General features: G+C 46.1%; 2 protein-coding genes across 2 annotated transcripts; both read right to left on the bottom strand.

The window, feature by feature from the left end:
• Positions 1–19,757: 19,757 nt before the first annotated feature.
• Positions 19,758–71,056, bottom strand: PDE9A (phosphodiesterase 9A; the record flags this gene model as incomplete). The annotated part of the gene is made up of 18 exons (XM_084272910.1): positions 19,758–19,808; positions 21,655–21,750; positions 21,941–22,069; positions 23,512–23,616; positions 24,284–24,397; positions 25,570–25,726; positions 26,594–26,676; positions 27,673–27,777; positions 30,781–30,867; positions 34,658–34,732; positions 37,048–37,129; positions 41,703–41,787; positions 46,361–46,431; positions 47,260–47,314; positions 54,275–54,318; positions 54,677–54,754; positions 56,577–56,647; positions 70,988–71,056. 18 exons carry the CDS (start codon positions 71,054–71,056, stop codon positions 19,758–19,760), a joined length of 1,557 nt encoding a protein of 518 aa, XP_084129036.1.
• A 9,093-nt stretch (positions 71,057–80,149) lies between these two features.
• Positions 80,150–121,681, bottom strand: SLC37A1 (solute carrier family 37 member 1; the record flags this gene model as incomplete). The annotated part of the gene is made up of 20 exons (XM_084279395.1): positions 80,150–80,480; positions 91,049–91,101; positions 94,019–94,116; positions 94,677–94,755; positions 96,175–96,248; positions 97,083–97,131; positions 97,705–97,790; positions 99,517–99,579; positions 100,985–101,075; positions 102,490–102,621; positions 106,129–106,212; positions 108,182–108,220; positions 111,444–111,481; positions 112,626–112,792; positions 114,405–114,481; positions 115,966–116,101; positions 116,948–117,026; positions 118,881–119,007; positions 119,853–119,934; positions 121,626–121,681. 20 exons carry the CDS (start codon positions 121,679–121,681, stop codon positions 80,150–80,152), a joined length of 1,941 nt encoding a protein of 646 aa, XP_084135521.1.
• Positions 121,682–128,252: the final 6,571 nt, after the last annotated feature.

Raw genomic sequence — 128,252 nt, 5'->3', positions numbered from 1 at the left:
TGGACAATTAAAAATTTTGCACTGAAACATGTAAGACACTTGAGATGTCACTTGTTTTGGGAGTGTCAGGTGTTCAGCAGTGAAGCAGAACTCGCTGCTTACGTCTGCTCAGAATTGCAGGCTTGTCCTTATTGTGTGTCACAGAGGTCACAAGTCTTTCTCGTGCTGTAGGATGTCACATGGGTTTTCATACCTCATCTGTTTGGAAGTGCCTCCTTAAGGATAGAGCATTGAGTGCATTAGTACAGTCCTTCACCTCCTGGGTCTGATTTCTTTTGGTGACTCTTTTTAAGTAAAGAACCTTCTGCTTCAACAAAGGTATTGTTGGACAAAAAATTGTGATGCATTAAGAGTAGTATTGTCTGTTCTGGATAAAAGCCGCAGTTCTGGCAGCCTTGGTATGAGTAAAATGTGAAGTAAGTTTCTATTATGTGTATGGCTACATGATGTAAGAATGCAGTGTCCTGCCCACAAAAATTACAGTGTTGTGTTGCAGTTCAACCCCCTCTGTGCAGTATCTGCGTACTGGGGCTCTGAAGCATCTTTGGGTATCACCACATCAGTTGAGTGCTTTTGGATTACACTGGGTCTGGGACAAAGGAGGTGGTGATAGGTATGCTTGGGCTTGACAAGGGGTTTTACCCCCTTGGGTACAATAACCCTTTTATTAGAGAGTCTGCTGAGAGAGACAGACCCATCTACATAATCTGGAGCAAATGCTTTTGACCTGATGTGGTTTCCAGTCTTTCAAGAGAGTGCCTGAACCACCATCCTGACCTGGTGGAGTGGCTCACTGGCTGGCAAGGCAAAGAGCTAGCCTAGCATGGAGACCCACCCCAAGGACAGGGGTTACGGTCTGAGCACCCTGAGTGCTTAAAGGCTCTTGTGCTATGTGGGGTCCTTGCTGTTTCCTAGAAATTGGTCTAGGTAGTTTCTTGATTTGTATTGTTGGCTGGTGAGAATCATGTTCTTATACAGGCGGTGCCATCCTTACCTGTGCTGTAGTAGAAGTAATTATTACTGCAGTGCATCGTTGTACCTATGTGTACATACGTGACATCCTATAAATGAAGCGAATGCTTTCCTATGTTTAGGATGGGAATGTGGTAAAAGGCTTAAACTTAGATCTCAAACACAGCTGTGAGGCATGAGTGCTTGGCCTGCTGACAGTTTGTAGCCTCCCCTTCTCCAGTGGAAGATGCTGAATGTCAGTATCGGAGCTCAACAGCAGGTAGGCAGATTTCCTGGTAGTTTGCATACATCCCATGCTGACAACTAGTTAGGATTAAGAAACCCTGTAATACTTGTCTTCTGAAGGACAGTTGCACGTGTGAAGTAAAAACCTTTTGATTGTATCTGGAACAGTGAATATGCTGGTGCAACACAGGTGATGGATATATTTCTTGACTCTCAAGGATGAGAAATCACCATCTGCAGTGCTTGATACTGTGGGTAGGAACAGTGGCTAGGAGGCTGAGATCCCTGCTGTATGATGGTGACTGTTTAGATTTTATAGTTGTTGTTTTACCCTAATTGAGGGGAGCTCCAGGGGAAAGCAGTCAGGAAGCCATTAAGGAAACTCCAGCCCCAGGGTGTCACTTTGTGATTGTTCAGGTGAGGAGCTGGGTTGTGCACAGATTCAGTAGCACAATCATACTGGAAACGGGCCAGTACTTGTGCTGCTTGAGACCTGACCTAGATGGGGCAGGAAGAAGAAACTTGGACTAGATTTTTCTACTTTGCTAGCTGTTGGTAAAGAAATTATTCTTTTTCCAGCATGAAGCCTGCTGATACAAAGGAAACTGCAGCATTTTTGAACAAATTGGAAGCTGCAGCAGGAGTCTGTATTGGGTCACTTCCACCATCGTGAAGTAATACTGGTCTTGAGGTGATGGTGTGAGCCAAAGGCAAGTCTGTGTGTGCCATTGAACCGTTACTTCAGCCTGGTCTTCTGAGATCGTGAGGACTGGTCCCAAGAATTGCTCTGGTGCTCTTAACTGAGCATAGGGAAGATGTGGAGATGCTGGAGGCTGCGAGGGTGTGGGGCTCTGCTGCTGAAGCTGAGGGCAGGTCGCTTGTTCTCTGCAACACTCCTGCTCTGAGAAACCACTGAGGTTTCTGTGAAGCCTTGCTTTCTCTTCAGCAGCCTGGATGTTGAGTGCTACGGGTCCATGTGCATAAACAAACCCATTTTGCTCACAGAGAAGGAAAATCCAAGGATGACATGTGTAACTGCTTTCCGTGGGCTGGTCGCAGATCTGACACAGGGTTTCATCACAAGTGTCAGTCAGTATTGTTACACCTCTAGAGGATCAGAGGCTGCCATGCTGGCAATTCCTATTCCCAAAGGCATTTTTCTTCCAGCTGTTTTCTCAGTGCAGGGTAGACTTTGGTGAAGATCTTCACTCTTCTGATCCTCACCCTGCCTGCTGTCCTGGAAGAAAACCAAAATTTCTTCCAATGCTTGAGCTCACGACAGACTGTGGTGTGTGGGAATCACATGAGACATGATACCTGGCAGGCAGTTCAAGCTTTTTTGTTCTTTTTTCCTACAAGTTTTTCTTTCCTGTTCAATTTCATGTTTCCCTCTTCACATATAGCAGTTCATGAGCTGAAGTTGTGAGGATGTGTGTGTCTGTGGATTGCTTTGAAAGGCTCTGAAAAGTGGTCAGAGAAAGGAAATGTGCTGGAAGGTCTAAATTCACTGTAGTGTGCCTACACCTCGAATGGAAAACAGTTGTCACCTGCAAATCATGGAAAAGGAGCACCAAGATCACAGTCCTCTCCCTGGTATTTGAACTATTTCTTCCCAGTGGTTAAACCCGATGTCGCTTGCATGTGTTTATTTTCTGAACTCGAATGCAAATACCTGTGCCTGGCACAAAGGGGATGGGTCAGCTAGGGTGTAGTTCCATAGCAGAACCAGCAACCCTCAAGTCAGTGTGAAGGGGTATTTGTAGGCCACTTAAGTTCACCCCACAATGTGCTATACTCTGTTTGTGGTGACGGCGTGGCTCCCCTGCTGCTCTCCTGAGCACTGACAATTCAAGGAGCCTTTTGAAAATTAGGTGAGGAAAAAGTTGATGGAAGACTGAACATTTTAAAGCAAAATATGCACTTCCTACCCCTATCGTTGGGGTTTCACCAGAATCCCTTCAGCAACTCATTGTTGAACAGAGCAACCTTTTACCTGCAGGAAGGAAGCCTACTCAAGTGAGGCAGTCCTTACATTTTAAATTAAACTTCCAAAGTGTAATTATTCTATAAAATGTCTGAAAATAAAAATGTTCCTTTCTTTAAAAAAAACCAAACAAACATCATCCCAATACCATAGAGTTACTTTACCTTCAGGCTAATAAGAAGTTGCTGCCAATTTTGATACACTCTGAAGTCTGCTTCAGCCTTCTTGCCTGAAATATTTTGTAGGAAGCGCTTTGATCTGAAAAGTTAAGCTCACAGGGCTTTTCCTCATGCTGGTTATCCCCGCTGCCGTCAGTCCCGGTGGTGTGGTGTGGTGTGAGCAAGGCCAGCATGACTCAGCTCAGTGTGGCAGCCTGCAAATGAGAAAATCCCTTCTGGGCAGGATTTGTCAGTAGAGGCAGAGGCTGGAAAGAAAAATGGCCAGAGAATCGAGTGGCTGTAGAGGTTGACAGGGCTGGATTTCCCATGTGTTTATGTAAGCTACCGTGCACCTCTGAAGCACCAGGGTTCTGTGAAGTCCTGTGGGAACCAGAAGTGCAAAGGATCTTTCACTTATGAAGTGGGTCATTGCTTGTTACCCCACATCAGCACGTTTTAACCCAACGACCTTCTGCATATCTCCGTTCCTCAGTCAGGTCAAGGAGCAGGAAAGAAGTAAAGAAAAACAAACACTTGGGGGACTGATGTGACTGGAAGGCAAAGGAGCAGCTGAGGGATCAGCCAAGGGCTGCGAGGAGATGAAATGTCCCTGCAGAAGGCAGGGACCTGCACGTGAAGGCCGTGGGTGAGGGCGCGCCTGTACGCACGTGCAGGCAGCGAGCTCTGGCAGGTCGGTGCCAGCTGACCTGGCACGTGGCCCCTCTGAGCAGAGAACAAGAACACTCAGGCTTTTCGCTCTGCACTATGACTGGTTTTGTCTTTGCTTTTCTCCCTGGCATCATCCTTCGCTTCCGGCTGAGTCACGCACCTTAGCAGGTTCTTCTCTTGGGTACCTTTGAGGACAAGCCCCGTTTTGGTGCTGAGGTCCTCAAGCAGCAGTGTCACGACCTGTGGCCAGCGCTGGGGATACAGTGCCCAGCACGTGGGCAAGTGCCCCTTGCCCCAGCGGCGATTGCATGAGTTTCACGTGTGGAGCGTGTGGCTTGGCACGTCTGCAGTGTAAGGCCGTGGCATGCTGCAAGGATTAACAGCTAAGATCCATCAGAGCTCATCTCCAAATGGAGCTTCGGACACTGGACCGCGGCTGTGAGTAACCGTTACATGGATGAAGCGTGTTGCCGTGTGGCCTGATGCTTTGTGTTGGAGGCAGATCACAGCACTGGCAATGTATTTCCTTTAGTGCTGCATTTTCCCTCCACCCCCCTTCTGTTAAGAGGGGTAAGGGATGCGTTTGTGCATGCATAACATGGGTGTTCCTGGGGGTGCAACTTGAACATCTGGGAGCAGCTACCCTCCGTTTTCTAGTTGCTACTTACAGCCTCGAGTCTCAAGGACATTCAGTAAGAGTTTATTAAAGTCTGTGTGACTGATGTTCATTAGATATGGAAGTTAAATACTCTTGGCCATTTGATTCAACTTCTAATTCAAACCGTAGCTGTTAGCTAGGTGGATATGTTAACTCCTGAGAAATGGAATGAAGCAAGTAACAGCATTAATGCAGGCATGGAGCCCCCCACCTCTGCTCCTAGTAACAGCGAAGCTTGAGCTCTTGTTGGAAAGTGTACATTTGTTCGTGATCAATGTACGATACAGAACTTCCACAGGCTGCCCGTAGGGTTACAAAGAATAATTTCATAGTCTCACCTGGAATGGAAATTTAAATTTTGGACACTCAAACATGAACACCCCCCCAACCATTAGTAGGAGACCCAAAGTGCTTTCTAACACAAAGTAAGGAGACCTTCACCTTGTGTGCTACCTTGCTGTCATCCTTGTGCTTAAACTTAGTTGTATATGGGAGGAGAACAATACCCATTAAAGAGCTTGTGGCCGTCTCTCCTCTTGGTCATGGTGGAGGGAGAAGAGGATGGCTTAAATCCTACATGATGGCCAGGGAGCAGCATATGCTGGTACTGCCGAGTTTTCTGTGCCTTGTGTTAAGGAGTAGAGTACGGTGTAAGCAAGTAGCTGTTGATGTTAATCCTCTCTGAAGCATCTACTGGGGAAGGGCAGTTAGGAAGCAGAGTACTCAATGTGACAAACACCAATTAAAACGTCCTTTTCAGCGTTTCATCTGTGCAGGTTTTTAGGTGCACAGCTTGATTCACTGCCTGTACAGCTGCCTTGTAATCCACCCGGGTTTTGTGCTTTTAAATAAGAACTGCCTTACTGCACTTTCCCATGAGCAGTTGTCAAGCTGGCAGCATCCGATACAAATTCTAGTTAGTTTCCTGCAAAGCTGGGTGTTTTGGATTACTCCATTGACTTTTTCCCCTTTATAATTGCAGTATTTCATATTGCTCACTAATACTCCAAAGCTCAAGGAAGGTAGGATGAGACACACCAGCTATTTATATAAAAAACAACTTTGGTCTGATTGTTTTCCTATTTCCTAGTCTAAGCGAGAATCCATATTATCTATGTACCATTTTGATTTACCTGAAATAATAATCCATCATCAAATCTAATGGCAACAGTATTCAGCGAATAAACAGCTATTAGGAAGCTAAAGGCTTTTTATCTTCAAGGAAATAATAAGTGTAATAATAAATCACTGTCTTAAGATTTGTAGGTACTGTGTTTCCAGAATACTTTACCAAGAAATTCTGTTTTGTATACTAAGCAGAACTGCATGGTGTCAGGCAGCTTCTGGTAAGAGCAATAAAAATCAACCAGTAGTTCTCAGTTTTCCTGGATTTTTTTGAGTGTGTCTTTAGAGAGGAGGGTAGTTTCTACCTGTTTGTTTCAATACAAAGACATAGGAACTTTTGTCATTATGTCATAAGACTGAGTTTTCAGACTTTTCCCAAAAAACCCACAAAAAACCCCCACCCCAACCAACCAAAAACCAACACCCCCAAACTCCTGACTACTTCAGCTTTGCAGCTATAGTGTGAGTCTCAGGCATAAAAGTCAATGGCTTAAAATTCAAAGCACCCACTCATCTGATTCAGCAGCTTGGGCAACAACTGGGTATAGCAGCTCCATTTGCATGTGTCAGGTATCATCACGGAAATGCTGCTGTGTTTTTGCTTCCTGTTAATAAGCAATATATTTAATATTAATAATGTTTAGGGAGCAACTGAAAATGTGTTGAATAAATCAGAAAACAAGAGGCTTTCTCACCCTATCTTTTTTTCTGCCTGCTGGGAAGTCCAACAGCCTGCAGTGTTACCTAGATAGCATAGGGGAAATCCATGCATTAATTAATAACAACTAGTGCAATTTTTAGGAGGTTCCCAGTTCACTTATTGCCCTGTGACCTCACATGGGGCTTTGCTGGCACTGCATGGAAAATGCCCTGTCTTGCTCTTTGCCTGCCCCTGCACCTGTTTTTCCCCTATGTTGGTATGGAGATGGCAAAACTGGGGGGCCAAATCTGTGGCTGGGCCTCCAGCTGCATCCCCTCTGGGAACATGTGGCACAGAAAGAGCTGCTCCTTGCCTGGTAAGGGGGAGCTGCCTGTTTTCCAGCTCTTCCTCTGGCCTTGTTCTGTTTCCCTTCATGCACAGCGCTGGTGCTTTGGTGCAGCACCTGCTGCTCCTGCTCCAGGCTGGGTCCCGCCATTTTGTATCACACTAACAGAAGTGACAGGTTCAGGCCCTCCCCGCAAATGTCACTGGGTAATGCGTCTGGCTGAGCAAAGTATGCAATTGCACCAAAGAGCTCAATAATGATACCCAGAATTCACTCTCCAGTTAGGCCTCTGGGGGAAGAACTGTTGCCTTCTTCCTCCATTCATTGCTTGATGAAAGATGCCATGTCTGTCTTCTGCAGGCATGGTGAGGCCTGCGTCCCTTGTGTGCATCTCGGCTCTTTCTGTAATAGTCACTGAGAATCCAGCTGACTTTACTTGCCTGAGAACAATTAATATGCACGGAACTTAGCAGTCAGCCTATTTAAAAACACTGTTTTTTTAAAAAATAAACTATTTATTAAATCGATCCCATAAAAGTTGTGAGAGATGACGCAAGCGTCAGGAAGCGGTGCTCCCTGGTAACTAGCGAGCGGCCCTGCAAGTATGGCTGCTGCTTTGTTGCTGAGGGGTTGAGAAGGTGTTTCACCACTCAGATGTTCACTCCTTTTTGGTGTGAGGGCTACCCACTGCCTTCACTGATCAGCTTCCCCATTTTAACAGCGGGCCCGTGGGGGTGAGCCTGGCAAAGGCAAGCATGCTGAGACATGCTGGCAAGCTGAGGGAGCCAGCTGCGGCTGCCTGGCATGAGGACAAGGAGAGAAGAGAGTGTTGAGACTGTGTTTCTAGCTTGATTTTGCCATCTCTTCCTGCTCCTGAGCTGTGGGCAGAGAGTGTCATTGAGGCTGGGAGCTGATCCCTCCCTGGCCACCTCTAAGCTGTGGAGAAGTTCTGTGGAAGCAGATGCCAGAAAAGCCAACCTGTGCTCAGGATTTACTGGCAGTGCTGCCCCTGAGCTGGTCCCCCCCCAGCTGGCAGCACCATGCTATCTAGAGCCAGTGTACGATGGGTGGGTTCCACTTTGGGACACAGCATGCTCCTATCTGCCTGCAGCATATCATGAAGACTCAGCTGGGTCTGCTCTGGCTGAATGAGGTCCCTCAGGGCCAAAAGGAGTTCAGTCTTAGCGAGCACTGACTGCTTGGCTTTAACTCTGAAAGGAAGAAAGCTGGCTTGTCTCGGAGGAGACTCAGCTACACCACCCCTGCAGCAAGTGGTACTTTAATGAGTCCTTACTGCCCCAGGAAGTGGTAAAGTGTGTAAGTGTGACCCTGCAATGATGTTTCTGCCCTGCTCCCTGGGCAGATGTAGTCACTGATTTCCAGCTCTCATGGCCCTAGTTAGTAAAGTACACCCCCCTTTACAAGAAAAGTCTCTCCTGGGGAGGGTAGAGGCAGCCTGGTTTCTGTCTCAGTGTGTTTTGCTTTGTCCCTTTTTGTTAAACTTTAGGAGTTTAATGGGCTCTTTACATTTAGCTGAGCATGGTGGTCCCAACTCAGCTCATCCACTTACAATAAAATGATGTAATTTAGGAGGAAAACATATCTAAATTATCCTGATTGAAAATCAACAGATAAACTAAACATGCAGGAGTAACATGAGGCCCAGCAAGCTCTGGAGGAGGAAGGGAACGTCTTTCTGGATCTGAGCTTTCAGCCAAACTCCTCTTAGAAGCGAACAGATTGCCTCTGTACAGAATTATGTGGCAGGCTTCTGTCCAGGCATCCAGGAGCTGCATCAGACCCTGTGTGCTGCAATGAGTTGAGTTGGTGCAATCAGCAAATCTTTCCAGATGGAAACATGCTGTGACCATCGCGGCCAAGAACCAAGCAAGAAACCTCAGATGAAAAAAAGCAAATGGGTTTGTTCTGGAGACCTCATTTTGGAGAAATGCAATTAGTGTTTTACTGATTGGGTTCTGCATGCCGGTGACTTCTCTCTCAGATATCTTCGTGACCAAAGACAGCACCAGCACTGTGTTCGCACAGAGGTTAATGAGTAGGACCTACGTGAGGAATGAGGGCGGGAGGAGGACTTTGCTGTCCCTGTAGAAAATTCAGCATCATCAGAGTGCTGCCATCATCTGCTTGCTCATCCTATGGTGCATATTGCACCATTTGGATTTATTTATGTCACATTTTGGATTATGCTGTCCTTGACATAGAAACCATGCTTCTCTTTACATTTTCAGACTGGCCAGCAATTCAGGGCTACCACAGTATGAAGTCTTCTTCCAGCAGAAAGTAATACATGGGATTAGAAGTTAAAAGAGAACTAATGACATCTACTCCACCCTGTCGTAGGAAGAGGAGACACCTGCTTCCATTTTATCCTTACAGATGTCTGTTTCCTGATGGAACATGGCTGTCCCTGGAGAAAGCAGGATGAAATTTAAACAGAGGCTTCCAGTGAAATGTTACGGTTTTGCATACCCATGAGGATAACCACTGTAGAAGTGTCCTTATTAAAGCCTGACCAAAGAAGCAGTGTTTACATTTGATGGATATAGTCTTAAGATTTGAGGTCAGGGTTACAAATGAGACAAACCTGTTTGGGATGATTCACATGGGAGACCCTTTCTGTGATTGCTGTAAAATTCCCAACTGGTTAATCTCAACTTGGATCTAGAGGAAGAAAATACTGGTGCTCTCAGAGTTGAGAGGGTAAGTGTGGGCACCACCTTTAGCTCTTGTGGCTTTAGTGGCTGAGCAGCTTGCTTGTCTTTCTGGGGAGCAGCGCCTGGGGGGGGCACTCAGAGCTGTAGTGCATGGGCAGCTGATGCACATTACTTATGGATTCATGTTCCTGTCAGAGAGGTTTTGAAGTCACCAGAAGTCACCAGAGACTGCTACAAACATACTATAGTTACAAAAGTTGTTTATTGCCAGCACCATGTAATCACTGGGAATAGTAATTATTATCCTCCCCACCCTGTTAACTCCTTAAGAATCAGAAGCTGTAAAATTGTGCTTAATTTTCTTCTCTAGTTCTCCCTTAGCAGTTCTTTAACACAGTGTCGTGCAGTTGGGGGACACTGATGTGAATGCCATCCCAGGGGGTTCAGGGTGTTATGCAAAAGGATGATGTAAGTGCCTGACTGGTGCAGCATCTTCCAAAGACGGAGAGTTCTTTCAAATGACTAGACCCCTTCACCTGTGAAAAGACAGGCATCATTAATATTCTTCTAGGGCATTTTGAACAGTTAGTACCAGCATGAAAAGAAATGTCAGGCTCCTATATGTCTCCTTGTTATTATGGTGCTTTTACATAAGTGCGAGTACATTTAGATGGGCTAAAAAGGGGTTCTTAATGAAGCAGAGAAGATAATAATATATTTCTGAAAAAATGAGAAACTGGAGAAGATAAAAGGCTTCAGATTTGAACAATGTGGGAAATGGATGGGGCTGATGCAAGCTAATGAATCCGCTTTTGGGCAGGAGAGGCTATAATCACGTCTGATGTAAACACCACAGCCATCACGTAGCATAAAGCAGTACACCTGTTGGGCCTGCACAGCTGCCTTTCTTGTGTGTGCTGAATGCTTAACTGGATTTTTATCTAGTGAGGACAGTGTGCAAATTTGTATGCAAATCTCACTGCCAAACCTACTTTTTAAATGCTGTATTGCAACTTAAACACATGGGCAGCATGAAGGCATTAAAATCCTGTGTCCAGGTGACCAGCGCTGCTTATTTTCTGTGTTGGCTGTTTGGCAGTAGTGTCCAGCACATTGTCAGGGCAGCACAGGCCTGTTCTATTCTTGAAAGGCAAAACCTGGGTAATGGGTGCTGATGTCTTATCTCCCCCCAGCTTTGCTGTGCCAGCTTGTAACTTCACTGCTGTGGGAGGTACATGTTGCATAGACCCCATGCTCATCACAGACTTCTCCGTCCTTTTTAAGCCTGATATCCCTGACCTTAGCAGCGCTGGCAGAGCAGACGCATGCAGACTCAAACCTGAGACCCCTCCCCCCTCTAGGAAGACTGGGGGTGAAGTTGGGGCAATAAAAGGGGGATTTTGGGTGTGCCAAGTTTGCTCTTCCTTTGCTAACCATGCCATGGCAGCTGCCAGCTGCCAGCTTCCCTACATTTTGGTGTTGACAGCAAGCTCACAGCAATATTGTACCTGTGCAGCTGTGGTGCTTTTAGGGGACTGGCCTTGCTGGGAGAGCAGACAGGAGCATAAGCTGCCGGGCTCTTGGCTGGGTCAAAACCACAATACTTGCAGACCAAGACACCCTTGCTGTGTGCTGAAGGAAATGGTAAAAGCATTTGGCTGCTGATCACCCTCCAACGCCTACCATGACACCACCTCCTCCTCCTCCTCTGCTGGGCAAGGAAGGAAGGGGGAGTCCCACAGCACACAGCATCCGTGGCTGTGCTGCCAGTCACCTGGTGCTAAAAATACAGCGACAGTTGGGATAGTGGAGTAAGGGTAGCATATGCACACATAGTCAGGGCTAATCCAGGCAATTTTATCTGCTCTAGATTATCTGCTTGTTTACAGAGAAGCTGATTTTTCCAGGCAACTAGTTGGAGGCACCTGCCTGCAGCTTCAGGAAGACTGCGCTGTGTAAATGTGCATTCAGAGGATGAGTTCTGGTATAACTTATGGTGGTGAAGCCGACTTGTTACTGAGCTCTAAACAAGGCTCAAAAAAGAAATGTTAAAAAATAAGGCAAACCCTGTCTGGCAAACAGGTCTTTGATTTTTCACCCCACTGTGCAAAGAGCAAATCCTCTCGTGCAGCCGCACAGGGTTCACCTCTTTTTTGAAAGAATGTCCCAAGGGTTGTTATTCTCATTTACAGTCTGCAAACACCATTCTTACCCTGCAAACTTTGAGTTCCTCTTGTAAGTCACGCTACAAATCCCCCTTCGTGAGCAATGTGTCTTTCAAGATGATTATTGTCTCCCTAGTTAAATTTTAACACTGGGATGAGAAAAGACCTTTGTCCTAGAGATAAATTCAGAGGTGTTATGAGGTAATCACCCTGGAAAGAATGGACTTAATCTCAGTTTCGAAAAAGGTAATCCTCCTCAGCCTGTACAGTTGATGTTCGAAAGAAAGAGCTCTGCCATACTAATTGGCACAAACTTTTTATTTAGTCAGCTGGTAACTTTTAAAATTTATTGTTATGTATTTTCATGCAAAAGACACATGTTTAGCCTTGATTCTGTAGAACACTTAAACGAAGCTCTGTGAATGCCTGTAATTCAGTGCAGTTCAAAACTCTGGGTGCCACTATCTGAGTGCTAGAAATTTTCCTCTTAGTCAAAACGGTTAAATAAACACATAAATAAAATAAGGTGTAAGCATAGGAGTGCATTTTTGCTGCTTTTTAAATGTACTCGTAAGCAGATGAAGCTAGATGACCTGCCGTAGCCCAGCCTCTCAGGAACGTGGCTAGCGCTGTGCAGCAACTGATACTTTCTGTGTGGGTGGAAATGGCAATGTGAAGCACAGGCCAATGAATAAATCACCACACAGGAGAAATAAATGGAACAACTAGTAAGATAAAATGAAACACTTTCAATAAAGGGGAGATTCCTGAACTTTTTGTCCACTGAAGTCCTGTAAACCAGGATCTTCCTGGCTGCTGACTGCCTTCCAGATGGAGATGAAACTCATAGCCCTTCACTGGCAGAGTGTGGCCAGCTTCCGCCAGCTCTGGATGATGCAGCCTTGGCTCACCTTCCCTAAATTGACTGGCATGTCCTCTGCAAGCAAAAGAGTTAGGACAAGTCACTGCAGCTGGAGATCTGCCCTTGGCAATGCATACAGTAGCCAGCATGACGAGGAGGATCAAAGTCTTGAGTGAAGGGGAAAAAAAATAAATACAGCCTGGAAGGAATGGTCATTTATCACATGCACATTGCCCTGGTGAACTTGCTGAAGTACACGGAGTTGTCAACTTGTTATCCTGTAACCTTTGGGAATGTATTTCTTCACCTCTTCTCCAAGATAAGCAGCTTACCTCCCTGCAGCCAAACCCTGCAGGCCAGCCCCAGCTGTACTCTGCAAGTCTGAGTGCCTCGAATGGTGCAGGGGGATGGCTGCCAGCGCGGAAGAAGGCGCCAAAATTCTGTTGCAAGCAGGGTTTGGACCCAACGGTGCCTGTCCTGAAGTCTTCTCTGCTTTCTGGGGTGTGCTGGCTGCCTCTCGTTTGCAAGGTGCTTACCTCCTGCCTGCCCAGCTCCCTCCACCTACCCCCCACTATCCTCTGAAGGGCCAGAGGGCACCACAGGAGAGATCCAGCATGGCCGCAAAGCCATCATGGTGTTGCCTGTGTGTTGAAGTCAAATTGGGCAGGTTGTTTCAACACAGGGCAAGGAGATGTGGTGGAAAACAATTTTAATAGGGTCATTGTGGGTTAGTTCATTTCAAGGATAACTACCTGAAATTAGTAACATTTTTGAAAGGGAAATAATGTCTCAAGAAAGAAGCAACACATAAATATTTTCCAGCTTCCAGAAGAAGCTGGAAAAATTTATTACTCCTGTAACTTTTATTCCTAAAGTCATGAAGCTGTCAGAGACTTTCCCCCACCACTCCCCTCCTTCCCTTCTGCAGTTGCAGACATGGTAGAGGGGAAGACTGAGGGCCAGCAGCAGAGAGGGCCTAGAGGTACTCTGTGCCCTCTTTCCCCACCACTTCATCCTGTGGGGTCTGCAGGGCTGTGTTGATGCTGATGGCGGCTCAGGACCTCCACTAGTGTGGGCAGCCTCATCCTCACAGTCCTCTGTGGGGTTCTCTACCCATGACAAGAGCTGTGCTGCTACTGCTGCCATGTTGTCTGCGCCAAAGCTGAGCCACCCTGCATGGTGCGGGCGCTGGCTCTGCAGAGCCACAGGCCCACTTGGAGGCAACATTTTAACTAAACTACAAGAGGGGGTTCCAGCCTCCAATGCGGGTTTATGTGGCCCTAAGTACAAAGGGCCTGAGAAGGTGGCTTTTTGTGACAGAAAGCCTGGCTGATCCCTAGGCACTGACTGCAGCAGAATGCAAACATGGTGGATATTTTTCCAGCATGTTGGTTTGAAAAGCAGACCAAGCGCTGCAGGGCCAGATGGGATAGTGCTTGAAAAAAACCCATCCCGCACAACAAAATAAGGTCCCCTTCAAAAAGCAACCTCAACCCGTATGCAACTGGAAAGAGCAGACCTACTGTGGCGCCAACATCCCATTTGCATGGCCTTCCTTCCCCTGGCCAGTCGTTTGCATTTACGCTGAAGCCTGCCCGATGCTGGCTGCGGAGGGCAGTTGCAGCTGGGCACAAGGGCCACAGAATCCGATGTGTCCATCGCCAACAGTCCTTTGTGGGGAGACATTTTCACCTCCGATGTGGAGTATAGGGGAGGTCAGGCAGCAGATGAACAGATGGAGATACCATGCCAGGAGCAAGCCATGCACAGCTAAACATTAAACCTGTCTGGGAAAGCCTGAAAGAAAACCATGTTATCTGAGACAAAAAAAAATTATAAGAGAGTGCTCTGTTGCCATACCACACAGTGACCTGGCTGCTTATGCTTCTGACTCAATGTGCTCTCCTATTTTATGTCAGGGACAGGTCTGGATCTGCCTTTCCACCAAGACACCTGTGTATCTAAAGGCTTATAGCATGGCTGTCAATACACAAGTCCACGTTACAGGAGCTGTAGAATGCCCTTGTGTGCTGTGGGGTGGCTGCAGAGCCTGGCAGGAATCTGGTGGCATGAGCGCTGTGGGATAAGTTGGAGAGGCTTCTGGCTTGCAGGGGTTAACCAGCTATTAACTCAGGATGCCTGAAGGCATGGCTTGGGCACAGAGATTTGAGGATTTATATCTTTTCGTGTTGCTTTCCCTGTTGTGTTTTTCAGCCTGGAGCACATCCCAGCTGTCCTGAGCCCAGAACACTGTCAGTGGATTGAGAGCAAGATGTTTTTGCCTAGAAAGAAACTGAGTTGCTCCAAGTCCCTGTTGGCTTTAGGGAGCTTCCTTTAGGGCAGTCGATTTGCTGTGTCTGCCAGCCAGGCACTAAGTGTGCTTCTACACAGTTTGGAAAACAGAGGTTTTTCTCCTCAGATACATAAGAGCAAATGTTGGCTGTGACAAGACTAGCTCATGCTTTCCAAACCCCCCTGGTTCTAAGTTTGTCTTGCAACAGAGCCAAGAGTGGTATTATAAAAATGTCTATAGGTAGCCACTTTGCGTGCAAGCATGTGCCTGAATACACCTGTAATTCCTGATTACATGCCAAAATAGAATGCTGTTTTATGTGTGTGAGGTAGTGAGAAGTATGGCTTCTCAATAGCAAAGAACAAGATCTACAAAATGATCACAAAGAAAGAGATGATTGACTTGTTAGTTACAGGTTCTTCATTTATGAGAACACCTAATAAGTTTTTTGGCTAGAAGTTTCTGTGAAGTAATATTTTCTAAAAACAGTAACTCTTGGTTCTTGCATTGAGGCGCATTTGACATTCGAATACCACAATGTGCTTTACAGAGTTGGGACCCTGAAAGGAGAGGGAGGCCCTGGCTTGGTGACTTTCCCTGGGTGGTATTTGAATTCAGTGGCAGGGCTAGGTTTATTATTAAGACTTACTGGTTTCTTGTGCTATCATAGCAACCATGGACCAGGACTCCAATATGCCAGTTTTTCAGAATACAAACTCTGCCTCTGCTAGAGGCACTGCCCTGGAGAGCTGAGAGAAAGGAGGGATCACACACTGCACCACAATGCCGCTTAGAAAAGCAGCATCCAAGCAGATGTAAACATATTTTAGGAAGCCTTTGCTTCACTTTGCTGGCCCTGATCAGCATTAGTCACAAGGATGCTGCATGGCAGAGGGTTGTGCATACAGAGGTGTGGTTCAGGAGGGCAGGACCTGCCTTGTGTATTTTATACCCTGCCTTGCCATGGGGAAATCAAGGAGGTGATAGGATGGGAAAGAGGTAAATAGAAGGAGATTTTACTTCAGTAGGGTAGGTGATTCTCCCCTCTGTATCTGCTCTGTGTCACAGAAGCCTTCACAACAGAACAGAGCAATGTGCTAGGAGGATAAAAAGAACCGTGTATGTGCTTTTAACACTGCAAACCAGACAGAAAGGTAAGACTTGTTCTTCAGATGTTTCCAGATAGAAGAGGCAGTTTGCAGTAAAAGCCCACTGTTTTAACAGGAAAATTGAATACTGCTTGACAGTGCTTCTCCTGATGGGATCGTACTCCACACCAGCACTCTGCATTGCTCCCATATGGAACAGATGCTGTTATTATTGCTGCTCAGAGGCAGAACTAAGATTAAGAATTTCCTTGTACAGATACTCCTCTGTCATTACATAACCTGAGTATTTAACATGCGCTAAATTTTCTTTGCAAATTGGCTTCTGTGGGGGTATTCACATTTTTAAAAAGCTGTTTCCTTCCCAAGACATGCAGTCATGCTATAGCCTTAGTTTGATTTGATTATGAAATGAAGTGAGTAAGGGGCTGTGGGATCTCATTGCTTTAAAAAAATATGAAGTACAATTACACAAGCATAGGAGTAGCAATGTGAGGCTGGGATGCACATGGTACTGTTGTGATGCTAAAAAGATGCATGCAACAGATCATAGGCGGTTCTTTGTAAGGCACCTACCATAAACTGAAACAACAATGCTGAGAGGTAACATTCACCCTTATTCAATGGATTAGGGAGAGAAAAGATTAAATCACACTTGAGACAACTGTCTGGCTGCCCCAAAAAACTTCATTTTCATGCTAAGTGTAGTTTTAAAATGTCATCCTGAAAAATGTGTGACATTTTAATGGACTGATTGCCAAGATTCTCAGATCTGTTAATTTGCATATGAATCACAGCATCAAATATTATGGAAGAAGGATAAGAAACTAGAATTATGAGAGAATACCTTGCATTCCCCTTAGTTAAACATATGGTGGGAGGATTGTCTCTTGGAAATCTAGTATTACAAAGGCAAATGAGATTAAAAAATACAGTGATACTCCCATTTATGCCCGTGGCTGGTTGCTATTGCATGTGGTCTTTTTTTTTTTTTACAGCTGTGTATGAACAGTAGCCTGGATGTTGCCTACTCTTTCATTAAGCTGCATAGCATGTTACAGCATCATGACAGTCACTAGTGCAGCCCGAGGACGGGTTGCACTGTTGCATTCCCTCCCCTGTGTTTCTGACACAGCCCCAATAAAGTCAGCGGGATTTCACCAATGTCTTCCGATTGTCTCTCTCCAGGAAAGAGATGTCAGGTTGCTCTCAAAAATGATGGAGCCAAAACAAGCACCAGTTCTGAAACTCCCTTGCACTTCAGTCACAGAAAGCAAAGGAGCCTGTGCTACGCCATTAGCTACCGTACGCCAGGGTCCGTGACTAGGCTTGTGGGAGTGAAGCGCATGCATAAACACTGGCTGGATTAAGGTTTATGGTGAGAGAAAATCCTTCCAACTGAAACAAGACTTCCTATCAGGATCTAACTCTCAAACAGTTTCCGTGGGAGAAGGGTCAAGTTCCTTACAGCAGGTTTTCTCATCTGTTGTAACTAGCTCGGCGCAGGACTTGGCATATCCTGAACAATTGTTTATAGCTCCTGCACAGCACATCTGGTTTGGGAGCTGATTTGTGACGGAAATACGCTTGAATGGAAATGGTAAATTTGATTTACTTGTGAAAAAGAAGTAAAGAGTTTCGCAGCAGCACAATCTGGGTCACAATGTACTTTGGATTATAAGATTTAGTACAGAAAAAAGGCCCAAACCACATAATTCAGATCCAACTCTCAAGCATCAGAAGTTTGAGGTTAATCAAAGCTAGGGTTTAGTTCATCCATTCATGAAGATGTCTGTGAAGCTTGGAGCCGACCCTGTGCTTGGATCTTCCCATCTCCCTTGGAGTCCCCCAGGACTGTTCAAATCCAAGGATCAGACCCTTTTGTAGTTTTCAGCAGAAAGCCCAAAACCACACACACAGACACACACACAACTGTTTAGAAAGCAGCTTGGGCAGAAAGAGGCGCCAGCAGACAGAACCGGCTGTGGGTCTGTCCTGCCTCTCTGGAGATGTGCCAACAGTTATAGGGTAGAGGGATTGGTGTTTCAAGGGAATATTGATCTCCCTGAGAAATCGGAGAGTGGCTGAAGTAATAGAGCTTTGTGCAAAACAAAAAGACTAAACATGGGAAATGGCAGTGGCGGGGGGGAGGGGGAAACAAGAGGTAAGCTCAGAATTAATATGCAGAAACAACAGGAGAATAAATCTGAATTCCCAGAGCAGGAAGCGGGGTTTGTTCTTCAGTGGTGAGCAGACAGACACCTGCTAGAGATGTTGAGCTTCCTAAGGTGTTTTCTGGGTTCTAGGGGGGGAGAAAGTTTGGCTCCCACCTGCTCATCTCTCTGAAAAACAAGCTAAGATGCCACACATGGCTTTGGACTTTGCAGAGGCACAGCACTAACTAGTGATACCCCTGTTGCTAACACACCCAGCAGAGGTGGTGAAGCAGCCTTGGGAACTGAGACGAGGAGGACCAGAGCAACATGCATGATGCTTTGCTGGCTGCACGCCTGTGGCTGCCGGTGGGGGATGTCAGCAAGTCACTGATCCCACCAGCAATGCTGTGCCATGAACTGATCCTGTCCAATGAAACCCCCAGGAACAGTTTCAGTCTTTCCCAGTGGGAGAAACAGGAGCATGGCTGTGTGGCTCGGCTCTCGGGGCACAAGGAAGGGGAATTTCTTCCAGCCTCCCCTTTGGCAAGGTGGTGCATGGGAGTCCATGACTTATCCCTTGCTGTCCATTTGAATGACTGCAGCTCCAGCAGAGCTTGGCTCACAACCTTTACAAAGTGATCCAGGGAAGTGAAGCTCTTTCGGCATTGGGCTTACGATGCAAGTATAACACAACAGGATGTTCCTAAAGCTTCTCCTCTTAAGGAGAACTGACCCGACCCTCTCCTTTACAGACCCTCACCTTGTATTCATTATGAAAACTTTCATCATTAGGAACAAGACAGTTCTCACGTGAATGCATATGCAAAAGAAAACAAGTACAACACCCATTTCTGTATAAGAATATATTATTTAGCAGATCAGTTTAAAAGTTAAAAAAAAAAATATCTGTACATCTTTGAAGGTGTCTCTTCTTGTTGCTTTTTGCATCCACGAGGGTAAAAATACACTTGCACAGTGGTTTCAGCTTTGTGCTCCCTTCTTTGCTCGTGCTGACGGATCTTGTGCCGTCCAGCTGTATCAGGCCACAAAGCAAACCTGCAAACTCACTAAGGTTTCTTCTTACTTCTGCTATTGTAGAAAAACAAACAAACAAATGCATCCACTATGCTAGGGCTCTGAATGTACCGTGAACGCTATAAAACTCAGAGAATAATAGAGAGGAATGTGTCATTAGGGCCTACTAGGCAAATAAAAATATATGCCAGGACCCCTGTCAGAATATAAGCATCTGTAAACTATGCTGTAGTAAGCATACTGCTGTACACGTATATGTAGTATCTTGACTAAACCAACTTTTGGGTTTGGATGCCAGTGGATCATTTCCCAGAAGAGGCTCCTTAGGTAAAACTCCGCTTTGTCTCTACGGACTGACTCTACAAAAAGGCAAATCTGCTGAAGATCTGAGCCGCGCTGCAACCTGTGCAGTGTCCGCAGGGCAAGTCCTGCTTGGGGGGGCTGCAGTGGGCGTGCTGGAGCCAGGGGAGCCCTTGGTGCCCAATGGCAGCAGCACCTGGGCGAGCAGGCTGCAGGCTGTAGAAAAGGCGCCTGGGCAGGCAAGCAGGGCATCCGTGCCTGCCACCTCTCCGCATTCATGGTCCCAGTTGGATTTTGATGTCGCCACCATGCCTGTTTGGCAAACACAGCATTTCTCAAAACCAGAATAACCTTAGGGCTTTATGTTCGGCTCAAAGGCTCTTTCGTCTCACTTTTCGGTGCTGCTGGTGGTCAAATTGTCACTTTTCTTTTTCTGCAACTGAAACGAAGAGCAAAGCAGGATTAAGCACCCCGACTTAACACAGTGCCGCCTTCCATCGCTGCTGTGAGGCGAACGCTCGGCTCTGCACCAGGCATGTGCAGCATTTCTCAGGAAATAACAGGCAGCAGCTTGACAGATCACAGGCACCGTTTAATCCAAACAGCTCTGGATGTATGTCCTGAGTAAACAGCGCTTGGTCTTTCTCATCATCTGCCGTGCTAGGCTCTCAGATTATTAACTAACTCTTCTTGTTTCAGGGTATTTCTAAATTCAGGCAGCTCCCATTTCCCTAAGGCCTCTCATGCCAATACACCATAATTAAAGCTCCATCAGTTTGTATAAAGTTTCTGTTTTGACAGCTTCTGTATACCAGAAGTAAAATCTCCACCCAATTTACGAGATGAACAGGACTCAGAAAGCCTGTTCCTATTTGAGTTCTTCTTCCCTCCTTAGAGAAATGTTCCATGCTCAACTGAAGAATGCCTGGAAGTCTTTTTTCTCCTTTATAACTTGGTGCCCTCAAAGCATGTGCTTTTTGATTAGTCAACCTTAGTAACTGTGCTGCTGAGGGGCTTTTCCTCCAAAGCACTTGGGAGGAGGTGGGAGCTACAGCAGAAAACTACAGTTTGCCTCATCCAGCCAGGGATGATCAAGTGAATGAACCTTCATTTCCCACATATCAAACAATATCAGCAGAACTAGTGCTCCAGGGCACTTCCCAATTTATTTTGATGACAGAGTGACTGATAATATCCTGTCTACATGATAAATTTGTTCATGTCAGAAAACCCCTATACTGTGATGCCATTTGGGCTGGTTTTGCTGTCTGCTTTGGCAGGGAACAGAGGCACTGGAAGAGGCGTGCAAGGCAGGCGTGCAGACCCGGCGCCACAGGCTGCAGGGCGCTGCTGGAGCCAGGCCTGCACACCGGCTGCTGCATCGCTGGTGTGGGGCACCTGCTCCCAGGGTCTGGCTGCTGTCTCTGTCCTGTCAGGCAATGCAGACGTGGCTGGAGAGAGCAAACTTGGTTACATGTATATAGAATCATACAATCATAGAATGTATTGGGTTGGAAGGGACCTTTAAAGGCCATCTAGTCCACCCCCATGCAGTAAGCAGGCACATCTTCTAGATCAGGTGGCTCAGAGCCCCATCAAGCCTGACCTTGAATATCTCCAGGGATGGGGCCTCTACTACCTCTCTGGGCAACCCGTTCCAGTGATTTACCAAATATACCCTACCTCCAGTAAGCTTTACATGTCAAAATGGGAGACACTCTGTGAATGGAGGTCCCCGCTCAGCCTGAGTCATAAGACAGCTGCACTTGTGTTTAATCCCACTGGATGCTGTGTGTATGTGACATAGAATTTCAGGCACATCCTTGATGACAGACATGTCAGCAGAAGTTTCTTTCCAGAAGAGAAACGTATGCATTAGTGGTGCAGTGCCTTGAACCGCCTGCCCCCAGGTCATGTCACTGCAATCTAGCCCTGGCTTACTCTTTCCCAGGGGAGTGAAGCTCCTTTTTGGAAGAGGTGCTTGCTAACATGCTCCCCTCGGGTGGTTATCTCTGGGTTTTGCCTCCAGGTCCCTCTCTTGCTAACAGCTCCCTTCCTATAGCTGTGCTAGTGCAGTGCCTGGTGTACTCTGCAACAGCACGTTCTTGCACACTTATGGCTTGTGGTACACATCTTCCTCCAGCCAGGTGTAATGAATGTGTTTCTCATGATAATTATTATGCTGAAAGCATTCCTACTGTTTGGAATTAAACTGCTATTAAATTACAATGTTTGACTTACTCAATCATAACATTTGCTCTATCAATAAGATATTTAGAGCTTACCTCTTTCATAGCATCATCTATCTGTTTTAATTCCTCATAGCGGTCCCTGGATTCCCACAGGGGCTGGAGCATCACCTCCTCCACTTCTGGAAACAGCTAGGTAAAAACAAGGGAGAGAATATCAACATTTCCTCTTGCATTCATTAACCTGTACATGCTAGACACCGGCTGATCGGCAGCATGGGAACTCCACATCCTCATTTCCCTGGCTGGCTAAACACCTGCCAGAGCAAATGCTGGAGCTCTGCATGCCCCCCACTTCTGCTTCTGGCCCTGGGGGACTTACCTTTGTTACTGTTTCAAACATGGGGATGAGAACGAACTTGAGGAAGCCGATCTGTGCTGTCGGCTTGGTCACTTTATCACGGTCCATGAATGGTGCCACTGGAAGCCCCTCTGATTTTTCCCGGTCGCTCTGGAACAAAGCCAGAGTTAACGAATATTAATCTCGGCTAGAAGGCAGTGAGGAGAGTAATGTACCAAGTAGCTCTCCTCCTGAAGAGTGGTAGCCCCCAGACACAGATCTCAGTGGTGTCTGAAGGCTCTGCAGAACAGCAGTGTGCTGCCCTTGGGCAAGGGTACACTGCTTTGTCAAGAGCAAGCATCTGAATAAAGAGAACTCTGCTCGGTTACACCTGCACAGTGCTGGCATGAAAGCATTCAGCTCCAGGCTTACAGGACAATGAAGCCACCTGGTTCCCTTTGCAAACCCGTAGGATTTGGGAGGTAAACTATTCCTGAGCATTCTGAAAGGTGGTAATGGCTTTTGCCACTCTGCAAGAGAAACAACAGGCTTTTCATTTCCTCTCCATTCTCCAGAGAGGGATTATTTTCAGGTATTCAACCAGAAATTACATATCCTTGATTAAAACCAGTTCTGGCGAGCTGGGTCAATGGAGAACAGTTCCATTACCTGCAAAGGTTTTACCAAGCTACCTACTTGATCACATGGGGGTTCATGTGCAAGAAGGTCACAGACTGTGAGTGCAAAGAATATATCCTGTGGCAGACTTTATCTCTCAATTATTGGGACTTTCAGCACAAAGGGCTTTTGCTGGGCAGCCCAAACAGTAAGGCACACAAATACTGTAGTTTTGAGTAAAAAAGCTGCAGACACAGTGAGCAAGGAGTGTGTCTGTCACCTCAGATGAGGTGTCTGTCTCTTCTGAGAAGCTGACCTCAGCACATACCCTATCAAGGTACAGACAAAAGACACAAGAAAGCTCTGGCATCTCCTCCTCAGAGCATCGAAGCTGTGTGACTCTGGGATCCCACTGCAGCAGCATGTGGCACACTGCTCAGGAGCCCTTGTGCCAGAGGCAGCTGGGGCTGCTCTTCCAGGGATCCTTTTTTTGAGCAATCAGAAAGTGTGTCCAGCTGGGAATCCAGCAGTGGTCTGGCGAGCCTAAAGTCTGACTGCACACCTCAGCAAGTTGTCTGCTTTCTCTTCTGGCAAATGTTAACATGCAGTGAAAATTATCTAAACTAGTTCCTCTGTGGTATTTGCTATCATTTACTTGACAGCTTTCTCTTGCCACCGCCATTACCCTTTTGGCTCAAAAAATAATTTATATGTCAAAGAAACTTGCAAAGCAGCCCATTTACAGACAACAAGCCTCAGCCTGCTAACGGCAAAATTTCTAGGTTGCTGATGTGTTTCATCTGCAAATCAGAGTCAGCTGCGTTCACTTGCTTTGTGAACAGCTTTTCTTGCTGACCTCCTTCTCCTGCTCTTTGTAGCAGAAGCCTTTCCAGCCTGGAGCTGGACTGGGCTGTCAGATGACAGAGCACCTGTAGCTGAGGTGGGATTGGAGAAGAGCTGAAATTTGTGCAACTGCATCTCTCCCACTTTCTTACCTGCATAAAATATTCTTCTAGTAAGCAATCTACCCAGGGCTCCGCTACTTCCATCGGGCGGACTTCATTGGAGATATCACAGCATTTTATCAGTACCATCTTCAGCTGAAAGAGGATAAGACTTTAATACTGCAGTCTTACTGCCAGCCCTTTCCCCCTATCCAGAGACTGTGCCTTTACTCTGCAATGGGAGACAAGGTTTTCAAACAGAAGGGATAACATTGGGATTAAATCAGAGGTCTTGCATAATCTGGATTCTTTTCCACTCTCTCAGTTACCCTGTGTAAATCACTTATCCCCTCCCTGCCTCAGTTTCCCTGTCTGTAGCACTGGGAAGTGTCCTAGCGGGATGTGCGCTTGTGTGCTACGTGCAAATTCAACCACAGGTGACCATGCAACTGTTTGGGGAGTGCTCAGAGGGAGCTGGGGAGAGGCTTTCCCTGGATGCTAGAGATGACTGCATTAGGAAGTAGAGGAGACTAGAGTTTGTACTCATGTGGTACTTTTTAGCCCCACAGTAATGGACCATAAGAATTTGTATCCTGACAGAGCAAATATTTTGTTTTGATGGGACTCCAGGATTTTAAAAACTTTTATATAGAGCACTTCCAAATTTTAATTCTTTTTGGTGGGGCAGAGGATGTAGGGAGGATTCAGTTTTGATAATGTGTATTGAATCTTGTTTTTTAAACAAGCAAATGTTAATCTACAAGCTTTTGCGCTATGCACAGAAAAATAATAATAATAATAATAATCTACAAAACCTCCTTACACAGGTCATGTGTTCTTCATTTGAGTAATCAAAATTTTCCATTTTTTCCTTGAAAGAGTCCAATATTTCTGCATGTCTCGCCATGTCTGTAGCCAGGATTAACGTAATTATCCCCTAGCAAAGAAAACATGTCCACATATTAACTTGACATTCTTCACAAAGTCTACTATGGCAGAGCAAAGTAGTTCACACACAAAAAGCCTCAGATGAATTACACTGTTAACACTGGAAGGGGAGGTTTCTGGCTTGAAACTACAGAGCAAACTGCAAGAGGCTTGTGAAGAGTTCATGGCGTATGAATAACGTGGTTGGGGTGATCTGTAACATTGCTGTGGTATTCTGGAGGTTTTCCCCTCCTGACTGACTAATTGTGGAAAACCAAACTGTACAACAGGATGTTAAAAGCCACGCTCCGTTTGCCAGGGTCCACTTTTGCCTCTTGGAAATCACTATGGGTTTTGCTGCTGAGTCTTAGTTGGCCCTAGGAAGAGACAAAGATCAGTAGATGTGGATGTTCCCCGAGCTCATCCTCCTTGGACTGAGGGCTTTGAAGTACCCAGATGCAGCAGGTGTGCTAGGAGCTCTGAATCTTCCTGCTAGGCAGAGTTCATGATGGGAAAGACTGTGGGTAACTTAAAGCTGCGGGTTTCCATACAGATCTATGCGTTACGGGCCCGTACTTGCTTCCTAGGCATCAGCTGAATCAGTAATTCCAACCCGAGCGTTATCAGAGCCCTTACATCGGTCTGTTTCTTTTATGGTGTGTAAGGAAGGTCTAACATGGAAACTAAGACCAAATTTTGGTCCTTAGTGCTCTAGTGGGGATTGTAGCATTGTTCACTGTCTTAGAGATAACTGCGATGGCTCCCAGTCCGCCAGAGCCTCTTCCAGCAGTCCAAGTGTCCTGCTGGTGTAAATCTTTTCCCATTTTGAATTCCCTTTTAAAATTAATACACTGTTCTTTTAAAGCACAAACTTCTGCCATGAGAACTTAATCCTTTCCCAGTCAGAGCTAATTGGCTCCTACAGTAATATAAATATCTACCCCCAAAATGTCATAGGCTTTAATAGTCAGGATGTACTCATTATTTCTCAGCAAGACATTCCAGGGAGTGCTGCTGTGGAATTTTTCCAAGAATCCCTCTCGGATCCTTCCAGTGTGGGGGGCTTTTTCAGTCCTACCCTCTAGGGAGAATGATTCACTCTCACTGTGCAGCCGGGAAGCCTGTGCGTGCTTACATCTTCAGGACCAGGGGGTACGACACAGAGGGGAGCAGCGTTCGTACCTGTCTTATCTGTTTGAACTGTTCCTGGTCGACGTTGGAGAAAATGTTGTATTCTGGCTGGGAAAGGATCTGGAAAGCCACAGCACAGTGGTGGTTCTCCAGTGGGGAGATGTCATTGTAGCGCACCGCGAGCTCAGTCCGTGCGTTGATCTGATAGCTGGCGTGAAGAGAAACAATGAGAGCTCCCGCAGACACGCACCAGCTGCTCTCAACCCTGCTGCTTACTTTTATTTACATTCTTTCCAGTACTTATTCCATTAGCTGCAGTTTGTTATTTGGTTCTTAATACTAAATCAGATTTTTAAAGAAGATAGTTATGACTTTAATATCATCTCAGGCACTCTTTGTTTTTTTTTAAATATTACCAAGTCTTTATAGCTGTAAATAACATAAAACAAGCACAGAAGGAGCTGTCTGGGGCTCATTCAACTCCCACTCAGGTCGATGGACAGATTTTAACTCATCTCAGTCGGAACTGGGTTCTGCCCTTATTTAATAAATGGCTGCAAGTAAAATAGGTTCTCTCTCTCTCTTTTTCACATACACATGCATGCACACAAAAGTGTCCATGGGTCAACAATTCTAATTTCCTCCTACAATGATAAATAGAATAATACACACTTTGTGGGTTCTAATTATGAAAGAATATATAAGTTAAATCACCCTTTGCATTTTAGTGTAATTATTCCATTTCAGTCAATGGAGCCACAGCCATTTATGCCTTCTCTCTCTCTCAGCCTAAGACATTTTACCTTGTTTTCCCAAGAGTGGGCGAGAGTGTTGGAACAGAAGTCTGAAAAAGCATTTTCCTCACAGAGCCGAGGACAGCTGGCAAGCCCAAGCCAGACCTGAGTTTTCTGCATGAAGCTCTGCCTTGGCCCATGAGTGAGCGAACAGCAGGACCTTGGGGGAAGGTCATGGCCAGCTCAAGCTGTGAGCAGGAAAGCCTGATCTACCAAAAATGCCAGCTGGTATTACCTTCACAATAAATTTTAAGGGAAGAGAAAGCAAGAGACAGGCTTACGTATTGTTGTAGCCAGGATGGTCCAAGTCGTGGCATACTGCTGCAGTCATGAGAATCAAGATGTCAATTTGGGAAAATTTCTCCTGCAAAACGCAAGGCATTTAATGTGGCATCATGATTTCTACTTTCTGTATCCCCATAAATTAAAAGAAGTAATAAAAAAACACACCCCCATTTAATTTTTAAGGAAGTTCAAATATGAGCAAAATGAAGTATTTTTTCCATAGATCAATTTATTTCGGTCAGGAAGGAGAATTCTGCCTTCTCTTCCAGCAGAAATGACTCAGATTTGCCTTTGTTGCATTAAATAACAGCAGCTCAGAGGAGGCAATTTGCTTGAAACTTGCTATTACTGCAGAGATCATATAAACGCGCCGAGATATTAGCACAGTCCCTTACAAGTCATTTGAGCATCCTGATTAGCTAAGGGAGGGCTGGAAGCCAGCTTAGCTGCCATTGTGTTCTGTTTTAACTAAAGTTATGAAAAGAGTGAGAAAAATTAAGCATTGCGTTCCCACAGCTTCTGAGCAGGATGAACTTCCATTAAACCAAATCTTTCTTCATACTCCCTCTGGCAAGAAAACAGACCTAGGCCAGTGACCGAGGTGTTTAAGTTTGGAGAAGAAAAGGTTGGTTTTTTTAACTAGATAGAATCTGGTTTGTACAGAAATAAAATGAATATATAAACACAGGTTATTCAGTCAGCGCCTATAGATTCAGTCAAAGTGCAGGTGGAATGTGGATCTTGCAGACAGTACCTGCAAGGCATTACTTGTGGTAGCTCAACCAGGTGCAAGCACACATTTGGGGAAAACTTCTTGTGGGAACATTTTGTGTCACAGATGATCCACAGAGCAGAATTCAGTAGGCTTTTGGATCTGATCTGTACATGCTTGGTGCCATCACAGTGTCAAAAGAGCAACAATCTGGGATATCCAGGAGGTGAAGGTACCTTCCCGGCAGCCTCAGAAAGCTCTGTAGGTGCTTGGCGGCCACTAGCAAGCTGGTGGCCTGTTTTACAAGAGGTGTCGCGGTGCTCTGGGGACGTGCCCCATGATGGAAATGAGGTGGGGTCATACCTGGAGGCTGCAGAGCGAGATCATGCTGTACATCATCTGGGTCACGCAGAAGCAGTGCCGGAAATTGTGAAAGGGGTTGTTTCTGTAATTGTCATGGATACACAGCTGCAGAGAGAGGGAATGGAGCAGTCAGAGACAGGAGAGCTCTTTCTTTAGAAAAACATGATTACGCAGGCTTCCCAGCCTTCCAGGAAGCACTGTATATCCCTACAGGAGTCCTGCACAGCCCGGTATTATTTTCAGCTAGGACAGAGTGACAGCACAAGGCCCTCCTCTGACACCCTCTGCCTTCCTGAGGGAGGGAGAGAGATTACTGCCTCTCAAGAATTTGCTGGCAGGTAACGCTCACAGCAACTTCTCTCCTGTACCATCTCCCGAGGGGTACACATCCCAGCACAGCTGCAAGAGCATCTCTGTCGTGAGATGGGACTCTCTGCTCTCATCCTGAATTTGTATTTCAAACTGTCAGGTGGTTAAACGGTGACTTTGGGGTGTCAGAATGGTACGTCCCTGTTCCCTTCCCTTGCTGAACGCAAACTGCAGCTTCAAAACCTTCAGGGCTGAAATGTAGTTGTTATTTCATCTGCAAACAAATGCTCAGAGGTGGCACTCAGGGATGTGCTGCTGAGCAGAGTGAAGATGTGCATGGACTAGCATAGCTCTGTGGATTTCCCATGGTAGGCAGCACAGGAAACATTTAGCCACGCAGGCACATGGGACTGATTTTTGTGCCTGTTTTAACTTCCCTAGCTATGTGTCCTCATTACAAATGCCAGCTAAAGCTTGTCTTTCCATGTGTCCTCACTGCTGTCAGCCGGGACACCCAGCTGAGTGAAGCTGGCACAGCTGGGTGAGCACATGCCACAGTCATTTTTCCAATGCACTGGACAGTCTCTGGTATCCTGTCCTGCACAAAACAGCCAAGTGTCAGTGGCACTGACCCCTTTGAGATGAAACCTGTGTCCTGTTCTCCAGTGCGGTGAATTTATTTTGAGAGTCCTCAGGGCCCATCAGGATCAAACCCTTCAACCTGGGACCTGACATCTAGGAAGCCTCAGAGCCTTGGATGAGGTCAAGAGAGCTGTGGGTTTTCCATGCTAATTCAATATCAGGGGGCTTTGTTGCAAGAGCTGTTCAGATTATTCTGCAGCAAGGACTTTGGAAACACATTGTTTTAAAGTGAATAACTAATGACACAATATGGTTGACAGACAGGGTCACAGGTGGTAGGCTGTACCTCACAGCCTCCACATGGACACCGTGGTCATGCCCAGCCACCATATACCACAGATCTAATGTATACATCCAGCAGTGGAGCCCGGAGAACCCCAGAAGACTCCTGACTCAGAGTACTGAAGGTCTGGAGTGACTGGGTTGTATTAGTCATCCTTTCCTGCCCTTTCTGGAACATTTCTGTAGCCAGCATATGTGTGAGGTGGCTTTTTCTTCCCACTTAAGTTCAAACTGGTGCCTGGGGAAGCATCATGGTTTGAAGGAGAGTCCTTGAGGCTTTTTTAAATTACCTTTCCTTCTGTGAAGCTAGTGTTTAAGAAAGAAAAGCTCACCCTGTCTTACCTTTGTAGAAAATATATAGTCATACTCCCCCTTGTTGTTTAGAAGAAGGATGTCTTAAACACTAGCGGTAACAAGTTACTTGGAGATGCAACCTAACAGGAAGCTGCCTGCAGTAACGCGTGTGGGTGGCATGTTGATGTGTGTTGACATATCACCTTGTTTCCCATGTTTTCAGGCTGTGAGACAGGAGGAGGAGGAAATTCTCTGTTTTATCTACTCTTGTGCTAGCCTTGATTGTATTAGGTTTCCTCCCACCCCTTCTGTTCAGCTGCTTTCTAAGGTCAACAGTATTGAGCTTTTCATCTGCCTTCATTGGGGAGAGATTTCCTTGGTCTCGATCATTTCGCCCATCTCATTTGATGCAGTCATACCATTTTTCTAAATAGACTTCTCCAGTCCTAGGCACAAATTCCGTGTAAGCCTTGTGTCTTCTGTAAAGCCATGGTAAAATTACTCCATTTTATCCCTTATTCCAGCCTGTGATCAGCCTAACACCTTGCTGGCTTCAGCTGGCAGCGGCACACCAAGCCGTGACAGTCACCACCCTGCGCACACTGGTGCCCTGGAGTGTTTTGCTCTTGCTGTTTTTTGCTTCGTGATATGATGAATCCAGTGTTTCACTTTGTGTTTTCTAACCACCTTCTGAGCCTGTGGAATTTCTTCAAGCCTTTCTGGAAGTCTACACCAGTCATGTAAATCAGTTCCCTCTATTCGGTCCATACTCTTCAGGTAATTAGACGAGATTGGTGAGATAATTCTTTGCTACAGGAGTTGTATGAAACATCTGTATAATGAAGTTCACATCATGATGTTTTTAGTTATTGCTTAAATTTTTCAGGTAGAGATGTAAGTTTTACTAACTATAATTCCTTAGCCCGTCCCTAGATCCTTTTTAAACTATGGATAAAGCATTTACTCTTCTACAGTTGTCTAGGAGCATGATGGTTTTTCCTGAGAAAGCCAGTATATTCTTCAGGTTTTTAGAAAATTATTTCTTATGGTCTCCCTTGGACCTGATAACTTACTGATTTTAATATTCCAGTATTTCTTCTTTAGCCATCTTAGTTTTGGTACTATCTCATCTTTATCATGTCTTGCATCTCTGCGACTTGTTCAATGTTAAAACCCAAGGCAAATAAAGTTATTTAACTTTTCAGCAATTCCTTTTCCTTCCTGCCTTGCTCTTTTACTCCCTGTGATTTAGGACATTTAATGATTATTGCACATGCCAGGGTTTTTTTGGCCATCTCTGAAGACACTCATCTCCATTTACATTAGGTACCAAGAGCATTCACCGGAAATTAACTGCTTTTAGTAATAGAAAACTCAGCAAACAAATGTAAACCAGTTGATAAAACGTCATCTGTTACCACAAGAATGCAAACATTTGCTGAAGTACTCACATTTTAAGAATTTGTATAGATTGGCTGCTTTGATTACTCATGTAAGTCAAGTTAATTCCATGACTAAACATTTTGTTTGCTGATTTTAGAATTTGAAAAACTGCAAACATCAGTAACTTGAAATACTTACCAACCACCTCTTTAATGTGATAGGATTGATGTTGAAGTCTTTTACCAACCCAAGATCATGGTACATATGTTCCAAACAACTCAGCATCTGCAGCCAGGAACAGACAGGTTATTGGCTTGGTAAATACCATTGTACTTTACGATACATTGCGGAGAGAATTTCCTCCTTGCAAGCATCGAATAATTGCAGAGCCCTCTTGTTAAGATGAAAGAAAGATGTTCAAAGATTGCATGATTAAAGACAGTGCAAGGAGGGGGGAGACAGAAAGGTTCTGAAAGCTTTTTGAAGCAGACAGATCGCCGTTGACTTCATAGGTTTTGTGCAGGGCTTTGAATCACACCAGCTCTCTTTAGTAACTGTGATTCCTGTGTATCATAGCAATTCCTTCTCACAAAAAACCCCAAAGTATTGCCATTTTTCTAATTCAACTGGGATATGTCCGAATGTTCAATGAAATCTGTGGGAGTTTTCCCCGTAATTCCAAAGGCCCTAGCTGTACAGAAATGGATCAGGCCCTAGCTGCATAGAAAATGACAGCAGAAGAGTACCTTGACCAAATATTTATTTCAGATATGTGTCAATATCTTCTTTGTTTATGAATTCTTGTTAGTTCCTAACTCTGCTATCTTAACTCTCATTTATTGTTTAACAAAATATCTCCCATTATAACAAGGACATGGACCTTTTGGAGCTGGTCCAGAGGAGAGCCATGAGAATGATCAGAGGGCTGGAACACTTCTGCTATGAAAACAGGCTGAGAGAGTTGGGCTTGTTCATCCTGGAGAAGAGAAGGCTCTGGGGGACCTTCTTAGCAGCCTTCCAGTACCTGAAGGGGACCCAGAAAAAGCTGGGGAAGGACTGTTTGTAAGGGCACGTAGTGACAGGACGAGGGGCAGTGCTTTTAAACTAGAGCAGGGTAGGTTTAGATTAGACATTAGGAAGAAGTTCTTCACTATGAGGGTGGTGAGACACTGGGACGAGTTGCCCAGAGAGGTGGTGCAGGCCCCATATCCCTGGAGACATTCAAGGTCAGGCTTGATGAAACTCTGAGCAGCCTGATCTAGCAAAGGTGTCCCTGCTTAAAGCAGGGGGGTTGGACTAGATGGCCTTTAATTGTCCCATCCATCCTAACAGATTCTGTAAGTCTATGATTCTATGATTATAACCCTACAAAATTGCAGTGGGTTTGTGACTGTCCACTCCTTTAAGCTCTAACTATGAATCCCAATAGTTGAAATGCAAAGGCAGGCTGCTTTTTTGAGACAACAGCTGCTCTGAGGTAGGAAGGGGGATGCAGATAGTTTAGCATTACCACTCTTGGTTAATCTTACGGGTTTGAAAATACTGCCAAAAAAAGGTATTGACAAGCTGATGATTCTGGGCATTTAACAGCTGCCACCAGTCAGAAATGAGCTGGCTCCCAGGAGTTCTGGACTTTATGTACCTGCATTCCCATTTCTGAAGGCAAAATCCGCAGGAGATGAAACATAGCCATTATATTAGCAGATGCTGTTTTTAGACTCTAGACTGATCCAAGGGATTTGTATAATGTCACAAAAATGGCCTTGGAGAAATTTTTAGATAGCTTTCTGTTATTTAGGCTCTTAAAAACTCTCCAGAAAAATTATTTCATCTAATGAATCTTTATCCAGGGAGTATGCATAGTTCATGCAGTAACAAGGGAGCTGTTTTTGAGTCATGCAAACAGAGACTTTCCTGCAAGACTTGGGGGATAATGTCATAAGCTGAATTGTGCTCAGATCCCACAGACAGCATTTTGCTGTAGATCACCTTGCCTTGTTCCTAGTCCCTGAGGCAGAATATATGTTTTGCAACAGTTTCAGAAAAGACTTTCTGAGACAATAAGCTTGATCCAGAAGGGCTGAATTACCCTCAGAAATGCCAAGAGAGATTTGGGTGAGTGGAAGGGTGACTCTGAGTCCCAATGCTCCTGCACCCGAACACATGGAAATCTCAGTTTCTGTTGTTAGCTTTCTTGCCTGACAGCAAAAGCTCAAGTATTGGACTCTTCTAAGGCTTGGGAGTGGTCAGTGGGCAGCTGAGAAAGAGACAAGTTTGCTGCGCCTCTCTGTTCACTGAGATGCTGCAGAGCAGGACGCTGTTAATTTGCTTGCAGGAGACTGTGGTTTATAACTAGCCGGCCCCACATGGGGCACGTGAGCAAATGCTCCTCGTTAAACAAGCACTGGCAGGACTGAAACATTCTCTGTAAACATAAACCAGAGCTAAAAGGGTGAGATAAACCCATATGGTGCTCGGGTCGCTGGAGATATCTGGTGCAGTATCTACTTATTTCTGAGTAGCACTCCTCCTTGCAGGGCATGTCTAATCTCTGCAGCCTCTTGTTAGCCTTGTTCATGCCACCATATAGCGCTTTCCTAGTACTCTGAATGAGTTACTGTGCTAAAGGACTATGCCTCAGCACACAAGAATCCGTGGATAATGTTTTTTGTCTCTCCCTATTCTTTCTTAATAGTCAGAACAACAATGAGCCCACAGTGTTCTGGTCCACCTGGCAGGTTGTAATTCTCTCTTGCTGCAAAGACCTGACAGGCATTCAAAAGCTGGGGGTGAGCCACTTTGCCCGAGCTGTCGTACAGCCGTGCTGCAGAGAAAAGGGGCTGGAGAGGGAGTGGGAAGCGCAGAGCACCAGCCTCAGCTTGGCATGGGCCACGCAGGGGAAGCTCTGCCAGCCTGTGTGGATGGGAGACCGGGCCTAAAGCCCCTGGAGAGTCCTCCTGTCGTGCTACTAGCCAGATCAAATACCCAGAAGGGGATATGCTGTTACTGTGGGTGGCATACGGGGCAATTTTGCCCGTCATGTTGATCTGCAGGTGCCGAGCCAGTCTGACTCTTGTATCCACCACACCTGGCTGAGAAGGTAAGGCGGTTGCTGCTGGGAGTGCTGCTAGAACCATCTAGTCCTTCCCTGGGGAAAAACCCAACACTCAAATCCCAGTTTAGTCCTGTTCTCTCTTGCACTTTTCCTAAGTGCTCAAGTTTTCTGAATCCAGTTTTACATTATGTTATAATCTGGCCGTTAAGAGAAACACCCCCTGTCCTTCATATTTCTACAGAGGTTTACACATGGGCCATCCAGAACCTTCTTCAATAAAAGTGGTGAACAATGAATAATACTAATAGCAATAAGAAAAACAGCAAAAGCAATAAGGAAAAAAAAAGAAAATAGAGGAATAGGAAAATACTAATAGGCTGTGCATGCAGCTTACACCCCCTGTCCTTCATATTTCTACAGAGGTTTACACATGGGCCATCCAGAACCTTCTTCAATACGAGTGATGAACAATGAATAATACTAATAGCAATAAGAAAAACAGCAAAAGCAATAAGGAAAAAAAAAAGAAAATAGAGGAATAGGAAAATACTAATAGGCTGTGCATGCAGCTTTCCAACCTCATAATACACCTCAGAAAAGCCCTGTCCCAAAAGGGCATGAATCAAAGCATGCACCTCTGCCTGGCTTCACACTGCATTATTGATTTGAGCAGAGTTATTGGTGATGTGCTTAAGCATTCGCTTTGCTAGGGATCGATTTGTTCAGATAAAATGGCATGAAAGAACTCATGTGGCAGTAATGATAGGGCACTGGTTGTTGCAGGACATTACTAGGAAGAGATTAAAGAAAAAAATAAAGAGGACTCAGGATGTGCTAAATAGCCCAATCTAGCTGATATCTGCTAGGGAAACGTATTCTGGAGTGATATGAAAATGAAAAAAAAAGTATAGCAAGTAAGGGGCAGGAAAGGGGAAAAACCCTGCAAACCACCTCAAAGGGCCCCTTTGGCCTTGCTGGCTCTTAGAAAGAGTGCTAACTCAGCTAACGTGGCATTCTTACCTCGTTGGGCTCCCACAGCCAGACATCAAAGGTTGGTTTCCGAAGCGCTTCAATGGTCTCCTGGGACAGCATGTACTGCAGTCAAAAAGGCATTCAGCATAAGTAAGGGTCCCCCATCCTGGCATGGGACCTGCCATTGGCATGTCTTTGAGTCTCCAGGTGTTCCATTCACACTGGGTTCAACTGTATTTCCCGAGGAGACAGCAACTGACCTCTCCCTGTACCTGCCCAACCCTCCTCGCTCTCCCCAACGGCTGCTTGTGGTCACGCCAGGATGCCCACACCTGGCTAGCAGGCTGCTTGATCAATGGAGATGCTTGCAGGGCAAGGAGGTGGAGAGTTTTGGAGAAATGGGAGGAGAGCAGAGGTGTTAGGAATGGGCTTGTGGGCAAATCCAGTGTGGGAATACAATGGGCACAGGGTACAGATCTGTCCTTGGCTGCACTGGTTCTGCTGCCTGCAGAGCGTCAGCGATGTTCAATGCAGCCAGACGTGGTTGGGTGGTATGAAGTGTCTACGCTTACAGTGTTAAATTAGCTGGTGGCTATGATATATTTACTTTCAGATGATTTATGCTCTCATTCTGAGTATTTTTTCAAGAACGCCCACGTTTTCAAATTGGTTGTCAGCCTGCAAGATTCAAGTGATTTTTTATCATTACGCTCAGAGGCTTAAAACAAAATCACGCTCGTTGGCCCCTTATGATTTGTGCAGAAAATGAAAAAAGGAATGTGGAGGGTTAAAAGACCAGAGAGGACTTGGACTCTCCCTATTCATCTTTTCTAGACTCTATTGATCAGAGTCTTTCTGGGACACAAAAAACTTGTAGCTTCAATTGGCCCATTTACCATGTCTGTCTCTAATTAGTTTGGGTTTACTGTGCTGAGCAGGTGAAGGAAATTTTCTGAGCCATCAAATTGTGATACTTAACCCAGGGATGAATAATACTGAAGATTAATTTTCCTTCTTGAGAAGGCAAGGGTTTTTGCATTTGCATATATAATGTACATTTAATATGACATTCTGCAAGAAAACTGTGGATTAGCAGTGCAGATTTGATAACGGTTTTGTAATGACATCTTTTTTCAGTGTACTCATCACTTCCTAGCCTCACTGACATTGGACAAATTCTGCACCTGACAACTCATAGAACAAATTTTGCAAAATCTGTCAAACAGAACTCAAACTTCTGGAACCAAAACTCATATGAGCTTTTGTCTTGGAATAATACAGAAATTCAGGTGACCAGTTTACTCTGCAGACAGTCAGTGCAACTCTTCATAACACTTGCTGTTAATTCAAGATCCTAATATCACAGCAGTACATCAAAGTTTGATCTGACGTGTATATGTATCAAGGGGATAAAACTGGTTTAGAATGGATACATTTTGTGGAAACACATTTGTGTCAGGAGCACAAGCCTCTTGGGCAAAAGTTAATTAAAAGAAATCTAAGTGTCATGATGTCTGCTTCGGAGACCTCACGGTCCTTTTGCTAGGCAGAGCAGAACAAGCAGCAGGACTTATAATTCACTGCTTTGTAAGGCTTGGAAGACAAATATGCAAGGACACATGTCCACATCACACGTCTGCATCACACGGGACCAGGTGAACTTTGGTGTGGCTGAGCCAGCTTTGATGTGTGCAAGCAAGTGCCCATTGTTAGACTACAAGTTGCACGTGTGTGAGCTGCTGTTTGGTCAAGGTGTGAGCTGGGCACTGAGCAGACATAACCTGATAGCTCTGAAAAATTCCTGTGGGGAAAGAGTGACGGTTCTCAGACCAAACATCCTGAGTGCTTTGCAGTTTCAGCCTCATTCATCACTGTGGATTTGTACTTGTACTTGCCCAGTAGACATTTTTCTTCAAGTGTTACTGTTTCCTCTAGCAAATACCCTAACTCATTTTCACAGGGACAATGAATCATTCTGGAGAGAATCCAATGTCGCATTTTCTCTTTGTTTCCCTAGGTGAAGCATCCCCATAAATTACTTTTTAAATTAAAAAATAATCCATTAGGAGAAAACAGGAAGCAGTGCTATTTTCAATTAGAGTACAACACTATAAACTAGTTTTGATTGTTTGCTGTGAGCATGGAGAGTAAACAAATATAACTAGACAAAAGACTGTTAAATGTTGATGAACGCAAAATGTTCATTAACATTTCAAACACTAATGAGCTTTCAAGTATTAAAGACTACTGAGGACCCAACTTTAAGTCACCGCAGGCAATGACAGCTTTTTCCATTGGCTTCCAGGGGGTTTGGGTCAGGCCCTGGATTTAGAATAACTAGGAGGTAGGTGGCTAGGGAGTCATGCATTGTAAACCAGGGCTTGTCAGGACGGCAAGATCGTGGTAGGATTCTGGGAAGAGCAAGCATTGCATGGTACCTTTGGGTAGGATGGTACATCACGTCGGGGTGTTGGCCTCTTGTTTTCATCCAAAAAGCTGTACTTGCAGGGACAGTTAGTCCTGAAATGAGATATTCAGCTCTTTACGTTGTGGGAAACAAATGACGGTGCCTTGAAAAGAACTGGAAGTACTCTGATCTCTCAGTAGGCATCACACAGAGAATTACCCCACTCCCCAGCCTCTCCCTTTCTAATGTGGGGTCGCTCAAATGCTTTACAAGTGTGATCCTCTCTAGGATCTTTTTTCTCCCCTTGTGTAACACCCCTGTCACCCCTTCTCCGTCTATTTTAATTCGAGTGAGGAGCACCTGTCTTCAGGCATGTACCTGTGGGCTCCTAACCACTTCTATTTAAACCAAGTAACTTTCCTTTCAGCTTGCAGCTCGCTGTGGCAGGCAAAGTTGTGCGAGGCTGGCAGAGCCCTGCCCAGGGTCCACACTGTGTATGGACCATGGCACTTCTTTACAAGCATAGGCACACACTGAGCCCATGGCTTATTGCCCCCAGCTCCAGGCCTCGGTAAAAGCTTGGAGAAGACCATCCATTTTGATGGGGTGGCCATCTTGCCTGTTGCCTTTTGGGCAGGACAACAGCAGGCTCGTCAGACACAGTCTGCTTGGCTCCCCAGTCCTGGAGGAAGAGACCCACTACCAGCAACTTCAGGTAATTAGCACTTGCCTGGTTATTAACATCAGTGCCCACTGCCAATTATCTACTCTTCCTTCCCTTGCCTGTGGAAGAGCCAAGCTGATGCTACCCCACCTGAGCAGACGACTATGGTGGTGGGGGGCACACACCAGCTGTACACTCCTTGCAGAACATCTAGGTCACATTGCAGTGTGAGAGCAATTTCCTGCCTTACAGCCACAGCTGGCATGATAAAACTGAGAGCTCTGTGCTATCACCCTTGGCAGTCGTGATACTTTAACTCGTGACATGTTTTCCAGGGAGTTGGTCACGTGGACTTTAATAACTTGTGGGAGGTTCATCTGCATCGTGCATGTATCCCTATAGTCCCAACATTTGAATTATCCTTTCTCAATTTTCAAGCCTCCTGCCAAATGAAGCTAAAAGAAATCCCCTGCAAAGCAGCCAACCAAAGGATTCTATTAACTTCATTTGTCCCTTGTAAAATTACTTGCATATTCAGTATTGCATCTCTCTAGCGCTTCTCTCCTCTGTTGGGAATTGTTCCGGGTCTCTTTTCTTTTCTCCTCTTAACATCGATGTCTGCTGTCATTTCTGATGGTGTCTAATCCTGCAGAATGTATGTCATCTTACAGTTCATGGTGGTCAGCTGGCTTCAACCAGCTGCCTTTTTCTGCCCTGTTTAAGGAGACTCTCAGCTGGTGAAAAGCTGTCTTAATCATTCCTAAAGCTGTTTCCTCAAAGCTCCACCGTGAGGGTGTCGTGGTTCAACCCAGCAGGCAGCTAAAACAACCACACGGACTTTCCTCACTCCTCTCCCCCACAGTGGGACAAGGGAGGGAATTGAAAAATAAAACTCATGGGTCGAGATGAAGAGAGTTTAATAGGACAGGAAAGGAAGATGATGATGATGATGACGATGATAATAACAGCAACAATAATAATGATGATGATTATGATAATAGAATATGCAAAACAAGTGATGCACAGCACAAGTGCTCAACCCCCACTGACCAAAGCCCAGCTAGTTCCCAAACTGCATCCCTCCCCAGCCAACTCCCCCAAGCTTATATACTGAGCATGACGTCATATGATACGGTTTGGGTCAGCTGTCCTAGCTGCACCCCCTCCCAGCTTCTTGTGCACTTCCTGCGGAAGGTTCCTGCCTCCTCACTGGCAGGGCCAGGGGAGCTGAAAAGTCCTTGACTTCATTGTAAACACTGCTGAGCAACAACTAAAACATCAGTGTGTTATCAACATCATTTTCATCCCCAATCCAAACCACAGCACTACACCAGCTGCTAGGAAGGAAATTATCTCTATCCCAGATGAAACCAGGACAGAGGGGTATTAGTAGGATAAAAATAGTGAGATTGGGGCATTCCTTGTCCTAATTGGAGCTGGCTGCTAGGGTTAGCCGAAGGTCAGCCAACTATCTCTAATTCCTAGCTGTAGTAATACATTGAAACCTTCATCTGACTACACTGGGGAACACATCAGAGCTGGGATGCGTAAGTCCTTTACAAATGTAAAACTGTACCTGCAAATGCTCATGATGTTAAACCACACTGTAATGTTATTTGCATCTGCCAGTGGCGAGTGCAAAAAGCAGGCTTGCAAAAAGGAAATTTCAGGGGATGCAACTGGGGCTACTTCACTTTTCTGAAGAGGAGACATGCACAATTCACTGTGTGTGATGATTCCTATGCACCTCGCTGATCATCCCTACTCTGTCCTACGGCAACAGCAAATACAAGTACATGTAAACATACAACCATACACCTGCACACACAATGATGTTATTGATGGAATATATGCACTCACACACACTTATGTACATTAATTAAATTGAGATGTGATCCCTGATTGCAACTGTAACGCATTATCTAACAAATGCTGTTGCACAAGGGATGCCAAGTCTAAATAGGAGCAAAACCATTTCCACTTGCCCTGGGAGGCCCCTGTTCCTCCCCCAGCATGGATGTGTCTCACACCAATGGGAGACAGCTTGCTCAGCCACACTGGGGTGAGGCACCCCTCAGCTGGGCTCACCGTGGGCTAGTGGTACAGCTCATGTGAAGCCACGGTCGCTTGGGACTAGGGAAGAACAGCTCATTCCTCATCAGCTCCCAAAGGGGTCCTTCTTAGTAACCAGGCACCAGAAAGCATTCTCTCCTTGCTCTTATAGCAAAAAGAGGTGACTTGTAGCCCCCACCCCCCACCCCACCCCCCCACCCCCCGCCACGGTTATACACCGAACCTAGCCACATCTAACTACTGCTCGGATACCCAAGCCCTGAGGGTACGGATCATCGCAGGCAGAATTTTGTGTGAGGAGGAAGAGCTTTTGTGCAGCCGGGAGGAGAAAGACCCAGTTCAAGGCAACTAAGAAGAGCTGTGACAGGTTGCTGCCACATCTATACAGCACAAAATGCTGCTGAGCTGAGCAAATTAGGCTCCTGCTTCAGCGAAAGCAGCTATGCAGTGTGAGCTCAGAGCAGGCTAGCTTGGGCATCTTTGCCCAGCATTACCGGTTTTTACCGTGGCCTTCCGGCATCATGCTTCACGCTGGCCTCTGTCTTTTGGCAGCTGTGGTGTCTCACTAGAAGCCCTCTGTGAAGACTACACCTCAGCTGGAGCTGGCAGCACTGGGCACTCCCCATTCCTGTTTTTCTTGTTTACAGATTGCAAGGTGACAAGGTCTGGGCCAGGAGTGAGTCATGGCTGCAGCTGGGAGTCTCCTACTTCCTGATGCGTGCGGCGGTAACCCAGCGAACGTGAAGTCGCCGTAATGTCTTTTTTTTTGTTTTAATTCTTTATCTGCCTGGGCATCACTCTGCCTGTAAATGTAGCTCTCCCAGCTCCCTGCCACAGCTGGGGAAAGGTAAAGACACGTGCGCGGGCACACACGTTGGTTGTTCACATCACCCCCAGCACAAAGCAGCGTACGTATTTTTGCCTTTGCTGCCAATCTGAGCTTTCTAATGGCAGTTCGTCACATACCTGAGCAAGAAACTATTCAAGTCACAGGGCAAACTGCAATCCATCCTACTGGTATAAATCTGGAGCAGATCTGAGGTGATGATGCTACTCTGCATTTATGGTAGTATGGCAGCTGCATTTGGCCTCAGGCTGAATGGGAATGTATTAACACCGTGCCTCCTGACATGCCTGGATAGAAAGTTTTAGAAAAGCGAGCGATTATAGAGCCTAATTCTTTTAGCAAATCTCCTGTTGCCCTCAATAGGAAATAGCTTTGATTAAAGGTCGGAGAATTTGACCTCAAATGAAGCTAAAGAGAGAGGCTGTCAAGATGACGTAGTTACATTTGCTGAGAAAAACCTCCTTCACCCACACTTCAAGCAATGTGGTATATCCCTCTCCAGCGACCTTCCCAGAAGTATCCATAATCTCCCAGCAATGATTTGTTTGTCCTGATGGGGTATTTCAGTGACACGGGGGCAGACTTTCCAGCTGAGACCACATACCATGCAAAATGCAATTCTTTCCTGCTGTTGTTTTAATTACAGTGAAACCAAGCTTCACAATCTCAGTGAGCCCTTGAATTGGAAAGTAAATTCTCAGTTTCTTGTTGAATTTGAAATGGATGTTTTATAATAGCATGAGATCATAATTAGAAGAGCTGCTGCTGATATTTCCCTGGAATATATTGGAGCTGATTCGAGCATTAACTGGTTCCCACCCAAACACTGTGCTTTGCAGAAGCTCTTTTCCCTTTCCCTCTCTTCTAGTAAATCTGGATGAAGAATTCCCATTCTATATGGTGAAAGATAACTCTCTGTTGCAAGACCTCTTCCTCTCTTCCTGTGGCCCAAGCTATCTTCAAATGTTAAAGCCACCATCCTTAATGCTTACTGGTTTCCTTTACTTCTAAGCCCAGAAGCTACCTCAATACTGTAGAAGCATCGCATTAGGCTTCAAAACCAGATGCTTATTTCTTTGCTTAGGGCCAAAGCGGAACTTACCTGCTGCTTCTTGCTGCCATTTCCTCCCTCATCTTTTTAATGTCACTCTTGCATTTCTCAATCTCCACTACTTTCAGGCCTTCCACTGTCAACAAAGGAAAACAACAGGGGTGTTTCCATGGAGAAAGCTGAAGGATCTCGTTTCACGACTGTGCAAAATTTCAAAGGGCTTGAGCAGTGGGGTTATCCAGCGAGCCAGCAAGCTCTTACAGTCTGCCCCGGTTCTCACATATGCAGGTGCTGCCAAAGCGATATATCTTGCAAGCCCATAGGAGTTAGTTCTCCGCTGCCAATTTTAGATAATAGCTACAGCATTTTAATTCACAGAACGGCCACAATGTCTCAGCTTTTCCACGACTGTTAGCAGCGGTCAGCTGCGCCGGTGCCTTCACTCCTCTGCCGTAGAACAGAAATCAAAGGAAATCCTGAGCAAAAAAAAAAAGAAACTTCTCGTGATGGGATGACAAGCGCAGCCAGGCACACATGTCCCAGTAGGGTTAGAATTTCCATTAAGATAAAAGGTTTTAATTTTAAAGTTCACACAGAGCATTAAGGAGCTCTGAGAGGCATTTCTAGACACAGAGAAACCAAAGGGAGAATGCAAGAGAGGTAGAGAGAGAGAAACATTGAAAAGTTTTGCTTTAACGATCGATTTCATTTTTTTTCCTATTTTTTTTTTTTTTTAGGTATTGAAGACCTGTCACTTCTTTTTGCCAATCTATTTTGTAATCAAAGGTTATTTCTGTATGTGGTACAAAAAAAAAAAAATCCTATATTCCCCTTCTGTATGTAATTATCAGAGCCACAAGGCAGAAAGTTTGATTGCCCGCTGATGCGGCTACGCACTCTGTCCCACGTAGCCGTGAGAACCTAGCGCAGCCTGGGTATGAGAACGTTCTCCCTTCTCTTTCCCTCTTGTTGAACTACTGGCGTGCTCAAGGATATAATTCAGCGCCATTTCTTAAGCATATGTCATTCATACACCATCATTTCACAGCTCATTTGTTTACAGGGCTCATTGTTTGCAGGGACAAGCTGTGGCTCAGGGAACTCCAGGGAATGTGCAATCGTACAATCAGTATTCAGTCACTTAGAAAATAATAGTCCAGATCACGCTTATCTGGAGGGTAGCATGCAAGGGATAAAGAACTGCCTTGGAAGGGCACAGCTCTGCAACTAAGCAGAGACCTCAGCTTTGTTTTCTTTATGCTAGTAACGAAAAAGATTGCTTCTGGAACCGAGGAAGGGGAAAACCAGAGAGGTATATGAACTGAGTCCAAAATGCCACGTATTCGGTGAGGAGAGGAAAGGGAAAGGGCTTTGATTTATGCCTGATTACAGGGATACCCTCCAAATAAAAACCCCATTTCTAGATTAATGGGGATTTTTTTTTTTTTTAATCTAGCATTGTCACAAGCAACTTCTTTGGGTGATCACAAGGTGTTGATACAGGCAGGACGCCGTCCTGCTTATTCCGTTCCTTCACTCTGGATATCTGGCTGCACTTCCCTGGGTACTGGGTTCAAGTGCCGGTGATCAGCTGCAGCTGACCCCCAGGCCCTGTGCTGCTCTGTACTACCTCAGTGCATTCATCCCAGGAAAGTCCGGGGGCAGCCCGTCTGCCAGCCTGTCTAGATGGTGGCCAGTGCCTATTTGATGCAGCAGGAGCAAAGCAGAGTTATCAGAGTGACTGGGTAGCAGGGCAGGCAGCCGCAGAGAGAAGAGGACTTACGGTGCAGAACGGCAACCCTGAGCAATTTTTTTGTATTGCATCTCTTTACTTTTCTTCCAAAACCTCTCCAGGGGAGCAGAGAATTTACATAATTATTTTCTCAAGGTAGATGTGAGATGCTTACAAATTGTAACGGGGCTTTGCCACCTTCCTTGTTCATGTGTGGGCTGCTGTGTGAGCACTGGAGGAGAGTGAGTCAAGCCACAGGACAAAGCACTCCTGGTGCTTGCCCTGCATGGATGCATTTTCCAAGGGGAAGTCTCAAGCTTTAGATGGGATTTTAAAATCAGTTAAAAGATTTGGCTCCTCGAAAACACTTCTCTGTGATGTGGTCTCTGGACAGCAATGGGAAGAAAGCTGAGAACATTTTATGTGAGGTGCAGATGTAGTCCTGTCATGAGCAGTTATCACACACACACATCCCCTCTGGGGAAGAAATCCTGGAGATGACATGTGGAAGTGGTGAAAAAGGGATCTCTGAAGGAGGTATGAGAAAAGGCAAAACAAAAGCACAATTCTTTTACATTTGGCTCACAAATGATAAATGGCCTTGTCATGTGCACTGATTAAGGGCCTGTTACATTATTCTCCAGCAAGAAATATCTTCTGGAAAGACCCTGTGCTGTCTGAAGAAATCCTTGGGCTAAATCCAGTACTGAAACACGGGTCTTAAAGCAACCTCTGGGAGCCCAGCTTGGGTAGGGAGGTGGACACTCCCTTCCTCTCGCAGTTTTGCTTTTAAAATGTGAAACCCTGGGATTACTTCAAAATTATGTAGATTTGGCTCTGTTGCAAATTCTGGAAGTCCAATTTCGAGCAGATGGGTGCACTTGTAGACAGGCAACCCAGGGAGCTCCTTCCCACAGCCTGAAGCTGCTGGAGACGGGAGTGCGAGCGCTCAGGCAGAATGGCAGCAGATTGCTGCATCTCCTGCTATTTCCATCACCGGTGAGACCCACTTACAGAGAGAAACCTCATCAGAGGACCAGTGAATTCAGTTCACCTGCATGGCATGGCAGCTCTGGGTACGCAGCCTTCCCTAAACCGGAGAGAAAGGGCTGGAGAGTGCAGATGCACAACACTTCCCTGTCAGCAGCGTCACGTGCGTCTTTGTTATTCCCCCTCCATTGCGATGGACTGCCAGTGCTGAAAGGCAGCGGGTGTGCAGGGTGCAGCTGGGGGTCCCAGAGGGTCACTGGCCAGAGCCAGTGGCCAAAATCAACCCCTAGCTGGCTGGGGTACTTGCTTGCCTGGGCTGCTAAGGGGATAGGGAAGACCTGCAGGAAAACTTGCCTCATTTACTCCAGTCTGTGGCACTTAGCCCCGATGACTGGAATTGGTCAGAAGTTTTACATAAAAAGCAGAGTGACTGAGCTAATTTCTCCTCACTCCTCCTCCCCCTTTTTTTTTCTTTTGGACAAAAGAATAAATCAGTGCAGCCTTGGTTAAACTGCAGGCAAGCATAGTGGGAGGGAGTCCTCACAGAGATCCATGCTGGGGGTAGGCAGGCTGCAGGGTGCTCCCTCTGCAGATGTCACCAGAGGGTTCCCACCACACCAGGAGCCTGCGTCTGGGGTGGGCTCCAGGAGAGGCTCCCCTACAGATGCTCTTTGAATATGGACACTTTTTTCCCTCTCCTTGCTGATAAAGACATCAGTCTCACTGAGCAGCTGCAGGGTCAAGGTAGCTTCTGGTCAGGGGGAAATTTCAAGCAAACAACTTCCTCCATGAAGCAAAAACGTGGTCTTGTTTTCCCAGCCAGCTCTAGTGAGAAAGTGCTTACTGCAGCTATCATGCCAGGGAAGACTCTGCCCACTCCTGAGTTGAATGCAGCTTATCAGCAAGGATGTGGCCTTTGGTGTCAAAACAGTGCCGTGTGATATGGCCTCGTTCCTAGCCCTTCTCTGCCTTTCTGGGGTCTGGGCTCTGCACATAATGCACTGAAAAACAAGTCAGGTGCTGCGTGCGTGGGGGGAAAGAAACCCAAAGAAACCCAGAAAAGGAGCTCTTTGACCAAATGAACTTAACTTGGCTGTTGCATAGTAAACTGAATGCATTTGCACTACTGCTCACACACTGCACAAGCAAGGAAATTGATGCTGCCTAGTAGTCTGTCAGGCAATATGGCCAGCGAGGGGTAAACCCCCATGTTTGCAGCCCAGAAATCGCGGCCTCAAGAAGCAATGAGGTGTACTCTCTGGCTGTATTTCATTCAGCACACGCTAGGCTGCCTGTTTACAGATGTTCATGCTGTACTCATGCTGCCCACACAGCATGGACGTGTGCCACGGGGAAAAGCCCTTTCCCAGCAGAGAAAGGTGTGTGACACGGCACCTGGCAGAAATAGAGCCGGGTCTCAGTGCTGACGCTTGGCCTCAATCAACAATGGGGACCGACTCGCCTCTGTTTAACACTCAGTAAATGCATTTCTGAAAGGAGAAAGTCTCCCCACAAGACAACACGTTCAACCTGTGCAAATACTCAGACTTAAGCAGTTGCGGTAACCCTCCCTTGTGAGGGGGATGGGGTGGGAGGGAGGCATGGGGCTGGGGCATGAGGGTGCACAGGAGGGCAGGCCGGAGGGGCTTGGAGGTGTGGGATGAGCAGGTGGAGACCCTCTGCTGGGGGGACACAGTGGCAGGAGGACGTGGCCCTATGGCCCAAAGCTCAACAGGGGACTCGACTCAAAGGGGAGCCTGGATGCGCCTGACAGCCAGTGCCACCACAGGTTCCTGCCTTCCCCGTGCCTCACTGCAGGCTGGCCAGTAGCCTCTGGGGCTCAAAGCCGGCCAAATCATGAGAAGTCATGAGACTGGAGAAAGCGGAGAGGCGGTGAGGAGCAGGATGGAGTAGGAGTACAAGGGCAGCAAGGTAGGGAGAGGGGAGGCAGTGGTTTCCACTGTGATAGGAATAAAGGGACACTCACATTCAACCTTTTTCTCCAGCATTGCCAAGTGATTAGCTACTTCCGTTTTCAGCTCATTGATTTTAAAAACCCTGAAAAGAAAACCCTCATGTATTAATGTTATACATTCAGTGCCGTAGCTACCCTAGGTGCAAAGGGCTTTTTGCTAGAAATGTCTACACTTTTCAGAGGACTCATCGGTCCACCAGCAGTTGCCATAAGGAAAAGGAAATTTTTCCATGGAAATGCTAAGAATTTGGGCAGAAAATACACCCCAGTTCAATTTTCAGAAAAGAAAAAACCAAACAATAAATTATTTTTGTTTATGGCCCTGGGAATGTAGCATGGCTTTACAACACTTCATCACCCCCTCTCTCCGCAATGACTTGTTATTGTACCCCCTAGGGAAACAAAGTTAAATTGATAATGCTTTGCCTAATGGCAGCATCTTGGTGTTTGCACACTCCTCCTTTTTAATGCCGGTGATTTGCTGAGCTGTGGCGGGATTGTTCTGTCTTACTGAAAACAGCTGGAATAAATTAAACTGCTATACAGATGTTCAAAAGCCCTCTTGGTGGAGACACACATTTGGGTGATAAGGGGAAAATGAAATAAATCAGATGATCTGACTGTTTAGCAAAGAAGCGTTTCTTTTGCTTCCTAAGAGGGCAGGAGCACAAGAAGAACATTTGCATTTAACTCTTGATTTCCTTTCTAGATCAAAGATAATCAAAATTGCTTTTTGTTTAAGATACCATATTGCTGGCAGCAGGAAATAACGTTTGTACCAGGCCTAAATTTGGCAGGAAAATTAAGATTTGGAAGACATCTTAAATGCACCTCTGTCTCTTGTGAAAATTACACTTTGGGCTGATAAAAGAAATAGCATTTTAAATTAATAATGATGTTCAGCTTCTTACCTCGAGAACTGCTCGGCAATCTGTCCCAGTAAATTCTGGAACAATTCTTCTTTCTCTGAAAGAAATAGGAGGGAGACATAGCAGAAAACAACAGACGAAAGGAGACACCCTCAACCCCCCTGCAAAGGAGCATCCCCAGACTTCCAGCTTTGACGTTGAGGCATTGAGCCAAAAAGTCATTCTGGTCCTTTGAACAGTGACAGCGTTTGGGAATGACTCCTTGTGCCACCTGCCTTCCTCTGCGTGCACATTACAGTCAAGGGTTCTCAGAATTTCATTTTTGGGGTGCTGGGTCTCTAAGAAGTGGCTTTTTTGAAGGCAGCGCTCTCTGGAAAGGACACCCCCTTCTCATCTCTTGGGCAGGACACCCAGAATCACCATCCACCTCAGAAAGGTCTGGCTCACATGGACTGCCTCTACACCGTCAGCACACTGTGCCAGAGTGCCCACGAACAACACAATGGCTTATAAGCGTGGGAAAACCCAGCTTGCTTTTCAGATTTACACTCAGATACTATCCTGGAGACCCATTTTTCTTGTGCTATCTCATAAGGGTTGTACTGCTATGCATAAAATTCAGGCAAACGTCAGATGCCGAAGTGACTGTCCTTGCAGGATGAGGCCCATCTTTCCCGGTTTGTGGGATGGACGCAGCAGGGCACAAGTTTCCTAACCCCTTTTCCCTGGAGAGAGTAACTCGGACAGGGCAGCCGTGGGGCAGCACCCATGGAGATCACATCGCTGCCTGAGCAGCCACACTGTGAGTGCTTGCACGGGTAGCTCCCCACCTCCCACTGCCAACTCCAGCACTCGAGTGCTTCTGCTGGCTGGAGAAAAGTCAGTCCCTTGGCCCCTACCCGAGACCATCACAGGATTACAGTCACTAACACCGGGAAAAGGAAACAAGTCCTTAAAATGAGACACTAGATTTTGAAGCCCAGTACACTTTAGAAAGGAAGAGGTATGATAGCGATGTTTTTCCATCTCTCAGTCTGTCTGCACTGTATTCACACAGGCAGGGGAAGCATAAATTACCTTTGCTGAGCTGTGAGCTGCCGTTTGGAGATTGCTCCCACTTTCCCCCACCAGCTAATTTAAACTGCACCGTGCTGCAGTCATCCTCATGCCAGCAATGTGGATGTACTCTTGGTTTCTCACACTCAAGGAGCACAAATATTGCATACTCTCATATACATGCTGCAGATTACAGAACACCTAGTTATACCCCACAAAGAAACACCCCAAGAGCACTCCTGAAACACCTGCCTGAGAGAGCACGGTGCCTCATGCGTGCAATCACCCAGGCAAAACACAGAAATACAGCTCAGCATTTACAACCTATTTCTAAACAATAGCTCTTGTGCCTGTTGAAGGGATTTGCAATTCCTCAGGTATTAAGAGATGTCAGAAATACTTGCTAAGAGCACTCACTTTCCTGGTCAAAACAATCTTCCTGTTCCCCCTCTGTCTCCAACCTGGAGCAAGCACTCGGCGCTCTGAAAGTCTCAGATCTAATCCCCTCTCCTTTTTCTTTGCTGCGATCCAGCTCCCAGAGGAGTGGCTAGCAGAGCAAATGAAGAGATTAGTTCCTTTCAGGGAGACCCATTCTTCAGTTTTCTCACAAAACCCATCTGAAAACCCCGAGCGCCGAAACAAAGCGAATGCCGTGTCCTATTTAAGGCAGGAGGAAAGCTTACCGTGTGCAGCACCTGGGATGGTACCCGAGTCCAACAGTGAGAATAAGCAGAGAAACTCCTGTCCTCTTACTTCGGTGCCGCTCAGCTCTCTGACAGTGGCTGTAGCATGCCAGAGACTGACAAGTTCCCTATAAACACCGTTCCAGTAAAAAAAAAAGACAACCAACAGTCTTACTTTCACTCCCTCCCCCTGTCAAAACTCACTTGGAGTACTAGGACATTCTCATCCAGGGAACAGTCAGCTGCAATCTGATGTTTATGGATGTAATAAAAGACTTTCAAAACGAAGATGTATGTTTTTATAACCCTAGGGTGCAGTAAAGATATATGACTAAGAGTGGCAGTTCATCTCATCTTAAAGAGACAAAGATCCATTTCTTTGCCCAGTTTCTTTCTGAGGGGAAAGACCTTTGGTAACCCCTCTTTCTGAAGAAAATGAGACTTCGTGCTAACATCATTCAGTATCACTTGCCCACTTCTTTGTAAAATAGGAAGGCTGGCTGTCCTTTTATTCCCTTCATCTTCTTTTTTTTTTTACTACCCTCCATCTTCTTTTTTTATGTCTCTCTGGGCAGGGCTAATGCCCCAGGTGCACGCAGCTACCTTTTCCCTCAGTTGCTTCACTTGTTTTTCTGCAATTCCCTCTGGGAAAAGGAAGTCCTACTGCACACAGCCCGGGCAGATGCAATCCTTGCCAAGGGTCACCAGCTCCTGCCTGCAGTAACCCAAAAGCCAGCAGTGACCTTCTTCTCAGCTCACACCCCACCAGCCCCACAAAAGTGCAATGTTTGCAAAATGCAGGTGTTCAAAGAGTCAGATTTTTGCAGGATACGTTAGAGCTGACAAATTAAAATTAGGAAAACCCCCTCCAGAAGGGGGTTTTCAAGCTGCAATAGCATAATGCCAGGCAGGGGACAGGCCAGTTCAGGCCTCCCCGGGCTTCCCAGGGCTCATTCCCGCTCTCACCGCGGGCACGGGGACTTCGGCTTCTCACCTCACCTGCCAGCCCTTGCCGAGCTCAGCAGGGAGCTTGGCTGGGGAACTGCAGAGCAAGGAGCCATTTTGCCCTCCCTTCCGGCAGCCCCGTTTCCAGCAGGCCTGGGCAGAGAACAGGTGCGGGGGAATATGGCAGCAGCACTTTTTCCTGCTGCCCCTGCCGTGGCGGGCCGGATCAGAGGGCTGGCAGCCAGCACGCACCTCCCCTGCCAGACAGGGACCAGGAACACACAGGGGCAGCTCAGGTTACGCGTGCAGTGACACAGATGGCTTATAACCCACTGGCATGCACCCTCTGTTTCACACTGCCCTGCTTGGCAGTCACTCTTCCTCTCCCTTCTTACACGCCAGGATCACTGCCTGGGGAAGTCATCTCATCCTCCCTGCCCTCCCTGGCAACCCTCACGATCCTGACGGATTCAATGAGGTCTAAGTGAGGAGAGCGTGGGTTTGTGGGGGTGGGTTGGTTTTCCCCCCACACCTTGTCTTTTCTGCCATGGCCAAGCAAGGCGGTGAGGACGTGGGTGCCTGCCCATCCCTGACAGCGTCAGGCTGGCAAATTGCTGCCACACTGTCTCTTTCTCACATATGCCTGTACCTCTGGCTGGGGGTCCCATCCGTATTTCTTTCCCTTTCTGCAGTTTGTTTGGATCTGGGCAGTCAGAGGAATGTAAAAACCAAGCAGCCAGGTGGACAAAAGCCTCAGGAAGGGGTGCGCGCCAAATCCAAACCTACGCCTGTGAATCACCTCTCATATCGAGCGACAGATTCGTCGACAGCTCAGGTTAATTTGGGCTAATGCATGCAAGTCCCTGCTTATGTGAGTAATTGTGAAGCAGTCGAGCAGTTTCCCCCATCCCGATGCAGGCATCCACGTGGGATGCGTGGAAGGAGCAGCAGGCAGGAGGGGCTTTTTAGCTCACAGTCTGCCTGAGCTGTGAGCTTGAATACGCCTCCAAAAAGAGAAGAGAGAAACCCCGGAATAAGAAGGTTTAGACACAGTGACAAGGTTCTGCCCCTTTACCAATAGCAATCTGCACAGTATCTTGCATATTTAATCATTCAGGGGAAAAAAGCAGCCCCCAGAGGCCTCTGGTGCAGCCATAGACGTTGTTGGTGGGCTCAGCGGCAGGCAAGGCAGGCTAGCACCGATTTGGACAGGGCCCTTTGAGCAGGCAGCTACACAGGTCTTGGTTGAGCTAGTGCTCCCGCTGCAAGCTGATAGCCCTGGGGAGAGACCGTGGGCTTTCCTCTGAGCAAGTGCTAGCTTGCTTGTTAGCTGAAAAGGCAAGTAACTGAACAGCAAGTGAAGTGGGAGGCGAAGGCGCTGCCCACAGCCTCAGCCTGTCCAAGTGGCTGCTGAGCAAAGGGTGGCAGGTGGTGAGCCCTCCCTGCGTGCTCACCTCCATCCCGGCTGGGCAGTGCTCTCATTGGGTTTCCTCACCCATTTCCCTAGGGATCAGGGGATGCTTGTGTAGCAGGACCCACCAGAACAAGATGGAGACGGCGATGCAGAGAGAGCTGGGGCTGAGCTCGGCACATGTCTTCTGTTCCAGGTCACATCCCTGCTGAGATCTTTAAGGGCTCGTTCAGCTGTCTGTGTGCTTTGCTGCCCTCACTTCGGAGCAGTAGGAAAGCCCCTGTGCATGTTTTCTCCCCACCCCCCTGTTGAGGACTGTGGTGGATCAGGCTCACTTGAGTCCTACACTAGCTCCTTTCTCTGCACTATTGGACATGTAACAGACTTGACTTTTATTTCTCGAGAGCTTTCCACTAGTAGAATTTATTAATTTAATTGCCATCTCCAGCAATATTGCAGGGTCCCTGAACCCTACTAACTGCAGCCACAACACTGCCGTTGCTTTGTGAGTTCTGAGCCCGTTCCACTGCGAGAACACAGAGCAGAGCTTTTCCAGTGTTGGGAGAGAGTAGTCGCTTGTTCAATGGGCTTGGGAGTTTGAACACCCCAGAGAGAAGGAAGGGTTTGGCATGGGAAGGGGATCAATGCTCTGCTCAGACAGCCGCACGTCCTCTGGTCCAGGGCCACGGGAGGAGGGACAGCACATGATGCAAAGGCCCCACAGGCTCAGAGCTGGACATCTGGGCGCCCGCTTTTGCCTTGCAGACAGCTGACCCTGCGGTGATACAGCCACCGCTGCTGCATCCAACAGATTTGTACTGGGATAATAATTTTTTTTAATTCCAGCCGTCTCCCACGAGTATGGCCAGGAAATGAGGAACGGTTTCTTAGCAGGACTCTGGTGGATATCTCCTCCGCTGGATAAAAGCCACTGCTTATATTTTCCTCCCAAAGGGTCGTATTTTCCAGTCCCACCTTTTACAGTCTTTGTTCCGCTGAAGGGTGCATCACTGTTTTCCAGCTGCCTAGGATACTGCTGGAAGGAGGTGTGTTACCTCCCACCGCAGTGGAAATTGGGGAGACCCCTTTGTTGGCGTGTGTTCGGACGAGATGCTCTGGGAAGCAGAGTCACACAGGCAGAGTTGTTTAAGAAGTGAAGACTAGAACAGGGCTGTTTTTCTTCTTTTAATGAAGAGGAACAATTTCCCACTCTGTTTATTCTTCCTACTCTCAGCAAAATGTCAGGAATGCTTAAGATTAATGACAACCCATGTGAAAGAGAAACAGATACCAAGGAACATTAATTCCATCACACTCAGTTCAACTTTCCTCCTCTTTCCATAGCAGACTCTGTCTTATGCTTTGGCAAACCACCACCAGAATTTTTCTTGCTCTTTTCAGCATAGATCTTTGGAAATCCTTGTTTTATGAAAGGCAGGGAGGGAAGAGAGACCTTGCTGACACAGTGAGCTGCTCTCTGCACAAAGCAGAGCCATGTGCTGTCAGCTGGGGTGAAAAATGAGGGCCCTGGGAGAGTGTGAAAAGTCATACATATTCTTATAAAAATATACGGTTAGCCTCATGTTAGGGAAAGAAAAAAACAAAGAAGAAAAAGGCAGATTTTCTAGAAAGCACTGTGATCAGCTCCCCAGCTGGTGTAACACAGTGGCATTCCCTGCCGGAGCCCCACCGGCCCGGTTTCTGTCTCTGTCTTGGGGCAAATTGCTTTGGTTACCCACAGCAGCTGAGAGACATGGACTCCAGTTAAGGCCTCTGCCCTCCCCCCTTTTCTGATCTGACAATGCAAATAGTGTCCTCCTGGACTGGAGGAGCAATGCTGGTGCAGCAGAGTTTGTTACAGTAAGGAAATAGATGAGGAGACAGTTCCTTTTCAGGGGACAGCTTCAGTCACGTGCACCCCTCGGCTCTGACTATCTCCTTCTGGCAAGAGCAGCAATCACTGACATGGGACCAGTTTATGGCTTGTACCAAACCTTGCTGCCATAAGGTTCTTGACTGTTTCCTCCCTTCTTCCTTCTTTTTGCTCTCCATTGGTCCCTGCTCTCTGCACGCACAAGCTCCCTGTGTCTCCTCTGCAGTCGCCCCACGCATCCTCCTACACCACCTTGCTGCGCCCTTTTCCCACAGATGTCTTCTGCCACCCTTGTCCTGAGTACCTCAGAGCTCTGGTTCCATCCGCCTCCCCATCTAAAGAAAGGCAGTGCTGTGAGACACTATGTGTTCTTGCATAGTACAGCAGCCTAAGCAAGAAGAAGAGGTGGGAATTAGCGAGAAGACAAGGTGGGACCAGCAAAACTGCCTTGCCCCCGACCCAAGAGCCTCGCCCCTTCCTGCAAACTATTCTTTCCAGTCCCAGACTTCCTGGCTCCCTCCTGTTCTTTCTGAGCAGTATACATTTCTAAGATAGGCTGAACTTCTTGCCCCTTGTCCCTTCTTTAATCTTGTCAGGCGTTTTAAAATATTTATTACACTTAGAGCTACCATGCCCACAACAGAAATTACGCTCTCTCCTCAGCCATTTGGAAATAACATGGCGTTCAAAGCAGAGATTTGCTGAGACATGAACAAGCTTAACAAAACACTGAAGGACAGGCTTTCAAACATCACCTGTGTTGCCTGAAAAAACCCCACTGCTCCACGTGAAACTGTCTCCAGGACACCCATGGTGTCAGACTAGATCTAGGCACTGTGAAAGTCCCCTGGACCCCAACCATGCCCCCCAGCCATGCTACCTAACCTTCAAATACTCTGAAATCCGTTGACTCTCTCTTTTTTTTCTTAGCTTTCCTCTGGAATACTCTGATCAAACACTACTTATTCTGCCATAGCTACAACCACAGCACCATCATCTTCCTTTCTTGCATCACTGCCATGTCATTTCCGTGTGCAAATGTTCACAAAATATGGTGTTAGTAAATTCAGTTCAAAAGGATTGTTTTACCTGACAGCTGTCCAGTGGACACAGGTATCACCTTGTATGGAGACCTGGAAGAGTCAGAGAGGGTTGACATTCGCAACACTCAGGAATCAGTTTGTATTTCACATTTGACAGCAAAGAGGGTGGGATGGGAGCAGAGGTTCTATGTTAAAGACATGTAAGTGGTATTTTCCTCAGATAATTACTCATACTTTAATAACAAGCGAAAATCTTCAAAACCAGCAGGCATTAGAGTTCCAAACCAGCATGCAACTCCTGCTGTCATCCCCCTCCCTTCCTCCCTCCCTCTCTCCGAGTAGGTGCTCACCTCCCACCGCACACGAAAGGTATCTGCAGGCAACCACCACCCACCCCTCCCCTTGGGTTTGACCCCAATTTTGAAGAGCAGGCTGCAGCAAGGCTTACCTCTCAGAGTTCACGGGCATGGTCGGGTCGATGGATACCATGCAGTTGTCTGCTGTCAAAAGGGAGATTGTTGTGTTCCTGGAAAGCATGTTTCAGAGAGGTTTATTTGACCTAGAAATGCTACCGGAAGTCCCATGCTGCTGCCTACGTACGGTGCACCGCCACTTCCTGGCACTGTCTGCAACCATTCCACCTCGGGGCAGAAAGAGTCAAAGCCCAGGATGGGGTAGGCTTGGTGCTTCACCCGTGTTGATTAGCAGAGATGTTTCTGGCAAAATGTTACGTGCGATCGTCTTTGATCTCGGAGCAGACTTTGCTCCCTGCTAACTCATGGATTCTGTTGACTCATCTACTAATAATTTCTATTAAAAAGCCATGTTTTGTGGTACATTGACTCAGCAGCTATGGGTTGACTCACACAGTACAAATGACGACTGGTGCTGTGTCTTGAAATTGCCCAGTTACTCCTTAAGCAAAACAAACTCGACAAATGTCTTGCCGAATATGGGGCCTTTCTTTCTTTCTTCTTTTTTTCCCCACAGAGCTGGGTGTGAGCTCATAGGCTCAGATGTAAACCGAGGAGGTTTGCTCTGGCTCTGGGAACCTGGTTGAAATGAACTGTTCTCTGGCAGTGTTCTGATGAAAATAAAATGACATCTACGCAGTGAACACCCTGTTCATGAATGATTAAAGCTGCTAAACAAAGTTTCCTGGGTGATAGAGTGGAAGTTTTTGATATCATAGTCAAATGAGAGTTATAAACTTCTCTAATGTCAGATGGGAGGGAATAGCCAGGATAAACAGCAAAGGACATTCATTCTGTCCAGCAGTTTATGCAAATTCTGAGTCAGTAGGGACAACTTTATATTTTGGTCCCCAGAGCTGGGGTCATACAATAAACTCCTGATTAAACCATTTGCTTCTTTGCCTCCTCCCCCCCGCCCCGTGCTGGTTTTGCATTGTAAGCCTGTGTGTACAAAGGCAAAGACTGTGGCTTATTTCACGCTGCTGTGCATCTGTTCTGACCTGCTCAAGGCCTGCTGACAGACAGCAGACAACTCCTCCATGTGAGCAAGGGGTTTCCATCCCCCTGCACCACCGCCCTGGGCAGGCGGTGCAGAAGCAGCTGGGTGCTACATGCCCCCCTCCACCATGTGCCAGCCTCTCCTACCTCGACGCACACCGGCACCCAGCCTTGGATCCCTCACGACACAGATGATGTTCTCTAGGTTGAGCGTAAGAGAAACACACCCAATGGGAAATTACAGCAGGAGAGATGCATGGACTTTGCAGACCTGTGTCTGAGTACACAGTTTAACACCTAGTGACAACACTTCTCATCAGCCCCAAAAAGCAGGTTCTAAACATATGGTTGTGTCTCACATCGTATGGACAAAAATGCAGTGCTGAGGGCTAACTGGTAGGTGCACACAACCCATGGGCACTCAGGGATGGGCTTCTGCACTTCATTTTTTTCTTTTGCCTTTTTTTTTTTTTTTTTTTTTTTTTAAGCTGTGTCTCATCTGTTCCACTTGTTCCTCAGGCACAGCCAGCATGGAGATAGCTCAACACCTGCCCGAGCATCGTGCACTTTTCCAGCTGGTGCTGTCTGGGTGACCCCAATTTCTTCTTCCAGGAGAAAGGAATGAGGGAGAAGCCTGAATCGCAGGTAAATGCATCACTTGGGGCCTGCCTTTAAATTGTTCCCAGAAGAAAAGCAGCACAGGTGAAATCACAGAATCACAGAACATTAGGAGTTGGAAGGGACCTTGGCAGATCATCTAGTCCAACCCCCCTGCCAGACCAGGATCACCTAGGCTAAAATCACACAGGAACACATCCAGGTGAGTTCTGAATGTCCACGATTGTAAAAAAAAAAAAAAAAAAAAAAGAGACCTACCTTGGTAAGCCTGTTGCAATGCAGAAGAGGTCCATGATATCTTTGGAGTTGCAGTACTTACTGAAGATCACCTTCCAAACAGAATGGCAGCAAGGCAGGGGGTGGGGGTAGGAAAGAAGACAAAGAAGAGAAAGGACAGTTAGTTCCCAGTGAGATATGAATTCTATTCAGGCATGAACAGGGCTAATTTTAAGGCTTATCCTACCACTTCAATTATCTGATTTGACTTCTGAGCTGGAATATTTCTCGACTTCTGGTTAATACCTGTGCTCTTTTTTTTTTTCTTTTTGGATAAAGCAGGCAGGCTCTGGAGACCTAATTGCTCTGTTCAGAAGTAGAGCAATAATGTATCTGAACTGAGAGCGAGAGGCATCTCGTGGTGCAGCATTGCTGCAGGATGGTATCAACTACAAATTTAAGGATGGAAGAGCCCAGATTTCAGAAGGTCCCTGGGTGGTACATAGGGCACTGCTTTTTGGACTACACCAGCTTAAGCTAGCTTTAAACAGAACAGAGGGACTTTCCCCCACTGGTTGTGCCAAATTTCCTATGGTCTACCAGGCTGTATCATTCCTTCTGTTAGGTCAGAGCTCAGACCTTGAAGCACAGAATTTGCCACTGTTGCCTTCCTAAACACCTAAACACCCCTTCATCCTCGCTGTCCTTCAATGCTGTGCTGGTGTTGGCTGGGACAGAGTTAATTTTCTCCACAGCAGCTGGTACAGGGCTGTGTTTTGGGTTTGTGCTTCAAACAGAGTTGGTAATAAAGGGGTGTTTTAGTTATTGCTAAGCAGTGCTTACACAGAGCCAAGGGCTTTTCACCTTTCCACCTCACCACTGAGCAGGCTGGGGGTGCACAAGGAGTTGGGAAGGGACACAGCCGGGACAGCTGACCCCAACTGACCTGAGGGATATCCCATACCATATGATGTCATGCTTAGCATATAAAGCTGGGGGAAGAGGGAGGAAAGAGGGAGGTGAGACATGAACATGGGGGACACACACAGAGTAAAAGGGATGACATTTGTCTTCCCAAATTTTGATTACGTGGGATGTAGTCCTGCTTTCCTGGGGATGGCTGAACACCTGCCTACTCACAGCAAGTCATTAAAAATTTCTCTGTTTTGCTTTGCTTACGCACGTGACTTTCCCTTCACCTAGTAACCTGTCTTTATCTCAACCCACAAGTTTTCTTAGTTTCACTCTTTGATCCCTTCCCCCATCCCACCGTGAGGGGAGGGAGTGAATGGCTGCATGGTGCTCAGCTGTTGAACCATGACACATTGATGTCAGTCAGCAGAGAAGATTGAGCAGAGTAGGAGCACAACATCCCATTGACCCTGTTATGATGGAGTCTTCAATGATGCAATCCTATATTACAATTTCCCCCCCCAAATTGGGGTACATGGGTGATGGTGATCCCTGAAAGCACTTCTGCAGCCAGGGTGAGGGGCAGAAAGCCTCTCTATGTGCTTCTGATTGCCTGTTGTGGAGGCTTTGAAACCACTGTGGAAACAAAATGCATCACTGCAGTTGGGCCTGGCGCATCTTCTCAAAGGCAGGAACAAGAGCAAGCAGTGGGGCTGACGTGTCTGGGGGTGCTGGTGTCAATGGGGTGGCCGCAGGCTGCGGGGCCCATCCTGCTGTGGGGAGTGGGGGGATGCAGTGGTGTGGAGAAAAAGTATCACAGATTCACAGAATCACAGAATCTTAGGGGTTGGAAGGGACCTCAAGAGATCATCGGGTCCAACCCCCCTGCCAAAGCAGGCTCCCTATCTCATATTACACAGATAGGCATCCAGACGAGACTTGAATATCTCCAGAGAAGGAGACTCCACCACCTCCCTGGGCAGCCTATTCCACTGCTCCGTCACCCTCACTGTGAAAAAGTTCTTCCGCATGTTGGTGCGGAACTTCCTATGCTCCAGCTTACAGCCATTGCCCCTAGTCCTGTCCCCACAGACCACTGAAAAGGGGCTGGCCAAATCCCCCTGCGTCCCAAGTCTAAGATATTTATAAACACTGATTAGGTCTCCCCTAAGCCTTCTTTTCTCCAGGCTGAACAGACCCAGCTTACTCAGCCTTTCCTCATATGGGAGATGTTCCAGGCCCCTAATCATCTTCGTGGCCCTTCTCTGGACTCTCTCCAGGAGATCCCTGTCTTTTTTATACCATGGAGCCCAGAACTGGACACAGTACTCCAGGTGGGGCCTGACCAACGCAGAGTAGAGGGGGAGGATCACTTCCTTAGACCTGCTGGACATACTCTTCCTGATGCATCCCAGGATCCCATTGGCTCTCTTCGCCACCAGTGCGCACTGCTGGCTCATAGCCAACCTGTCATCAACCAGGACCCCCAGGTCCTTCTCCACAGAGCTCCTTTCCAGCAGGTCATCCCCCAGCCTGTACTGATACAGTCGGTTGTTCCTCCCCAGGTGCAAGACTTTACACTTGCTCTTGTTGAACCTCATCTGGTTTCTCCCAGCCCAGCTCTCCAGCCTGTCAAGGTCTCGCTGGATGGCAGCGCAGTGTTCCTGCGTGTCAGCCAATCCTCCCAGCTTTGTGTCATCGGCGTACTTGCTGAGGGTGGATGCTATACCCTCATCAAGATCGTCAATGAAGATATTAAACAGGACTGGACCCAACACCGAGCCCTGGGGAACACCGCTAGTCACAGGCGTCCATTCAGATTCTACTCCACTGATCACGACCCTCTGAGCCACAGAGCCTCTGTGTTCAGGGTGCAGCAGCTCAAAGGGACCTGTGGTGACCTAATGGCAAAACTCAGGAGGAGCAAGAAAGTGATATTTCGCACACAAGGAGGTCTGAAGCACAGGGAAATCAAGGTCAAAGTGTCTTTGCAGGCGCCTTGCTGGAAACATAGTTTTCCACCCCTCACAAGCACCCCTAGCACCCCATATTCTCAAGCACAGTTTCCATTGCTGTCCACCGTGGGCACAGGGGATGTGCTCACCCACAGATCAGCCTTGGGGCTGATGACCTAGAAAATGAAGAACACATCATCTGGGATGGTCTTCCAAGGGTTTGTTTTCACTGCCTTGCCTCATGCTGCCAGGTGGAGGCTGGGGCTGTGGGCAGTGGGGGCTGTGGGCAGCCCACCCTCCCTGGATGCAGTTGGTCCATTGGCCCTGCGGGTTCTGCAAGCTGTGGCCCATCCTGGGAAAACAGCCTGTCATCATCTAATTAAAGACTCTTCCAAAAGGAGTAGGTGCCAGGAGTTAATTAATCCCGTAGCCACACTCCAGTTCTCCTGGCCCCAGAGCGCTTTAATTCCTCAATCGTAACAGCGTTGCAGTGACATGGTTCCCACATGCCCTTTCTAAAGTGCTTTTCAGACACCAGGGGAAATCTCTCACCCAGAAACATCCCGTGGTGCTGACCTGGACCTCTGCCACTGGCAGTGGTGAAGCCAGCGAGGAGCTGCTAATGCCCGCTGGCAGCTTGGGACACTATGACCCTGAAACATCGGGAGGGTGAGGGTGACACTGCAAGGCCTGCCCGGCCTGGTTGATTCCTGTCGTGCGACGCACCGACGCTCAAGCTGATGCTGAAGCAAAGGCTCCAGACCCCAGTTTCCACTGGTGGTGAGGAGCCCTCTTGCTCGTGAGGGAAGCGCCAGTGCTTTTGTGGCAGAGAAATTGGCCGCCTCAAGACGCGGCTGCGACTGATACGTGCGTTACAAACCCACCCTCCCCATTTTCCAACCCAGATGAGATGATACCATTATAAAACATCAAGGCAGAGGTATAGTTAGTAACTGCTACCAGGCAAATGGGTGGGATTAAAGCCTGGGTGTGTTTTAAAAGCTTGCTTTGCCCAGTGACTGACCCTTGGTTATTAAAATACAGCAGCAATCAAAGCAATAAAGCATAGCCAGTTGAGCGCAGATAGGGCTGAAACCCCGCTCCTAGCAGCACACAGCATCCTACCGCAGTGATAGCTGCTAAAATTGGCTGACAAGAGTATTGGAGGGTACAACTGGTACACGCAGTAACTGAGGAGACGATGTTAATTGCAGCTGAACAGAGGGTAAAGGCTTGTGATGTGCCAGGAGTGCTATTTCAGGTATTGAGGTTTCTTATTCTGGAAATCAATTATTATTGACCGGGACAGATAAGAGAGGGAAAGGTTTAAAAAAATGATTTAAAAAAAACGTTAAAGGTAAGAACACCATCCTGACTCAGAGAAAGCAGCAGGAGCTTTCAGTGCACTGAGGACGCATTTTAATGCTTCCTTTACTCCATGTAATACTGAAAGGGTGGGAAGCAAAACAAAGACTGTAGATACTATTTTCTGGATTATGAGCTATCTCCATACATGCTTTTTAGCTTTCCATAATTGGCATTTTTACTTAAGTTTGCTAAAAGTGGATTTGTGAATCACCCTCCGCACTTCGATACTCATCTCAGGATGGTTGTCCTCAGCTGGTTGGGTTTTTTATTTTAATCAAAGAGCATATGCTGCTAAAGTTTTCTTCTGTTGCAACCTGCTGAGCTTTTCTGATGAACTTCCTTCTGTTCAATAACAGAGCAGCCAGCCTCAGATGTTTCCCAGCAATATGCAATTGTTCCTCATATTGCCTGCAGGTTTATGTTCCAAATGAAGTCAATGTCAGTTATGCTGATGGAATGCTACTGGAACGTATTTTGGAGGGACAGGAGGACAGCACTATGTACTATTGATGGCTCCAGCACAGTATAGGAATCCTATTTGCCCAAAGTCCATTGTCATTGCAGGGACATTGACAACATGAAGGCAATGGAGTGACATTTGGCTTGCAGCCATACTTCAGCCAGATGGGACACACACTGTCTCACGTGACCAGGGAAGATGGTTGACGTGCAGCTCTGTTGGCACTGGGTGGAGAAGTGAACATCATAGCCAGTCCTGTGAAGATGTCCTTCCTTGGGCAGATGTCCTGCTCTTCATGAATGTCCCAGAGATATTCCAAGGTCAGGCTTGATGAAGCGCTGAGCAATATGATCTAGTTAAATGTGTCTCTGCCTACTGCAGGGGGCTTGGACTAGATGGTTTTTAAAGGTCACTTCCAGCCTAATGCATGCTATGATTCAGCCCTGATCTCCATGATGATACTTTTCTGGCACTGTTTATCAGTCTGATGCAGACCCACTGTCAGCAGTAAAGGACTTCATCTCCCCTCAACCCTGTCTCAGCAGTCTCTGACCCACAGTCATCATCTGTCTTGCTTATGTCCCTGTTCCTATCCCTGAGTGGCAAGCCACTGCTGTGACGTGTCTCACAGCACCTCGCTCTCTGCATTAATGCCCAGTGATGCACGAAATCACTGCTTAGGGCTGGACCAAGACCTTGCTATGGAGCATAACAGAGGCCAAAGGTGGGAGACCACAGCAGTTTCTATGTAGTAGTGGGCTAAGGTCATGCATTCATAGGGCACAGAGAGGTTTCCCCACAATACACATCAAAAATGTGTGTGGTCACACAGGTCAGCACGGCTCAGGAAAGCCAGGGATGCAGCTCCTGACATCCAACCTGCGGCCAGAAATATTGGGTGCAGGGACTCCAATGTTGCCTGGTGGTGTGGGAGTCTCCTGCAAGACCAGACAACACAAGACACTCATTTGCCAGCGTTATTTCTGAAAGCAAAGGCAGAGCCAAAATCATGTAAGCAGAGTCACGGAGGCGATACACCGGATGGGAAAGGGGAACAGAGGCCTCTGCTTCAGCCTTGCAAATTGAGGAGTAAATGCCACAGAGAAAATCAGCCACATGTAAACGCCATTTATTGCATCTCCCTTGGATTTGTGCCCGAAGGGAGAAGAACATATTCCTCAAAATTATGCAGCATCTGCAAACAATTCATTTCCCCTGTTTGAGAGTTAGCAAGATTTCATAGTTCCGTCCGTGTTACTGTTAGCAAAACTTCCACTGTGTGTAGGAATAAAATGGCAGGAAAACTTGTCTTGGGTGTTCAGCTTGATCATTACAGTAATTCTCCATCAAGACCAAGTAGCCGCCTTTTGATATAAGTGGGGAATGCTGTTTCCCTGCCTTGGAAAGTAATGTGAAGCGTGGAGGGGGAAGTAGAATGAATAATAACTGAGGCTTTTTGGAGTGGAAATAATATTTTGATGAAGCATGTGGTGACTGCAAAGTAGGACAGGGTGACTCAATGGGGGTCGCCCGGCTCCTGGTCCAGAGCTCACTTCTGTGGGACTGGCTTTTTTCCTGGAGACTGTTCTGCATTCTTTGAAACTTCTTTGTCTGAAATAAGGGGCTGTTGTCTCTTAATCCGTAGTATCCATCTCTGGTCGAGGAAAAGGATTTTAAAATCCCCCTCAGAAAGAGTAGGGATTAAGAGCCCTGCTACTCTGGCTGACTTTCTCACTCAGTTCAATATTAAGGATTGTGATGGAGCTATTACTAAGGGACCATAATGCATATACTCTGCAACCTAGCAGCTTACAACTAATCACATTATATTTTGCTTTCAGATAGGATGGGTAAAAACACAGCCTACAAATCCAATTTCTCTTCTATATTTGACCCTCAGAACAGCTAATCCTCTCTGTAAATTGTAAACCCTGTCCTGAATGTTATCTTGTTCTGATCTGTTGTTGATAAATGGGTTTTCTTCCAAGAATTTAACTCATGTTTGGGGGGAGGGGGTGTGTTCTTATCCTACTAAAATTCCTAAATAAATAATGCAGACATATTTTCAAAGCCAGCCTATCCCTAGTTTCCAATCCTACTTCCTTTTGCTGGTCTCAGCCTGCTGCGTTCAAGACTTAGAGCACTTGGTGATGTCTTGCATTCAGCTCAGCAAGCAATGTTCAGTCTCGGGGCTGAAAGTGCAGAGTTGAAGCAATTGAAAATGATAATCTTTCACTAATGAGATTGGAGGAGACTGTGTCAGAAAAGAGTCTGGTGAAACTCAGTTATGTAGCTTGCAGGGACTGTGAAAATTGTTGCTGCTTCTGTAACAGCAGCTTTCACGGGGGATTTCTGAATCGCTAGGGCAGAAGGCTGATGTGAAATTTTTCGTTCTGATTTTTCCTGCCTCTCCAGTGGTTTTTGTGGTCCATATCGAAATGAAGCAGGATCCACAGCTTTTTAGATGTCACACTACAGAAATCACTAGAAGGAATTCATATTTCTAAACATGTAAGCAAATAGGTCTTCCTCAAATATCGGTGATAAATGACTTCATCAGTCATAGTTCCCAATATCCAACAGAAACTTTATCTAAAACCCCACATGTAAGCATCTCCCAGGTTTCCCAGTCTTTGAATTCAGATGCCGGCATAGCACAAGCCGAGCTCTATCCAAAATACCTGGGTTTTATTTCTCTCACTAATTAAGAGTTGATATTTGGAAAAACACTCCCATTTATGTGAGCTTCAGATGTTAGGCAGCATTAAAAATAGTATGCCAGATTCACCATCTGCTTGATGCAGTAGGATGCTTGTCCAAGAGAGGAAGAGGGAATAAGTGCGTGTGCGCACGTGCCGGGAGGGGAAAGGAAGGGTGTGAGCCCTCAGCTGAAAGTCCGAGTGGAAATGAAGGCCCCCTCGAGCTCTTTAAACACTGCTTCTGTTAGAGGATGAGGAGCATAGGCGGTGGATGCTCTACTTCCAACAGCTGGAGCTCTGCAGTCCTGCTGATCCGCACTTTGGGCAGTGACTGGGCCGGACAACGTTCCTTCCAACAGGCTGCCCCAGTGAAGAGTACAGGTGGGATTCCTCTGCCATAACCGCAAACAGCAACGAGCCAGGCATCTCCTGTGTGTTGCTCTGCTAGACTCCCCCTCTTGCCAGTAGGGAAAGAGGACAGCTTCCAAAGGGTAAATCAGCCCACATGTCTCCAAAACCCAGTTTCAGATGGGATGAGTCACCTTCGGGACGTACCACCCGCCTCCCCAGCGACTACGGGGGAATCTGTATGACTAGCTTGGAGTAGTCATCACTAACTTTTAGATGGCTACGGTTAAGTGGGGTGAATCCTGCTAGTTTTCTAATTATATACATCACCCGAAAATGAGGAGCAAGAGCTGCCAGGCAGAGCTGACTTATCAGGATCCCAAAGCACGTGACTATATGGTAAGTCACAGTTCTACCCTTATAACATCCCTGAACAGAGAAAATGCCTACGATACACTCATGTGTGTGACCTCCAGGGAAATCTTGCGCAACCACTGAGAGGGACAGCATGACAGGGGTTGGCTCTGTCACCATGAGCAACAAAGGATCTCATTACTTTTTGAAGTTGCTGGGGCTCGTAGAGGAAGCCAGGCCACATTAAGAAGCAGCTTATGCAACCTCCTGACTATAGGAAGGGACATGCTGCTGCTAATCAGCCTTTCGGTACCAACGATTAATGGCAAAACATAACCAGGAACCAGCAAGGCTGGTTGAGAGATGCTGAGCTGAAAGCTTCTCATTTTCTGCAGCAGACATGAAAGTATTTCAGCGTTTGACAAATAACAGAAATGTCTGCACTCTGACTCTGACTTGACATAAAAAGGGCACGTGGTTGCTGCTAATGGGGTACTAAGTGCAATTAACCCTGTAGCACATTAATGCATTAAGCTTGAAATAGTTCGTAAACTGGATAATAAGGATGCTTTAGCACCAAATGTCCTCACTAAATGCAAGTGAAGCTGGGCTGCTTGTTTCAAAACTTCTCACACAATTAGTGTCTGACATTACAACACGTTTGGTAATACAGGACTGTCGGAAGCGTAGTATTATCTGGCAGAGTAAGGAAAACTAGGTGTCCTGAGGAGCCAGTGAAAGGCCAATTTGTAGCTGTATGAGTATATTCACTAGAAAGGTGACAGAAAAAAATAGTTTTGTCTTGTTTGCAATAATCCATAATAGTTTGTATGTGAGTAGCGTAAGTTGCTGTGTTTGGCTTGCCTGAACCCATAGCAGGAGAGTGGCTAGCAGGAGAGTGTTACATCTAAACTTTGCCTTGGCTAAGTTGAAGATGATCAGAGGGCCGGAGCACCTCTCCTGTGAAGACAGGCTGAGAGAGTTGGGCTTGTTCAGCCTGGAGAAGAGAAGGCTCTGGGGAGACATAGCAGCCTTCCAGTACCTGAAGGGGGGCTACAAGGAAGCTGGGAAGGGACTTTTTAGAAGGGTATGTAGTGATAGAATGAGGGGTATGGTTTTAAATTGGAAGGGGGTAGATTTAGATTGGATGTTAGGAAGAAATTCTTCACTATGAAGGTGGTGAAGCACCGGAACAGGTTTCCCATGGAAGTGATGGATGCCCCCTCCCTGGAAGTGTTCAAGGCCAGGTTGGATCGAGCCTTGAGCAGCCTGGTTTAGTAAGAGGTGTCCCTGCCCATGGCAGAGGGGGTGGAACTTGATGACCTTTAAGGTCCCAACCCAAAGCATTCTGTGATTCTATGACTCTGTAATGTGAGCATAAGCTGTAATAATGGTAATAGATGGGACAGGGCTTCAGAAAGATAAACAGCAGTAAACAAGCCTTTTTGGGTGATGGGTACAGAAGAATTATGAAGCTATGCTGGGATTATGGAGAAGTGCTCAGATACATTTTGGTGCTCTAAATACTCTGAGGAACTCTCACCCAAGAGGAAAAAGAAGGAGGAGCAGGAGAGAGAGAGGCCTCATGTGTGACACGTTTTCGCACTTCTTAAAAACTCTATTTTTAAGCCATTTTTAATCTTTAAAATGTTTATGTGCTTTTATGTGATGGAGTTTTAGGAACCCTCTCTTCATTTCTTGCTGCTTTACAGTGAGAACATCTAGCTATCACCTTGAATTCACCAGGGCCAGCTAAAGTCAGAGAGCCGAGGTGAGCCAAGACCACTGGGCTGGACTCAGGCTGTGCTACCTCACACCTTCCTATAGAGATCTGCCCGCACTAAGAATATGGCCTTGATCCCACAAAAACATACTTACGCCTCACCATGCTAACAAGGGTTTTGGCATTGGCTTGTCCATGTGCAGGAGGACACACTGACCAGGCAGAGTGGACCCAAGAGGTGTCCATGTCCCATCCACCTGGGAACCTCCTCTCTGTGCACCCCTCTGATGGTCAATAGCTGAAAAGGTGTTGCCCAAAATCCCCGGTCCAAGCAGACAGGGGATTGGGTCCATGGGCACTGCATGGCATGCTTGTCCTGCTGTGCAGAGAGAGTCATGGGGATGCGAAAATATGTGATGGCCTTGAACTGATCATCACGCCATTATTTTTCTGCTGTGTTTTGTTTTCAATCTGAAACCAGTTTGGCGTGTTAAAAATAGCACGGCGAGCTTTGGAAAAATCTGTTGGGTTTGCTAAAGTCTGGGCATTTATACCACAGTTGCTGTTGCTCTAATTAAAAAGAAAAGCTCACATGACAGAAACAATTCCTGCGTGCTGACGTTTCAGTGCAACAACCACAGCTCCAAGTGACACTCTTAGCTGTGTTTTATTCATCGCGGGCCGCAGGCTGAGCAGGACAGTGGCTGTGGATGGGTTGGTGTCCTGCTCCACAGTAGACACCCAGAAAGGTTGAACTCAATTTTCTTTAAGGGGAAAAAAAAAAAAAAAAAAGGTCATTTCTCTGTTTGGTATCCAGAATGGTTCAGTCAACCAGCAAAATGGATCCAAAATTCTTTACTGGCTTTCTGAAGGGGAAGACAATACCACCCTGACAGATTTCCTTGAATCCTTGACAAAAGCAGCAGTCCTCTTCATTTTTCCCCATTAGCTCAGGCTCTGTACCCCTCTAACTTTCCATCCTTGTTACAAATGTGATGCTGATTAAGACACTGGAAATGCAAATCCTCTTGAATTAGGCATTTTTCTCAGAGGAACTCTTTACAACTCTGCCAGCAATGCCACTACCTGTGACATCTGAAAATGAGACCCATGAAGCCACCCATCTGGGAACCCAGCCACTGGCTGGTTTGGCTCTGCTAACATAAATCTCAAAGGGCAAAAAGTTTCTTCATGGAAAAAAAAAAATTGGGCATGGGCTGGGGAACATTTTCTTGCTGGTGGATTTTTAATTTGAAACAGACTCAATAGGAATTTTTCTTAAAAATGCAGCCAAAGGGTTAATAACATTCTGAAGGAAAAATAAGGCTCCAGATCCAGCTAAAGTTTGGAAGAGCAAACCTCGCTTCTCCTCTGGCAAGTTGGGGGTCTGGCTGCTCGATCCCATCTAGTGGCACTCCCGGAACCACGAGAAAACCCTGTCCACTGCGGTACTGCAAGATCACCTTACCCTATTTGAAATATGGCCACAGCTTCCCCCACGCCTTCCCCCCTCATCTTCTGCTGTGCCTGGCAGCAGGCCAGGCTGTGTCAGGGGTGACACAGGGACATGTTTCACGGGTGTGCTAAGGCCCAGGCGTGCGTGCGAAGCACAGAGGGAGGGGTGTGCCCAGGTGAGCGGGTAGTGGGCTGCTGGGTGTCTCTGGGCGAGGGGATCCTTTAAAAATAAGTAACTCGAGCGGTGCTGGTTTCCCCCAGACATGCACCCCCCTATGCAGGCACTAGATAGGAAGCGCATTACGCTGTAACTTCGTTTTTTCAGTCGGCTCTGAGGACAAGTGACCCCTTTGGAGCCCCAGTGTGGTGCGTGGCCGTAACGCTGCAGAGCCTCTGATCTTCCCTGTCCTGTAGGCCCAGTACGGCTGTCCCCTCCACCTTCTGCTTTGCGTTCAGCTCTACCTCCACCACCTAGTCAGGTAGCTGCCCCACAGGAGACCCCCGTGCCCTGCCCCTTGGCCAGGACACAGCTACCAGCAGCCCAAAGCCTTCCCCTTTGGGGATCTTGAGCTCAGGTGCTTGTGGGAATGGGCGTTCCATGAGTGCCATCTGTTTGGCTGGGGTGGGTCATCTTGTGTCCTTCCTAAAGCAGAGTCCTTGCTGTCCCAGCACGGGAAGACGCTCCGTCAACTTTGCCTGCTGGAGGAGAGCCCATCTCTGCAGTCAGCTTTGGTCAGGACCATTTTGTGCCTGCCTGGGCCTCTGAGAGGTCAGTCTGGGCTGCAGTCCCCTCTGCTCCCAGCCACCCACTGCCCTTTCACACAGGGCTACTGGACTCCTGGGTGTTCACAGCACTGGCCTTGCAGGTACAGACCTCAGCCCTTCCTCTGGGACACGCTGGCCTCGGACATGGTCCTGCCTTCAGCCCCTGCTGATGGTACCTCCTTTATTCCAACAGCTACTGAGAAGGGCTTCAAAGCCAGCAACGATGGCTGTGTTCCTCTGCCCTCCCCGCTGTGCCCCTCTGGACCTGCTGACACACAAACCTACTTAGCTGACGCCAGCGCTCTGCTGCAGAGCGCTTTCACGTGCTCGCCAGCAATTTGCAGGTTCCTGGAGGAGGTGGCGTGCAGCTCTCTGGGCCTGGTTTGTCCCTTCATTTACCCCACTGCCAAGGCAAAACTACTCCCAAAGTCAGCGGCAGGCTCAGTGGCTGCACTGGTGGAAATTCAGGGTGAAACATAAAGTTACCCGTCCGTGATTGTCATCGCAAGTAGCACTGTCCTAGGATGCCTGGTTCTACTGCAGGATTCTGTGAGGTCCAGCAAAACAGTTGCAAGCTGGAGCTGAGTCCTTTCAAACTCAACAGGTGCGGTTATTATGAAGCCCATACCCTGTTACTGGGCTGATGAGTAGCTTCGCATTGATTTAATGAGCTCCCTTTAGAAGCCTCCAATACTGCATTCCTTGAAAGATTAAGGGTTGGGTTTTTTTTTTTTTTCTTTCTAATGATGTTGTTACTGAGGAAGCATGAGAATCTGAGATATGCCCTGCTTACCCCTGGGTGAACCCCTTTTACACAGCATTTTTACTGCAGGAATCCTTCCAAACATTGCACAGATGGAATTTCACATCTGACAAAAGAAACAGATAACGTTTATCGAGAAAAAACCCAAACCCTTAATGCTCCCTGAGTCTGCATTTGCTTGCTCATGCCATTATGCCTCTTCTGCCTTTTTAGTGTCAAAAGTACTCTCCAGAGACTGATTCTGCAAAATAATTTCTTTTAAACCAGAGTAGCCCACAGACAATGTGCTTTATCAACGTCTATGGGAATGCTCACCACCTTTTCAAAACACCAAAACCACTTTCGTATTGAGGTGAAAAGGTGTCAGGGAGCTCCGTACGAGCCTTGATCCTGGGGGGGCTGACAGGCAACCAACTCATCAAGCAAAAGAGCAGCAGTGCCTTCAGCTCAGCAGAGCCGTCACGCCAGTATGGAGGAGCCCGTGGGGACAGAGGGACCACCGACACGTCTAAGCCCCTGAGAGTGACGAAGAGGAGCAGCCTGCTCCCAGGGAACCTGGCACGGATTTGGATTCTCCCAGGTCTTGTTCCCGAGGACAGGACTCCAGCAGCCACGGTGGGTCTCTCTCCAGGGGAGTGGCAGAGGGACGCGTGGGCAGCAGAGCTGTGTGGGACGGGACTGCACCAGCTCTCCCTTCACCTCATGTCTGCGGTCACAGCGAAGGGGAAGGAAGGGAAAGGGTACCTTTGCTGTTTGTTTAAAGGAGAAACGGAAGGCGAGGGTAGGTGAAACGAAAACTTAGGGCAGGAAGATGAGAGAGAGAGCGAGAGACGAATTTTGCAATTCAGAGTTGTCTTGCTCTGGAGCCTCGCGGCTGCTTTCACACTGTTACAAGAAGCAAGGCATTCTGTTCGTGGCCAAAGAATTGCTGACAAAAAGAAGAAAGACTCAGAAAAATGCGGCGGCATTGTTCCTTGTTCAAAAGCAGCGGGCTGGCAGCTCCACAGCGCGCCAGCTCTCCCTTTCCGCCAGGATACGTTTCCCCCGCACTTTCCCCTGCGCTGTGAGCCGTGGCTGAGCAAACAAGGCAGGCTAATGCAGGCGAAAGTTTTAATTAACGCTTATCACCATTCACTGCCCACTTGGCAGAGCTGTCGGGGACCCCGAGGGGACCCCGGAGATCTCCCCCCCCCCCCGGCGATGCAGCGGCACATCCCCCCGTGCAACAGCCGGGCACCTGCCCGCCGTTCTGCTCGGCACTGGGAGAAGGGCCGATGGCTAAATCTCCCCCCCACCCCCCAGGCCCCGGCAGGCTACCTCCGGCTATCCGGGCACGCCATGCTTTCCGGGGGAAAGCCTCCCCGCAGGCAAAACTTTGTAAACACGCCGCAACGCACCGCGGATCCGAGAGCTGGCAGCGCCCAGCCCTCGCCTGCTGCCAGCCAACCTCCCCTTCCCCTTTAAATAAACATCCGTCTACAAAGCAGAGGCTGCTCAAGATCAATCCCACCCCACACTACCCCCCCCTTGAAAAGAGCCTTGAAGCCCGCGTCGGCACCGAATGCAAACACACATCTAATTCGCGTCAGGGAAACCGGCTGCGCAGCGGCCGCGTCCGGAGACGTTACTTTGTGAAAAGCAGCAAAAGTACCTTTTGAATTCTTCCATCAATATCCAAATAAATGCACTTGGGCCGGTAAGTCGAGGAGGCAGATCCCATCTTGTGGCGGCTGGGCAGCCACTGGACCTTTTTCCAGTGTCAAACAGAGCAGAAAATAAGGTTTATCCTACCAAGCCAAGCCACCGCTGCCTGACAGTTTGGTGTCCCCGCTCTTCTGTATCCCACTGTACTCTCATTCTGGCAAGGTCCCTCCTCTAACATGCATGCATTTCACCATGCCTCTGTCTCTCTCTGCCACCTCCTTTTAGTTTTGCTTCCCTTGAAATCCAGCTGCCTCGGACAGGGAAAGACGCAGACTCCGGATGCTGTCTGCAAGTGCCCTCTCGATTCCCATAGCAACAACCCCTCTTGGCTTTAGGTCTGGGAGATCCTGGACATCCACATCCTACCCCTGACCCTGGGGCTGGTCAGATCCTGTCACACACCAAGCTGCACTTTTTTCCTCACAGGGGCTGGGGTAGGGAGGGAGGGAAACCTCCTTCATCAGGGTGGTGAGAGATGTCATTTGCTTTTGTGCTGAAACAGGATGATAATTGCTAATTAGTGCTGACCCTTCTGGTGAGCTTGCCTGCGCCCTGCAAGCAGCATGACAGACTCCCAGCTGTGCCCTGTGCTGGGAGTGTCTTTACAGACACCCACCACAGCTGGGGCTCGGACCTTATCAGCCCAAACTCGGCAGCTTAATCTCCACATCCCTCCTGTTACCATTACAGAGATGGAAAGAAAAAGCAGATGCGCTTTTTTTTTTTTTCCCCTCTTTTTTTCCTTCCCTCTGTTAAGCTCCAGAAGCATGAGGAAAGTGTAAAGCCCTTGCTCTCACCCCATGCCCTCCATGCCACCTCCTGACTGAAGGACTATATTACTTAAAGAAATGTGAAGTGTCCTGGAAAAGGTGTTTCTTCTGGGAAGGTGCAGCTGAAAACCAGGAGGGTTTCATCTCTGAGTGGATGCCAAGTGCCATCTGCTGCATGCATGTGCTGTGCTGCAGTGCCTGTGCCTGTGGGGAGCTTAGGCAGCGGGTGACACTTGGTCCCGGAGGGGAGAGAGCTTTGGAGACAGCAGCTCCTCTGCCCTCGCAGGGGAGAGGCAGCCTGACAGGCTGCCAGCGTGCACAGCGGCTGGAGACCGCTCCCCGTGCCAGCGCTACTTCTCGATGTTTTCTGAGGCTTCTGCTGGCAGAGCTGCAAAAACATTTCCTGGCCTCTTTTGTGCTTGTGGTGGGTTGACCCTGGCTGCGTGGGAGACTTGGGCTTGCGGCAGCGGGGTCAGCGCTGCCTTCCCTGCCCACCCCAGGCTCTCCCTGCAACTTGAGGGAGACACAAAGGGACCCGCAGAGGAGGCCAACGTGGCCCTGCTGGCTACCTCATGATGTGCAGCCTTGGCTGCCCCCTGCAACATGCAGCAAGAGATCGTTTGCTGTACAAAGCGGGTTTGTATATGCCAGTAGGGCTGAGCGGGTCCTGGAGCCAGTTCCAGAGCCAGTTCCATTGGCTGGCCTTATGGACCTAAGCCAGCAGTACTCCTAATGCCCTCAGAGCCAGCGGCAAGGTGAATCTTCCAGGAGGTGCAAGCCTTTGCCTCACATCCTTCCTCTTGAAGTCTTCCAGGAGAGAGCCCTGGCCACTGTTGAGCTATTCCATGGGGTACCCTGTAAGCTATCCCCTAGACTATAGGGAAAGGGGTAATGGGTTTGAACTAAAAGAGTGTACATTTAGGTTAGAGATTCCGAAGAAATCCTTCCCTGTGAGGGCGGTGAGACCCTGGCACAGGCTGGCCAAGGAAGCTGTGGCTGCCCCCTCCCTGGCAGTGTTCAAGGCTGGGCTGGATGGGGCTTTTGGGCAACCTGGAGGGTGTCCCTGTCCATGGCAGGGGCTGGGGAACTAGATGGGCTTTGAGGTGCCTCCCAACCTAAATCACTCTGTGATTCTGTGATCTGATGTTAGCCTGTCTCTAACCTGGGCTAGGGCCTAGGCTACTCTAGGCTATTTTGCATCCATCCTATAGGCTATCCTGTGAGCTCTCCTGGAGACTAATTCCCTAGGCTACCCTGGAGGCTATCCCCATGGATGTTCTGAGCTGGGCGCAGCCCCTCCCACTGCAACAGCCCGCTCACATCAACCCCACTGCTTCTGTACATCAGTTGAGACTCCTGTGACTGATCATTTAATACCCTGCTGTAAGCATTGCCTTAACCCTGTTTTACCATGGTTTGCTCCTGAGTGACTTGACTGCCCTTGACAAGAAGCACATACCTGAGGAAGATGGCCATGGTGGCAAAAATACAGCCATTTAGATAGAGGCAGCAAGAGCACGTGGGGAGTGTGGTCTTTGTGATCTCCCCCCCATGCTGACCCGCTCCAAGAGTAGTTGGATGAGGTCACTGGTGCATTGCAGGGTTTGATCGCACATCAGTGAGACAATGAATGATCAGACTCTCACACCAGTGATCATCTGCCTTTTGATTTCTATTTTTAAAAAGTGACCAGCTTCTCCAGACAGCAATAAGACAGGCTCTGAAATCCAAGTGATGATCTGTCTCCTTAGTGCTGTCCATCCTCCTCATCATCTCTATTGTTCCTGTGTATTTAAAGGTGTTTCTTAAGCTCCAGCACACATCCTACTGCACCCTCCCCCCAATTACATCAATACTTGTTGAAAAAATTGCTTTGCTGTAAAATTGCTGACTACTGCACTTTTCCAGAACTTTTGTAGGAGACAACCTACAAAAGCTGAGCTCCCAGAAATTATGGCAAAAGCCTGATGCAATCCAAGGGACAGCTCAGGCTCAAGCCTGAAATGCAACAAAGGATGGTTCATGAAAGAGGATGTGCAGCTCTCCGAGATTTCAGCTCCTGAATCTCCTTACTTCATGATACACTGTGCAACTTGGGGCAAAAATGACGTGGAAGAATTACTCTTATATCATCAAACCCTTCAACAGTTCATCAGCTGGTCCAAATCCTGGCAATGCAGCGTCAGATGGTGTTTCTCCATCATTTGCCTTCAAGGAGTGTTTTGACCAGTTATGGGCAGCACTAAGTTTTTCTCCCCCCAAGCTGCATGTAGCACGTCCAGCACTGCACAGCTCTGCTTTGCCTCCTCTGCTAACTTGTTTACTGAGGCCAACACACATCACTTTGTACACACAACCCTGAAAAGTTGATGTGCCTTTCAGAGGGCTGCAGGGCTTGAGCCTTTGGCCCGACGACCTGGCACTGCCCCAGCCAGATGTCACTTACCTCAGCGAGTGCTCCCATGGAGGAAAAAAGGTGCCTTTGTCTTCCAGTCCTGGCATCTGCTCCACATATACAGTTGAGAGGCATTTTTATTAGGGTTTCCAAGGTGTAACTGGAGGATATTCAGATCCTACCCAGTTTGCACTTGGACTCACTGCAGTTGAGGCACAAAACATGCACACATCCATGCTGTCTTTACACAGGTCAAGATCCCCCCCTGCTGCAAACCCTGCTGAAAGTGTGAATGAAAAGCTGTAAGGATGAAAAGGGGGCTGTGGCCCAAGACATTTCCCATTCAGGCCTGGGGTGGGGTGGTACCCTCCCGGTCCCCTCCATCCCCCTGCTCTCACCTTCAGCTATACAGAAGCAATAGAGATGGCAAGCCATTGAGAACAAGGTGGGGGCAGCACTGCAGACTGACTGCCCGCATGGTCCCTCCACGGATCTGCCCATCACATGTGTCTTGAGGTAGCAACATCCTTCTACAACAGTGCCCCAAAATCTGTCCTTTCTCTGAACCATGCCCATCAACCCCAGTCACCTACTTCCAGCCATGGGACAGGGTTTCCAGGGCTCACCTCCACAGTCCTGAAGTCACTGTGCTTACATGGTGGCACACACCACAGAACATGACCCCCAAGTTCTCTAAAACCTAGTTTTCCTGCAGCACTCAAGAAATAAAATGCCCCTTGCAACCTGCTGTGAGCAGCTGCATATCCAAACTGGGGCAGTGCAGGGCAGTGATCCCCAAAGGGACTGAGGTGGGGGGAAAAAAAGAAGCAGCAGCCAGATAAGCTAAACCTTTCAGTGAAAGATCTCCTGTTTAGTTTTCCTCAGAGAAACATATTTCCATGTGTCACTGCTGAACCCCGCTTCCTGACTCCCTGCTGCGCTTTGGCTCTTCCTGGCCTCCGTGATGGAGTGAGACCTGACTGCAGTGCCTGGCCCTGCCCTGCACCCCAGGGGAGGGAGGCTGCATGAGGCTGGACTCCACATCACATACCTCACCCCACCTGAAGGGCAGGGAGAGGTGCCTGTTGTTGAGGCCAGGGAAGGAGAAGCCTTGGATTTTATGCACAGCACAGAAAGTACTTGGGTACCTTGGAGGGGGGTGATTAGGATCTGTGGTTGTATTTGGAAATGGCTCCTGGACTGCTGGGACTGGGTAGGTGCAGCCTGGCCCTAGAAGGCAGGGAGCAGCTGGAGTATGACTCCAGCCAAGTACTTTAAGGACAGTGAGGTATTTTGAACAGAGTTTGCCTAGAAGAAAAAGCAGAGAAGGGTAATTTTTAAAAATCAGCTTTTTTCCTTACCTACTCTGTATCTCACCCTCTCAGCTACCTCCTCAACCCACTAATCCCCTCTCTTACAGGTCCCCTCCTTCAGCTATGGGTATATCTTGCATGTTTCTGTCCCCATGTTCCCACAGGGCCTCATCTTACCACTTTACCTCTCCATGCCATTTCCCTCCAGCCTCCCAAAATGCCTGATTGCCCCTGGATCTGTGAAGCTTTCCCCTTTGCTCCCCCACCTCCTACTCCCCTCCCTACTTCAATCGGCCTTCTCTCCCTTCTTTTTACTGACTTTGGTATTTCTTCTAGATGTTTCTCCCCCACAATTGTGTAAGTTGGGGTCAAGTCTATGTGGGAATTAACTTCTCATGGTGGTTATGCTGTTACTAGCTAAATTGATGGCTGACCCAGCATAAGGGTTACAGGGCATGACTGACCTTTTCAGTCCAGGCCTTGCTCCTTTCCAAAAGCCTATGGAAAGCATATGGCTTGCTGTGTATGGAAATTTTAGCTCATTTGTTTTCATGTTTCCTTCATACATTGCCAGGTTTCCACTGGAGCAGTCCTGGTAATTATCATATTTAATGCTAATTACAGAGCGACTGATTATTAATACTGGGACCTCTATGTGATTTGTCTATACAGGCCCCAAAAACCTGCATTTGACCCTTCCTCACAAACTGGCATAGCTCTCCACCTCACGTTTGGCTCCAGACCCATTTCTGGGTCCGTTACTCACCCCATCCTCATCCTCAATCCACTTGGTGAAGCCATAATTGCTGGCATCCTGGTTTCCATGGCAACCCCCCAGGAATGTGGGCTGGAATGGAGCTGTGGCATCTCCTGATGTGACTGGTCCAGGGCACCGGAGTGCAGCTATAGAGCCCCGTGGGCTGGAGACATAGTATTACTCACTCAGGAACCATCTTTGATCTTTAACCCAACAATGCTGGTCACCTCGGTGGTAATACTGCCTTCATTCTGTTTACAATTGTTATTAAAATTCTGGTACTGGTTGTTCTCACTTGTGTCTCACACATACCAGTGAATAGGCTCAAATCTTGGGATAGTCAAAGTAGCAGGCCCTGCTAACTCACAAATACTTGTCTATGTGTACAGTACAGGCTTGCTGGAGTCAAGGGGTGATCCTTCAACTTTATGGAAACAAGAGTCCATCACACCATCTGTTATTTCTTGACTTTCCTCTTTTGTCTACTGAGAAAAGAAAAAAAACCCAAACCCGTTTCTCCAGCTCTATGTTAACAATTCTTTTAGTAATATGTTTTCTAAAGCACTTGTGATATCTGGCTCCCCAGGTTGATTTCCTGAAGGTCTCCCAGCAGTGCAAAGCCATTGCCTTTCCCTTCTCCCTGCTGGGTGCGGAGGAAGCTCAGTCTCCATGAGGATTTCTCTTCATTGCAGCCCTAACATCAGGTCCTTGACACAGGCCCTGCAAGGCAGTGGTACAGAGAACCTTATGTCCTTATTTGGCTAAGAATGCTTTGCACCATACCCCTGGGCAACCCCTTCTCCCTGCCAGGAGTGAGTGGGACCTTGGGCATCACCATGCCCCATGCCATGGTGCATGGTGCTGCCAGCTGCCTTACAGAGAGGCTTGGCTGCACCCTCTTCCATTGCAGCAATCCTTCAACCTCTCCACTAGATTTTCAGGCTCCCTTCCATCTCTGCTTTCCATTTTCCACCTCTTCCCTTCACTCCTCCCTCCCCTCCGGTCTCTGCACTCCAGCTATCTGGTCCTAGCCCTTCATTTAAAGTACTGATGTGAGCCAGGAGTACCTGAGCGCCTCACACTCTCGCCCTAGACACTGCTGTGTAAGATATGAAGCACGCAATACATATCTGCACATCGACCCTAACTAGCTGCTAATGACACCGCAAGTCAGCCTGCCCGGCCCCTGGTATAGAGCTTCTGGGAAAGCCCAGCTATAAAAGCTGTGTTTTCATAAGGTTATGGAAGAAATTAGCAGACCTAGCTGGAACTTTCAAGAGTTGATGAGAAAAAAATAAATGAAACTAACTGTATCTGGAGTCACCAGCTAGATCATTCAGGGGGATGGTAGCCAAGAAGTGGAAAAGTCAGTTCCCAGTTCCTTCTCCCGGACCCGGTTGGCTCATGCTCTTGGCAGGAAAGCCTGAGCAGGGACTGCAGCCTCTGCTCCCCAAATGGGAGAGGAGCGATATATGGCTCGACTTGAAGAAAGCTGCCTGGCATTTTATGTGGTGCAGAAAAGTGAAGTTACTTCAGATGCCTGTTCTGGGAGGCTGCCATCTGAGCAGCTCGGAGACTGGCTGTAAATCAGCTATTTCCATCCTTCTGGCAGGCAGACCTCAGACTCTCTGCAGTCTGGGCAACCCAAGGATTAACGAAGGGTTGCTAATAGCGGTGCCAGCCTGGCGCAGCGTGTCATTCCACACAGTCACAAGGTGTGGGGGGGACGGGGACATCCACAAGGCTTTTGTGCCCGGGCTTGAAGACCTGACGCAGGCAGAGCAGGAGGCAGTCACTGCCGTGTCTGTGACCCATCCCTGGGTGCTCCTTGTCTGCACACTAACCGAGCCGCTGTCACAGCAGCAGGAGCAGCTGAGAAACCTTTCACTACGTGGTACCGCTTTTCAGCAGGCTGGATGCACTGGCAGAGCTTGGAGATGGTCCCTCAACTGTTGTTGTCACACAACAATCGGAGCTGACCATGTGAATTCCCGGGCTGGGGGTGGTGGGATCAGTGCAAAGAGACTTTGCACAGTTCTTTGCTGTATATACAAAAATTAGACCTCCTATTTTAACATGATTTGTAAAATACTGGTCTTCACACACAGCTCGATATCTCAAGCATGGAACAATTTCCTGTAACACGAGTGTTTTCTCATGTTTGCTCTGCCTGCACAGATCCTTCAGCGCTGTTTCTGTCAATGGAGAGAAGCACATTTTCTCAATAAGAGAGATTAAAGAGCCTCAGCTTGTAGGGTGGGAGGCCAGGACAATGCCACAGACACTGTGTACAAAGGATGACAAAATCCTCAGGTGGCACTCAAAGGGCCTGATCTGCCCCACCAGAATGCTGAGGGCTGCGTGAAATGGGGACATATTTTAACCATCCCTGCAGTTTCCAGAACTATGAGTGATGCTTTTCCCTGGTAGTGCTACCTAGACTGAGGTCTAGCTAGCACTCTCTGAGTGCTACCCAGAATCACAGGCCTGTCTCCAAGTGTTATCACGTTTCTGAGAACCATAGGTCACCGACCAAAGAAGCTGAAAAGCTTGGATGAGAAGTCGTTAGCATCTGCTTTCAAATAACAGGGTTGTGGCTCCTCTTTTTTAACTCCTCTCCTCTTTTCTGATCCTGACTGTTCAGCTGGGTCACATACATGAGCTTTCCTCTGCAACTTGCAAGGCCAGAAACTTTCATTAAAGAACAAAATTGAACAGAGATTGTCGTGCAATAAGATGATTCAATTTCCTGAGGAAAACATCATGAATTAGTGGTACAGTCAGGAGAAAGGGCAGCACTGAAGTATAACAGAAAATGAAACGGAGGGAGCTTATGGGGGCAAGGAATGCCTCACACAAACCCTGACTTTTTTATTCTCTCTGTAAATATTTTTCATTACCCTTTCTCCATCCTCCATTTGATTTTGCCCTACACAGCCCATGTTTTCACCACAGTGCTGGGTCTCAGCCCATAACCCCCCGCCCCCTTCCTGCACCCCACTTTCTCAGAGGTTGCCAGAGGCACCCAGACCCTGAGACTGGCGACGCTGGTTTTGAGATGTGAGCATTAAAGCCCAGGGTACTGCAAGAGGTAAATAAAGAAGCTTAAGCCAGTGCTTCTTTTCCCAGCTCCTGCACAGGGAAGGACCCAACGCCACCACATTTTGGCTAGCTCGTCAGCCTGTATTTGGCCTCAAAATTGAGGAGAGCAGTTCAGGGACCATCACCAGTGATGACCCTTGCAACTATCCCCAAGGACTCCTGTCATGACAACTGCTGGCTTTTAGCAGGAAGCTTCTTCCAGAGGGACTTTGTTAGCAGCTGGATGCTCTCCCAACACACTCCAACACAGGATAAAGTCACGTCTCCTTCACAGTCTTTCATTCTCTTACTCCTAGTTTCTTTTTTGTTTTTCCTTCTTCTTTGAATGTATCTCTCTGGATTCACCCAGATATTTTTTTAAATCCGTATCCTCCCACCTTCAGCTTCTTCCACACAACCTGGATGCTGGATGCAAAGGTTTTCCTCTCCTTGGATCTCTCCCTCTGCCCAAGTGTTTGATGGAAACATACTGTTGGGTCTTCACCACTGCCTAAAAGCTTCCTGTAGGCAGCAAGCAAGTTTTCAGACAAGAAAAGGTCAACAACATGCAGAAATACAGTAAACACACAGAAATAAAGTAAAAACTTGGCAGCACTCCATTAAATGCAGCACAGTGTTGAGCCCAGCTCTTCTCCCCACCCCACACCTTTTCCCTGCACTTTTATTCTTTGTTTCCCCTGCTGCTCTTCCACCATCTCCCTCCCTGCTGTCTGTCCCAGTGCCTTCACCCACCATGGCCAAAGGGGCTCCACACTTCTCCTCCTGCCCTGTGTCATCTGACGGGGAGCAGTGTCGCCACCGTTTGCCATGGCTTCGGAGTCCAGTCTCTCTCCAGTGCTGGTGCTGCTCTCTGGAGGCGTCCACCACGTGTTTCTCTTGATGCGATTGCTCGAGCGCCTTCCAGCTTCAGCAACTGTCTCTGCTGCGTATCGTAAAGGTGAGGAGGCTTCAGCTCAGCCAAGTCCTCCCGAGACACAAAATCCATCACCACGGAGGAGTCTGTGAAGGGGCCCTGCCCGTGGCGTCCCAGCAGCCAGTGCACTCCCCAGGGAGCATTAGCTGCCACAGGCAGCCTGGGTGCCCACACAGGCAGAGCCCGCGCACTGCAGAAAGATCCAGGGTTTGATTCTGGGCGAGTTGAACTGAAGTTCACAAAGTCACAGACTCGTACCACAGGGTCTGCAGCTTGCTGGCAAGTCCTGCAGCACCCCAGTGCTTACTGGATCCAGGTTTTGGCCTAAAAAGTTAAGACTATCGGGACAGTTCATCGTGGGATTGTTTGTTTGTTGTTCTCAGCAGAACCCATTTCTGTGGGTTACATCGACCATGCTTGAAAAAAGAGAGACAGCAAAACCACGGGGGAAGGCAGCTCCGGATGTTCGCAGGGACACATAAGGTGAACATATCAGAGTTGCTGATCATCCACTTTGATGGCTTTTATGGGTCTGGGAAGGCTGGAAAAACTGTGCGTAGGAACCAGCCTGGTCTTAGGAATAACATTTCCTTTCTGATGACAAACACTAATGACATTTAGATGCTTCTTCGACAGATGCATTATTTTATTAGAGGATTTCAAGCAGGCAAACGCAGGAGCTTTGTTTTCCCCGCCACTCTATGACTTACATCACCAGCAGCCTTCCTACCGAGGGCTCACAACTTCAAACGATGGTGGAAATTGTTCCGAGAACAGGATGCGTTAGTTGTACTTCAGGTGTTCAGGGAATGCCATCTAGTCACCATTTCTGGGTGCTTTTCTGGAGAGGGATTTCATCCTCCTCAAAAAATTATTTGCTGAAATCCAGGGTAAGTTTAGAGCTTGGGGATTTGCTTGGCAGCAAAGCACACGGGAAGTTAAATCTGTCCAATGAAGCTCTACAGGTATCGGTCCTAAACCACACCTTTGCAAGCTTTGCTGCCTGCACCCTGGATTTGCCTCTCTGGGCTGGTGACCCCACGTCAGAGAAGTGCTGATGTAAAAGGCAGAAGGTTTCTCGCTGTTTCTCCCTGCCTTCAGCGATCGTGCTGCTTTGCAAGCAGACACATGGCCTGGCTGTGGGAGCAGATTCCCCTTGGTGCCAAGAAAGTGAGGGAACTTTCTCACTTCTATGCCCCCTTCCTAACCCAGCCAAGTGGAAAGCAAAGAGCCAGCATGCACACACACACACTCCAGTGGGGTGGTGGTCACCTCAGCACAGGTGACTCTGCATCCTGTTTCAGCTCTTCCTTCTGTTTGGGGGGGAGAATAGGCTTTTGATGAATTTTCGTGACCTCTTTTTTAATAACACCCTTTTGTGTTGCTGGAAAGCTGCAGCCAAAGGAAAAGGGGGAAGAAGCTTCATAAAGGTTTCTAACAGGGATGGCTAAATTGGATCCCGTGGCTACACCTATCGCTGTAAAACCGAACCTGCAGATTCTGCCAGGGAACAATACACGTTCGGCTCTTTCCTACCAGTTGATCAGAGCGATGTAAGAATAGATTCAGAACTGCCTGCAGCAAAATTGGGTGACTCACACTTAAATACAATACTCTGTCCTCTAGCAGCAGAAATCACATCACTGCGCTTGGCACCAGATTCAGGAGAAAACTACTCCTTCCAAACATTTTGCCTGTATGTCACTTAGCTACACTGGGCCGCCAAAGGGCTGACTGCCCTTTGCATGACACAGACTAGAAGGGGAGAATTCAGGAGTTATCTGTCATTCTGTCATTTCTCTTTTGAGCTAGACTCCCCTGACCTGCTGAGTGGTGAAATCCAGCCCTTTCAGCTTGTTCCCAATTCGGGCTGCAACCGCTATGTGTATGTCTCTCTGCATGTGTATATATATATGTGTGTGTGTGTGTGTGTGTATATGTACATATATACATATATGTATACATATATACATATGTATATATGTGTATGTCTCTACATATATATATATGCACATACACACATATACAGATATATGTATGTCTCTCTGCATATATATACATATACACGTGCAGAGGGACATACAGATATGTGTGTGTATATGTGTATATATCACAGAAGCACAGAATCGTAGGGGTTGGAAGGGACCTCGAGAGATCATTGGGTCCAACCCCCCTGCCAAAGCAGCTCCCTAGCACATATCACTCAGATAGGCGTCCAGATGGGTCTTGAATATCTCCAGAGAGGGAGACTCCACACCCCACTGGGCAGCCTGTCCCAGGGCTCTGTCACCCTCACTGTGAAAAAGTTCTTCTGCATGTTGGTGCAGAACTTCCTGTGCTCCAACTTGCAGCCATTGCCCCTTGTCCTGTCCCCACAGACCACTGAAAAGGGGCTGGCTGATTCCCCCATGCCCCACACTTCAGGTATTTATAAACATTAATCAGCTTTCCTGTTAGACTTCTTTTCTCAAGGTTGATTATATATGTGTATGTATATGTGTGCATATATATATAGTATGTATACATACATATACATACACATACACATACAAGCACACACGTATACATATATGTATATGTATATATACATACATATACACATGCATATGTGTATGTCAGCACATGTATATGTATAAATGTGCAGAGAGACATACAAATATATACATATATATATATATATATTACAGACACACAGAGAAATGCATCTGTATCCCTCCTGGTTTAGCATATGAACTCAGGCTGCTACTTTGAGCTCTGACCTCAATGCCAAGAGCTGCTGCTGGTTTCTGAATAGTCCAAGAAATCCAGGCCACCTGTTGGGGATTTTGGTACCAGATAAAGTAAAAAACCAAAGAAACAACCCCAAGAAACCTGCAGTGCCCAAACCAGCACGGACTTTAATAAATTCTTTGGATTCTCCAGATGCTTGCTGCCAGGCTACACTAGCAAAAGGTCGCTCAGGAGGAAAGGCTGGAAAGGGATTACATCTCTGCTGCAGCCAGGGGATACAATTACCAAAGCACTCACCGTTGGGGAAGGGTTAAGCCACTTAACCTCACCCTGCTCTGATGCAGTTCCTCCATCTGATGCCACCTTGCCAAGGTGAATCTTTTTGTGAGACAAACTAACAAAAAAATTAACTTGGTCATTGATGTCAGGCCAGAAAAAGCCAATTTTCCAGCACATATAAAATCCACATCCTGCAATACTGGGATAAACCTCAGGGCCCGGCTTGTGCAAGTAAGTGACCTCTGGGGGTGAGGAAATATGAGAAATAAGTTTTACACACTATAAATGCGATCAGAGCAGCAGAATCAATTAGCATGATGGTAAATAACTGAAAATATCAGATTAATTCAAGTTTTGAGACATTTATTTTTGAAGTGCTACCTCTAGCCCCAAACCCAGATTCAAGTAACTGTGATAACCTGAAAACGATGGAAGGAATCCGAACTGGGGTCCACGGGCACAGGCCTGCACCTTGCCTGGTAAGAACACCTGAAATTTCAGCCTCCCTCCACTAACTGTTCATCCAACCCTGTGTCCAGCCTGCCTTCACATGAGCAAAGGAGTTTGCTGATGCCAACTGCAGCTTTCCAGCACCTAAAGGGGTCCTACAGAAAAGCTGGAGACGGACTGCTTATCAGGGCATGCAGTGACAGGATGAGGGGTAATGGGCAGACTTAGATTAGGTGTTAGGAAGAAATCCTTCCCTGTGAGGGCAGTGAGGCCCTGGCACAGGCTGCCCAGAGAAGCTGTGGATGCCCTCTCCCTGGCAGTGTTCAAGGCCAGGTTGCATGGGGCTTTGGGCAGCCTGGTCTGGTGGAGGGTGTCCCTGCCCATGGCAGGGGGTTGGAACTAGATGGGCTTTGAGGTGCCTCCCAACTCAAACCACTCTGTGATTATACGAAGAGTGAAACATCAGCTGAACGCCTCTGGCTGCAAGTCCTGTGAAAGCTCCCCTAGGACCTGCAGAAGCCCTCAGAGGCTGCAGCCCTGAGATAGGACCAACCTTGACGGGCATTTCTTACAAGCACACAATGAATTAGCTCCTGGAAGGGTGTGTGTGTGTGTGTGTGTGTATAATAATGATATACATGGGAGCAGAAAGCTGCCAAGCTTCAAATGAACTCTGATGGTTGTTCAGGCCAAAGATATATTTATCCTGCAGGTTTCGTACGCCTAAATAACACAGGAGAAAGGATCAAGCAGCTGACCAGATCCACATTGAGCCAGGGCAGTTCTCTTCTGCGCTTGGGCACATCTCTTGGAGTTCCCAGGCACACCCTGAGGCCATGCCTGGTGCCATCAGAGGGGGACAGGGATAGCAGCCCTCACCTTCCCGTCTGCAAGCGCTGCCTGTCACACAAGACCTTTGGGATGAGGTGGCTTTTCCCTTCCTCATCTTTTTAATCCCAATGCCAGATTTTCACCTCTCTGTAGTTTCCCAGTCAACTCAGTCTGTTGTGCTTTGTTGTCTTTGCATTTTACTATCACCCCATCCCACATTCACATTTCTGTGGCACCCCGATTACAATCTGCATTGTAATTACGTGTCACCACTTGATGTCCTCTTTTTGTTTCCAAAATTGGACCACTTTCCTCTCTTTGAACTTCCTTTCTTTAGCTGTAGCCAGTTTTTCATACAAAAAGGCCCTTGCTCTTTTTCAGATGAAATCTGTGGAAGCTCCTGACTGCAGCCTTCTGCTGACTTGTGCTAACGCTACTTTTCTTCCCTTTGCCTTTTTTCCTCCCATCTGTTTTAAAACCTCACCAAGATGCAGATACACCCTGCGGGGGTGGAGGAGAAGAAAAGAAAAGAAAAAAAGACCTATTTCTGTTTGCTGACATCTGGATAGTCATTTACCAGCCAGGAGCAGGGACGTTCAGTGAGCATACGCACACGTGCCTTCTCCGCACAGCACAGGGCGCATTTGCCGGCTCCGAGCCCGAAAGGCAGCCCCTCGCTACGTGAAGCTGCTGGGCAAATCCTTCATGAGGGGAGTGCTTAAGTGTCTTTCCATTCTGAACAGCTGGAAAAGCTTGGTGTGAAGGCTGTAATCAGCCACTGGGAAGGAAGTATTGTTGCCATCCCATCTGAGTGGACCCAATGATCTCTTGAGGTCCCTTCCAATCCTGTGATTACCTGTTGCACCACCAGCCTTTTGACACCGCTTCAATGTTTCCAGTGTCCTCCTCTGCCTGACAATAAAATGCAGTTTACCAAAGGGGTCACTGTGGCAAGGGGGGTTAAATATGTCAGCTGCTTTTGGAAGAGAAGGAGAGAAGCCCTACCCCCAGCATCATCAGGAGGTGAAGAAAACATCCTTAGAACACTCTAGTTAAAGTGCAGCATCAAAAGAGACTTCTGACACATTTTTGACAGCTAATCTCCTGCTGCAGGAGAGGAGCAGGTTCCCTGAAATATGCCTAAAAAACAAAGCTTGGCTCTTGTATTCATAATTTCAGAGTTGTGGAAGTTTGACTGCAGGGGAAGGGTAAGCCAAAAGAGAAATACAGAGGGGAAAAATAAAAATAAGCCCCAAGCATCAGCTGGTAACCTTAACTAATTCTCTCCTTATTCAAAACTGGCAACTAATGAAAAGAAGGGAAACAAAAAAAAAAAAAAAAAAAGGGGGAAAACCCAACATTTTATAACAGAGTTTAATAAATTCTGAGGCAGCACAATGTATTTCACAACATTAAGGTCACTGGACATGACCAGCAGTTAAATCCTCTCCTTCCCCCTCCCCAGCTTTAAGGATGACAGGCAAATTTTTAACTTGTCACGGCAGGAAAATGTAGTTCAGGGTTACCAAAGCCCCAGAGCTCCCTGCAGCCCCTCCCTGGGCACGGCAGTCTGCAGGAGGAGGGCAGGGGAAGTCTGTACCATCGCCTGGCTGGTTTAGTAGAGAATAAAGCAGAATGAAGACAGGCTTGCTCTAAGTCAAAAGTGATGTCGTGCAGCAATCAGGACGTAATACCAGATAGACTCTGAGGTTGGGACAAACCACGAGGTAACCGAATCTCACCTCCTATACAACACACAGGCTGTAACATTTCATTCAGACCAAACACCACCACTGTTACCAGTCTGGGCATCATCATTTGATGGGGTTGCAAAGAGTCTTCCCCAAATTAATTCCACGTGAAGAATGGTCATCTCCAACAGCTCTAAGCATCCTCTGGTTTCATTTATGCCACCTTACACCGACCTAATTTTGAGCAGCACTTCTCATGTAAACCCCCATGCACATCAGTTGCTGGAGACACCTGCCAGCGGGAACTGGATTCCCAAGCACCAACATGATGAGGTCAGCTGGAGCCTGAGGGAGCATGAGGCTGGCACAGACACACATGGAGGGACTGACACTGTTACTCTAAGGGCATAATGCCAGAAACAGATGCAATAACCTCCCGCAGTAGACGGCAGAATCCCTTCTGGAACGTCCTACCTGGCAAAACAGAGAGGAGCAGCACACCAGTGCGTGGAGCAGGTCAGCAGTTCAACTGAAGAGGCAAAAGGAGTCTCGAAGCACCTTGCGAATACACCACCACCTCCCTCACTGCCTATTCATCTCCTTCCCAGCCTGTAAACCCTCCTGACACACAGCAGAGACAAACCCCCACTGCTGGACACACTGCAACAGCTCTGAGGGGGCTGGTGCTCCACTGGAGGCTCCGGCTTTGAACCCCGCAGGGTAGAACCTTGGATATGGGTCTCCCCTTCTTTTAAAAGATGGCCCAGCTGTTATTTACCTAACCCTGAGTATATTTTGATGAGAAACTCCACCCAAGTCCCTCAGACACCTTTACACATTTTTCTAATCAGAAATTGTTTCCTTTTCCAAGTGGTTTCTCCCCAGCACATCTGAAGTATGGACATTTTCTCTCAGGTAGAGGTGCACAAACCCCATCGTAAGAGAATCAAAACAGTAAGTGTTTAAGATGATTAGATATGGAAAAGATTAAGGTTTTCAATTTCAATTCCATATAAATTGAAGGACAAGCAAAGCAGACAACAGAAAGAAAAAAAATCACCTTAAAACTGTGCTGTAGGAGCTGGGCTTGGTCCCTGACCCTGGTGAGTGTCATCCTTTCCTCCTAGACTAAACTTAAGGAGGCAGAATGCACCCACCTGACGCAGGTAACTGGGAATACTGACGTTGTACAACCCACAATCCCATAAAATGAAAAAAACAAAGGATGATTACATACTCAAGTTAAGAAGGGTATTGTTTTCAGACTAAAGCTTCTAATTTGTTCTTCTGATGAACCATTTTCATTACCCTCGCAAGAGACAAGAGCACTGTCCCAGCAGGGACATCTATCCTTCCAACCAATAAATGAAGCGTTTCTTCACAGAGATGTAAAAGTAATCAACACTTCTCATCTTAAAGAAGAATCTATTTTTTATTCAACACAGGATGGTAAATGAATAACAATCACAATAACCAGCATTAAAAAACAACACACAAACCCTGAAGTCATAGTTAAATGTGGCTCTACCGGTCACACTTCTACACACAAAACATTGTCAGTTTTGCTCATTTCCAGATTAGTGGATATTGACACCCCATACAAACAGAACCCACAGTTTACTTAAAACCTGGAGGACTTTTAAGGCTGTTCAAAAAGAAAAGCAAACCTTCTTATTTTCGTCCAACAAATCCGTCGCTGGGAGGAACGGACATGCTGCATGTTGGCAAGGAAGGAGACGTGGGCACGCTGAGTCCTAACTCCCTCCTGCAATGGATGGAAGGGAGGGCTCGGCCGGTGCCTCCAACGCCGCCGTCATCCCACACCAGAGTCACCACAGTGCAAAAGCCAGTCAAATAAATAAATAAATAACAGCAGCAGCCGCCCCAACAAGTAAAACACGTAAAACCCAAAAGACAGTTAAATATCTTTACAACCTGTAACTGTTAAATACACCTGAAAGCACTTTAACCTACGACCTCAGCCCGTGAGGAACGGACTCGCACAAACCTGAGCGCAGCCAAGTTTAAAGCTGTTTCAGTGAACTGGCACGTAGCTCTGCCTGCCTTTTTGTGGGGAAGGCAACAATCTCCTCCTCCAGAGAGGTCCCACTCTCCCTCCCTCCCCACTGAAGTTGTTCCAGTACAGCCCCGGTGGGGTCCCGGTGTTATTCCCTGTCGCCAGCCCGGCTGGTGGTGCCCCGGAGACCGGGATGGAAGTCCTGTCAAGTCACCCTGCTGCACAATGAGGCTGCCGTTAAGCGCGACAACAACTCCAAACCCAGCACAGGTTTACAAATGAACATCTTGAGCATCCCTGCTGGTCTCAATGGGGATCACTCGAAATGTGTGATGTTAACCATCCACCTAGGCAACTGCAGGGTCAGAGCCCAGGTAGAACTTTCACTTGCAAGGACTTCTGCACCATCCTTACGTCATTGTGGGACTGAGGTCTCTCCCCTGTATCTCTACTCAGCAAAACAGCTAACCCCCCCCCCCCCCAACCACACACACACACATTCTTACACTGTTCAAATCAAAAGTAAAGCACGTGCTGAATCAAAGCAGGAAAATTAACTGATCAAAGACTGAAGAATTACAAAACAGGCCTGGAAATTAAGTGTTGTGCCACCACACGTGGAACACCACCAGCAGCCGATGAGAACGTCTCTCCATGTTTTTCAGACTATTTTAGAGAGTGATTTTGATTTTAAATTGAATGTAAAAAGACTCCTGCATTGTTTTACAGAACTTAGAGCACAGTTCAGAACAAGACATATGCCTAGAGCTTTAATAAATAGTTAAGAATATCCCACAGTTTAAATTATCTAGCCTTCATGATCCAAGTATAAACACCCCATACAAAAAGAAATTCCTTTATACATTGTACATCTCTTTAAAAAAAAAAATAAAATAATCACAGTAACATCTGTTTTGCAAAGGAGACGGCTATACAAAGAAATGATATGTTCCAAAGAGTCTATTTTTTGGGTAACACCAGTCACCAAAATGCTCTTGTTACAACCTATCACCTAGGTAATTTGTCTTTTCCAATATAAACATATTTTGGCTCCGAACCTGAAATTCAGAGCCACTTGAAATTAGCCACTTGGAAGGTTTCTGGTTATTAAGGCTCTGGTCTGACGATGACTTTCATGTGCACACACAAGCACTGAAACCAGAGAGCACCCAATAGAGATCACTCTGGCAGCGGGCACTAAAGCAGCTCATCTGCCCAGTCCTGCAGTGCAGAAGTCTGACAGCTCACAGTCCTCTACCAGCCAAAGGAACAGTTTCTCACTTCAGGAGAGGAGCAGCAGAACCATTACACAACGCTCACACAATCAGTTTATAATGCCCTGAAAATCATTAGAGGTCCGCCCCCCCTTCCCCCCCCCCCAAAATTCTGACCCATAATCTACATTTTGTTGCTTAGGACTCCTTTTTCCACACAATCCTAATTGAGGACTAGCATCCATCCAGAGAGCCTGTGGAAACCGCTAACTGTGGTACGCCCCAACAGTAAATTCCATTTCAATTACCTACCAAAAGGCTGGATGTCATCCTTGGGATTAGAAGCAGCACTGTAGTTACAAACTAATAATAAGTTGAGGTTATTATTGTCTGAGCAGCTTCAGGATACTAATAGCAGCGCATCTTAATAACCAGCTGGTATGGTCCTCTATAAAGCGATGCCCTCTGTGTGTGCAAGGTGACATATGGGATGCACGCTTTGCTCACTGAGGCTGGAACAGTTCACTGCTGGACCATCTCTTACTGTCTCAGCTTCCTTCTGCTCTAGTTTTGACTTGGTTTTTGGAAAATAAGCAGTTTAGCATTTTAATTTAAAACATTCTATCAAAAGAAATAAAAAGGCACTTGGTACTTCTCTTTGGTTCAGGTGAGGCGTGCCGCTACAGCCTTCCCACAGTTCCTCTCTCCGGCCGATGAACAGTTGCCATCCTGAGGTACTTATGCATGTGCAAAAAATAAGAGCTTCAGGGATTTACCAGTTGCATTTCTCACATTGCTTCCAGTAAGCGTGCAAAGTTCTTCACCCATCTCTTAAATATAGAATGACGCATTCCATGACTTGTTTCTTTCCTCAGGGAAGAGCTCTGACGAGTTAGGCAGTCCTCATTCCAAATCTGGGCTCTGACCTCAGTGCTCCTTAAACCTGGGGAAAGAACAGCGGTCAGGCAGGTGTGAGGTACAACAGCCACTCACTTCAAACTGCAGGACCCGTCCCTTGCCACGCTGTTTTCTATTCCCCATCCATGTGACTTCTCCAGAACTGCAGCTGATGGGCCCAATTTAGAATTTGATTAGGCAGCTGCAACACCATTGAGTCAGTGGATTGTTTGGGGTATTTTTTTCCTCAATTCAAAGCACTGTGAAACCAGAGTAACCCTTTCCCTTAAGGAAACCTTTTGGGAAAAGTTACATTTGAAGCTATTAAAAACCACAGAGCAAGCAATGAAGTAGCTTCTTATCCCCACCCAGATGCTCCATGATGAAAAAACCAGGAAGATTATGTATTTGGGAAAAAACAGTAACTAGCAGGACTGCAAAGAAGCCTGTTTTCAGATGCTTATCAAAATAAGATGTTCTAAAGAAAAATGTTCATCATTTGAAAACATCAAAAGGAGATCACTTTGGAAGCAGAAGAGTCAGAAATGGTCATACAGAAACCTTCAAACACCGAAGTATTACGGGGCAGAGCCTCAGTCACGTGTTTTCGCACTATCATCGAAGAGCAACAGCCAAGCGTAACACTTACAGGGTGTGATCTGCGTTACACCGGAGTTCCTTCTGGATAAGACGGAGTAAGAACTGTAAAAACAGTCACAGAATCTGTGTTAACATCTATACAGACAGACAAATAGACAGTGTTTCAGGGTAAGAGGAACGCTGTTATTTCAACAGTTCCTCATCCGAAACTACCCTGTAATGCTCAACTCAGTAAAAAAAAAAAAAAATCAACTTTTTAAAAGTGTAGACAATGGCAGGACAAGGGGGAATGGATTAAAGCTAAAGGAAGGAAGGTTTAGATTAGATATTAGGGGAAAGTTCTTTACAGAGAGAGTGGTGAGGTGCTGGAACAGGCTGCCCAGAGAGGTGGTGGATGCCCCGTCCCTGCAGGTGTTCAAGGCCAGGTTGGATGGGGCCCTGGGCAGCCTTGTGTAGATCCAGGCCTGGAGGTTGGTGGCCCTGCCTGAGGCAGGGGAGTTGGAGCTCTATGATCCTTGGGATCCCTTCCAACCCATGCCATTCTATGATTTACAGATGCTCAGCCAACGTTTGGAAGAGGAGTTTGCATGAAGAAAATAATTTCCTTTTTGAAATCTGAAAGATCAATTTCTTCATAAAGACCAGAATGGCTTTCTGATGTTACTTTATCAACATATGTGTACAGAAACCAGCAGAGGGAACCCAAGACTTCAGGAAAACCAGCAGACAGACATCCTGGAGCACACACCTATTTTAGGTGCTGTTCTGAGAAACAGCGCTGTGTGTGAAAAGCTTCTGAGCGAAGCCGGTGATGTTTACTTGTGCGCCCAGGATCAGGCCTTTCAAGCGCACTTTAGAAGGTGTACCAAGATAGTAGCCAAGGAAGCGATTTACAAATAGAATCTGCTGATTGCCACGTATTTTAAAGGCAGAATTAGAACCTCCAGGGTTCCTCACTGTTGCAGGCTTCCTTATCCTTAGAGTCTCACTGCTGAAAACCAAGTTTCTTCACTATTAGGAGTATGGGTGGGTTCAGAAGTTAAACCTAACGTTTCAAAGATACACGTGTGGCTCAGCATGACAGAACTCAGAACAAGAGTTACAAAACCCAGGATTTATTACGACAGCAGAGTCAACCCTCTCACAAAGCAGAGCTTTACAAGGGCATTCTAATAGATGCTGTAAACAAAAATGAGGCAGTTTCATTTGTTTTTAATAACTAACTATAAAAGAAAAGAGAGAAGAAAAGAGGAGCTTAGCTTTAAATCTACTTGGGACAGCAACAATTCTCTCCCAAACCTCATTCTGCAACATGGAATACCCAATACTGAAAGCAACAAAAATCTGGATTTAGAGAGTTGCTGTCGACTACCTGTGGGAACATGCTTCTACTATTAAGCTTACTTTATTTAATTAATTTTCAGAGATTTCACATCTTAAATATGGAAAAAAACCCTTTAAAATTTTGGGTTTAATTTAGGAAAGAAGCCTCAATCCTAACTCAAAGCAAGACTCTGCTTTTCTTGTGTCAGTAGGGAGGGCTCTAACAGACTCAGCACCAGCTCCTCTGCAGTGCAATCCCACGCAGACACAGGGCTTTGTTGGGTGCAGACAGTACAGAGGAAGGAGTATTTCTGAGGTGTTTCACAGTCACCCTGCCTTCTCAGGAGCACTTCTACCCAGGGCTTCAAAAGGAGAGAATAAGCAAGTGACACTTCAGGATCTCTCTCAGGCAGTCATGGCAGCATTCTGCTCTGCTGGAGAACAAAGCCAGTACAGACACCTGCCTGGGAAATCTGTAGCAGGCACAGACACATAACCTACAGGGTAACCTACAGGCAGCCGCAACAAGAATGACTTCAAAGGTACAGCAAGGCTTGCCTTGCCTCATCTCTGTCTTCTCTGGTCTTTAAAGGAAAAGTGGGGCAAACCAGAAGTAGAAAAAAAACCCAACCAACAAACCTTTTCAGATCTTCCTATGCATTACACAGGATTACACAAAAAAAAGATGGGAGTGCTGGAGCACCTCTCCTATGAGGACAGGCTGAGAGAGTTGGGGTTGTTCAGCCTGGAGAAGAGAAGGCTCTGAGGGGACCTTATAGCAGCCCTAAAGTGCCTGAAGGGGGGGCTACAAGAACGCTGTAGAAGTGCTCACAAGGGCATGTAGCAATAGGACAAGGGGTAATGGCTTTAAACTAGAAAAAGGTAGATTTAGGTTGGATATTAGGAAAAAATTCTTCAATATGAGGGTCACAGATGACCAGAATGGGTTGCCCAGAGAGGTAGTGGAAGCCCTATCCCTGGAGATACTCAAGGTCAGGCATGATGGGGCTCTGGGCCACCTGATCTGGTAAAGGTGTCTCTGCTTACTGCAGGGGGGTTGGACTAGATGACCTTTAAAGGTCCCTTCCAACCCAACACATTCTATGATCTCAAAGAGGAGAAGAAAAGGAAAACTGACATGCTTTGTACTGAGCCACTGTGTGTGTAGCACTCCTTTCCCCTAAACATCCACTCCTGGTTACTATTAAAAGTTAGGATGCCAATTTTGTGTCTAACCTAGTACAGTTTCAGGGCCCATATGGAAAATGTGATGTATTAATGTTCTAAAGCTTTATTATTGCAGTGATGATGGTGACACAGCAATGCAGCGAAACATTTGCTACTGCTTCGCTACGCAGGCTTTAAAAGAAAGCAGAAGTAGTTCTTCCACGAGTAGAATCTGAGGCATCTACACATGAAAGTTTACTCACAATTATGCTGGCTGTGATCTGCTCAGCCAGCAATTAACAGATGTGTATCTGCTGGGGAACTGAACTGCATCAGAACTTATCTGCGCTTTTGATTAAAATTAGATGAGAATTTCACAATGAGCAAATCTGCTCTTTAATTGAAAATTTCCCACACAATTGGAAAGTTTCTTCTCAAAAAGGGGCACTGAAATTGCAGAGGGAAAATTTGCATTTTAAGGTAGTGTAGCAGAAAAGCAATACCCAATAAATAGCATTTTTAGACTTACTAGCAAGGCACACGCGTCTGCCACCATGAGCATGTAGAACACGTTGTTCCAACCAGATGGGGAAATGAGACCTGCTAAGAGAGGCCCCAAAGCTGCACCTGAAATACAATATTGGTATCATCAAAATGATGCAACCTAAGATTTACCCTGCTGAAAGACAGGTATCCTGGATTAGAACATAAATTTCTCCACCTGGTTAACTCACTATTAGATTACGTATTAGAAGGTCCCAGAAACACCAACATCACTGTTGGTATTTACCAACAACAGCAGGCTGACAGGAAACCTAATATGGGAAGTTGGGAGGACTACAAAGTTTGAGAAATGCCTGTTTCTGGCTCAACAAAACCCTCAGCCAGTATCACAGTGAGTCCTGCTCAACTTCCCCTTCCCCATACCAGTGCGGAGGGCATGAAGAAAATACCCCTGACCTCAGAACCAGCTCACTGGCGCCTACTTTTGCTGTCTGCCCCAGACTCCCTCCCTCCCTCCAGCATGGGACCACTAGAGAGGTCAGAGGTTAAGTCTGCTCTACTCCCCATGTCCATAGTTGTACCAAGTCCTGGCAAAATGTGAACTGGGGAGAGCCTGGTTTCTCAAAGATCCTTTGCTTTAACCTACCACAGCTAAGACAGGCTACCTTACAGCTCTGGCTTACCTACAGATCCTGTTCCATCGATGATTGCTGTCACTGTGGACAAGGCTCTTGCATTCCCTTTCAGGCTTTTATGAGTACCCTGAAGTGACAAAAACTGCTTAGACCCATCCTGAGATGAACTCTGAAAAAGTCTTTACAATGCCTTCTCACTCACCCCCCTCCCCATTCAACGTACACAGTGAAGATGCCTTATATATCCTGGCTCAGAGACCCTTTTATTGCTACTAAAGAAGCATTCTCCTTTATTAAATCATGTTATTTAAACCACAGGAGCAAAGAAGCTTTCTGTCCTGCACATTGTGGATTCAAGCAACAAGGGTGCACTTCAGCTTTGCATTGTGCAGCAAGGCTGTTTCCACAGCCCTCTTTTCCCCTGCTACTACAGCAAAGCTCTGCAGAACAAAAGGGGGAAAAAAAAAAAAAAAAAAAGTTCCCTGCTATGACAGGAGCACTGGATCAGAATGGATATCAGATCAAAGAATTCTTGAGCTAAAAGAAGCTCTTCAGTCCCAACATTAGAAGCCAAGTCTTCAGAATAAAACAACTGATAAAGGGAAGGACTTAGCAGAAAGCAGAAAAAATGAATAATACTTCAGAGAACTGCTGTGACAGACAGGCCTTTATCTCCAGTACACCAAGCAGAAGCCAGTAAACAGCAATTTATATTTGCTGGTGTCAGATGTTTGATTGCTGACATCCTAGGAACTGGCTGGCAGTGGCAACCCTCTTCACAAGGGCCAGGTAGGGATCCTGATAGGTCAGGCCCCACTTGCTAGCTAGCAACCCCTTCAGCAAGGCTACTGATAAAATGGGCAATGCACGGTGCCTGCCTTGTCTTGCCAAGACCTCCAGGCCAAGGACAGGGCTCTAGAATACTTCTGGAGATCTCTGTCTTGCTCCTTTCCCTATATTTAGCATATTTATTGCCTCTTGCTCAGGGCCTGAAGGAATGAGGACCTTTGAAAGCAACCTTCCAAAACCCAGCTAACAAAAGGCACCAGAGTCAGTCTTTAAACATGACATTTGTGACGGCCTGACCTGTTTGTTGGACGTGCTGGCAACCAGTGTAACTGCACAAGAAGGGGCAGAGGGCAGCATGGACACAAGTGCTGTGTATAGCTTTCCCCACTGATGGGAATTAAGTCTCCAGCTCATCTCTGACGTAGACACAGCTCCTTCCCATTTAGAGATGCAAAGTATAAAAGGGGAGAAGGCACCTGTACCGAGACTTGACCTTGTATGCATCCTTCACGTCCACTTTGGGCTGCCATCCACAACCTTTGGGCTGTCTCCTAAGCGGGCAAGAGTAACGTAGAAGCCTCTCACAAGCACGACACTCACTTGGATTGACACACTAACTCAGTGGCTGAGATCAGCACTGCCTATCCAGCCCCCTATTCCTCTGCAGGCCCTTCACTGCCTACCCTGCAGAAGACAAAGGGCTGTCTCTGGAGGCCAAAGCTCCTAACACTGGAAGCAGAGAGGAAGCCAAACTCACCAAGTCAGCAGAAACAGCAGTGGTGATCAGCGCGTAAGGGCCATTCACCAGGGCACCACTGATAAGCAGCATCACTGTTGTAAGTCAGACATAAATGGAAAACGTGAGTTGCTTGAAAGACAGTCAACTGCAACAGGAGTCATCACAGCCTATGGCTCTCAAATGGTTTAATTCTTCCTGTGCTCCCTGGCCCCATTACAGAATTGGGAAAGGGGGAAACATTCCTACCTGCTTTTAATGCTTACTTCATGATGTGGATTCACAAATATGACAGGAGAAGGGCCTGAGTCAAAAGGCACTTCCCAGGGCCCTTACTGATCCTGCTCGGTCAGAGAAAGGGGAAATCTGACCAAACCCATCCTAGAAGTGGGGGATTCTCACAGGATCCACACACAAGCCCCCATCTCTGCTCACAAAGCGCCAAGCACCATAGGGTCCTACAACTTAATGAGGCCCTCAGGTAGAGAGACACCACTGTCAGCACTTGTGGTCCAACTGCTGTTTTGAGGTAACAGATGGGAAGCCACAAGTGAATTCAGTCTATAGAGTAATGATAATGCTGCTGTTAAAAGTACTAAAAGTAGGCTTTAAACACCTCTGACATTTGGCACAGGGAATATAATGAAGCCTGTGCTGACTCAACAAGGTTTACAAAGATGACCAATGATACTAACTAAATCACTCTTCTCATGCCATCCTTTACCTATTTTCTAGCCCCTCCTTCCTAACCTTGTGGAAAGCCTGCAAGCCAAAGTTTAGGGGATTTGTTTCCATACTTCCGCCTCCGAGGGAAAATATAAAATTAAAACCTAGTAAATACAAAAAACAAACAAACAAAAAACCCCTGGAGAGTGCAAAGGATCATAAATTAGAAGTTCACAGAAAGCCAGTCAGAAAATAATGCTCACCTACAGTAGCCTCAAGGCCCATTTTACTGATTGCGGAGAACATGTACAACTGTAAAGGTGAAAAATGGAACATGTTGAATACCAACATATGGACCCATCCTAGGCTGCCCGTTTTCCCCATGTTAACTACGAAATACCTGAGCTGGTATAACGTGAAAGTTACTTCCAGGCTTTTCTAACCCTTTTAGACTACAGCAGAATGACTAATTAGAGAGAGGAGGGGGGTAAGAGATATGGTTGTAAGCCCCAGAACGTCCTTTCAGAAGGGTGGCCTGTGTTATGAGACCACCCAATTTTAAACTCTCAAATTTCCAGCTGTGACACAGCACAGAAATGTTAGCCCTTGAGCAGCTAAAACTCTGCTAAGAACCGAACATCAACTTTTACAGGAGAGTGATAAACTTGCCACATAATCCCATAGCAATCAACACATCAGACCTGGTTGCTAACTTCGTAAGGGCTGCCCTGATGTCTACACTTGCTCACAGGCTCAACTTTTCATGCCAGGTTTAACCCGTCCTGGACTCTCTTACAGCCAAGTTAGAAGAAGGTGTCCACAGAACTTCCTAAGGAATGCTGTCAAAGTGTCAGCCAGAGAGGTAAGAGAGGGGCACATTCTTACCGTGGGTGCTGCAAGCAGTAACATCATTCCACAGGTTGATGCCCTCTTCTCCAGCCTGTCTGAAATCAGGCCTGCCAAGATTCCACCTGAAAGAAGGGAGGAAGACACTCTGTGTATGTTTTACCCAAGAGACACCAGTTATACTTAACGAAACCCAGCAGAGATTAAAAAAACAGGGCAGGGCTTTCAATGTGCAGCTACACACAGCAGTACGGAGCGTGAGGCCAGCAATGTAATTCATGCTTAGAAATCCCCTTACTAACCCAGCTGGTCTTGACTCAGAAGATATCAGAAGCAGACAGATCTTCTTCCTCATTGTTTATTCCAACCAAGCATCCAAGATGACAGGGTGGGGGGAGGGGGGGGGGGGGGGGGCAGAAAAGATGGAAGAAATCTTTACAAATCACTGCTCTGCTGCTATTGAATGCAAAAAGTCTTTTCACCAAGTGCCACATAGTCTCACTGCTGGCATTCTGGAATCCAGCTGTGCCCAGCTACTCACTGGTCTCCCAACTCCTCACATGCAACAGTAGACATGGCTCTTGGTGCTCTGTCCACACCACACTGCAAACAGGGAAAGTGAGCTATGCTAGATCTTGGGGCAAATGAAGTAGGTGGTATTCTTCTCTCCAGGTAGTCACTCCAGGGTCTAATTTTCCCCAGTTCTTGTGTTTGCAAATGACTACAAAGACTGTACACTGATTGGAGTGTGTGGCAGGATGGGGCTGGAAAGCCTGAGGGAAGGAGCTGACAAATTGATATAAAGGAAACTTGGTACAGGGAGAGGGAAAGGAAAGAAATTGTCTGGATTCAAGAGATTCCTAAATATTGCTGGGCCTGGCTCTCCCTTCCCAGTGCTCACATCTCATTTGAATTTAAATGTAAATGCCAAAGGTCCAAGCAGCACTGGTGCAGTTAAGCCAGTGCTCACATCAGAGTAAGATGATGCAGAAAAGAGTCACACACATCTCTGAGGAACTACTGACTCTGGATTCTAGCTACCTGGGATGAAATAAGCAGTGAGAAACAGCAGAAGTCACACCCTACACAAGGCTAGAACAGGAACTGCAACACACCCTGACACCTGCATCTTGAACTACCAGGGTCTACAAAGCTCTTGATCCTGCAAAGCTTCTCCATCATGACCATTGTTTTCCAGTAGACTGATCCAGGGCTTATTTCCATAAGAGAACTGGGGGAGATGGAGAGGGGATGGGTACCGGGGGGGTGTATATGGGGGTGTCAAATGAGCCAGTCATCAAGATGATGATGCTTATTTTATTGTGAGGTTTGCACTGGCTTAAAAAATTAAGTATTCAATGGTCACCCCACAAATGACAAAGGAATAGTTTTGATCTTATTGTTACAATTTTACCAAAACCAGTTACATAAGGCATCAAGAAAAAAACCAACCAAACACAAACCACCAAAGCACTTGTGGCCATTCAACCCTGTGCCCACAAAAAATACCCAACTGTACAAGCTGGTACAGTTCTGTTATGTTAAAGCAACAAAAGGAAGATACTTTGACAGGTGATGTGATCAAGACTCATGGGCCAGAGCTGGCTGTGCTAAAAGATTCGATTATATTACAATCTGTACTGGACAACATCACTGGCTCCGAGTTGTTCAATTTAAAGATATTTCCCTAGGTTTTCAACAACCAACCCAGCTCTCAACTGAGTCCCTTTACTGCCATTTTTCTCCACCAGATATAAGGTGCAAGGATTAATAATAAAATCACGCTGTGCAAGCCACAGCTTTTCCTAAACTGGTCTGATTAAGGATTCAATATTAATGTATAAAACTTACCAAAAATACCACCCACATCAAACAGTGTAGAAAGGTCCCCGGCTCTTTTGGCATCGAGATGCTCTAGTGACAGAAGAAAAACACTTGTCTCATTTTCTGACTACAGAACGTAGGAATCTCAGCACAGTTCAGTTACGCCAGGGTAAAGGCACCTTACAGCAGCATCATTTGTTCACAGCAAGAAGCTACCATAAACTGTCACTGTGTATGACAAGTAAGACTCTATTGAAACTGGGTATGCAGGGATACAGCCTTTTGAATGCCATTGCAGTCTCCCAATTTTACCACTTTAACTACAGATACAGTCCAAGCAACAGAGCTGCTGACTGTTGAAGTCTGGACTAGAAACATTCCCATTTGTGACAGTCCCAGATTCATAAACAGTTAGCGAACGCTCACGAGGCTCTTTGCTCTGAGAGCATGATTAGTGTCTGTTGAGAGGCTCACTTACAGAGCCCCATCCTGGAGGCCTCCACCACACAACCAGTAATAGAATGGTTGTGTCTGGTGACCCTGCCTGACACCACACACACTGTGCAGTTCCTGGGGGCTGTGAAGGGCGCGCGACTTCCTTAACTCCATGGTTTGCACACACTTACACTTAGTCTCGTGTAGTTACTGATACCCCACAGGGCATGATTTCCAAAAGTACGTAAGGAAGTTGGGCAACCCAGTCCTATTATGTTGTCTAATTGTGAAGTTTCAAAAGCAGCTGAATTTCTAAACCCCTCTGGTATTTTTTAGAAGTCTCTGGAAGATCAGTATGTGCTAAAACAGCAGGGTTAGTGGCACTACCACAACCTCCCCACTGCCTGCCACAGCACAGATGGCAGTGCTGTAACCTCTGCTTTCAAGGTACTGAGTCCTGCAGAAGTCCACACATGACAGCCTGTAGCTACAGGCTCTGCAGCTCTGTGTTTTGGAAGGGTGTTCAGCCTCATCTGCTGCCTGTTATTGCCATACTCGCCCAGCACAACCTTTTTGTTAGCTGAGGGTTTAAAGAGTCACATCATGGCTCACAAGATCCACGATCACAAATTCCTCTGGCTAGTTGGAACTCCTTCCTCTGCACTTCACAGCACAAACCAAAAAGTAGCACTGAAGGTCATCTAGATTTTTTTTGATTACCTTTTAACAAGGCACTTCAATCACATTAAAACATCGTTAGAAAGCAAACCTTTTTGATTGGTTTGCAAGAACCCAAGACACAGTGTTGATGCTTTGATGCTTGGAACTGTTGCAGCTAAGCCAGGCTTTTTTTTTCCTGTTTCTTTTGAAAATGCCCCTCTCATCATTCTGAATTCATAAAACTGAGAAATATGTTAGCTGGCGACTTACAACTCTCCTGCTACTGTAGCAAAGACAGTTTATTTCAGAAGCAGTAATGTTTATTTTTGTGTTTATTTCAAGCTATTATTTCCAGACACTTTGTAGTCATAATTCTGCATCCCCTCAGGGTGATACTTACCTACATTTGTGATATAGAGGGGAAGCCAGAAGAGGAAAGTGTAGCTCACCAGCTTTGCAAACAGGAGACAAAGGGAGAACTCTATGACTCCCTAAGAGAATAAAGAAAATAGGAAGTTAGTAACTTGATAGAGGCTGCTATTTACTTTCTAAGATCATTATGAAAATGGTTTCTAAGAAGCATTTAGACTTCTCTTTTTCTCTCAAGATATCCCAAGAAGCATTTTTCCCATGAAAGCACACAGCTTACAATCAGAGCAGATGGTGGTATTTTACTTGCATGTCTTCTCATCTCTTAGCTGTACTGAATCGACCAAAGAGAGGATGCTAAAATGAACAGGAAGGATTTGATGTTCTTTGGGAGCACACAGGTCATATGCCTATTTAAAATACTAATCTGTCCCATCCTCTTTCCTGCTGGATAGATGGAAAGTATGCTTATTGCACAGAGCTGCAACCAAATGGCCAAATTAACCTATCTTCATTCCTCCCACCATCTGATATGTTTTTGTTTGAAACTGGATTTCTTGAACTCCCCAGTAAGGAGTACTGCAGTGCTCAGCATGGACAACACCCATACACAGCGCTCTCTGCTTCACATACATACAGCTGTGACCCTTCCAGACAACAGGCAGGAAAAATACCAGTGTTAGAGATTCCAGGTGCCACCAGCAGCAATCTTTCTAACCTTTCTTCCCTTCCCCTTTGCTGCAGAAAAAACACTTGAGACAGAGGACAGACTGGACAGGATGAGAAGGTGCAGGAATACAGTGATTTGATGCTGGAGATTTCCTTCCCTACCTTTGTACCTGCCCCAAATCAATTTGTATATAATGCCACTTGTGCAACCTACTGAAGCTGACAGGGCTTTAAGCTGAGAGGACAATCAAGGATCATATTCCCTGATCTAAAGGAAACTTCCTTTTCCTTTCACCAGCAGTCCAATTGTTTGCAGTACCTGAAACTTCTCAACACAAACCATACAAGAGATTTTTTAAATTAAAGCTTTTAAAAACAATGCTAGGGGATGTAAAAGGGAAACCACAGAAAGAAGCTCTAACACAGAGAAGCATTTATAGACCCAACTTGCTATTTCATCCTTAATACTCATGTGTCATTAACTACAACCTGTAGACTTTTACATTATAGGCTGCTCTAGTATCCATTATAACGAGGTTAAAAAAAGAGAGAGAGAGAGAGAGAAAAAAAGCCTTTATATCTGTACTGGAGACTAGATGCTTATATCTTTTAAGATGTAACCAATGAGCTCTCTGCACACTGGGGAAGAGAGTACTTTTGTATCAATTCTCACTCCTCCTCTGAGAGGGGTACACCTTGTCTTGTGTACCAGAATCTGCTTTAGCCTACATACACCAGAGCTGCCAGTCAAAGCTTGAGATGAGAAGTTAACATTATCCACCACTCCATAGAGAATTTTGTGGGAAATGAATTCTGAAGCAAAACTTAACTCTTAGAGGAACAGGGAGGAATAGCACATGTACTCACAGGTATTCTCAAGGCCCCAAGGAAGCTGATGGCTGATGTCCCATGTCTACCTTCCCCAGTCACCACACTGCTGGAGTTCAGGGTCACACTGCAATTTTCACTCTCAATAAGCAAATGCTGCATCTCTGGATCCTGCAGTTTTCCCCAGCAACAGTGTATGAAAAACAAAGGAACACTGCATCACAACACATATCACAATCAAATAAATCCAAATTTGGGGGTTTTTTTTGGTTTTTTTTAATTAAAAATACCTATTATCACAGAAAGTTACAGCTCTAAAAATCTCTTGATTTGGACATACAGGGTATGTATTTAAAGAGTGTATACAGAGTATCAAGTGAAACAAGCCTGGTTGTTTATGTCAGAGTGCATACACCCCATTATGGAATAAAATCTCTGTTCTATGATGGAACAATTTCAAGTTGCAAAACACATAGCAGAGAACGTTTTAACAGAATGTAACAATTTCCAGTCTTCCCTTACCCCACTCCATAAACATGGTCTAAATAACAATCAACTGAGTACTACAACGCATTTCTGTAAAACAGCACGTATTATCATCCTTCTCTAGAAATATTAAGCCTGTTTTTCAGACTCTCTAGCATCTCAGTCACCCATTTAAATACAGACCACCTCTGCAATTGAATTATGGATACTGAGTGCTTTATGTTAAGCAACTGCTTATGTTTTCACTACTGTTTCATTTCAGCAGTGCAATCCACAAATTGTAAAGCCTGGAGCTTATCAATATTACTTACAATGTGAATTCTGAGTTCTTTCCTAGAACTGGGAAATCAATATTGGCGTAATGGATTTTACTCTAACATTGGCTGCTAAGAATAGCTGTGGAGCAAGTTATCACTTAACACCACCAAGCCATCCCAGTCTAACCACGAGGCTACCTTGTTATTTTTATCCATCCACCACACTGAAGTGGACTCTCCCAGAACTGGAAATTTACATCTTACAGCTATATATAGAAAATAAGTTTTGAGTATAAATAGTCCTCAGTATTTCTTTCCCAACTCAGAGAGAAGGATGGGATGCAGCTATTCTCACTTTCACCTGCTTGCCGAGATGCTTATCTAGCTGTGCACTATTACTACCTATGGATGTATTCTACACACTGTGTTCTTTCTCCCAATGCTTGCATGTTTGGATAGAGCCTCAGTAAAGAATTAATCCTCAAATATATATTTGACTGTAGGTTAGTAAGGACATAATGGAAGGCCATTCTATTTCCAATAATTATTACAGATGAAAGCTTTCTGATTAGTATTTGGTAAGGCGATGGAAGAAGAAAGAAACACAGATAATCAAGTGCCGGATAAATTCATTACTGCTATTTTACACTCAACCACTCTAAATAAATTCTGTTTTTAAAGAACTTGATTTAGGAGAAGACATTAGAGAACCATCTGGGCACCAGAGTCTAGACACTTAGCATAATTTTAGAAGCTACCAAGCAACATCAAAAATGTTTGTGCAGGGCAGGATGCAGGATTTACAGAAGACCCTGCACCCTGATGAAGCATTAACTATAAGGCAGGAAACGCATCTAGGGACCTCTGATGTGGCCCTGAAACCCTATGTTGTGGCACACGAGTCACATCACTATCAACGTAACTATCTTCTTAACTATCCAAGCAGCTTCAAAAAAACTTAGGATATTTTAACAGCACCAATTCAAACCATCAGCTATGAGCTGATGAGGAGAGGGGGAAAAGGAGAGGGAAAAAGCAGTGAAGTTGGGTTCAACAGAAGACAGTTGTAGACAGTGTCTTAAGCAAGTATCTCTTGCACGATTTGCACAGCAAATTTAACCAGGACGCCTGAGGCAACGCTGCCCGTTTCCCAGACAGGCAGCTCTAAGCCTATTTAAGAAGCATGGGTTAAATACTGAAGTGGAAGTGACCAAATTCCAAATGACTTATTTAGCAACTCATGCTGGAAACTTTTATTGACAATATGGGATTTTTATGCTGCACGTAGCCAAATGATAAATAAAACCAGCAGCTTGTGCTTGGCAGAGATAACATTGTTCAGCCTTGCCAGCTTGTCACGGAGTGTGATTAGGCATATGGCCTACTCTTGATCTCTGGGGAAGGATTCATTATCCCTCAATTTTGTGTAATTTTCAAAAGGCCAACCTGACATAAGCAGTAATGAACACACAGAGGTATTCAGGTCATGCAGCCAAAACCACGTTCTGCTTTCAATCGCTGCGTATCCTGAATATTTGCTTTCTTTTTACAGTAATTGAAGAGGTAATGAAAAAAATCAGCAAAAGCTGCCATTCCAGTGTGCTTGGAGGAGACCAGCCCCTAAATGCAAAACATCTGTTGTTTGCACAGGCCCTGTATCGCTGGCTGCGATCACCAGCTCAGTGTTGACTGCACCACCACCACTGTAGAAAGGAAAGATGTCCAACTCCACTTTGACAGGAAAAAGACTAGCTTCTGTCACTGGCAGAAAAGCAGGGGGTGGTGGCCCCGACAGGACTGCCAGCAAGCACCTTCATGCCTTGTTGTCCATGTTGTGTCTCTGTCCTGCTCACAATACTGGCTGCATCACTAGTCAGTGTGAGAGGGGTGCACCTGCTATGCAGACCGTGCTCAGGATGACAGCAGAGGTACCAGCAGAGTCAGAAGAGCAAGTTTTCTCTACTAATTCGCTGACTGTGTTTTAGCTCTGGCTTCATGACTTGTCTAAAGACACCTGCTGATGTTCTTACATCACCTCCCCTTCTCTTCCAGCTGGTCATGAAATAATATTGCCGAAGTTTTTGGGCCAGAGACTGTTCTTGGGCAACTCAAAACGAACACGAATAAACTCCGTACAGAAGCGGTTTAAGCTGGACTGATCAAAATTATGAGTAGAGCATTTCCTCAGCAAGAACATTTCAAAACCTTTTTAATCAACACTGATTGTTATACCCTGTGAATGCTGATAATTATTCAAGGGGCAAAGGACGGAAAGAACAGGAAGTTTCTATTTTCCTGTAGACGTCTGAAAGAAGTTTTTTTAAAGAAGTTATCCTCTCCGGATACGATGTGCCAGAGTAATGAATACAGCATCTCAAGTGGAAATTTTCAGTTAATGACCATCACAAGACAAAATGTCTTTTTGTTCAGTGGGCAAATGCAGAATTTAGTTTCTACCAAGAATTGCCACCACTCAGAGTTACAAGTTTTAAGCACCATTTCTGTGAATAATTGGTTGCATTTAGACCTCTCCATCTCCATGTATAATCTTGTAAATACATACATCCTTTACATTAAAAAGGGAGAGAAGGGAAACTGCGAGGACAGGACAAACACAATGCAAGTAGTTTAAAGATTTCAAAAGGACTATCTTTAAAATATTTTGCAGTCCATCAATTTTGTTGGAATTGTATGACGACCACAAGGTAAGACCAACTCAGTAAGCATGCTGTTTTATTTCGCTCTGTGTGCGGTATTTCTCTTAGATAATGCTTAGTTCCTTTGTCTGAAGTTACATTTGTGTATGAGGATGGAAGTAGATTTCTGCATCAAAAAAGGAACAGCAATCTTTATCAATAGTCCCTCTGCTGCAAATATTCCATCTGAGCTTTAGGAAATCTTCTATATTATTTCATAACAATATGGTATATTTTACCTGAGGTTTGCTGGTTTCCTTAGCATTTAAGGTTGATGTCTGGACTCTGAATCGAGATGCACCATTCAGCAAGGTTTTAGAATTCTGGGGGAATAAAAACAAACAACCAAAGAGCCCCATACTTTTGTTGCTTGTGTTTTTTAGAAGATTACAATAGTGTTGTTAATTTAACTGCAACAAAAGTCTTTGTGCATTGTAACATAAAGGCAATCCCAAATGGAGCATCTTTAATTCAATGGGGGGGTTTTTTGGGTTTTAAAGTTCTTATGCAGACCTATGGCAACATACGTTAGATGCAATGACAAATTAATTTGCAGGCTAACTTCATACTCTGTGCATACAGAAGCAGCATACTGAATTCAGAGCAGTCTCATGTCATTCTTAACATCTTCAGCTGCTTTTTCCTCTACTGAACTTGCACTGACATTGCAAACTTGTTTTTTTTTTTCCTCATAAGCAGATGATCCTATTAGCAACTACAGGAGTTCATTTGTTTCAGGAAAACCTTGATTCTTCATTTCCCTACCCCTTTAAGATAAAAATTTATCCTTTTAGCTTATGATCACTGTATTTGTCTAACTCAGAAACAGGCTGTGCTCTTGGGGGCAGGAGGGTTAATGAAGAGTCGTTCTGAGATCCTTGGTCTGAAAAAGATTTACCAGGGACATTAAGGTTTGTCCACTGAATTAAATACACAGCTTCAAAGTAGGTTTGCAGTCAGGACAGGACAACAGACTGCTAAAACCTCAAGAGGCACCATGCCTTCCTCAGGGATGTTTGTTTAAGTATCTCATCACACTGGATTATGCCACATTAAAAGCAAAACAAAACACCACCAAAATGAAAACAAACAAAAACCCCCCAACAAATAAAAAAAGAATGTCCATCCTCACTGAACATTTTAATTTAAAGTGAATCACAGAATGGTTGGAAGGGACCTCAAAGCCCATCTAGTTCTAACTCCCCTGGCCATGGGTAGGGACACCTTCCGCTAGATCAAGTTGCCCAAATCTCCTCCAACTTGCTCTAGAACCCTTAATGAATTACTACATAATTCTTACCCCCCAAAAATACACAGATATCTACGACAATATTCTTTAGACAAACAGCCATTCACCAACAAAATCCTTCTAAAGCAGCAAAAAAATGAGGATAAACTAAAGTATTTCTGCTGCTCAGCGCAGAGCTGAGGTGCAAGCAGTCTTGGGTGCACATTCCCTAAAATAAACAAACAACACTCAAACCCCCAGGGTCTGATAAAACAGATTTTAAAACTTTACCTTGCAGAAAATTGGGCTCTTTTTTAAAAGTAATTTACAATAATCCATGGGGAAAAAAATCCATTATCTAGAGACAAGTCATCTACATCTTTACTCAGCAGTGAAAAAAAATGAAGGACTTCTTTTTGACAGTCACATGAAAATTTACTTTGGTAAGAAGGGACTATCTGGGGAAAAGCACTAAACTGAGAGGCTGCACACTTAAAATTCTTTCTCCTTTTCAGAAGATAAAAATTGCAAGCCTGCTGTCTTTCAGATGCACAAGCGCTTTGCCACAGGAGTTTGAGAGTGCCAAGTTTCCTTGCAAAGTCAAGTTCAAGAAAGCTCCTAGAACATAAGGACAGGTCTGTATGAACATGCTGAAACTAGTATGTTTACCTATTTAAAAAATAAAAAAAGGGGAGAAAAGATGAGAAGAAAAAAATCTAAATCTCATTTCACAAGTGCCAGTTAACCTACTCTTTAACTTTCATTATGAAAGCAGACCAATACTTAATAAAGCACACTGCCTCCTCGCTTGCATTTGCCATAGGTACAGACTTTTGAAAATTCATAGATTAAGCCTCCAATGCTGGCATTTAAAAGCACTTTATTGTACCTAAATATGTGCTTTGAAACAAATTTCAGGTTCATAAATGAGACAGACAGGGAATACAAGCAAATGAAGCACAGCCCAACAAAGGGGAGAATAAAGAGTAAGAACTGTTCCTTCAGGGCTCTGTGCCTGGCTCTGTCTGTGCTCCTGGACAGCTCAATGAAATCAGATTACTCACCACTACAAACTCTGCAGAAATACTGGGCTCATGACCATGCTGCAAATAAACAGTAAACCAAATTCATCCAAGATAGTGATTTCATACAGAGATGAATCTGCTATTGAGATTTATATATTTAAGTCCTTCCTTCACGCTGAACATTTGTTTTAGTTGTGCTTAAATTTAACTGGCCTCATTCTTCCACCACGAGCTTCGGCTTTCGGAACCAGCTGGCAGAGCTCCAGGCACCTTAACCAAGACATCTGTCCAAAGTGACCTATTACAGCCTTATGAGCAAAAAAACCCCACTTCTGAGTATTTGCAAAAGTACCTAAGTTGTTCAGGTTGTTACTAAAATGAGTGAGCAAAAAAGGACAGCTAGCATTTTCTGCCTGTCAGCAAATTCCACCACTTGCACAACACAGCTGAACTTTTTTGTTCCCAGTAACAACATGGTTTATTTTACTACATAAACCTTCTTTCTATGGTGCAGTTTTCTTTAGCTGGACATTGTCATTATTGCACTTGCATTACCACACCTGCGTTTGTAGAAGGCCTTGTTGAACTTCTATTCTTACCTTATTAACTTCCTTAGACTTCTAACACCACCCCCACACAGTGAACAAAAGCTGTGAGCCGCATTAAATAGGATCTGGAATCCAATGAAATTTGGAGACCATGCAGGTCTAAAAAGAGGTGTTTGAGCAATTCAAATGGCACACAGCTTCCCAAAACAATGGCAAATCTTAATCTGAGAAGGGTCCAAGGCAGGTGGAGAAGTACTTTTATAAGCCTCCTACGAGATTTGCAGATGTGAATACATAGAATGGGAAAGGAAGAAGTGATGCTTTTTGCTCTGAAGAGCAAGGTTTCCAGGGAAACAGGAGGTCAAATGCATCCCTACACAGCGAGGCTGCGCATGGAGCAGTGATCTTACTGGTTCCCTAGAGAAGATGAGGTCAAATCCTAGTTCTTTTCTAGGACTGGGGGTGCTGAATGGAAGGGGGAGGGTGGAAGGGGGAAATCTCCTAAAATACTGAACTATTGTTAAAAATATCATGACCACGGCAAGTAGATATTGAGTGTCAAATTTTTCCATGCCAGCTCCTTGAGACATACAAGCAACACACTGTGCAGAAGAGCTCTTTTGTTATGTTTTCCAGTGTAAGTGTATCTGAAACAGGGGACGTTTATTTCCATAGAACTTAAGAGCAAATTCTGTAAACATCATGCTCCAAGTATTATAAACTGTAACGTTCACGGGACCATTTCTGAACTACATAAAAGCTAAGGAAAAAAATGCCTCCTGTTAGGAGTCTCTGAGTCACTTAAAATATTCTTATACTTGACAGAAGTTACCTTTAAGAAACAGAAGAATTAAAAAAAAATACGGAGTGCATTGTGAGCATGCCATACCTCACAGCAATAAGCTAAGAATAGGAGTTCCACAGATCATTAAAAGTATTCAGAAGCTTTATCAGGACCACTTTGTGTGAGGAGAAAAACCCTATTAAGTGGTTAAAAAAGAAGAGATAACACATTAGAAAAGTTGCCTTCAGTTACTATTCAAGAAGAAGAAAGCATTTAAAATGTAAAAAGCTGTACAGGGATGGTTGCTGTAGACAATCTACCTGCGAGACTTGCAACTCAAAGGTACAGCTCAAATATCCCTACACGTGTAGCCAATCTCCATGTATAATCACCCAGTCTTGGAAAACATATGTGGGATTACCTTGAGACCTTCCCTCCAACAGCCCTGATTTGCCCTCACACATGGGAAACCGTAGCACCTCTTTTGCCAACACCCCCCCATTATTATTCCAAAGAACTAGATGAAAATGTGGCAGGCCTGACTGCCCATGAGTCCTTGGAGCCAAAGGAGAAAGAGCCTGGAGCAACACACTGCTTTAGGTTTTTGTTATAGGCAAACACATACCAGAGTCTTATGGGACATGAACGAAACAGAGATGAACCTGCAAACACTCTTGAATGAAACTGGGCTACAAGTAGTACTCTGCTACATGAAGTCACAATGGTTTGTCCTCCTAATGCTCTCTTTTTCATTCCCTTTCCTTGTTTATTATTTTCCTCTCATTTTACTTGGATACTTCCCTCCTCTTGGGTCAGAACTACATAAAGCAAGACAGGAGTCACCTCTTCATGTAGCAGCTAAAACTTTCTAAGGCACTTCTTTTCACCACTAACATGACTTTCTACCTTACTTCCTTTTGAGTACATAAAACGCCCTATGAACTTCTGTTTCAAATGCACTGGGCAAATGTCTTAGTAACAGAGCATTTCCAACCTACTTTTTAAATAGTGTTTGAACAACCTTATACTAATACTTGAACAGAAAGCTTTCACTTGAGAATCGATTAAGAGCTACAAGTTTTGCTGCCACAATGGTGCAAGGAAGTATAGATGTTAATGTTCAGCAACCTGAAGAAAACCGAGACATTTGCACACACACTTCAAGCCCATTTCAACTTGCCTTAAGCTGTCAACCTCTGATGCTGGGTTTTAAAACTCTTGTGACAAGACATCTAGGTGGTACATGTTCCACAATTTGTGTGTGTGATAGTGAACTTCCTACAACAAACAGAGCCATACAACGTCCAGAGGTCCCCTCCCTTCAAAACTGAATTAATCTATGCTGCCACAAAACCTAAAGCATATGGCTTTAGGTTTTGAATGCCTCCAGGGATGGGGACTCCACCACCTCTCTCATGTGACTCACTGGTTCACTGAATGATATGTCAGCAAAAGGGCTATTTCCTCTTTACTTGCTGTAAGGCCTAATAGAGGGTTCTCAAACAATGCGCCCCTTTCCTGGATATGTTGGCAACTATCTCATTACACTATAGTTAAGACAGGAAGGCAAGAGCAAAATACAGGTCAAAGTGCTGTGAAGATGGACAGGAAGACCGAAGAAAAGTAAGAGACCTCAAAAAAAAAAAAAGAAAAAAAAAGGAGATAAACAATTTTTACTTGGCTTACTGTAGTAAGATCATCTATTCCAATACTTTAGTTAAAACAAACTCATTCACCTCTTGATTCCTCTTGTTTTAAGAGGAAGTAACCTACTGGTTTACCGGTGAAGCACAGGAGACCAATCATCCCCTCAAGCATACCTTTAGTTATAACAGGCTGGCATGCAGATTATCTGATTTCCAGGACTAGCATAATAAACATGTGTATTAGGAGGCAAAAATACCCCACAAAACAGACAAATAACCCCCCACACCACCAAAAAAACCCCCTAGAAAAAGCATTCACTTACGCTGGATGGTGTGCAGGAACAACTTATATCTTTAGGATCTGAAATACAATACCATCCATAGTTACTAGTGAAAACAAACATAATAAACATATCTTAAAACATTTACCAGTAGTGTAATTTACCAACAATAAACCAACAGTACAAGCAGAAGTAGTCCTGGTAGAAGCATGTTAACTCCAGTTTTAGGGGAAATGGAAAGGGTGCTCCATGGTACCCTTCCCGTCCTATGGTCACATCAAGCGCTACTCTGGCAGTCCAGCTCATTACATCATTCTGCAGAACTTTTTACTTCCTGAGATAGGAATGTTACAGGAAAATAAGAATCCATACTAATATGTCTGAGTCTATGCTGGGACAAGACAGGGCATTGACGATCAGAGGGCTGGAGCACCTCTGCTATGAAGACAGTCTGAGAGAGTTGGGCTTGTTCAGCTGAAGAAGAGAAGGCTCTGGGGGACCTTCTAGCAGCCTTCAGTACCTGAAGGGGGCCCACAAAAAGCTGGGGAAGGACTGTTTGTAAAAGGGCACGTAGTGACAGGACGAGGGGCAGTGCTTTTAAACTAAAGCCAGGGGGGTTAGATTAGACATTAGGAAGTTCTTCACTATGAGGGTGGTGAGACACTGGCACGAGTGGCCCAGAGAGGTGGTGGAGGCTCCATCCCTGGACACATTCAGGGTCAGGCTTGATGAAGCTCTGAGCAGCCTGACCTAGTTCCTGCCTACTGTAGGGGAGTTGGACTAGATGGCCTTTAAAGCTCCCTTCCAGTCTAACGGATTCTGTGATTCCTTTTCACTTTTTAATTTAAAGTGACAAAACCTGCTCTGTCAGCTGACTTCTGTACTTCATAGCATGGAGTATGGATGGCATGGGTTGAATGACAATACAAAATATACATTGCAGCCAGGTGGGGTATTCTGCCAAGACGGACTTGAGCAATTTATAAAGGCAGGGAACTAATGACAGGGCAGTGGACTAAAATCTGAAGCACTTCTCTCTCAGGTATACCAGAGTCTGAGCGTATGAACTCTTTAGACATACACACATATTTCTCCATCTATTGTTCTCAGAAGTTCTTTAAGTAGCTTAAGGAATGTACTTTGCACTGAGTTGTTTAGTTTAAACAGCTGTTGCTCTTCACCCATAACGAGCCCTCCATGGTCCCATCCCATGAAAGCACTTACGTTCAATAAGAAACAGGAAACAAACAATCCCCATCACAGCAATGATAACACCAGGCACCACGAAGGACAGACCCCAGCACGTAGATACCCAATAAGCAGCAATTAAGGATCCCAAGATATTTCCCACTGAAGTGTGGGAATTCCACATTCCCATGATCAAACCTCTCCTGCATTTAAAAAAAAACAAACACACACAAACATTATTCCAACAAGCACTGCTATCTTGAGAAGTGTATCAAAAGCTAACTGTTCCTCTGCGATGTCAGTGAAATATCTGCAATCTTATTGTAAATTTACCACTTCTTTATGCCACAGTCTTTCATCTGGCAATTTCAAGGCACCTAAATATTAATAGGAGTGTTCCATATACTTCTCCATGCGTGACAGAACGCATCCTGCATTTAACAGCATTTAAAGGCACCATTACAGCTTGCATATTTCTGCACAGATGAAAGTCCTCCTGCAGACACATTGTACTGATACTCAAATGCTTTTGGGTATGTTAGACTTGCCATGCAGAAGAAAACAATCTGTGCAGGACAGGTAGGGCAAATTCAGTGTTTTCTGATCTGGATTTGCTAAGCACTGGTAGATAATTACACCTGTGCAAACTTGGCTACCAGACACATGAAACTGCTGTCTGTTCAGAAATCCCAGATTAAACCTGCTGCAGAACGGCTCCATCTGAATGCATTTAAACCACAAAAATCCTACTGAAGTCATGACAGCCAACGGGTTTTCTTTTCCTCATAAGTCATGGGAAAACTGCCTCGGCCTCAGCAGGAATTTACCTGGAGCAACCTAATTTGAACTACACCAAATCTTTCCCTTTGGCTGAAGACAAGGCCTATGAGGTCTGCTCAAATTTCATGGAATTTATTAACAAAATGAAAGCAAGAAGCAGATCGCTGACTTTCAAAACAGCCAGTTCTCTACCAGTCCACTACACAGTCTCCTAAAAGTAAAGGCTGCTGCTTTTGCACAACATAAAATCTTCTGAATTATCCCATGGTTTTATATAGAAAACATAGACTTGACTTTTGCACACCCTTCTCTTGAAACAGTTGATGCTGATGTTCATTCAGTGGCATGCTGTGCATCTAGAATGGATGGCACTACAGAAGCATTTACTATATGCTACAAGCATCAACTGTTGTCAGAGCCAATGGACTGGAGCATGCAGTTCTTGCAAAACTTAGGGAAAATTCCTGTATTGCATGACAAAATAAACATTATGAGTGATCTCTAGGCAGGATTAAGGGGAAAAAAATAAAGAGTACTTATTTAAAGTGGCAAAGAGGAAAGTTACATCAGTTGCCATCTGTATTTTCTTTTTTAAAATTTTTTTGAGCTTCCATTAAGTGTGTTAGAAAAGAAAGACATTAGACAAGAGAATTTTAGTTACACCTTGACAACTGCTTTAAAACACAAATGAAACCATGGGAATTTCCACATTGGTGTAACAACAGCCTTTATTAAAAGTAGGTATAGATTATTAGTGTTTGCAAGAATTATTCTTACTTCAATTCTGAAATATTTCATCTGAAAAATTGAACATCGGACTAAAAAGCTACAATAGAACACTGTTTTGACATGAGAAAACACTTCAAACCAATACATAATCTTTGTTAAACTGATCAGTTTAACAAAGAGCTCAAGGAGTTTCATTCCCAAAAGCTACTGAAGCAAAAAACCAAAGACACATTAAATTGACTGTAATAGTACAGCACAGAACATGTTGATTTGTACTTCCAAAAATTTCAATAATGTATTGTTTACCTTCCTTTTCCAAACCAGTTGCCAATACATGTAACGACACTTGGCCAGCCAGTAGTTTGCACCAACCCATTAGCTATCTGAAAGTATATAAAAATAATAATAAACAAACATACCCTATAATAAATCAGGTTCCTACACAAATCCTGCCACGTGCTATATTGGGAAAAGGAAGGCTACACAAATACTTCCAATTCAGAAGTTGAGTAGGGGGATTTGAAAGCATTTTTTCCATGAATAAGCAAGTTACAATGTTTTGCAGAGATTCTTCCCTCTACCTACAACTGTTCAATTATTTTATGATTTAAAACACAAGAAAGTTGGAATTCAAGCACATGCTTACCAAAAAATCGCACTGCACTGAACAGAGAAAAGAATTCCCCACACTCAAACATCAACATCATGCTTATCACTGTTTGAACACGTGGCAAAGCATATTTGCAATCAAATAAAGTGGAAAAGAAGAAAACTTCAGGCGAGGCTGGATAACTTTGAACATCAACTTTGAAAGGCTAAACACACCCGTAAAGGTGAGAGGAGAAACTTAGCTTACTGTATTCAGGCTGAAGCAAGAACTGTTTCAGCCTCTGTATAGTACAGATCCTAACCCTAACTCATCTCAATTCCTAAAAAGCTTCCCCATCTAAAAATACACATTAACACAAAGATTACCATACAGCAATTTGCATGTACAACGAGCATTTGAAGGAGCAGTGAAACAACCTCGCTCAACCCAACAAAAACCGATCAGGCTGGTGGCAGGAGACCACCCTTGCTGTCGAAGGATTCACTAAGCACGTCACAGCAGGACACTGGTAGAGACAGTTGGCTTAACCCTAAAGGAGCCAGCAATGACACCGGTTAAAATGGGTGACTCAGTGAAATGACTGTAAGCAGCCTGCAGTACCCCCGTTAGCCTTGCCGTGTGCCCTGTGGCACATGCCACGCTAGCGTGCCAGTGGTGAAAGCTAATGCAGTAACACAGAGCAAGCCACACAGCAAGGCACAGATCTGCCCAAAGTGCCTCAGAAGTGCTAACCACGTCCTGAATTCCACTTTAGGTCACTGGCAAATACTCTTTTGACATCTGATTAGATTTACAAGGGCTCAGAAAAGTCCCATACAATGAATCTCGACAGAGAAGCTGCCTGTTCTCAGCCACACCGATGTGGGAGGCTGTTCATCACAGGCAGTATAAACGTAGTTTTCCTGCACAGACAGCCAGGATGTGTCACTCAGGTCTTGGCAGACTGACAAAGTAAATACATTTGTTTTAAAACTCACCCACCACATTTAAGCTTGCAAAGATTCGATCACTGATTTGATACAGACTAAAACATTTTAACTTGTTGTCAAAGAATTCCTCCATTAAGCAAAACCATTTTTCAAAAATAAAACCTGGGGCTATCTGCTCTGTCATTTCTGCCTGTCATCAAAAGCCACGTATGCCAGCACATACATCCTCCCATCCAACAATTAGTCACTGTCTGCAGCTGAAAACAACCCAACCCAACACTAAACAGCGCTATGGAAACTCAGAGTATCTAAATAACTTTGTGCCTACCTGGGCCATTATGTAGAACCACAGATTATGTATATTATAGAAATAACCCAATCCAAACATTGCAGTGAAGAGTCCGCTAGCAAGCATCCCGACTGTCAGATAGTACCGGATAGGTAGTCGTTCTCCTATTATGCCACTTGGAATGCAGAAGGAAACAAAAAGAAAGGCAATAATTAAAAATGAGATCGTACCCCAAGCCTTCACAAATAAAGAATATTTTGTGTTCTTTAGTTCTGGTTGAGGAGAAACTTCTTTACTGGTAACTGCTGTTTTCCTTTACTGCTCCAAATGAACGATTTTTAACACTTGACGGGGGAAAAAAAAACAAACCCTACCCAAATATTTCATGTTTGCTAATTGCCAAGTGCTGACATTTGCACAACCATCTTTCAGGGAGATACTCATCTGGAGCACAGTGGAAGCCAGTTACTTAGCCATTTTTCAAACAACCCATAATGTGGGACGTGTCTCCAGCCATTTACAGTGAGACCTGCCTCCCTTATTAATGGTTCAAGTTACCAAAGATCTGGATTTAGTCAATAAAAAGAATCACCTCCCATTCTGCACATTTTAAGATGAGTTTGTTATTATTTTTCAGGAGGTGTCTGCTCCTGTCCTTTGACTATAGAGAAATCCAGGACAATCAGTTTAGTCTACACATGCAAGCTGGAGGCTGATAAAATTTGAGGACATATATTCCAGCATATATTCCATCTGAGGGAAAGACAGGTTAGATTGCAAGTTGGAAAGCATTCCTGTAGGAGGCAGCAGCCAGGATGGGTGCAGGCAAGAAGCTTTCTGTATGCCAACAGGTATGATACCACTGGGGATTCAGAATGATGTGTCACTTGTTTTTTTCCTCAGCAGCTAAATTCTCATTCTCTTCATCAGAAACTTTACAACAAGAAGGAACAGTATTTCAGAAGTAACACAGCCTCATAAATTAGCAGTAAGCAATAAAGCAGGTTTCCAAGAGGTTTACCTTAAATACATTCCAACCGCATACGCACAGAGAAAGGAGTAATCCAGCGCTCCCAGTAGCTGTTTGTAGTTGTTCTTATCTAAAAATTATTTTCAAAACAAATCATCAGTTTACAGGTACCAGTAACTTGGCAGCCATTTTTACATGTTATAAGAACAACGTTAGTGAACACGCACTGGCACTTAATTTTCAACAGGCATTTTTACACTGACACATGCATTTTGCAAAACATTTTATTTAACTAAAAAGCCCCCTCCACAGATGACCCTTCTGCCTGTAACACGTTAGGAAGATACCGGCAGGCCCATTCTTAATTCCACCTTATTCAAAACTGCATCTTGGAAGATAAGAAACATGAGGTATTAACAAGGTGCCCTTTACTTATAGGTCCTTAGACAAAAGAAAATCTAAATTTTAATAGATTTTATTAGAAGTGGAAAGATGTGTTGCAAACATATGAGGTCCTAGCAGTTAAAATAACTAAATAAATAAATCCAGCACCATACAGGCTTTTAAGGAACCAGCTTGATATGTATTTTTAAATGGTTAAAGCCTTTTGCATTTAATTTTCCAACTGCTCCTAAGGCACAGAGATAGACATCTTGTTTAAACAAACAGCAAAAAACCCAAAACCAACAGTGCTCCGCTCTGTACAGCAAACGACCATAATCACAACCAAAAAGGACTTGCAGGAGGGATGGAGGCAGCAGGAGGGACTCCACCCAGATACAGACACTAAATCTAGTCTCAGGAGACCTGAGCTTATACCAAGGAAGACAAGTTCTGTATTTGCAAAGAGCCTTGGTCGACTCTATTCTCAGAGTCACAGTTATTAAAGAATTCCTTTTCTCACTGATGCTCCCAGCTTGCCAGTTCTGTTGCCTGAAAAACAGAGCTGAAATATGCCCAGAGTGCCATCCCGAAAGGGTGGCTTTGCAATAACCTGGGTGTTCATGGAAAAAGGAGGACACTGGAGCTCAGAAATCTCCTTTAAGAAATCTAAGTAGTGTTTTGGACAAGCAAACCGAGTCTCCCCTTGGTTCATGGACAAGAAACAGAAACCAAGTCCTAACTGCATCCCAGTGCATTTGGAAACCTGTGATGCTACACAGTTTCACTAGACGGATTACCTTGCAGCAGGCAGTTAATACACAGAATTTTCTCCAAAGAAAACCCAGAGCTCAGATCTTTATCTGTAAATAGAATAGGGCTCTTTTTCTTTTTTAATTGCTAATTAAAGAAAAGTTAGAATCAATGGCTGGATAGACAGGTCTGGCACATTGACAGAATGGACTATTCTGTGTCACTGATGTTCTTGGTAGTGATAAAAGCCAATAAAAGATTCAAAATCTCTACTAAATTCAAATACAATTAAACTTGAATTTAAATGGCAAATATTTTTTCTATTTAAGTGAGAGGCCAGGTTCATAGCTATTCAGGATGTTGTCAACTCTATCTGCAAGTGTCCCATTTTTCTCCACTAAAATGGGGAGAAAAATATTCTTTCTGGCAGATAAGGAGTCTGAAAGTTCCTATTTAGATAAATACCATTTTATTTAAATGATTGCTGGACCTTGAATCAAAACAGTAGAAAATTGTGTTGATTTATTCTATTCTTTACCTTTTTTCCTTAATAGACATTCTAAAGACAAATCCCATTTTCTGACTGAAAATTGATCTACTGAACCATCTCACAGCTGCAACAGGTAAAATAACACCAGCTGTTTAAGTGGCTTGAAGTAGGAAAGGCATCATAAGGTAAGTCACAACTTAAAAGTTCTTTGTCATTGATTTTTCCAATACAGAAAGTAAAACACCCCTCTCATACCCATCTCCTGGGTCCCTCCACATATGAAAGAAGAAATAGCAAAAGGCAAATAATCTAATTAAGAATATTAGGTCTTAATTATGAAAGAGCAAAACCAATCCTTACCGAAAGGCTCCCAGCCACACTGTGACATATTAGATGGCTTTTTGACAGGCTGAAGCTGGGCTGCATATTCTTTGTCGGAGTGGAGTTGCACTTCCTGTGAAGCGGCACAATGCTTATGCAACTCCCCCTGATAGAGAAAGGACATTCAGAAATGGAGAAAACTCAATTCTGACTGTTAATCCCCATACAGCAACAAATTTACCAATTCTAGCTCTAGATGAACCTGTGTCGAACCCACTGACATCTGTACAACTGTTAGCCATTATTCATTAATTGCTTGGTATTTTGCTGGGTGAAGCCAGCATTACACAAATGAGTAATTACATAGTTAGAAACAACATGCTACAGTGAATTGGTGTTTCTGATACTGTGGAATTTCAAAACCCTTCGCTAACACCAAGCCACTCTGCCCACTCTTGCTCATCAGTTATACACAATAAAGCCCTGGGGGGGGCGAGATTTGATTTGTGTTTGGCAAGATATACAGGCTGAAGAGTAAACTAACAAACCTAGAATTAGATAATAATTTGCCACCAGCTCCATTAGCAAGAGTCCCAAGTGTACAGACAGCTATGACTGCAATGCTCAACAGTACCTGAAACAGGCTTCTAAATTCCAGCAGAATTTTATTACGTTTGACTCATCAGTTATGAGCAACTTTTCTCAAACATAAGAATGTAAACCTATAAACTCTTAAAATATCTATAATTAGATTATTTCACATGAATTAAGCATAGGCAGAGCTGTTGAGCCCAAAGATTAGATGCATACACAATATTATAGGTGTGGCTTCACTACAGTTTATCAAGTGAATGTCACTGCATACTAGCTTTATCAGTTTTTCATCTTTTAAACCATTCCAAGTTAAAGTTTAACACTGCCTTTCACAAAAGGAAATGCTGAGAAAAGATGACTACTTCCGTGTGTGACAGGAGAAGAAGGATGTTTAAACAAGGACGCAACCTTGCTTACCTTAACTATACTAATAGGTTTCCTTGACAAATGGAAGCTGGTGTACAGCAAGAAGGTGAGAGAGAAAATGAAGGCTCTATACCTAGAATATATTAAAAAAAAAAAAAAGAAGAGCATTTGAAAGATACTGTATTCAGATTTCCTTTCAGCACTAAGTTACATAAATCATTACACAAGTCGCTGGTAACATCAGAACTGCGGAAGACAACTGTTTTCATGCCCTCCCACAGCCTGAGGAGCCAGCCTGGCAGTGAGACTGCTCTACACCACCTGCTCCCATCTGCCCTTGGGAGGCAGCTTGGTAGCACATGGGCATAGGCAGGACAAGACGGCAGTTGCTCTGAAGTCCACAGAATCGATCTGCCTTATTCACAACCTTCCTTCGGGGGCTATTAAAGGCAGTTCAACATTAAACATGCTGATTATCAGATTTCACGTTCCACCATCTCACAAGGTTCTCTGCTATGACTATTTCACAAAAGACAGCTCAGTGAACTGTTAGTTTGGCTACTGTGTGTCATTACTTCTTTCTTTCCCTACTGCTTTTAGGATTTTGCTTTACTTATTCCAACAGAAATCAGCTATTTCTAGAGATGGACGGGTGACTGGCACTGACTGTGGGCACTGGCAGCTGGAGCACATGGATATAAATAACCAGCTTTGGGATTGGGAAGGAATTTTCCCTTGCACCTCACTGGCATCCTTGGGTCTTTCTCTGCAGCTCATCTGCGTTACAAGGGCACCTCAGAGTCCCTGTTGCCGCATACAGCACATTTCAGCTGTTTGAGGAGGACAACATTTTGTGGATTGGTGCTTTCAACATACAGAGATCAGAGCGTATCTACTGGCTCCTTCCAGGCTTGATTTTAAGAGTGAGATCTGTAAATAAAAGTACATATTGTATCTGATATCACACAGCCTACTATGGTCTTTTTCCAATAATTTTCTGTCTTATAAGCTTTTACATAACAAGGATCATTTTATAGTTTGGGTATATTCACAAGGACATTAAAAACCAAAAATGTTATCCCGTTAAGTTGAGTTATTCGCCCCCATAACTGAAACAATCCTCACAAGTGGTAAAACTGAAATGACTTCGTCCTTTCTGCTCTACTAGGGAAAACATGTGAAAAGTTGCTCCAATGGGAAGTGCTTGGTCTTTTGTTTGTTACTTTTTTTTTTTTACTCACACACATCTGACTCAATATTCTATCTCAGAAAGCACAAGAACTGATGCCATCCAATTTCCAGGATTAGTTTTCCTAAAGCAAAGAGGTTTGCATTTTGCTTTGGGGTGTGGTCTGCGGAGCTTGGCGGGGTTTTTTGTTTCTTGTTTGTTTTGTTTTGTATTTTTTTAATAGTACTGTATCAAGAACTAAAATTGTAATTCTACAAGTCTACCAAATGATGGGGGTGAAAACACACTCCTGGTAAAGAAGAGAAAGCAAAGGTACAGCCCTCCTCCCATCCAAGAGCATGAAAACAAAAATCCAAAAATTTAGCCCTTCAAATACATTCCTCGCAAAGAAAAGGACAAAAGGCTTTATTCTTTAGCACACTTGACTAGTAAGGGTCTGTCTGGGTTTCCCCAACAAAATACCTCTACTATATAAATGTCAACAACATTTATTTGCTACACAACTGACTGTATTTTCTTGCTGTATATATTAAGCAACGAAGAAGCAAAAATAGAGCAAGGCAACAGTATCGTCTTCCCCAGATACAAACTCACACCGCCCAAACCAAGGATCACCACTGTACTTCCAGACTTACCACTGGTCTCGTGAAAACGACGTGATGAAGCGAATCCCAGGAGGAAGCTGAGCCATCTACTCTACAGCTCCTATCAAACTTTAGGTGGTGCAATTATGTATGTGTGACAACAAAGATCCTCCCAAAGCCGTGTGCTGGTCAGCTGTTAGTGAGTGTGGGAGACACGCTGCTGGGCTGATCTCCCTGTAGGGTTTTCTTCTCACAGCTTCAGTCACGACGTGGCAAACTCTTCACTCTGCCTTTGTTAACCGCTGATCTTCAAAGAAGAGGAGCTGATAAGTAAATATTTTTATTGAGTTATTCTAGTATGTTCAAATCCTAGTGTTTGAATCAGCAATTAACTATTTCAGAGAGAACTAACTGCCAAAACTAACCTTCTAGACATCAGAAAGGTCATGGAGAATTTTAAGACAATATAAATCATAGCCTTTTCTGAATTTTATCAAGTATAATCTATCTTGAGAGGTCAACATAGTATAAAGCAGCGGGGACACAAGGGAAAGATGCAGTTAGAATGTGATCCAAAGCCAGTTCACATTGAAACACTCTGCTTTTGTCCCAGAAAGTCTACAAATAGGTAAAATCTCCCACCTTAAAAAGACCTATTTTAACTCATCAGAAACATTCATGAAGCTGAAATTTGTTCAAAAATGACTGCAGTGTTTTCAGCCCAGAACAGAGACTCCTCCAGCTTGAAAGTGGGTGCTGCTGAACAATGCTGCCAGCAAAACTTGACCAGCACTCCCTCTTCCAGACTGATTTCCCACTCCCAATATCAGTGCTGCACAAAGCACAGAAAAGTTAGAAAAGGTTAAAAAGAAAAAAGTATTTTCATACTTGAGCTCCCAACACCAGCTCATCCAGCACAAGGGAGAAGACGAGCTCACGCGCATGCGACGTGACATGCAGCAAAGAGCGAGACTGTGGCAGCATCTACTCAGTCTGGTTTAAAATCTTGCAGAGTTCCCTGTTTGTTCACATTTGGGCCATAGCCCCCCAAGAGAAAAAGATGCACAGCACCCTTCAGTACAGGCACTGCAACAGGAACTAGCTGCACTGTTATTTCACGGCAAGTCTGAGCCAACTCTGGAGTAAGATGACAAAAGGCACTGTAGGCAAAAGGTGTGACTGCAACTCATGCGTGCAAACCAAGGCTCCCTGCGTGCTAACAGCAGAGACACCTCAGCAGGATGCCAAATATCACACCAGGGTCTGCGATACAACCCCTGCCCTCCCCATAGCCCAGTTAAAGGGTTTAATGTCAGCACCAGCCACTGCCATGCTCCCAAGGGCTAGTCTCCCGGCGAACAAGGGGAAGCAAGCTTAAGTAAGATCTCCTCTGGAGAAAACACACCTGTCAGGATAGAAGTTCTGTCTTTACCTAGGGATTTTAGAGACTGCCACAGGGCAGGCAAAGGCATGAGCCTCTCCCATCATTACTGCCCTGCTTTACTACAGAAATCAAAACCGCTCCTCCTCAGCCGTCTGAATGACAACACCAGAGTACCCGCTGTGTCAAAGCGGGCTACTTGAAAGCTTCGCTATCCACACAAGTGTTTTCCCCAGGAATAGGGAAAAACTACCACCTCCTCACATGACAGTATCCCTCCAGAAGATTAAGGGTCTTCTCCTTTAGGCTAACATATTTTTGCAATTTTTTTATTTTTTTCCAGTGTGCTGGTTCAATTTGACACCTCCCTCTCCTCAAAGTGAATTGACTTGCTAATCAAATTGGGCACGTTCCACCTCCTTCCACAGAGCAAAGGTTCAGGTGGCTAATCCATCAAAAAACCAGCAACAGAGACTATTATTCATGCTACGTAACTGCTACGTAGCAGTAATCCACTGCAGCAGGAGCATAAAGGCAGAGACTAAAGGTGGGACTAACCTTTACAGCCATGGCTAGCTAGTTAGGTCTGAACTGCAGTTCAGTTGAACTGGGTTGTCAGTATTTTCTTGTTTGGTTGAAATGAGCTGTGGATAGCTGCAGTGGGAGAAGAAAGGGAAGAAGAGGTGGGCACAAGAAGCTCAGAGTAGGAGTGAATTTTTCTTCTAGCAGCAGCAGATCTATTTCAGGGTGATCCCAAACCCCGTTTCCCCTCTCTCATAATTATACCAAACATTGAAACTGTTATTTAACCAACTACATTAAGTGAGGTGACAGAAATACCTACTGGGAAAAATCTGAGAGGCCAGTGGAGAACAAAAATCTAAAGTCACAGGCATCTTTACACAGTTCCCTTAAAATATAATGGAACAAGGCAACTGTAGTAATGGAAAAGTAATTGTTTAACAGGTTACTGTTGAACAGCTTTAGAGTAAGCAGAAAAAGACCTGATGCATCTTATAAAAGGTTTCAATACTAACTGGTCGTGCAACAGGTCACACACCTGTTGTATAGACCATACTCAAACCACCTCTTAACAGCATGACTCTGGATTTACAGCAAGGATAGGAAACCCTAGCAAAGGTGCCTGGACTATCAGCAGTGCTCAGAGAACTGCACCCTAACTCTATTTGATGGAGGCTAATTTCATTTTATCTACTGCAAGCAGAGACACCTGAGTTGTTATTTACCTGTCAACAACTTATCTCTGCCCCCATATATCCGTAAGTTCCTCTGACATTCATTCGCCTTTTAATAAACAAACACAACTTCCTCCACAAAAGCAAAGAGACTCGTGGCAGTAAGACTTGTGTTGACAGGTTATAAAGATCACATCCTGCTGCAGATTAAACCAGACTGTAAAACTATTCTTCAGAAATGACGTTAACAGGCTACAACATATAAACTGGTAGTTCACTAATACATCCTTTATATTTCTATTTTACTAATGTAGCCCAAAGACAAACTCTAATTTTATGTCCTTTCATTTTCAGCAACTATTTTACCTGAGAGCAAAAACAAGTATTTTTGCTTCCTCCCTGCTGTACCACATGGTATAAAGCAATATTCTGGTACTTACTTTGAATCCATATTTACCTTCCAAACTTGATACTCTCTCTTCAGGCTTGTTGCTGCACTGGCTGAAACATAGCTCCCTCCCTGTTTCAGGAAGACAGAGTCACCCATGACTGGCCTTTACCACCACAAACCCTGCAAACCTTGGCTCAGCTGTGCTGCACACCAGAGAAATGGAGCAAAGCTGCTGCCTGGCCCCCGCCCCATCACACACAGTTTCCCCCGAGGAGAGACATTAATTCTGTGCATGCAGAGACAGCGAGTAAGGCCAGTCCTCAGGGTGTCCTTAAGGACTCAAAAAGCCTTTAGACACATGCAGATCAAATGCATGTGGTGCTTAATACAGAGCAGCTCTGCACCTGAGCCATAAACTGCCAAATTCATCAGCTTTGGACCTTAAACAGCCTCAGTCCTTCTGGTTAATACAGAAAGACAGCACAAAACAGTTAAGTCCAACTTAATAACTGGGGACAAGAGTCCTTGTGAATATACAGCGGCTCCACCAGCGTATCCCGGGACCCCAACGCCACCAGCCGCACCGCCGTGTTGCGGGCACCACCGCAGCACCCGACGACCCAGCAGAAGCCAGGGCAGCCACCCAGCCCCCTTCAACACGGAGCCACGCCAAGGACACGCACACCCTCACCCCGCGGGGCCAGGCCAGGAGCTGAGAGGCGGCGAGCACATGCCTCCCCCTTGGCGGGCCTTCCCCTGCAGTACGAGGTGCCGCGGCCTGCGGAGCCCCCGGCCACACCCCACGGGGACGTTCCGCGGCGGGTCAGTGCCGGCCGAGGGCCGGTCGCTGCCTCAGGGTTACAGGTGCTCAGCGCACCCGCAGGGGCACAAGCGTACGGCTACTCCCTCGGCTACCAACGAAACCTGCGGGTGCCCCGAAACAGCGCGGGCCGAGGCCTGACCCCGTTGGCGGCTGCGGCGGCGGAAGGTCTCGCCGCAAGCCCGGCCTCTAAGGAATAAAATGCGGGAAGCAAGACAAAAGGGGAAGGAAAGAAAACGGAGTGCCGGAGGCGGTGGTGGCCAGGGAGGCGAGCGCCTGAGCCCCAGCAGCGGTACAGCCGCCCTCCCAACGCCACCCCCGAGCAGCCCCGCGGGGCAGCGGCCACCGCACACGCGGGAAGCAACGGCGACGCCCCCGCTCCGCCCCCGCCGCGGGCACGGCAGGTGCACGGCCGCCCCCCGCCCGCCGAACCTACCCGCCGTCCCTGCTCTCGCCCTCCTGCCGCCGGCTCCTGCCGCCGGTAGCTTCCTGCTTCCTGCCTGGCCTGCGCCGAGTTGAGCTGCCGGGCGGCTATCCGCAGCCGCGCCCGGCCGCGGGAGCTGCGCGGCGGGACCGGTCTGCCCGGGCCCCTCCCTGCCGCGCCGCGGAGGAGGAGGAAGGCGCCCGGCGGTGGCGGGGGAGGGGGCTGTGCCACAGCTGGGCTGGGCTCCGCACGGCGCGGCGGGCAGCTGGACACCCGGTCGGCCCGGCCCGACCTGCGGCGGCCCTTAGGAGTCGCGCCGCGGGCTGGTTCGTGCCGGCGGCGCACCCCGCGGAGACCTCGGGCCGCCTCTAATGGCCAGCGAAGCTTGCGAGGGGAGCCCCCGGGCCGGCCTCCCGCGGCTCCCCGACCCTCAGGCGCGGGGCTGAAGGGGCGGCGGCTTCTCGGCGGGGGGAGAGAAGTCGCCCTTTGAGCCGCTGCTGCCGGCCCTCCCCGCCGACCCACCTGTCAACCCGGCAGCCGCCCCAGAGCGGCGGGCCGACGCCCTCTGCCTTGCCCGTCCTTGCTAGTGCGATCTCGGGGCAAGGCCGCCGGCCCCGGCCCGGGGTGGGAGCACGCCGGCACCCCTCTGCAGCGCGGCCGGTTTGTGGTGCCAAACTGCAAAGGTTAAGAAATCACACACAGGTCATCTGAGAACTGGTGGGAAAGCTCAGTGTCGCTTCTTGAAAAAAGAAACACTCCTTTCCGCTTCTGTTTGCCTGATCCTCCGGTGCTTCTCCGTTGTCAGCAGCCATGTATATTCCAAGACATAGTCATTTATGTCATGCTGTGCCTCCAGCCACGGGTGTATGTTTCTATAGTGACCTCCTCACCTGTGTGGATAGCCCTGCGCTGTTTGTCTCATCCAAAACTGATGAGCTGCTAGAATTTACCTTGTGAAGGATTTGACTTCTCTCTGTAACTGCTCCTTGTAGAGTGTCGCCTGCTCGGCACCAGCAGCTCACTTAAGGCTCTCAGTGAAACACGGTTCTCTTCTGTATCTTCCATCTCGCACTGCCTGTGCTGCTAATAGCAACAAAAGAAACCCTTGGACTCCCAGTGTGGTAGTACTTAGGCCCCCACATTTCAAACACTTAGACACGTGCTTGGCTTTGCTCCCAGAGCCTGCTGGCATCTTCACTCCCTGCCAGTCAATAGGCAAGCCCTTCTCCCGTACAATGATGTTCGCAGAACTGGGGTGCCAGAGCTGCGCCCAGACCATTGCAGTGCAGGTGGATGTTGCACAGCCTGCTGCTGCTGCGCTTGCCACCGGCAGTTGGTTCACAAATAAAATCAAAACTTGCTACTTGGTACGTGTAGGTATTGCATTGGTACAGCTTTGTCAGAGCCATCATGCAGTGGAAGACAAACCAGAGTTTCATCCAGTGTCTGTGGAATGGATGGTGTGTAGTTCTTTTCAACAATGTGGCCCCATGCCCCCTGTGAATCCATAAGAAATGCCACCTGCCCCAAACCCTCCCCAGCTCAGCTGAAATGGCTGGTGCCCAGTGCCGTAGGACTAAGTTTAGACAACTCCTAACACTTGGGAGGTGGAGCATAAACAGGTACATCCCAGAGCTGCTTTAACTCTCCTCATTTACTGTCCCCTGTATGATGGGGCATGAAGCAGGTGATGAGGTACTTGAAGCCTCTTTATTATCTTGAGCATTATGGAAATGCCGTAGTCTTGTGGAGAAGGCATTTCTTCTCCAGGGTGGCAAAGCACATGCTAACAGCAGATATAGGTGGGGTAGTCACAGCCAGAGCAGAACAACTCTGTTGATGTTTGTCATTTCTGCTGTAATGGCCATTTAGCAGAGACAAAAACTAGACAGGGAATACTTCTGTAAGAAAAGAGATTTACATGAATTACATCGCTGCACTTTTGCACCAGCATGGGAAGGCACCCAGGCACCATCTATTCAGACTGGCACAGGCGCATAGAAAAACAGAGCTTTGTCTCTTTACTGCAGAAAGGGTCAGACCCATCACAGTGAATTTGTTTGTATACATGATTAACCATCCCAGATTGTCATCACAACTATCATCATCATGCAGGATCCTCACATTTTTAAAATTTATTTTGGCTTGGCTCTTTTTTCAGTGCCTTACGTAATTTAACCTTGCTTGACTGTATTTCTATCTTCAGTTACAAGCAACTTGCAGAAAACACGACCCAAACAGCCACAAAAAACCCTGATCTTTTTCCTATTTAAAGTAGAATCTGTATCTCCAACTAAAACAAAGGTCCCTCCTAATCCAATTCCTCTAACATCCTTCAAACCTGCTGGCTGCCACACTTGGCACAGCTGCTCTCTCTGCTGTGCCAGTGCTGGTCACCACCAGCTGCAGTTGCCAAAAGCCATCAAGTGAGTGAGAAGGCAGAGAAAAGGAGCAGCGGGAGTTTGT

Source organism: Gallinula chloropus (assembly GCF_964237585.1).
Source record: "Gallinula chloropus genome assembly, chromosome: 1".
Taxonomy (NCBI): Eukaryota; Metazoa; Chordata; class Aves; order Gruiformes; family Rallidae; genus Gallinula; species Gallinula chloropus.
The sequence above is the reverse complement of the archived record's forward strand: the minus strand, read 5'-3'. Positions and strand labels throughout refer to the sequence as shown.